The sequence below is a fragment of the Anabrus simplex genome, chromosome X, assembly GCF_040414725.1.
Source record: "Anabrus simplex isolate iqAnaSimp1 chromosome X, ASM4041472v1, whole genome shotgun sequence".
NCBI lineage: Eukaryota > Metazoa > Arthropoda > Insecta > Orthoptera > Tettigoniidae > Anabrus > Anabrus simplex.
In genome coordinates this window covers 136,053,589-136,197,767 of record NC_090279.1, presented here as the reverse complement: position 1 = coordinate 136,197,767, position 144,179 = coordinate 136,053,589, and the positions used below count along the sequence as shown (strand labels likewise).

At 40.2% G+C, this 144,179-nt stretch overlaps 1 protein-coding gene across 1 annotated transcript; it reads left to right on the top strand.

Moving 5' to 3' along the window:
* The first annotated feature begins 50,111 nt into the window (after nt 1–50,111).
* On the top strand, nt 50,112–116,937 carry LOC137503360 (zinc finger protein ZFP2-like). Its single transcript, XM_068230917.1, has 7 exons — nt 50,112–50,949; nt 51,000–51,113; nt 59,033–59,055; nt 63,996–64,091; nt 108,184–108,238; nt 116,521–116,808; nt 116,915–116,937. Exons 1-7 carry the CDS (start codon nt 50,112–50,114, stop codon nt 116,935–116,937), a joined length of 1,437 nt encoding a protein of 478 aa, XP_068087018.1.
* The last annotated feature ends 27,242 nt before the right edge of the window (nt 116,938–144,179 follow it).

Here is a 144,179-nt window from a genome sequence, read left to right as displayed (position 1 = left end):
TTTCCCCCTTTAACAGGGGAGGGGCAGACTACTACACAGTTGAATCCCCGTAAGAGAAAATTCACACAAGTAATTTTAAAATCACCGTGACCAGTACCAGCCCCAGGATATGATAAGGAAGGTTATCAAAATTTGGTACGGGAGATTCCCCGCATGGAAATGGCAGCATCAAGAGTTACACCCGTTTCCAATGGCGCAAGCCTGCGGATGGCGGCACCTTTGGACGAACCTGTTGCCACGAGTAGCGCCTCAATGGCGCAACCACTTTCGTCATTTCATAGGCAACGAGAATATCTACAAAGTGGTCTTTATCAATCTCTTCAGCAATTGGTACAATTACTGGGTGATCACCCCGAGTTAGCTCATAATGTATTCCAGTTAAGGGACAGGATTTGTAGTTTTATTCAATTCTATGATCAGAATCACTCAATGGAATGCTAGAAGTCTCATGAACAAGCGTCATGAGCTATTTAAATTAATACAGGAAACAGTACCTCACTTTTTAGCTATACAAGAAACTCGCATTAAGTATCCAAATTACAAAGTTTTACGTAATGATGGACCCGGTTACGGTGGGGTTGCCTTTTTGGTCCACTCGTCCGTGACATATCGCATCCATTCGAATATTCAGGCCATACCCCATACATATGTTATAGGATTATATTATAAGCATTTTTTACTTGTGAATATCTACTGTCCTCCTGAATTTTCCATTACTGAGAGACAATGGAACCAATTCTTTCAACAATTTACTAACGAACCATATGTTTTTATCTTTGGGGACTTTAATCTTCATCACACACTGTGGGGAGGACATTTGGATACACTTCAAGGTACACAGTTCCTTAATGAAGTAAATAACCATGCTTTTGCTATTTTGAATGATGGCTCTCCTACGCGTTTGACTGCGCCTTCTGCCCCTCCTAGCGCAGTAGATTTAACATTGTGTAAGCGAAATATGGTGTCTATCGCTACATGGCATACTTTGAGTGATACTTATTCTAGTGATCATTTCCCTATTGTTATTTCTTATGGTGTAGGCAGACCCGTCTCTCCACCGCACCCCACATTGCAACATAACATGATTCGATCTTTGAGGAGATTTAAACCACAAATATATACCGCGTACATTGAGGATGCGTTACAAAAAAATACCGGACAATACCTTTTCATATCAAACTTTACTGCAGATTTTAACAGCTTATATTAACCTTCACCACCCCATCAGCGCTTCACCTCCTTTATCTTCTAGGAAACCTGTGCATGTTAAGTGGTGGGATGACGAATGTCATTTGCTGATCCAAACTCGTAAAGTACTGTTTCGACAATATAGGCAGCACGCAACACCTGAAAATTACTTCCGGCTCAAACGACACATGGCACAAACCCGCCGAATTTTCCATCAAAAACGTCGTGTCGCTTGGAGGGAGTTTATATCGTCCTTCACGCGTCAGGTTCCAATTGCAGACTTGTGGAATGCCATCAGGGCAATCACAAGAGTTACGCAGCACGCCCCTGCCAAGACCATCCCAGGGCAAGTATTATCAGATTTTCTTGTTAGAGAGACGCCAGATTTTGTAGTGCCACAGTATGTTCCTTCCCAAGACCCACTAGAAGCACGTTTTTCCGTATTGCTACAACCCTGCGACTATCAGGAATTAGAGGCAGTACTCCACTCATGCTCAAAATCTTCCCCAGGTCCAGATAATGTATCCTATCAAATGCTCCAATTACTACCTATTAGAGCAAAGAAGGTATTACTAAATAGGTATAATGATATTTTTCGCAATCACAGTCCACCGGTTAGTTGGAATGAATTTTTCCTAATTCCCATTCTTAAAAATAAGCAGTTACCCACTGAGGTAAGTAATTATCGCGGTATAGTCCTCGGTTCGTGCATTCGTAAAGTCTTTCTAAAGATCTTACTTCGAAGAATCCTCTGGGTATTAGAATACTATAACTTGACGCCTCGATATCAATATGCCTTTTTTAAGGGACGCAGTACATCTGATGCATTTAATAGTTTTGTTATCGATTTACTATTAGCTCGTCATAGAAAACATAGTACCATAGCGGTTTTTCTTGATATTCAACGGGCTTATGATTCCGTACCTTTGAACATATTATGGGAAAAACTTGCAACTCTTAAGATTCCTGAGGGATTTATTAGCATTCTCAGACAACTTCTGACTTATCGAACACTCCGATTTAAATCGACACCTTGTACACTCCAGCCCCGGCAGGTAAGTAATGGGTTGCCACAGGGCGATATTCTGAGTGGTATTCTGTTCGCTCTTTTTATGAAAGATTTTGAAACGGTCATTTTACGTCATGCTCGAATACAGGCGTATGCTGATGATTTTTTGATTTATTGTACGCATGAAGATTTACAGCTCTGTAGACAACATATTAGTTTCACGCTTCATGAAGCTAGAACATGGTTAGAGGCCCATGGATTAAATCTTTCCATAGCGAAATGTCGAGCAATGATATTTACACATCACCGAACCTATGACCGATCGCCACTTGCTTTTGATCAGTATGAAATACCAGTGGTTAGTCACCATAAATATCTTGGGTTATTTATCGACCAAAAACTTACATGGAAACATCATTTTTTATATTTGCGTTCGAAGAGTGAACGATATATTCAGGTCATACAGGCCGTAACCCGTAGGCAATGGGGGGCAGATCCCGTTGTGATGCTATCTTTGTACAAAACCACTATTAGGACGATATTGGACTACGGATCACATATTTTTGACGTAGCATCTTCTACTAACTTGAATATTCTTAACACTTGTCAATATAAAGCAATACGATCCTGTATTGGAGCTTTAAAGTCCACACCTACCAATGCCCTTTTAGTTGAAGCCTGCGAAGCTCCCTTACAAGTACGTAGAAAAATACTTGCGACGAAATATTTACTTAAAAAGTTTTCTTTCACAAGTCATCCTCTAATTTCGAAGTTACAGTTACTCTCGGAGTATTATTCAGTTCGGCGCCAGGGTTTACGCAGATTGCCTGTATTGTTTCATGCGTTTAATACATTGAAGTCGAAACAGTGTACCTTAATACACAGTGTTACTTTACTACCCTATACCTTACCCTATCCTGTTTCTTATTTTAAGCCTCAAATAATTTGGCCTATGCGTAATGGCTCTACTAATGTTCCTAGTCTGCAGGAGAACGAGATATGTCCTGTTAAAAGAGTAAAATTTTCTCATATTCCACGAAGCATAAACATTTTTACAGATGGGGCAAAGAACATTAATGGAGTTGGTTCCGCTTATTATATACCGTCTCTAAATGTTCAAGAACAATATGGTTTGCCTCGTGACTGTTCGATTTTTACGGCGGAGCTATTCGCCATACAGCAAGCTTTACTTTTTATTCAGCGACAGGGATATACGAGAGCTACAATCTATACGGATTCGCTGAGTGCCTTACAATCTTTGGTTTCGTATGAGTTATCTTATAATTGGTATATTTACAATGTCAAGAGTCTCCTTTATATGCTGGACAACGTCGGTATTTCCAAAACTTTAGTATGGGTACCAGGACATGTTGGTATAGATGGTAATGAAAAAGCAGATTGTTTTGCAAAACAAGCTTCTCGTCTTCCTGTGCCGAATACTAACAATATTGTTCCGGCTTCTGATTATGTAGTTGTTATCCGACAGGAGGGGCACCAAGACTGGCAGATTTTCTTTCGACAGACGGCACAAGTCAAAGGTAACTTCTATTATCATTTACAACCAACGCTTTTAGTTAAACCTTGGTTTATACGAGGATCTTATACTAGACGACATATTATTAACATCATTAGGTTACGGTTTAATCATGCCCTTACACCACAATATCGATCACGTTTCCATTTAACACAGGATACACACTGTTTGTGTGGTACAGATATCCGTAAGGGCGACCCCAATCACATTTTCTTTGAATGTTCTTTATATACTAACCCCCGTAAAAAACTTCTGAATAACCTTAAGCGACTCAAGCAGGTTTTTCCTACCAGTGTTTCTTGTTTGCTCTGTAATCCTACAGTCGAGATTATTCGGGTGCTCAATTTCTTTCTAGATGAAGCCAATATAGTGTTATAATTATATCTACAATATAGGGTGAGAAGTGCTCATGCTTTAGAAAGTTCTATTTGAGTGATTCCTCATCATCAGTGTATTACTTGTAAGTGCTATTTTGGATTCTTCGTGTGGGTGAAGCTTTAGATGCAGTGTGATTGCAAGATTGGAAGTTTCCCGTATAACAGCAGTCTCCTCTCGCCAAATCGGGTTGTTATGTGATATAGTGAAGTTCAGTGTTTTGTGTTTTTCTACTTGTAAGCTCACGTAACGATTATTGAACTGAAGTTTTCATTTATACCAGTGTGTTTACATGAGTAAGCGAGTATTGACTGGGTGAAATGTCGTAGACACAGCCCATAAGCATCAGCAAGCAACTGTAACTCAATCGCTTTGCTGTAACCTATGAAGACGTCACGTTCTCGACCTGTAACCCTAGTGTTTCTTGAGTGTTTCTACAAGTGTTGATCTACTCTATCAGTCATAAGTAAAACTCAGTATAAATTTATATTGAAGATTAGTGATAAAATAAGTGTTGCGACTGGGTAATGGCTTTTTAGCAGCGCCCAAGAAAATCCCAAGAAGTAGAAGGAGAAGAAGAATTGCGGCGCCTCTACCGGCAAATATAGCATCCACAGGGCGGACAGCTATGAGTGGCTATCGGGCAGGCTTTGTATTCCATTGTAGGCTAAGGTTCTACTGACTGTTAGAAATCAAATTTGTACTTCAAGAGTTTGTTTTAAGTGGTTGAACAACATACAAATATCCGGTTTGGTTTCGAAGTGGCTGGTATGTTGTTATATAAGGCCAATTCTACAGCTTATTCCGTTAAGAAAGTTAAGGGCCCCATACACGCGCAGACTTAGTCGGAGGTAAGTCTGCGCAAACCAGTCACTTCAGACATGTCTCTGTGTGTATGGCCGATAAGTCTGCCGACAAAAAGTCTGCAGGCAAGTCTCTGATATTCTGGCGCTGCTTGAATTCAGCTGGAGACTTTGCGACGAACGCGCTATCTCAGAGTTGCGGCATAAATGTAAACGTGGTAACGTGAAATGAGTAAAGGAGTGGAATCGGAGGTAAGGCTTTTTGCGGATGATGTTATTCTCTATAGAGTGATAAATAAGTCACAAGATTGTGAGCAACTGCGACATGACCTCGAAAATGTTGTGAGATGGACAGCAGGCAATGGTATGTTGATAAACGGGGCTAAAAGTCAGGTTGTGAGTTTCACAAATAGGAAAAGTCCTCTCAGTTTTAATTACTGCGTTGATGGGGTGAAAGTTCCTTTTGGGGATCATTGTAAGTATCTAGGTGTTAATATAAGGAAAGATCTTCACTGGGGTAATCACATAAATGGGATTGTAAATAAAGGGTACCGATCTCTACACATGGTTATGAGGGTGTTTAGGGGTTGTAGTAAGGATGTAAAGGAGAGTGCATATAAGTCTCTGGTAAGACCCCAACTAGAGTATGGTTCCAGTGTATGGGACCCTCACCAGGATTACCTGATTCAAGAACTGGAAAAAATCCAAAGAAAAGCAGCTCGATTTGTTCTGGGTGATTTCCGACAAAAGAGTAGCATTACAAAAATGTTGCAATGTTTGGGTTGGGAAGAATTGAGAGAAAGAAGAAGAGCTGCTCGACTAAGTGGTATGTTCCGAGCTGTCAGCGGAGAGATGGCGTGGAATAACATTAGTAGACGAATAGGTTTGAATGGCGTTTATAAAAGTAGGAAAGATCACGATATGAAGATAAAGTTGGAATTCAAGAGGACAAACTGGGGCAAGCATTCATTTATAGGAAGGGGAGTTAGGGATTGGAATAACTTACCAAGGGAGATGTTCAATAAATTTCCAATTTCTTTGAAATCATTTCGGAAAAGGCTAGGAAAGCAACAGATAGGGAATCTGCCACCTGGGCGACTGCCCTAAATGCAGATCAGTATTGATTGATTGATTGATTGACCTACAAATATGAAAACTGAAATCTTTTTCTTGCACGTCTTCTTCGTGCAGAGCGCTACATTATGTCCAAATAACAACTCATCGTCTATACCGACTATCTAATTAATTACAATCCATATATATTTTTCAACCATTAAACAGAAAACAGCTGAGCGCGTCGTATTCAACCTCCTCGGTAAATAATCATTTAGTCTGAGCGTGTGTGGGCAACTGCATACTTCCGACTTACCTCCCAGAGGCAAGTCTGTGCAGGTAAGTATTCCAGAAGTCTGCGCGTGTATGGGGCCCTTTACGGATTTTCTTCATTGAGGAATTGTGTTTTGTGTCTTTTTACACTGCGTCCACAACCTCTAACATATTGTCGGTAATGTTCAAGTTCAATAATGTACATTTGTTAAATGTATAGATCTCAAGTAAGAATATTAGAAGTTAATATTAATTTAGCATTAAAAATGAATACGCATATAACTAGCATGCTTTTTAGAAAACTCCCAGCCTTTGCGTTGCAAGTGCCTGCAAGTTGTGTGTAGTAGCAATCTATCATGTATCTAAATTTGGTGGAATGAGGATTTTTTTTTCTGAAGAGCATCGCAGATGAAGAAATGCGGATGGTAGTTAGACAAAAAATTGCAATATTTAGTGTGTAATTTTAATTACCGATATTGTTTTGCTGTGTTATTTACCTCTGTGCAATTTTATAGTGAGGCTGTGAATGTTGAGTTGTTCATTACTCTGTATGATGTGACATATGGAAGTAGGGTTCAAATTCTTGAGAGGTTTCCATTTAGGATATCTGTATCTTGTTTTATCAGTGTTGTTATGGAGATTCTTCTGTGTCACATCAATACCCGTTAGCAGCTATTTCTGGTATTTTTTTGTGATGATTTAGGTTACTGTCGGCTGTCTTTCTGATTTATTGCTGTGTAAAAGATTTTCAGGAGTGAGTGGTGGTGAGATTGCATGGGGTCGAATACTAGTATCTGCAGCCCTGAAAAACGTTTCTGTGCTTTCCCCATTTTATCATTAATTAACCTTAATTAATGCCACTGCATACCTAATCTTAACCCTTTACCTTGGAGTTGTTAGTGCAACATTAAACTGCTTTCAGGAATGGAAGAACAATCTTCAGGAATAAATTCTGGCTGTAGAAACTGTAAACGGTAGTCAGAACAAGTAAACACGGCACATTTCAGTATTGTCCCCTACATTAAAATATACAAAATACAAATGAGCATAGTTTCCTGAATAGATATGTGTTTACATAGAAATGTATTCCCTGGCAGTGTGTAAGAATCTACAAAATTAGCCACAGGAACGAAGCTTGTATTACCTGTAGGAGAAATTGTAGTATTCATTGTTTGTGCAGTATATTTACATTTACAGTAAAATATCACTAAGTGACTAATGAACACTGCAATTGGGTGAAATGAATTCTCTGGGGCACTACTCGAGGTATTCAACATATAAAGTTAAAAATTTCGTGATTTTCCCGTATTGAATAGAGAAACACACAATATTAAACAGAAGGAAGGATCCACCTTTCAATACTCCGTTGTTAAGTTGTGATCACTGTGTTAGTTATTTTTAGACCTTTATGACTTAATTTTTGCACTGCTTGGCCAATTGGCTGATGATGACACTTCAAATGTGTTGAAACCGGTCCCAAATGAACAAGTTGTAACCTCTATTTGGTTCAACTTAAAATTGAGTATTGAAAGGTGGATCCTTCCTTCTGTTTAATATTGTGTGTATTCAACATAGACAATTTTCGTACCACCTGCGAAAAATAAAAACTGCTTAACATTTAAACCACTCGTTTGACATGGAACTCCCTATAAGGGGCTCTCTGTTAAACACCACTTGGTTGTCTCATTAGACATGACATGCATAGAAAAATAAAGAAAAGGCACTTAAGTAAAGTTTGCTGGCATTGTTCGATGAAATGAGCTGATAGCAGTATTGTATAAACTTTTGTCTTCATTTCAACAGAATTTTCTTCATTTTCCATTTCCAGTCTTCTGGGTAGAAATGTGAATCAAGAACCTCCTCAGTTTTTCTCTCTCCACCACTCCTTTCCTTCCTTGAATATTTTTTCTAATTTTACTCCACTCTTCTCTGTACTCTCCTTACCGTATCCATTCACCCCTTTCTGGGCATTCTCCGATGTCATTCTCCTATGACTTTCTCTGTAAATACTTACTGTGGAACTCTATCCTCTTCCATTCTCATCATGTGTCCATACCCTTTCAGCTTATGTGTCTTTATCTTGCCTTTCAGTTCAGGGAATCCAATTCACTCCCTCATTTCTATGTTTCTGACTTTATCCCTTTTTGCCCTCCCTATTACTTCTCTAAATAATTTCATCTTGGCCTCTTGGAGGGGTATGTATAGGTATTTTAAGGCAGAAACAGGTTCCAAGAAGGACATTCCAGGAATAATTAATGAACAAGGGGAGTGTGTATGTGATGATCTTCAAAAGGCAGAAGTATTCAGTCAGCAGTATGTAAAGATTGTTGGTTACAAGGATGATGTCGAGATAGAGGAGGAGACTAAGGCCAAAGAAGTAATAAAATTTACGTATGATAACAATGACATTTACAATAAGATACAAAAGTTGAAAAGTAGAAAAGCGGCTGGAATTGATCAGATTTCTGGGGATATACTAAAGACAATGGGTTGGGATATAGTACCATATCTGAAGTACTTATTTGATTATTGTTTGGTCGGAGGAGCTATACCAGATGAATGGAGAGTTGCTATTGTAGCCCCGGTGTATAAAGGAAAGGGTGATAGACATAAAGCTGAAAATTACAGGCCAGTAAGTTTGACATGCATTGTATGTAAGCTTTGGGAAGGCATTCTTTCTAATTATATTAGACATGTTTGTGAAATTAATAACTGGTTCGATAGAAGGCAATTCGGTTTTAGGAAGGGTTATTCCACTGAAGCTCAACTTGTAGGATTCCAGCAAGATATAGCAGATATCTTGGATTCTGGAGGTCAAATGGACTGTATTGCGATTGACCTGTCTAAAGCATTTGATAGGGTGGATCATGGGAGACTACTGGCAAAAATGAGTGCAATTGGACTAGACAAAAGAGTGACTGAATGGATTGCTATATTTCTAGAAAATAGATCTCAGAGAATTAGAGTAGGCAAAGCTTTATCTGACCCTGTAATAATTAAGAGGGGAATTCCTCAAGGCAGTATTATTGGACCTTTATGTTTTCTTATATATATATAAATGATATGAGTAAAGGAGTGGAATCGGAGGTAAGGCTTTTTGCGGATGATGTTATTCTCTGTAGAGTGATAAATAAGTTACAAGATTGTGAGCAATGTGACCTCGAAAATGTTGTGGGATGGACAGCAGGCAATGGTATGATGATAAACGGGGTTAAAAGTCAGGTTGTGAGTTTCACAAATAGGAAAAGTCCTCTCAGTTTTAATTACTGCGTTGATGGAGTGAAAGTTCCTTTTGGGGATCATTGTAAGTATTTAGGTGTTAATATAAGGAAAGATCTTCATTGGGGTAATCACATAAATGAGATTGTAAATAAAGGGTACAGATCTCTGCACATGGTTATGAGGGTGTTTAGGGGTTGTAGTAAGGATGTAAAGGAGAGTGCATATAAGTCTCTGGTAAGGCCCCAACTAGAGTATGGTTCCAGTGTATGGGACCCTCACCAGGATTACCTGATTCAAGAACTGGAAAAAATCCAAAGAAAAGCAGCTCGATTTGTTCTGGGTGATTTCCGACAAAAGAGTAGCGTTACAAAAATGTTGCAATGTTTGGGTTGGGAAGAATTGAGAGAAAGAAGAAGAGCTGCTCGACTAAGTGGTATGTAAACTGTATATAGGATAATATCTTTTGTTTATTTCCACCTATTCAATACATTACAAGATGTTGGCATTTACTTTAAAACATTATTCAGATGAGACATGTTTCGCCTCCTACTGTGAGGCATCTTCAGTCATGATCAAAAACCTTATTATTTTACCAGGCATCTGGTTAAAGATATTCAAAAATGTGTTTGATGATTATAAGAGAGGTAAGATTTACGTTTGTTATAAACATGTTCATGAAGTAACTAAAAATCTAATATATTGATAAAAACATATGTAGTTCTTTGTTGAATAGGACTTGTTTGATAGTACTATAGTAAAAGAAGGTGGCTTGAAGCTGTAGTCATTAATAGATGTCTAATACATAGTGGAAGGCATAAAATATCAGTTCTATAAGAATATACATTACATTCAAATGATACTAAAAACTAGTGGATTCATAGGTATTGCATATAAAATGTTCAATGAAATAACTAAAGATCTAATAAAATGATAAACACATATGTAGTTCTTTGTTGCTTAGGACGTCGTATGATTGTAGTATCCTAATAGCGCCTCACACAGCTTGTCAAACGGGCCTACAACGCCATAGAACCAATCTATAACAACAATAATTCACCAGCCTCATCAAACTTCCATAATACTCTTCAATAGTATAAATTATTACAATCAACGTTTTATAAAATATATTGTCATCGAAGAAGAACACAACAGCTCTCCAACCTTCACGTCAAAAAAACCATACCAACGTTGAGATTTTCCACCCATCATCATCTCTGCAATTTTCTTGATGACTTAATACAAATTAGGCCAACTATAAACATCTGGTGAATTTCTTGTCAACGCAATCTTGCCGAATAAATCTAAAATAACCTACGAACTGTTGACCAATAAATATCACGGGCAAATGCATGCCAACGTCAAGTAACTTTTGTCAAGCAATTGGAATGTTTTTCCTTCATATTTTTTATACTAAGCTTTATATTTTGACTTATATCTTTTTACCATATATTAGCAGTTATTTGACCTATACTTCAAACTTTGACTACGGCTTTAAGCCATCAACTGTCATTTATAGTCACATGACGCCTTCATTTTTAAATGTACTGCTTATGAATCTACCAGTTTTTGTGTATCAATTGATTGTATTATATATTCTCATTGAACTGATTTCATATGCCTTCTACTATGTATTAGACCTCTATTAATGACTACGGCTTTAAGCCGTACAATCATACGACGTCCTAATCAACAAAGAACTACATATGTGTTTATCATTTTATTAGATCTTTAGTTATTTCATTGAACATTTTATATGTACTACCTATGAATCCACTAGTTTTTAGTATCATTTGAATGTAATGTATATTCTCATAGAACTGATATTTTAAGCCTTCCACTATGTATTAGAAATCTATTAATGACTACGGCTTCAAGCCACCTTCTTTTACTATAGTACTATCAAACAAGTCCTATTCAACAAAGAACTACATATGTTTTTATCAATATATTAGATTTTTAGTTACTTCATGAACATGTTTATAACAAACGTAAATCTTACCTCTCTTATAATCATCAAACACATTTTTGAATATCTTTAACCAGATGCCTGGTAAAATAATAAGGTTTTTGTTAATGACTGAAGATGCCTCACAGTAGGAGGCGAAACATGTCTCATCTGAATAATGTTTTAAAGTAAATGCCAACATCTTGTAATGTATTGAATAGGTGGAAATAAACAAAAGATATTATCCTATATACAGTTTATGAAACTTTCAATACGGACGAAAAATGATTTTCATCACTTGTAATAAGTGGTATGTTCTGAGCTGTCAGCGGAGAGATGGCGTGGAATGACATTAGTAGACGAATAAGTTTGAATGGCGTTTATAAAAGTAGGAAAGATCACAATAAAGTTGGAATTCAAGAGGACAAACTGGGGCAAATATTCATTTATAGGAAGGGGAGTTAGGGATTGGAATAACTTACCAAGGGAGATGTTCAATAAATTTCCAATTTCTTTGAAATCATTTAGGAAAAGGCTAGGAAAACAACAGATAGGGAATCTGCCACCTGGGCAACTGCCCTAAATGCAGATCAGTATTGATTGATTGATTGATTGATTGCATTCTGTGTTCATCATGTATTTTTGTTGACCATGGTGTGTAATACATTGGGTGCAAAATTTTCTTGCATTCCGTTGGATGTCCCAGCTACATATACATCTCACACATTGGTAAAACTCATTGGCTTGTTCAAGTCTCTATCCAGTTTCTTAATTTATTTTTCCACCTTCTTCAATTATTCTCCCAGAATACTTGAAGCTTTCCACAACTTCTAATGGTCTTCCATTTACTTCAATATTCCCAATTCCTTCTCTATTACCTCTCGTCACCACTACTATCGTACTCTTTTCCACGCTGATTTTCGTTCCATATTCCTCCATCTCCTGATTCCTTACATTATCTTGTTCTTGTACTTCCATTTCATCTTCTCCACATATTACTGTCTAATCTGCAAAGAGTGAGGCCTTTGCCTCCTTGTTTCCCATTTTTCTGTTGTATAATCTTATGGATTTCGTCAATGATTGTAATTGAGATTGGAGGGGGTAAAACACATCCATTTTGAAGTTCGGTTTCTACTTTGAACCAGTTTGTTTGTCCTATCTTAGTATTCATACTACTTACTCACTTTACGTTCATGGCTTTTATAATATGTTCTTCACCTCTCCCTGCCTTCTTTTTTATCAATACATCCGAGACCACTTGCCATGGTACACTGACATATGCCTTCTCAATATCGATAATTATCATCACTAGTCCGACTCGTTGGCTGAACGGTCAGCGTACTGGCCTTCGGTTCAGAGGGTCCCGGGTTCGATTCCCAGCCGGGTCGGGGATTTTAACCTTAATTGGTTAATTCCACTGGCACAGGGGCTGGGTGTATGTGTTGTCTTCATCATCATTTCATCCTCATCACGACGCGCAGGTCACCTACGGGTGTCAAATAAAAAGACCTGCACCTGGCGAGCCGAACCTGTCCTGGGATATCCCGGCACTAAAAGCCATACGACATTTCATTTCATTTCATTATCATCACTGAATCCAGCCTAAATTCCCATCTGTTCAATATCATGTTATTTAGGTTGAACAGATTGAAAACTTTTAAAATTATATTTACACTGAGTAAGGAGTGTGACACCGTATGGAAGTGAAACACAGATAATAACTGGTGCCAAGAAAAACAGAGTTTGAAGCCTTTTAAATGCCGTGTTATCAGAAGTTCTTGAAGATCATTTTGATAGAACATGTCTCAAATAAAGAGATAGTGAATAAGCTTAATGAGAGGAGAATGGTTTGAATTTGATCCTGGGAAGGAAAATTTTGATAGAACACATCTCAAAGAACTGTGAACTTGTTCAGTTAGTTTTGAAGCCGATTGCAAAGGATAAAAATGGTAGGAAGATTCCAGTATATGGACCCCGGTGATCAGAGTGATATGCAAACCGTACAGTCACTGAATTTTCAAGAAAGGTCATCTTGTTGCGGTTTCAGTTGCATATAAAACTGTATGTTAGATAGCTATTAATACGATATAAGGTGTCGTGTAATACTATTTTTTTTGCTATTGGCTTTACGTTGCACCAACACAGATATGTCTTATGGTGACGATGGGACAGAAAATGGCTGGGAGTGGGAAGGAAGCGGCCGTGGCCTTAATAAAGGTACAGCCCCAGCATTTGCCTGGTGTGGAAATGGGAAACCATGGAAAACCATCTTCAGGACTGCCGACAGTGGGGTTCGAACCCACTATCTCCCGAATACTGGATACTGTCCGCACTTATGCGACTGCAGCTATCAAGCTCGGTTATGTAATACCAGGGGTCCTTTGACTATGATCTTGATATCGACAGATAAATTAAATTATATTTCCTATGAAAGTGATCACTGTTTTAGAAATCATATAAAACTGCAGGTCCTTAGCTTTGATTGAAGTCCTATAGGTATGATCATAATATCAACTGTCATGTAAAATTTCAGGTTTTTTGGTATGATCATAATATTGATGGTCATATAAAATGACACGATTGTTGCTTAGTTTGTTGACAAACACCATAAGTATCAATGACATCAATAAGGTAATATATTTTTCTGGCTTATGTTTCAGTGTAAGGTCAGTGGAAGTAATCAACCATACCAGTGCCTTCTAACTACTTCAGTTTGCAGTGCAAAATGGACCTGGAAGCAAAGATCAAAGCGGAACCAGCCTGGCTTGAAGGAGAAACAACTGCATCACTTGTAAGTCTCATTCCAGATAACTTCATAGAGGTCAGAAATTAACCCTTAATAGCTGAATAAGTTTGGCAGGGGCATAATTTTCTATGTGCTTCCTCAGTATTAACACCAGCAGTCACCAATTGCTGAATGAGCATCTATGTGTAGTACAACTCTGTTTTGCTTATTTGTCTGGGAATACACCACAACGCACTACACAAAGCTGCTAACTGTTAGGAACTTAAGGTTGGGCTTGGATTAGTCTGTACATTTTACTGTCAGTATCGAAATTACTTTGGTTTAGGGGTTGCACTTTTTTATTTTTCCCCTCTGATTAAAATAGTGGAAGGTTGGCCAATTGTACTTTAAAAAACTAATATCCTCCTACACTACTGCACCAGTATTAGCACCACATGTTAAAAATTATTACTCCTACCATAATTAGTGTAGAAGAAGTTAAATCACAAATCTTTCATTAGTGTTTTAGAGCCTGGATACACCAGTCTGCTAAACGAAATGTCAATACAGGTGTGATTATTCTGGGTTACCCTCACATCCACAATGTGCTGGAAGATATTATGTGTTTTAAGGAATGAGCAGATTTGCCTATGACATATGAGGGATGAAATAGCTCAAAATCTGAATGTACGTTCTCTCAAAATAAGTATTTTGCTCAGATGTTGAATTCTTCTAGAAAGACAGAATAGTGATTAGTTCATTTTATTCCTCAAATACAGGTCAGATTCTATGTTATATAGAGAACCATGTCTAAGGGCTCTAGAATGTATGATTTCTGAGAATGATTTCTTTTATATGCCCCTTCTTAGTGGGCTCTGACACTTTAAGGACTTAAGGCACATTAAACAGATTTTTTCCTTTCCTCTTTGTCATTATTTCCCTGTCCTTTTTGTGCATCCTTTTCATCCGTTCCTTAGTTCAGCTACTCTTCTCTTCTGTATTGAATGTGTTAAGTTGGCATATTCTAGAACTTGTTACTTTAATTCACTTTTATTAGTTACTTAATTTACATGAGAACATAAGCTTTTAATCACAGTCCCTCCCCCCTGTAATGCTGACAAGGTTTTATGAATCTAAGAGTGAAATTTAAATGTCTCGTAGTAGATCATAAAAGATCTTCTGAAACTGCAGATATTAACCCCAACACTGCTGATTCTCCACTGACGGTGTCCTCATCCCCTCAGCTCCTCACAGAACACTAGATAACATGCTTATATTAGTGCAATATTTCATTTCTAGCTGCTTTGACTTTGGGTTACATCACATCTTTCACTGTTATATGACTGTGATAAGTCTGCTTCTTTCATGTTTATGTTTTTTATTTTACACTTGGAAGCATTGAAATATGCTGTTTCAAACAGAACTGTATTAATGTTTTATGTAGCCCCTGTGATCTCAGCAAAACCATAGTAGAGAATGTGATTCCATTATTTCAAGTAATTTTAATCTGTCTATAAACAAACTCTATGCTGAGAACAAAAAATTATATAGAAATGTAACGCTTCTAATTGGTTCAGACAACTTTTATCATTGGATTGATATGATTGAACATATGAAAACAGTTCATACAATTTAGTGTTTATGCCTGTGGCTGCGTCCATCCTAATTCTGTGTGAGATAGCCCCCATTCCATCTCTGGTATTATATCTTCTGGTATGGCTAGAAAACGTTTGGCATTTTATATTTTGTTCTCAGTCTCATTCTTTCTCTGACATAAGGAGTGAGCAAGAATAGTAACACCATTCTCAGTACAGCCTTTGGTTATAACAATCCTCTGCTGGTAGAAATCTTAAACATTAGTGAAATTCTGAAAGTAACTGTAATACTGGAAATTAATGAATTAAGGTGCTCATTTGTTGGTGACTGTATTTGTAGATGTGTGTTATGAGCATACTTAATATTTCTTATTTTCCACAGGAAAATTTTGAACATGTATCAGAAGTGATAGCTCTGAAAGAAGAAGTTAAATCAGAGTTAACCGAGCCAGAGTCATTGCAGGAAGACTCTCTTGAGGTAATGTATATAATTTGATAATCCATCGTCAGATAATGGAAAAGGGTAGAAAATAGCTCAACAGATACCGGGGTTTGATCCATCTTTTTAGTGCGCATGATTGATAGTCCTACCGATAATATACTTTTTTATGAGATTGACTGTTTACATATCTAGTTTTCACTTTTCCTTCAAGTTGTTCCACGATCTTGCGTTATGAATTGTGCAGCAGTTAGGATTATTCCAAAGAACTCTATGTCATTTGGTAGCTGGTATCATTCCTACTAATACTTTTGAATTCGTTAATTAGTTTTGAACACAAAGTAGCTGAAAGGTACATTCTTTTGTTACTGTTACAGAATATTTTACTAGTCGTTTCCAAATGAAACACCTTTGTTATCTTATTGATTATATTAATTATTGTTTTCTAAATAATACAGTAATTTATTGATACAAGTTGCAGGTGATATGCTTGTTTACTGTGATTGTTCGCCTGTATACTACACACATTGTAGCCATCTCTTGGCAAGTGAAAAATATTCTTTTTCTCCCTAATGTGGTCTGTGATGGTACTAGTCCAATGTGACTTATAATATTTGTACCGGGAGGTGCACCTCAACCCCGCACATTGAAAAGAAGCGCCTTAGGGAACACTATCTATCGAACAAAACTTGAAACCACTAATGCATAAAGTTGGGACATTGATCAGAAGATGTCACTACTTAATATCTGAGTATGTTATTTTAACGTTTCCTAAACTGACTGGATTTGTTTGTTTTGTTTTGGTGTACATCAAAAAGTTTGAATTTTTCTCCATAGATGTCCCCACAAAAAGCTACGGTCATGCACTATGGTGCAAGGTGGAATAATCACTGATTTAAAGAAGTTTTGGGTTTATAAGTTTTTTCAACTAAATTTACTTTCATTTATTTTGATACTTCAATGTTTCGCAACACTTCCTTCTCATCTCGCCAGCTTTGAAGTCTGGCCAATCACAAATTTTCTGTATTTATTTTTCAGCCAATCATAAGCTTCTGGTAACTTTTTGAGTATCAAATAAAATGAGAGGGTGTGGTCAGATTTTGCCCAGAGCCTTCTCGAACCCTCCCGTCGGGTATAAAAGCCGTGACTTTTTCTAGTTACCTTGTCTTATTCTCGTCAAATTTGTGAGTGTGTGTTAAGACAGGAGGCCTAATTCTTTGGCAGGCAGAACGTCAGCCCAGATAATGGCCACCAGTTTTCTATATCTGTAGCTATCTCCTTAAACTCACAGGGTGGAAGCTTCTAATGTTTAACTATGTAACCATCTGTTTTCAAAAATGTAAGCTTTCATTCTGCTAATGTAAAATTTCATACAGACTTAAACTGTAAATGGGGGATAGAGAGTGCGTTACCCACTCAAATTCCCCTTCAGTTTATCTTGAGGTGACTATGATTTTGTAACCTTTTTCTTCTTTAAATCACTCGTTAACTTCTCTTTCGAGTCACCTCAGTTGTGTAGAATTAGCCTCTGCATCATCGGCCCACAAGCCCAAGCAGTGTTTCAAAAGTTGGTTTTCAAGGAGTGCAAGTTTATGACTGCATACATTTTGAGTTTGGACCAGTAATATAACCTGTTGTTCTCTTCCATGAAGGTCCAGAAGTATGGGTACTAGATACCGCTGTGTAAAGGAATTGTAGGTTGTGCCTAGAGATGCCAGAAATTGTATAGTTTTGTGTAATGTTTCCTTGAGTAGGCTGTAATGAATTGGGAGCACAGCATCCTTGGTTGAATTTAAAGAGCATGTAAACTCTTGTCTGATATTGGTGCAATTTTCAGTCGGGCCTTTGGAAGGCGGTATGTGTAACATTTGGAGCAAGGTGCTCTGGAACTGTGTCTTGGGAGATATCTCTCGTTATCTAACCAAACGCAACATTTGTGACGTTGTAAACTTGTAAATTGGAGCTGGAAGCTCAAAACTTGTAATTTCCAACCCTTTAATTTCTATTCTTGTTTGCTATTTTGTACCTGATATTTTGTTCCTTGACCTAGTGAAGAATTTTGTTAAATTTGAGATCTGAAAAGAAATATAACCTTTGTTTTAAAGTTTAAATTAATCTTTGATATCGTAGATAGACCCATTAATGCTGATACCTTCTTTCACCTCTCTGCGTTCCACAGATAATCTCGGAACAATATTACTTAAACATGCGATGAATAAATAAGCCATTGGAGAGTTATCTTGCCTTTCTGTTTCATACTTCGTAAGGGATAGTGTTTGTGAATAGACCTTGTAAGTTCACCATTACTCACCCGAACATTCGTTACATGAATAATTCATCATTACCAGCATGCACATTTGATCACTATCATCGTCCACTTCATAGCATGCTTGTCATCTTCTTTTACTATGACAATGTTGCTATGGGGTATTTCATTGCCCATTTATTGAGATATTCATTTCACCATCTCATCCAGGAGTTCTGGGTTAGCTGCTGAAAATATAGCCATGTGGGCAAGGTTGTGATGAGAGAGGAAGTATAATCATGACCAGAGAGTGTAGTAATTGGCTCTCTTATAAGGAAATTGGTTGTAGTTAGGTAAGAAGTGTCAAAAGGTTCATCATTTAGCTTTGGTGAGAGGATGTATGTGTTTCAAGAATGGTACATTCTTTGTTGGTTAAGCGATAAGAATCCATCACTTGTCTGGGGTGTTAAATCAGACTCATCACAGCTACTTTCTAGATTCCACCAAAGTGTAGTGTTGCAGGAGGGATGAAATGCCACATCAGTCCCATGCCTGCAGTTCTGCAAAGAGTTGGTTTTCTGAGGGTTATTTTGCAGGAAGGCCTTGATTTCTGTAGCTGCGCCATTGAAGTTTGTGCCATTATTGCTGTAAATGTTTAGGGGTTGACCTCTATGAGAACTAAGTTGATAAAGTGCGGAGAGAAATGTTGTTGTGGTGAGATCGGGTATCATGTCTAAGTAGAGAGCCTTATTAGCTAGCAGTCTGGTCTTGTTCGATTTCACACAATTTTTTTATTAGATTTGGGCCAGCATAGTCTGTTCTAGTTTTAAGGAATGGGTATGTCAGGGTTAAAGGCACCATTTGTGTATTTCTCATTAATTATTCCTCTATGTAACACATTGCATAGAGTAATCAGGATCCTGATTTTTATTCCCCCAGGCGTGAGATCACGGCTGGTGATGCATATGCAATGGGCGGAACATGAATTAGTATGACACGATGTAACACCTGAGATGTGTATGAGTGTGGCTTCTTTCTGTTCCCCTTTCTGAAGAGATCCTAAACTTGTCTCTCAGAGTGTTGAGTGCCAGGATGAAGTGGTCCAAGGTGTTCTGCCATCATAATTATATTTGTGATGTGATACAGAATTTCTAATGTTTCCAGTCCGCTAGTATTGGAGTATTGTGCAGTCATCCACTGACAAGAAGATGGCCTCTTGATCTATGATTGGATTAATAGTCTTTATATGAGTTGTTAGTTTCCTGCACAACATTAATATAATATAGTAAAATTCTTCCGGGCTGTTATGCTGTGGTCCACTCCTCTCGCTTCTCCCAGACGTTTCGACTACTGCTGCGGTAGTCATCTTCTGTGGCGTCGTGTAGATACACTCTCCTGTACCCCGCTGGCGACTGCTAAAGTTGTTTGGGAAGCAGCTGTATTTATATGTAAGTGTGTGGCCTCCAATTGGTTCGCACTGTGCAAACCGACATCTGATTGACTATCTGAAAGCACGACCTTCGATTGGGTCGCGCCGAGCAGCTTGACGTTTGGTTGGCTATCTGAACACACGACCTCTGATTGGTTCGCGCCGGGCATGGATTCTGACTGGGTCGCTCCGAGAAGTCTGTCGTCTGATTGGATCTCGGAGTGCACGACCTCCGATTGGGTCGTGCCGAGCAATGGATCCTCTGGTTGGTTGACTGTAATGTCCCTGATCTTAGTAAACTTCGGCCGTACGTTATATAAAGGGGTGTACCAGGCCTTGCTGAGGAGACCAAGAAGCCGCGGACTCGCCTGAAGTACCGTGGCCCTTGGATCACTTATGATCTGTTTTAAAATTCGAACCCGCCAACCCTTTCGGCCTTTTGAAAATTAATACCAATGACCCACTAAATTACGTCAAAATTTTTCCCCTGTTAAGTGCCGTTTGTTAAGAAGGACCCAATTTCCTAATAAATTGCTCTCTTGAGCACAAATTAGTAGCGATGAGGGGGTTTCTTCTCTGACGATAGGCCCTTGGTCTATCTGACAGATTGCTTTATCCCCCACCAGTGTAGCGGGAACAGAGACTTCCTGCCTCATCGGCAAACCTTGGAAACAGATGAGTAGGGGGGCATTATTTTCGCCCCGGGGCTCCCATCCACTGGCCATCAACAAAAAAAAAAAAAAAAAAAAAAAATGCTGAGGAGCGAGCAGCAGACAGCATCGGGACTTTGTTCAGTGCACACTGTGATTGTACTAGTGCTCTCTGATAGTGCCTGGTGGTGCCGTACTGTGTTCTTGTTTTTGTGTTCGTCTTGTGTTGTCCGAGTGCTCATCTTACGCCGACCTAGCTTTGTTTACGGACCATGGAGCCCCCGCCTGGCGGCGGCGGGGCCCCTCCCCGAGCCAAGGGGCCGACTGGACTGTCACAACAGCCATCGACCTCTACGTACCCGCTGCCTACCAAGGACATCTCCTCTGAGGAGGACTCTGATACCAGCGCCCGGCCACCTGCCAGGTCGCTTATTCATCTTCTGCCTGCCGGTGAAACCCTGGAACAGCAGGCTGCCCTGCTGAGGAAATTTGCTGCCACCAAGAAGACTGACCCTGCCTGGACGACTGTCAAGAGTAAGGTAAATAGACGCCGTAAAATTAAGGTTAGATTAATGCGCCGTTCCCCAAATTCTGGCCAATTACAAGCCTATGTACCTACGAGCAATAGTTATGCTCCTCTTTCGACTGTTTCCGCCGGTGACAGCACAGCTGCCGAGGCATCCAAGGTCACGCAGGGCAACCCCAGCACTGTACCTGCCTCTGGCCCCTCGGCCAGTGCCTCCCATTCGGCGCCTGCACGGTCTGTGTCAGACGGGGATGGGACAGCCCAGAGCACCGCTTCCGGCGGGGGGAACGAGTCAATGGAAGTGGAGGCTCAGCCTTCCGCTCAGGCGGGGGCTCCGCCCTACGTCCCTAAGAGGAAATCGCTTCCACCCATTGTGGTCTATGATAAATCTGACTACCAGCGGCATTTCCGCCACTTAAAACAACACTGCACTGGTGACGTCAGGGTCATTAACACTCGTGATGCCCTGAAATATCATGTGGACAATGAGGCCGATCACCAGCTGGTGACACAATATTTCGAAGCTTCTGCAGCCCCTTTCTACTCTTACCAACTGCCGAGTAAGCGGCTTCTTAAGGTTATCGTCCGAAATATTGTGTCATCAGTCGGCACCGACTGGGCTAAAGAGGAGCTCGTCGCACTGGGGTATGACGTCCGCGACATCTACCAATTTACTCGGCAGGATTCTGCCACCAAGAAAATTATTCCCCTCAGTGTGATGAGCGTAACTCTGCCGAATACAGAATTCTCCCGAACTATCTACTCTTTGCACTACCTTTGTGGGTCGAAGGTAACCATTGAGGCATACCGTGGTCGGGAGGGGCCCTCCCAGTGTTATAAATGCCAGCGGCTGGGTCACACAGCCAACTATTGTCGTATGGCCTTGCGCTGCGTTAAGTGCGGCGACAACCACTTGGCTGCTGCCTGTCCGCTTGCCCCGGAGGCCGCAGCCAAGTGTGTAAATTGTGGAGGAGAGCATCCCGCTTCCTGGCGTGGCTGCCGCCTCTTCAAGCAAGCCATTGAGCAGAAGCAGAATGCAGAGCGCTTGAAAGCCCTGAAGAAGAGTGCTCTGCCGCAGTCTCGCCCTGTCACCACGGAGGTTACTTTTGCGAACGTCCTTGGTGGCACCACTACCCCCTCCTCACATACCCCCCCAGACGCTGGGACGCCCCCTCTCGACCTAGGTGGTTTAGCTGATATTGTTGATCTGTGTCGGCAGATCAACTTTAGTAGACTCATCCCTATTCTTAGGGATACTATGACGCAATTGAGATCGTGTACAAATACACTTGACAAAATTGTGGTGCTGATTAATGCTGCTGTGCAGTATTTCTCAGCCCCCTAGACCGACGCGACTGACGCCACACACAATGGACTTGACAGTTGGTGCGTGGAATTGTCAAAGTGTTATCGGTGAGAGGTACGAGCTTGAGGCTTTTATCTCTGACCATAACATTGATATCATGCTATTGGGTGAAACATGGCTAAAAGAGCATATGCCCTTTAAAATAAAAAACATGGTAGTTTACCGGAAAGATAGAGTCGGAATGAAGGCGGGGGGTGTGGCCGTGTTGGTGAAGGCTTCCCTGACCCATCACGTGCTGGAGCCCTTGCCCCATTCCGTCCTAGAATCACTTGGCATCGAACTCCGACATCGAAACTACCACTACCGTATTTTTGCCGCTTACTTGCCGCCTTCAGCGCCCCTCCATCTTGCCGACCTCGATGCTCTTTTAGACAACTCCGCTCGTGTTCCCACCCTGATAGTCGGTGATCTCAATTCCAAGCACCCCGACTGGAACTCTAGGGTGGTCAATCCTAAGGGTAGAATTCTCAGTCAATATATGAGGGATACAGACGTTCTGGTATGTGCTCCTGTTGAGCCCACCATTTATCCTGCGAATGGTTTACCGGACGTCATTGATGTGACAGTTTCCAAATTTTATAACCGGACTATTGACTTTGTAGTCCCTTCTGAGCTAAATTCTGACCATAATCCCATTGTGTTCAACCTTGCCTGGGACCGTTTTGATGCGCCGTCTCGTCCCAACCTTCGTGCCGACTTGGATTATTCCAAGTTCCGCTCTCATGTGGACAAAAATTTGCACCCATTTGACCCTCGCAGCCGGGATGAGGTCGACCGGGCTGTTGAGCATCTTACTCGTAAGATTCTCAATGCCCGGCGGCACGTTCAAGATGCTGCCCAAAATTCTCGTTTGCCTTCTGGTTCACACGATGACGAAGGTCTTTCCGATCTCCTCAAGGATTTGATCAAGATCAAAAATAGCTACCGGAAGAGATGGCAGCTCTACGGCGACCCCGCTGACCGGGCTGAATACAAGGAGCTAGCCAAGGTCGTCCGCCAACGCCTGCTGGAACGCAAGATTGAACAATGGGAGGACCTCTGTCGCACTCTCTCTGACAACGATTCCGACCGCGATTTCTGGCGGGTAACTCGCGGTCTGAAGCGGCAACGGGAACCCCGGCGTGCGATTCATGGTCGTCGGGGTCTCGTTTTCTCCCCTTTGGAAAAAGCTGAGGCCTTCGCTGACTCGATTGAGAGTCAGTGTGTACCCCACGATACGCCTGACGATGATGACACTACTGAACGACTGGTAGCCCGCAAGGCCTCAGCTTTTCGGCTAACTAGGACGCCACGTGACCAAGTGACTGACGTAACACCTGCGGAGGTCCGCAAGTGCATCAAACGGCTTAACGAGAATAAGTCTCCCGGGGCTGATAGTGTGACTGTCAAGGAACTAAAATCCCTCCCCTATCGCGCAGTAGTCTTCCTTGCTACTATCTTCACAGCCTGTCTTTCTTTGGGTTACTTCCCTTCGGCCTGGAAGACTGCCAAGATGGTGGTCATTCCTAAGCCGGGGAAGGACAGGCTGTTCCCGCAGAATTATCGACCTATCAGCCTTCTTTCTCACCTTTCCAAAATTTTCGAGAGACTTATTCTTCATCGTCTCAAGGGTTACCTTTCTACCAGTAATATACTGCGACCAGAGCAGTTTGGTTTCCGGTCCAAACGATCAGCTCCCCTAGCGGTTTTACGCTTAGTCCAGTATGTTACGGGATCGTTCAATATACGGCGTAGTGTGCCAGCGGTATTTTTCGATGTCCAAAAAGCTTTTGACACCGTCTGGCACGATAACCTCGTCGTCAAACTCGTGGAACAATTTCAGGTTCCCACTTATTTGGTCAAAATTATTCAATCCTACCTTAGGAATCGGCAATTTTTTGCCATTTGTGAAGGTGCCAAATCCACCCTTCGGCAACTCCTTGCGGGCGTGCCACAGGGTGGAGCCCTTTCACCTATCCTCTACGCCCTGTACGTGAACGATCTCCCGAAGGTTCCTGGTGTGGAAGTTCAGCAGTTTGCGGATGACATCGCAGTTTATACCGCTCAGCGACGTTATTGCGATGCCACCGCCAAACTTCAAGCTTGGATCGACAAATTTTTATACTGGTGTACCAAGAACAAGGCAAAAGTAAACCCGGACAAGACCCAAGCAATTCTGTTTTCGTACAGACGGCCGAAATTTCGTCATCTTCACATTCGTCGTCGAGAGTTACCATGGCTGAGCAAGGTGCGGTACCTTGGCTTGATCATCGATAGGGGCCTCACCTGGAGATGGAATATAGACCAGGCCCACCAGCGGGCGTACGCCCGGGTGGCGGCCTTGAGTCCCCTCCTCTTCAACAAACACCTAAGTATTAGGGTCAAGCGGTCCCTTTACTTAGCGTGTATCAGGCCCATTATCCTCTACGGTTGTGAGGCCTGGTGCTATATTCCAAAGACGCCTCTTGGTCGTCTCCAGGTGCTTCAGAGCAAGGTGCTTCGCCGCATGTCCCGCTCTCCATGGTACAAGTCCAATCTCTGCATTCATCGTCAGCTCCAGGTTCCTACCCTGTTTGAACAGATCAAGAAGGTGGTAAAGATGACGAAGTCTCGGATTCTTCTTTCCCAGTCGAGCGACGAGGGCATCGCCCTGCTAAAAAGGGTAATCAGGACCAGGAAACCCAATACTCGTTTCAAGTACCGGGGGCCCTGGCTCCTGTACAACAAATTCTAAGTTTCGACACCGTTTATTCCTTCTCACGTTCTAAATTCTGTTTCTTGAGAGGACCCTTCTCCCTTGTTAATACCTGACGTCACGTAGCGATGAGGGGGTTTTCAGTTCTGACCTGCCCTTCTCCGGACAGGACAGAGTGATTTTTCCCCCACCAGTGTAGGCAAAAAGCGATTTTCCTGGCTCATCAGGGATTCCACGGACACCGATGAGTAATAGGGCACTATATTCGCCCTGGGGCTCCCATTGACTCGCTACCTTGGGAAAAAAAAAAAAGCCTTGCTGAGTTTCAGTCCTTCCTCCTTTCTATTAAAGTTATCTGGATGTTTATGTATTTCGATTGCTTCCCTGTAGAGACGGGCGTGAAAGTGGGATGTTGTGGCCAGTATGTCAGTATCCTCGTAACGGATCTCATGATTTCCGTCAAGCAGTGCATGCTCCGCTACTGCTGATTTGTCGTATTGTCCCAAGCGACAATTCCTTTTGTGCTCCGTCAGGCGAGTATTGACACTTCTGCCAGTCGTGCCAATATAAACAGCTCCACAGCTGCAAGGTATCCTATAGACCCCAGTAGATGTTAAAGGGTCACGTGGATCTTTGGCAGAACGTAACATGTTCCGTAGCTGTTGGGTCGGCTGAAAAATGGTTTTAACTTCGTGACGTTCAAGGAGCCTTCCAATACGATCCGTGACGTCCCGTATATACGGCAAATAAGCGATACCTTTCTTCCTGGGTTCTTCTCGCTTACTATTCGCTGGCTGTCTTCTGGGGTGGAGTGCTCTCCTGACCTCTTGTACCGTGTAGCCATTGGTTTGTAAGGCTAGATCAAGATGCCGTAGTTCCTTCTCGATGTACGCTGGTTCACAGACACGAAGGGCGCGATCCACCAAAGTCTTCATCATGGCGCGCTTCTGCCCAGGATGGTGATTCGAATTTTGTTTAAATATCGGTCTGTGTGTGTTGGTTTTCGGTATACTTGATGCCCTAGGGATCCATCATTCTTCCTCTTCACCAGCACGTCCAGGAAAGCTAATTCTCCATCCTTTTCCTTCTCCACAGTGAATTGTATACGAGGATGAATACTGTTCAGATGTGTAAGAAAACCGTCAAGTGCCTCCTCTCCATGTCCCCATATTACAAAAGTGTCATCAACAAAGCGGAACCAACAGCTGGGTTTATTTACAGCAGTCTGCAGGGCTTCCTCTTCAAAGAACTCCATATAAAAATTAGCAATAACAGGGCTAAGTGGGCTTCCTATGGCAACACCGTCTGTCTGTTCATAAAATTCATGTTTCCATTGGAAAAATGTCGTCGTAAGTACATGTTCAAATAAAACTATTGTCTCCTCTGCAAAGAGATGTTGAATATGTTCAAGAGTATCCTTGATTGGTACCATAGTGAACAGCGAGACGACGTCAAAACTAACAAGTATATCCCCCGGTTGTACTCGCAAGTGTCGCAATCTGTTTATGAAATGGGCCGAGTCTTTGATGTGTGAGTCCTTAGTCCCTACGTAAGGTTTCAGTAAATTGCTTAAATATTTTGCGACTTCATAAGTTGGAGAGCCAATGGTACTAACGATGGGATGAAGAGGGACGTCTGGCTTATGGACCTTAGGAAGACCATATAGTCTTGGACACAAGGCTTCTGATTTCTTCAGCTTCTTCTGTTCTTCTGGTGAAATAGAAGATTTCTTAATCAGAGTATAGGTCTTGCGCAGGATACTCATAGTCGGGTCACGGGGAAGTTTTTTTGTAGATCGATGGATCAAGAAGTTCTTTGATCTTATGTTCATAATCCATGGTGTTCAAGATAACAGTAGCATTACCTTTGTCAGCTGCTAATATGATAATACTTTCGTCGGCTTTTAAATCCTTTAGAGCAAGCCCCTCCTTCTTGCTAAGATTACGTTTTGGTAACTTGGCTTTGCAGAGTATCTTGGAACAGTCGTGACGTATTTCCTCGGAAACCTCTGGCGGCAACTGACGTATTCCTGATTCTATGTTGGAAATAATATCTTCTATTGGGATGGTCGCCGGTGTAACAGCAAAATGGCCTCCTTTTGCAAGAACAGTAGTTTCATCTTCTGTTAAAGAACGGTTAGATAAATTAACGACTGTCCGAGCAGTGTCCACTCTGCCGATCGGATCCCTCGTCCTCATATTGCCACTTACGCGTTCGTACTTTTCTGCCGTAGCGTATCCTTCTTCTCCTGATGTTCCATGGTGTTGTAAGTAATCCTGTCAATTCGGTCCCAGTCACTCCAGTTCATCGAGTTGCCTGTCGTCAAATGTAGTGATAAAAGCCGTTCATCATTGAGGGCCAGTTCTTTACGAGTAGAATGAATACGTTCCCTAAGAAGGGCTTGTTCAGTCCTGTTATAAATTCTGTGTGCCGAAGGAGTTGAAAAAACTCTCTTCTGTCGAAGAAATTGTGGAATAACACCTGTGTCGCGGCAGCGGAGTAAAAATGTAAGAGAGCACAGTAGATGGGATTTCTTCTTGCGAAGCTATTCAAATTGACGACTAAAACGATAAATATCCTCCCCGTAGAGGTGGGTCATTAAAGTATGAAGGCTTTCACGGTCGGTGTCAATATAATAAAATTCTTCCGGGCTGTTATGCCGTGGTCCACTCCTCTCGCTTCTCCCAGACGTTTCGACTACTGCTGCGGTAGTCATCTTCTGTGGCGTCGTGTAGATACGCTCTCCTGTATCCCGCTGGCGACTGCAAAAGTTGTTTGGGAAGCAGCTGTATTTATATGTAAGTGTGTGGCCTCCAATTGGTTCGCGCTGTGCAAACCGACATCTGATTGACTATCTGAAAGCACGACCTCCGATTGGGTCGCGCCGAGCAGCTTGACGTTTGGTTGGCTATCTGAACACACGACCTCTGATTGGTTCGCGCCGGGCATGGATTCTGACTGGGTCGCTCCGAGAAGTCTGTCGTCTGATTGGATCTCGGAGTGCACGACCTCCGATTGGGTCGTGCCGAGCAATGGATCCTCTGGTTGGTTGACTGTAATGTCCCTGATCTTAGTAAACTTCGGCCGTACGTTATATAAAGGGGTGTACCAGGCCTTGCTGAGTTTCAGTCCTTCCTCCTTTCTATTAAAGTTATCTGGATGTTTATGTATTTCGATTGCTTCCCTGTAGAGACGGGCGTGAAAGTGGGATGTTGTGGCCAGTATGTCAGTATCCTCGTAACGGATCTCATGATTTCCGTCAATCAGTGCATGCTCCGCTACTGCTGATTTGTCGTATTGTCCCAAGCGACAATTCCTTTTGTGCTCCGTCAGGCGAGTATTGACACTTCTGCCAGTCGTGCCAATATAAACAGCTCCACAGCTGCAAGGTATCCTATAGACCCCAGTAGATGTTAAAGGGTCACGTGGATCTTTGGCAGAACGTAACATGTTCCGTAGCTGTTGGGTCGGCTGAAAAATGGTTTTAACTTCGTGACGTTCAAGGAGCCTTCCAATACGGTCCGTGACGTCCCGTATATACGGCAAATAAGCGATACCTTTCTTCCTGGGTTCTTCTCGCTTACTATTCGCTGGCTGTCTTCTGGGGTGGAGTGCTCTCCTGACCTCTTGTACCGTGTAGCCATTGGTTTGTAAGGCTAGATCAAGGTACCGTAGTTCCTTCTCGATGTACGCTGGTTCACAGACACGAAGGGCGCGATCCACCAAAGTCTTCATCATGGCGCGCTTCTGCCCAGGATGGTGATTCGAATTTTTGTTTAAATATCGGTCTGTGTGTGTTGGTTTTCGGTATACTTGATGCCCTAGGGATCCATCATTCTTCCTCTTCACCAGCACGTCCAGGAAAGCTAATTCTCCATCCTTTTCCTTCTCCACAGTGAATTGTATACGAGGATGAATACTGTTCAGATGTGTAAGAAAACCGTCAAGTGCCTCCTCTCCATGTCCCCATATTACAAAAGTGTCATCAACAAAGCGGAACCAACAGCTGGGTTTATTTACAGCAGTCTGCAGGGCTTCCTCTTCAAAGAACTCCATATAAAAATTAGCAATAACAGGGCTAAGTGGGCTTCCTATGGCAACACCGTCTGTCTGTTCATAAAATTCATGTTTCCATTGGAAAAATGTCGTCGTAAGTACATGTTCAAATAAAACTATTGTCTCCTCTGCAAAGAGATGTTGAATATGTTCAAGAGTGTCCTTGATTGGTACCATAGTGAACAGCGAGACGACGTCAAAACTAACAAGTATATCCCCCGGTTGTACTCGCAAGTGTCGCAATCTGTTTATGAAATGGGCCGAGTCTTTGATGTGTGAGTCCTTAGTCCCCACGTAAGGTTTCAGTAAATTGCTTAAATATTTTGCGACTTCATAAGTTGGAGAGCCAATGGTACTAACGATGGGACGAAGAGGGACGTCTGGCTTATGGACCTTAGGAAGACCATATAGTCTTGGACACAAGGCTTCTGATTTCTTCAGCTTCTTCTGTTCTTCTGGTGAAATAGAAGATTTCTTAATCAGAGTATTGGTCTTGCGCAGGATACTCATAGTCGGGTCACGGGGAAGTTTTTTGTAGATCGATGGATCAAGAAGTTCTTTGATCTTATGTTCATAATCCATGGTGTTCAAGATAACAGTAGCATTACCTTTGTCAGCTGCTAATATGATAATACTTTCGTCGGCTTTTAAATCCTTTAGAGCAAGCCCCTCCTTCTTGCTAAGATTACGTTTTGGTAACTTGGCCTTGCAGAGTATCTTGGAACAGTCGTGACGTATTTCCTCGGAAACCTCTGGCGGCAACTGACGTATTCCTGATTCTATGTTGGAAATAATATCTTCTATTGGGATGGTCGCCGGTGTAACAGCAAAATTGCCTCCTTTTGCAAGAACAGTAGTTTCATCTTCTGTTAAAGAACGATTAGATAAATTAACGACTGTCCGAGCAGTGTCCACTCTGCCGATCGGATCCCTCGTCCTCATATTGCCACTTACGCAGTTACAGCTATTAGATAAATGGACTGTGGATATTGCCTGTCAGAGACAATAATATTGAAGTCGTATGAGGAAGCATTATCTCTGTCTGCGCATACACTCCACAATGCCTCCTTACGCTTATCTTCCCTGGATGACCATCCAGCAAACTTCTGGAAGATGAGGCAGTTTAAAGAACTCATTATCAACTGGCTGACAAGCTTATTCAGTGCCAGAGTTGACTCTGGCTCTGTTCCCAGTCACTGGACTGTAAACATCCTTGTGCCTATTTTTGAGCAAAATGACGATTCAGCAGCATGTGCAAATTACCATCCAAATTGCACCCAATTGTACATGAGAAGATCTTTTAGAGTAGCCTTCATTATTGACTGGGTGAAATCGCCGGCATTATTGCTATCCAGTGCATCTTCATTAAGGGTGCTGGAACAACTCATGTAATTTTCACTGCCAGAATGCTAATTGAAAAGCACCGAGAGCACCAGCCGGCAGTGTACATTGTCTTCCTTGATACTGGAATTACTTTCAGCCGTGTTACTACGGCTTGTTGCTGTGTACGGTGCTGAATGTTGACAGATTTAGAAAGGTATGAAGTAGCAATTACACAACATGGGAATGTGTATACTTCATTAGTCGATGGGCATCGCAGCCGTCACTCGTGATGCATAGGATATGTCACCAATGGTTTGGTCATGTCCTTTTGCAGTACCTGACGCAGTTGACAATTTCACCTAATCCTTTGAAATTACTTTACAATATCCACTATAAGGAACATTGAAGGTAATATACAAAAATTTAAAACTAGAAATGCTGCTGGGATGGGTAAAATTTCTGGGCATATACGAAAGTCAGTTCTTTGAGATATTGATTAGAGTATGTATGAAACAGCTATACCAGATGAATGAATTCTTAGTGTAGTAGCACTCTGTGTATAGAGAAAATGTGCTAAACTTAAAGCTAGTAATTACACAATAGTCGTCTTGACTTGTGTTGCATGCAAGCTCTTGGAATGCATTCTTTCTGATTATGTTATACACATTTAAGAAATTACCAACTGGCTCGATAGAAGGTAGTTCAGGTTTAGGAAATATTACTCCACTGAAGCTCATCTTTTGGATTCCAGCAGGATATAGCAGATATATTAGATTCAGGAAGTCAAATGTATCACGATTGACATATCTAAGGATTTTCTTAGGGTAGATCTCGGGAAACTACTGACAAAAAATTAGTGCGTTTGGGATAGATAAAACAATGGCTAAATGGGTGACTATAAAGATATGGCCAAATTATTAAACATAAAAAATTTGAGAATTGAACACATGAGATGGTACCAGTTTTTAAGTTCATGACATTAGTACTTGGTATGCACCCCCTTAGCTTTCATGAGCGACTTGATTAGACTGCGCATACCCTCAAACAGTATTTTACACTGACTCTTTAAATCGTCATCATGACACCACATCTGACCGAGCTTCTCAATCAAGCCAATTTTTGTCGTTATTTTTCTTTGGACTTTTCTTTGCTATCGGCTAAGGATATTCTATGGGGTTCATGTCTGGACTGTTTCTTGGCTTTGTGGCAAGGAGGCCCATCTTGCATAAAAATAAATGCACTTTGGCCAAACTACTCTTGCACCTGAGCTACCAAGGGGTTCTTAATACTATACTGTTCACGTCTGATAGTTCCTTCTACAATATATAATCGTCCACGGCCATACCAAGAAAACACACTCCAGACCATCACTGAAGTTGGATGCCTCACTCAATCTGGATGGAATGCTTCTGCTTATGTTTTGACATATTGACTTGTCTCTTCTTTGACAGGAAATACCAATTAGTCACTAAAGCAAACCTGAAATAAATAAAACAAATAAGCCTAGCATTAAATGCAATAAGCTGTAAGGTTTAAAAGAAGAATTTCATACATTTACTGTGCTGTACGGTTACATCACTTAGATTGGGTTATAATGGAATAATGAATGATAATTTAGGATTTACAGTAATTGTCATGGACTTGCCTGTTTCCATTCATCAGATGACCAATTCTGGAGAGTCTTGGCACACTGGAACCTCTTTGCAGCCATAGCAGGAGTAAACTTCGCTTTGCCTTGAGGTCATCTTGCTTTCATTCCAGCATTAAACAGCTCTCGCCTCAGAGTCCTGGCTAATACAAATGACCCATACTCTTCTAATTTCTTACGTAAATCCAAACTAGTAACCTTGCGGTTGTTTACTGACAAATTAATCAGTTTTGCTTCCTCCTTGGGGTTGGTTTCTTCTTTTGCCCACAGTTTCCAACACGTTGACATTTTGTCTTGGGCCGATGACCTTCGATGTTAGGCCCCTTAAAACAACAATCATCATCATCATCATCATCATCACATTTTGTCTTCCCGTTATCTTCACATTTTAAAACTACTTACAGATTGCTGTGGTATTTGCAATCTAGAATCTATTTCTTGTTGTGAATGACGTTTCTCACGAAGTAGCTCTCTGACAGTGCCTTTCTTGGTGAAAGGTCTCTTCGTCTTCCCATAACCTCAAAATTTGACAGTTCTCTAGGACCACTCCTAAGAAATACAACTGAACTCCTGAATAGTATCAATAATATATGTAATTTACAGAATGCACAGTCTTAACAATAGGTCACATTATTTACTTCCAAACAGCAACAATATGTAGATATAAAGATAAACAACAGAACATGCTCACTAACAAAAATGACACAAAACCATGTGAATAATGAAATTACATTGTGGTTCTCACTGTAGCCACTGTATGAAAAAATACAATAGTGTGGACCAGGATATCCCAAGTGGAAACTTTGCCTCCAAACAAGTTCAAGGATTAAGCTATAAAGGTCGATAGTTTACATAAAGGTCGAAATATACTTTTTACCATTAAAATTTGGCCACGTCTGGTGTATTTCAACAAAATAGAACTCAGAGCATAAGATCCTGTAACAATTATGGGATTGGGTCCCACAGGGCAGTATTATGAGACCTTTATTCTCTGATATATATAAACAATATGAATAATGAACTGAAATAAGTGATGAGGCTCTTTGTAATAAATAAGTTTCAGGATTATGAGTAATTGAAAAAGACCTTGACAATATTGTAAGATGGACATCGGGCAATGCTATATTTGTAAACGTGGTGGAAAGTCAGTTTCTTTGTTTCACAAATAGAAAGAGTCCTCTCCGGTTTTATTATTATATTGATGGGTGAAATTTCTTCATGGGGATCTCTGTAAGTACCTAGCTATTCATAATAAGGATATAGCTTCATTATGGTAATCATTTAAACATATTGAAAATAAAATTTACAGATCTCTTAATATGATTATGAGTTTTTTTAGGGGTTGTAAAGGAGAGGGCGTATAAATCTCCAGCAAAGCCACAATGAGAGTGTGAGACCATCACCAGTATTACTTGAGTAGAGAACAGGAAATGATCCACAGAAATAGCTCCATTTCTTGCGGGTAATTTCTAACAAAAGAGTTGTGTTACAGAGATGTTGCAAAGTTTCAGCTGGGGAGACTTGGAGAAAGGAGACAAGTTGTTTGATTAAGCAGTATATTCTGAGATGTCATTGGAGAGATGGCTTGGAATGACTTTAGTTGATGAATACATTTAAATCATGTTCTTTAAGTCTAGGAAAGGTCGCAACATGAAGATAAGTTTGAAATGAAGGGGACAAATTTTGGCAAATGTTCACTTATAGGAAGATGATTTAGTGATTGAAATAATTTGTTTCATATATTTCCACAATTCTTTTCTATTTAAACAACCAACAGCCCTAATTGCTGTTGTTTGATTGATTAATTGATTGATTCATTCATTGATTGGGACATTAACTGATTTATGCTTTTGGTCTTAATGTGATGTACATAGGGGGATGATGGATATTTCTATGCTTATGATATAAGCATTGTCCACTTGTTGGGAAAGTGGTGGGAGTACTGTGGGATTATGTGATATTACAGTGAAGTGTTTTTGGAAAGAAAGTATATAGGAACATGGAAATGAACAAAGGGGTGACAAGTCAAGTCATATGTAGGAAGATGGGAACAGGGGAATATGAATATAAGAGGATGAAGAAAATGGCTAGTCATTGTGGAATTAGGGATCAACAGAAAGAGAAACAGAAGCAAGGAATGGTATTGGGCAATGATTTGGAGATACTGATTACTATATTTAATTTCCTAAAATTGTACATGTTCACATACACGTATGTATACATATGCTCTGCTGAATATTCACAAATATGTAGGTGATTTTAAATTTACAAATTTGCAATGTTCCTCCCTTTCTATACTACTGTGTCTACTGCTGTCCAACAGTGTGTTCCTTTTCATGTTCTTATATCTCATCAATTGTTTGAAAAGCAGTGGCAAAAGGGACTCAGGTTAAAATACAGCAGGTCATTGTGCAAGTTAGGTTCCAAAAAGGGTAAAAAATAAAATAAATAAGTAAATGCAATGTAAATTTTAACCTAATAGAATTTGTATAGTATTATTTGGAGTAGTTGCACAAGTGGTATGTGTGTTGATTATGTTTGTAAAACAGAAAATATTATGAGTAAGAGTTTGTAAATTCTTTACATTTATTAAGGATGAGCTGTGTGCTTAATAGAAAAAAAATTGTATAATACTGTTTTAGGAAATTGTCTTCTTCTCTGTTCTTTTAAAATTTAGTGCTTGATAATAATGTATTTTTGTGTGCCATTTGCCACCAAGGTAGACACCTCTCTTGCATACAATGGGATTTTCATTTGATTGTTCCTTTCCATTATATATTTTTTAAATGGGAGATAAATTAATTATAGTCTTCTTGTGCCACTATGAAATTTATTTTCTCAGCTGTTTCTATTTTAGGCCTATATATTTTTGTTTCCTAACTTCTTTATTCTACTTTTCTTATTTCTTACTGACAGCCTTCCGAAGATACTAAGGAGGAAATATTCATAGAGGAACAAACTGATGATCAGCTGTTGCCATACATCAAAGAAGAAACAAAGTACGTATACTACAAGTCCTATACAATATGGAATATGTTGTACCTATTCACAGTTGTGTTCAGTTGTGGTTGGTTTATCTGCAAAAGTGGCCATTTTCATCAGTTCAATCCTGTCTCTGCAAGGTTACATTTAAACACTAATATGTGAAAATTCTATTGGTTAAAATTATCTAAAATATTCAGGAACTTCAAGATAATTTTTAATGTTCCATCATGTACTCGTAGTTTTATTCAATATATATCTACAAAAAGAATCTATGGTAAAGCTAGATATTTTTTAAGTGTATTTGTTTACAATACCTTTAAGTAACTATGAAAAAGTGTTCTTTCTTTCACTTTCTCTGCATCATTTGTTCATCACATTCGTATCATCTGAAATGCTATCTGAAGCTATTGCTTCCAGATATTCTGAGTAATATTTTTATACGTTCATGCCAACAGTGACACACAGAAAAAGCGATATTTGTAGATAAAAAATTAAATCTACAAATTCGAAATTGTTAAGTTTTATGTACATAGTAAACAATAAATATTTAAAACTAACATAATCAGTTTCATTAATCAATATAATGATGTCTGAGTTCAATAATGTGATGACTCAAAGAATGTCATTTTGAAATTATTTGGTTAGATTCCTTTTTTCTGATCATTTCTGTTCTCTTGTGTGTTAAGTCAGATTCCTCCATCTGTGGATGCCAAAGCAGATAATGTGTTGTAGAAATGAAACTTTGAGGTCAGTTATGCTACATCTTCGGTATCATAGTTTTCAAATAAAACTTGTGCATTGTTGTAAGCTTAAAAAAATTGTGCTATTGAATTTATGTTCATTCCAGTAATGTGGTCACACTTTCTGATTGATTTTAGTGTTCATTGACAGTCAGGTGCTTCTAGTGTGTTGATTGCAAACATACTTACACAATTAGTATTAACTAATAAAATGGAAAGGTACAAGTCGAGTTTTAAATTTGTGCAGGTTGCCTAAAAAATTCAGAATTCTTCAAGTAAGTGAATTTATTATCTCATAAAAGTAGATAAATAGGCGGTACATTATTGCTTCACGTATGTAGGTTTACCCTCAGAGTGCCCTACACGTGACCCCCGGGTGGTGCTAAGAAAGCAATAACTGTAGCTGCTGGACCTATCTTTTTAAAGATCCTCCAGCAATGGCAGATGTATTTCATGGAAATGGCTCTTCTGAGAGCTACCAGACAAGAAACATCGGACCTTTCATCCATGTTTTCGAGCTTAATGTAGAAAGCATCAGCAGAGCAAAATGTGACGACCTATCCAAAGTTATCCTGAATAATAATATAGATGTGGGTATACTGAAATCCATACAGCCAAAGAAGAAGAGTTTCGGAAATGGTGCCTCATTAATGGTTTCACAGCTCTTGGTGCAACATATCACAGTGCACATGGTATAGCTACTTATGTTCGTAATAATATCCAAGATGCCTCAATACTCTTTCAAAACGAAGACGAAGACATCCATTGTGTTGCTGTGCGTCTGGCACATATTACTATTTTTAACATTTATAAATCCCCAAATGCACAGTGGTCAGGTACCGTACTCCCGACTGCTCAACACCCTGCAGTTTATATAGGCGACTTCAACAGCCATCACGAACTATGGAAGTACTCGAATGACAATGAATGTGTAAAGAAACTCGTAGAATAGACAGAAATGAACAATCTCCATCTGATTTTTGACCCAAAAGATCTTGGTACTTTCCAGTCAGCTGCATGAAATAGGGATTTCAATCCTGACTTGTGATTTGCTAGCTGCAATGATGCAGGACAGCCCTTACATACCAGGCGTAAAGTGTTAAGACATTTTCCCCACAGTCAACATGGCCCCATTGTAGTGGACATTGGCATCAACATTCCTGTTGTACGGTCAATACCACATGCTCAGAGGAACTTCAGAAAAGCAAATTGGTCAACATTCACCACTGAACTGGATAAATGTGTTAGGTGGATTGCTCCCAAGCATAATTACAAGCGTTTCGTAGATGCAGTTATGATGGCGGGTAAGAAGAGTATGCCATAGAAAAGAATACATCCCTGGTTGGAATGTAGAGACTGATGCACTCTATAACTAATATCTGCATACTGGTGATGAGGACATAGCTGATGAACTTCTTTCCATCATGGATACTACCTGGAGAGAACGGTGGATTGAGACAGTGGAGAATATCGACCTAACTCATTCCAGTAGAAGATCTTGGGGGCACCGCAGAAAACTTGGAGGAAGGACACCTTTGGTGAAGCAACAGCCTGGAGTCACTCCGGATGAAGTAGCATCTAACATCGTCACAACTTCCCAAACTCCATCAGATAAGAAACGTACCAAATACATACGGCGCCAGCTCCAAACTCTGGAATCAAGAACACCACGCACATCAAGGTATTCACAACCGGTTACGGTGCAAGACATCAATGCTGCTCTCAAAGACGTTAAACCAAGTACAGCTCCAGATTTTGACGACATTCATCCAGAATTTCGCATTCATTTAGGGAAGAATGCAAGAAGTTGGCTGTTAAGGTTTTTTTACCGACCTTCTACAGAACATACAACTCCCGGCAGAATTCAAACGAACGAAACTGATTTCTATCTTGAAACCAGGTAAGCCTGCCAATGACCCAAGCAGTTATAGACCAGTTGCCCTTCGTTTTGAGAGGCTATTCCACAACAGAATCAGCGCAACTATTTTTCAGCATATTACAGTTGATCAAGCTGGATTCAGGCCAAATCGCAGCTGCTGCGATCAAGGGCTTTCACTGACATTCCACATGGAAGCAGGTTTCCAGAAACAACTCAAGACCTCAGCTGTATTCATTGATCTTACAGCAGCATTTGACGCAGTCTGGAGAGAAGGATTAATTTACAAGCTTCTCCGAATTGCACCCCGTAGGACCATCGTGCAGGTTATAAGCAATATGCTCAATGACAGAAGGTTTCGAGTGTGTATGGGAAATAGTATGAGTAGAGAAAGGAAGCTCATAAATGGATTACCTCAAGGATCGGTACTGTCTCCCCTACTGTTCAATTTGTATATCTCCGATCTTCCAGAAACATCATCGCAAACATTTTGTTATGCTGATATCATAATACTAGCCACTCAAAATCGATACCTTAGTGTGACAGAAGAAGTGCTACAAAGAGACCTGATTTCACTTGAAACGTACTTCAAAAAATGGCAACTGTGTCCTAAATCTAACAAAATAGAAGTGTCATGTTTTCACCTGAATAATCGCCAAGCTGGCATTAAACTTCACATACGTTTTTGTCACCAAGAACTTCGGCATAGCAGCTATCCCAAATATTTGTGGATTACACTTGATCGCACACTATTGCCCCCGTTTTGCCGGGCAGCTCAGCCGGTAAGCAAAAGTCCCAGAGGCGGAACGTTCGCTTACAGGCAACGCTAAATTATTGAGGATAGGGACAACCTAAGGACTGACTACAAATGAAAACACTTAAAAAATGGGTTTTAACATTTATGAAATAAAATATTAGCACTTTCCAAATTCCATTAATATTTTCAAAATCTTGAATAAAAATATTTAGCTCTTCCCTGCTGGAATTCACCCACAGTTCTTCATTAAATTGCATTCTGCAAAGATACGAAACTGAGTCTTAATAAATCGTATTAGGAAATTAATTAACTTATTATTTAAGAAAATCCTATCTCAAAATATCAAAAATCTGATTTTCAAATTATTATTTAAATTAACAATACTCTGCGAGTTATTTAGCCGTGAGTCAAATTTTTACCTCACATGGAAAATAAAAAAAATCATTTCTATTAATCAAATATTATTCTAATTAATTACTTATGCTTCAAATTATTTACTTAAATTATTTTAAGTCCAATATTCAACTCATTCGATTTTTGCTCTTGTGTCAATTGACCTAGTGTTGTGCACAACTCACAATAATGACTTAAATTCTCGCATTGTAAAGTTAAACATTTTACATTTTGTGAGCTTAGTTCATTGACGCGATCCTTGCTTAAGTATTTTCCCTCGAAGCAAAGATCCTAATCTATCTTATTCCGTCGTAAAATTGCTTAAAGATTTATAATTGAGCCAAATATGCTCGCCACAAAACAACAAGAAATTCGAAACTTTACGCACACAGCGTACGCACATCATGACGAAATATCACCATGAAAATCACATTTACAAAATATCCATCTCACATTCAAGCTTTGGTCCACGGTAATATTATCAAATAGATTTATCGAAACCTATCTCTTGATTTTTAATTTTAAATTTTATTTGAAATATGAGAGTTTCTCCTGATTACGATATCAGACAAGGGCTACCATTACGATCGATTGGTGTGTGATTGTAGCGGGATTATCACTTTTCCAATGAAATAGATTCCACAACGATGTTCCAGGATAATTTTATAGTAGAATTCATCTCTAAAATTCCATAGAATTGCCTACAGTCATAGATAAATAAGCATTCGCGCATACGGTCTATGAGTCACGACTACGTTATTTTTATTCTCGTATTATCTGAAATTATCGATCAATATGTGCTGCATAAGAAGAAATTATGTTCAAAGACACACTCTCTTCCTTAACTGACTCATGTAATGGACACACAAATAAAATCCTATCTTAAGATCCATTTACAAGTCTCAAAAATACTAATAACAGTAAATGCAAAATTTGTGGACATTCAAGCCACGACCAATATTCCAGGCCTACATCTAGTGTACTTCAATATAGCACACATTAATCACTTATAAGCACAGTAATAATTACACTCATGACCTTTAAACATTCTATTAGACCGTAATAATGTCAATTATTATTATTATTATTATTATTATTATTATTATTATTATTATTATTATACGCGCGCGGTCGCGTCATCGTAGGCTATGGTTTGATGAAATCATAGATGACTCTATCCTATCTCGAATCTATGGTAAACCACAAAACATCAAGGAAAAATCCTAAGTTCACAGAACACGTCGATATTCTGTCCCAAATAATTCAAAAATTATTCCATCATTAATTTATAAATTAATAAACGTTATCGCGTGGGTCAAATATTTTTAACACTTTCCTCGACTTATCATGGGACAGTGAGAACATGTCACGAAGCACTCATTCGAATAGAACAAATTATAGGTCCCAAATACACTCTCACACACATCAAATCTACCAACACCAGTGAAAGAAGAGTGAAATTCCTAACTACAAAGACTATTAGAAATGATCTCAAATATTCAAGCAAGGACTACGTCTACATAATTATTGCAACAGAAAATAGAGAAAAGTATAATTTAAAATCTTAGCTGTAGTAGACTTGGCTTCTGGACTCGGTTGATGATCAGTGAATATTTAACCAAACTCCATCTCCGATATTATTCTCCCCTGGGCTGAATTATGCCTCACATTTTAGTTACACATGGCTGCAGCAGACGAGGACTTAGGACAGTTACAAACTCCGTCGTAATGTTGAAGTTCCATTCTTCCGAAATAGTTCAGGACTGCTAGTAATCTTCCGTCTTCTGGTGAAAGCTGAAACTAAAATGTTTGTTTTAGTAATAGTTCCCAACACACACTCGATTCTCCAAGCTGGCACAGTTTTACGTACTTTAAAATTTCCTCAGATTTATGAAATTAAGGAAATCTGAACTGCTGCGTTTCCAATATTTCCGTATCTCAAAATTTCCTCAGAAGCAGAAAAAATATCATCTTTCATCAAATGAATGCTTGTAATGTTCAACGTCGTATATGCCGTCTCCAATTACACATGTGCTCTTACAACACGATGACTTGTACTTGTACGAAGCAATTATTCACGTAGACAACTGAAGACAGAAAAAAGCAAAAGAGCAAAAGAGCGCGATTCCCCCAGATACATGGGTATTTATTTCTTCAAGACGTAGGTGTGTTAGTTGAATTTTATTGGCTGAGATTTAGCGATCGGGCTAACCTTGCGATCCAATTGGTTAAATATCATGACGTCAAAATATCAAAGTATTGATCGCTTTTGGTCTCGTAGAGTTCGTGTCCACGTGCTACTCATCTGGTGTCTTCAACAAGGTACAAAAAAAACCAGACTCGCTTACACGGTGGGGGAAAAAACCTGTTCCGCTGCGTGCTAGCAGAGGCAGTCAGAGTTGAAATCTCCTTCCTGGATGATAATTTTATGCATTGTTCCACCCCAGTAATAAAATATTCTTTCCATACAAACCAATAACCAATTTTCAAGGGTGCACTATCTTACAAACAACATCTTATGAATCTGTCAAAAAAGCTCAAAACATGTAATATTATCCTTCAGAAATTTTATGGCTCAAGTTGGGGTTCATCAGCAAAGACTTTATGATCTGCTTTGGGACTGGTATTCTCGTGTGGTGAGTACTGTGCACCAGTTTGGCTGGATAGCCCATATAGAAGACTAATTGATACTGAACTGAATGTTAGCTTGTGGTTAATATCTGGTACTATCCAGTCCACATCCATTTATTGGCTCCCAATTCTGTCAGGTATAATGCCACCTGTTTTTAAAAGATAAAATGCTCCTATCCGAGAGTTCAAGAAGATAGAAATGAACCCGCAACTGCCTGTTTTGGATGATATTCCTGTTCTCAAGGTAACGAGGTTGGAGTCACGACATCCATCTTTGCATGATGCTGTCGCATTGGCTGATGGGAATTTTCACCCTTTAGAAGAATAGAGAAGTCGCTGGAAAGTTGCCACAGACAGTTCCTTACACAACATCTTTTCTGGTGAACGTCATCTTCCACGTAAGATTTGGACCACTCTGAATTGAGTGAGAACAAAATCATGGACGATGCAGGGATGCCCTTTATAAGTGGAAATATATCTCATCACCAGAGTGCGACTGTGGTGCATCTCGACAGATGATCCCCATATTGTATGTGAATGTACACGACTTTCCTACACAGGTAGCCCGAGTGACTTTTTTGGAACCAACAGAGGAAGCTATACAGTGGATCACTCAACTGGACATTCTGCTATAAAACATGTTTCTTGTCTGTGTATATTTGTAAATACTATATATTTGTATATATACTTGTTGCCCTATGCTAATAATAATAATAATAATAATAATAATAATAATAATAATAATAATAATAGGTAAATAACGTAGTGATATAATATTCTTTCAAAATTGTAATTATTGTCACTGACCTTACAAAGTACCACAAGTGTATGTCCTGTTTTAAAACATTTAATGCAGTAGAGTTTTTGAACTGTAGTTGTGACATTGCAAATTAATTTTTTGCTGTCACACCTTTGTTGGTTACTGTGTGAAGTGATCTTTGATAATCTGTGTGAAATGATTGTATAGTCTCGGATTGGTGCTCTTAACCAAGCCCTTGTATCAGCAGGTCATGCGATGGCTAGTCATAGCCTAAGGTTTGACTTCAAACCAGATTTGTGATGGAAACTATGAATTCTGAATGGTTTATTTGATTTTGTGAGTGGTTAGAGTCTTCTCGGCTCTTATGTGATGCACTGACTTGTTCCTACTGTACTTTCACAACAAGTGGCAAGAAATATTCATGTCGGTCCTCAGAACTACCAAGTACCAGCTCACACTCTCTGTTTCTTTGTAATTCATATGTAACAAGACACAATAGGCTACGTTAGAGAACAATCTTGTATTATGACCACCAGTCAAAATGTTGCTTATGAATCCTTTTCACACACAATCATATTTCTATTTTTGATGGAGTCTAAATTAGCTTTCTACTTTCTAAACATATTTTGTGCAGAGACCTGCAAAGCGACATGCATTTTATGTGTCTTCTTTTTTCTTGGCGTATATGTCAGAGGACAGTCCTTTGTCTACGTGGCTTAGTCCATTTTACATCATAGATTTTTGATGCTTCTGAAGGATTCAGTCGACCGGATCTTTTCTGCTACTTCCCACTTTGTTTTATATCTCACCTCAGGCGCTATTGTTTCCTCACTCTCATTTCAGCAGTCTACAAATATCATGCCGCAACTTAAATGACTTCCTTTAAAATGTCTAAACTATTTGCCATGCCAGTTGGGTATTGAATTACATAAGAAAAGATTTTAAGATTCATAAAATTTCCTAATTGCTGACTTGTGGAAATACACGTATTTCTGAGGTTACCAATTAGTGATGAGATTACCTTCCATTTGTGGAGAGACACATCGTCCTGAGCTAAATAATTAGTGATAAGGCTTACTTCCGTTTGTGTAGAGACACATGGTCCTAAAGTAACCACTTAGTTATGTGGCTTCCTTCCAGCCTTAGAGCGTTGAGTGTCACATGGCCCTGAGCTGACCACTTTGTGCCACTCCTCCATGGTCTTCATACTTATAGGCGTGATCGGAGTGAAAATAACAAACTGATTAATATGATCGTCTGCTGTCTATGACGTATGTAAGCAGACATATGAATTGCAAAATTCTATTCAGGCTAGAATACACTGACGGACTCCCCTCTTGTAGGTACTCATAGAATTTCACCGGATATTCTAACTGCCCTTCCCATTTAACACAGATATACCCAATTTTTTATTTTTTGAGTTATAAGTTTTTCTTCACAATGCATTTATAGGAGTCACTTAAACACGAAATCCAGAAGCGTTCAGACATTCAAACACTATTTTTTGAAAAATAGTTTTTATAGATATCGGACATAGGCTTTAGGGGAGAAAATTTGAACATACAATGAACTAATTTGAATGTTAGGATGTGTAAAATATCCATTGCATTTCATTTTTGTAACAATATTCATCAGTCTGCATCTGGTGGCAGGGTCCGGTGTTGTGGTTCATTGACTCCAGTTAGATCGGTCTCGGACCATGTCTGCATGTAGTCTTCCAAATTTCAGGCCGTTGTGCACTTTATCAGTCTATGCTGTCTGGTTCGTCCCTAGCGCCTCTTTTCACCGACTTTCTGTGTAATAGTGTGACTTTCCCAATATATCGTCCTCTACACGCAACACATGCCCAAACCAGCCCACACGCCTTTCCCCAATTTTCTTCTGGATCGGTGCAATGCCAAAACGTTTTCTAATAACATCATTTGAAATGTGATGTAGTCTAATTATGCCAGCCTTCCACCTAAGCAACTTCGTATCCATGATGCTTAGTTGGCGTTCTGCCTCTAGAGCTGGTCAGCATTCGTTGCCGTAGAAAACGACAGGATGGATATTGATAGGACAGATATCAGTTCGGTAGAACTTAGTTTAGAGATGGCCCTTCGTCCAAAGTTCGGAAGGGCGCCTGTTGTCATTTTCCACTTCAGTCAGGCTTTGTATATCCTTAAGTGAAGGGTCAGGGGAAAAAAGCAGGTGAGTCAGTATTTGTACAACTTGAGAAACAGCAACTTTTGTGCTTGACTTCCCTAGTTCTATCCCTTAACAGCGAAACTTTGACTGCTAATTTTTCCTGACTCGCCTGCTTTTCTTCCATTTCCGACCTCTCAATAGATGCGCATGATCACTCTGAAGCGAACTGTAACAATATCTCAATTTCGATTAAAAATTGACTTACCTGGTTTTTTTCCCCGACCCTTCAAGTTGACTTCATCAGTAAGTCGGCCATAATCATAGATTGTGGAGCAAATATTCTTAAATATCTCTACTCGTGCTATATCTTCAACGTCAACATGCATGGTTCCAACTTCTCGACGATGTAATGCAATGTATTCTGTCTTGTTCTTGTTGAGGCGCGGGGCTTATTGCGCTAGTCGATTGTTCCAGTCTTCTGTTTGACGCTGCAGGTCTAGCTTATTCTCTTCAGCCAAATTATATCTTTTGCTTAGAGAAGTGTCCATGGTATTGGACTGCGCTGGTTTGTGGTAATTATGTCCATCACAAGAATAAGCTGCAGTGGTGATAAGCCGGGGCCTTGACGGACTCCTACAGTTATGCGGAAGTCATCAGACGCTCCTGCGTTAGCTTGAACACAACTCATTTGTTCCTTTTAGAGCAATTATACCCTCTCAGCAAGGTGCTCTGGAATGCCATGTACTTGTAGGGCTGACTGATTAGGTCATGAAGTACCCGATGGAAGGGCTTCTAAGGGTCCAGAAATTTGTGATGAAGCCTCTTATTCTTTTCACAGTGTTTCTCAAGTAACAGTCCGGCAGCATGAGTTTCTCCTATTGCGCCACAATTTTACACATATCCAGCTTGGCTTGTTGTTTGTTTGTCTAAATCGCTAATCCTTTTGTCGAAGATTTGTTCTAAGTCTCTCATTGTGAGGCTCAGAAGTATGTTCGGGCCGTGATTAGAAAAATCGGCAGGGCTTCCCTTATTTGTGAATTGATACTCCATCGCTAGTCTGTTTGTTTTTGACCTTATTTGATGATATGGTTGAAATCTTGCTTTAGCCACACTGCTGCATCCCCCCATTGAGAGAAACAAAACTCTGCTGGAAGATAATCGGGACAGATGGCTTTCCCTGGTTTCATTTCCTTCAGCATAGTCTGGACTTCAGTGACGTAATTTTCCTACGTTGGACCTTCAACAGCGGAGGTGATTAGGATTGGTAGATACGGAAATTCCATGATTGAGATGTTGTCAAAATAGTTCCACCAGTGTACTCGCGCTTCCCGCCTGTCCAGTAGCAAGTCGTCTGTTTCCTCATTGATGCAGTAAAAACGTTTGACTTCTGACGTTTTGCGATGGCTCGATTGGACTAGCCGTTAAAAATTCCGCTCGAATTCGCGCATGTCATGTTTCACATATAGACCTGCCTACCGGTTTGATTTTGTTACGCAAATACCTCCTTCATTTTACGAGTGGCTGCCTTGTAGGCATTCCAACGAGCAAGAAACTCGTGGTACAGCTGCTTCTTCAACCGTACTGCATATTTAACATCTTCATTCCTTGGCCATATGTCATGTTTAATCCTTCGTTGTCGTCGCCCTGACTTAATTGTTCCAGGAATAGAGCGAAAGGCGTCTTTCAGTTTAGTCCGCCTCACTTCAACTACGGTGATTTGTGACTCTGTAACTTTTGCAACGGCGTTAGTCTCCTTCTTCAGGGGCAACCATTTGATCCCAATTTGTCTATTTCCTGTGAAGTATTGGGCTCTTGGTGACTTTATCCACAGCTTAGAAGACTGGTCGTTGTTGCATCGCAAGGATTTAATAAGGGGCAACTGTTATCTCTAGAACATCTTCGAGATTTCACCCTCTCACAAGGATGTAGGCAATGCCAATTGGATGGGGGCCACTGTAGTACAAAGTAGATGAATATCACTCTTTTTGAACCGTGTGTTTGCGATGATCAGTTTCTACATAATCGCGAATTTGTTGGGCATCGTCGTTCTTTTCTCCATATCCATGAACGCCATGGACTGTTTGTTCTGCTTTCCTCGGTCCGACACATCCATTCAGATCAGCGGCAGCGATAAGGTAGTCAGCGGTCTTCTTGTCAGGCGGTGCCCAGAACGCATCTTTGGTTTCCATGCGCACGTCAGTTTGTGGAGCGTTGCGCTGAAACATGGGAATTTCCTTCTCTCCCCAATGCGGACGAGTTACATCAAGCGATTGTCAAACTTTTGCACCTCGGAGACTGAACCGTCAAATTTAGCTGATATGACAATGTCAACACCATGAGCTGTTCTTCGGTTTCTGTTGTACACCAGTTAGTAACCACATATCGTTTCACATGACTTTTCTCTATTCCATCTTTTTTTCCGCACCTCTCAGATGCCTAGAAGCCTTCTCTCAATTGTAGTGGCTTATTCGCTACTTCATCCTGGCATAATTCAATGATGGGATACAAAATGGGGGTACTAGCATGGCTAGCCGTCACAGCCCGTGCGACGGCAACCCTAGCAAACTTTGCATGCTGACTGGGCACTGCCAATGTGCGTCCCTTCCAGGGGCTGCACTAACCTTGGCTCCGTTACCATGAGACATATTTCTGTAATGATGTAGCGGTATTATTTTACGGCCGGCTTGTCTTGAAGCATTTAAGGGCTCATGACGGAATTTAGTAACGCAGCTGCCGACATGGAGAACAGATGCCTTTTGCAGCCACTCCTCTAGAGAAGAAACGCTACCCTCTTTTCTGCATTAACTTCCAGAAATTTAGTGTACCTCTTCCGCCATCTGGTCCCTAGTGAACGTCTCCATCTCCGCCAAAGTTGCCATTAAAGACTTTGTACATGTTTGGTAGGCGATAGCTTTTATATTTTGCTCATATTCATCGGCAGGCCAGCGGGGAACCCGTATCCGTCACCTGGGACGCGCCACGTGTTACAGCAATATAGCTGGTTCGTGTAGAATATTTATCAATGCAAAATGAAACATTATTTTACTGAAAACTAATTGTCAACCTGATAAATTATTTGTCAGAGGAATCACGTATTCACGTAAAAAAGAAGGGTTACAGGCTTTTGCACGTTTGCTTGGTGTGATATGCCACAAAACGCATGACATACAATCCAGTGTCGTATTTTCTGCCCCCTGTTGTCTAGTGGTGTCAACATCAATATCTTGTTTGATGATCAAGAGATTTAGTCTGTCATATCTGGAATCAATGCCCCCTTTCATTTGTCCACTTATTTTCTCCAAAGAGTGCAGTAACAATGCATGGTCGAGCCTCCCATTACTTTGCTTGTGCGCCAGTCATGCATTCGACTGGGCCATGTGAATTCAGTTCATACAGCATGAATTGGAAAGTACCAGTTCATGTTACGATATATTTTAGCCTGCGTGATCGATTTTCCCATGTGGCAGTTGTAAGTGGATCTCACCTTTAACCAAGAAATTTGCATTGCCTGCCCTTCTTCCGTAGAATATGTAGAACTACTCTGTGGTGGGGAGACAGGCTCAGTATGGATGCTATCCAACTATGTTATGAATCCACTAAAAATAATCACGTTGCCCGTGATCTTTTGAAATAAATAGAATAATATTCCTTCTTATACATGGCAGCAATATCCACTACGGTGCAATTCAACGTCTTGTCATCTCGAATTTTGGCTCAAGCATTGATTTTCATGCTCCTTCTATCCGTATTGTTAAAGTAATACGTGTAAGAATATTCAAGGGCATGATAGGTTGCGTTTGGTTTCAAAATCAGGATATTACAACATTGTAATAAAACGCTACCACCAATGCCATATTCTGTGTTGCCTTCATAATGTCTTTAACAGCAGTGTCTTGAGGAGAAAGGACAGTATCAATGCTAGCGAGAGAGCCGTCGTATACTTGTTATATTTCAGCTTTTCCAGGATTTCATCAGGATTAGTGGCTTCCGTGTTAAATACAGGAATTAAGACGTAGACTGATGTAGTACATGGTAGGAAGTATGAACGTCCTTGTATAAACCTACCGTCCTATATGTAGGTTGGCTATGTTTGATTGCACATCAAAGATACATATTTCGGAAAAGCGACACAGCGACATAATAAAATGGTATAGTGATATGATAACAATTTACAAACACAATATGTATATTTGTGTGACAAAATAACATTCATAAATGATTAGCCATGTTTCAACAGATCTTGCTGAATGTCGACAAAAGTTCTCAACTTTATTAATATCTACAACACAGACATTCTGTCAAACAACCTCAAGAACATGGTCCATTACAAAAATTATTACTTGCCTGCAACAAAGCGCAGAGTGCTTCAACAAGATCAAAACTCGAAAGCATATGCCGTTCTTTATGTAGGAGAACAGACTACGGATTTCGATAGAATTATATGTGCTGGATTAAAGAGCTTGTACGAGTATTTACCCTTTTAGGCTGGACCACTTCTCATGCTTTCTTCAAAATTAACTCGTACATTTCTAAACCGTGACAAGTTTCTTGCGCGTGATATCGTGATTGAGAAAAGACGCAATATCTTCTCGTAACAAGTGAGAGCTTTTGAAATTTAACCTCAGATGATGTTTACTCTCAGGAATGTAATGTTTATGAGTAACGAGCTCTCTGCACTGAATATCAGTGATTGGAATGTCCAGTAGCAAATCCCCTGTGTGAGATTTGTAGTGGATTTGTCTGTTGAACTATTGGTCACATGGTTTTAATTTGTCACTGTAGATCGAGACCCGAGGTGAGCTATAGAGATCATCAACCTCCGGACGGCGGATCATCTAGTTTTAGGTGTAGTGTGTGCAGTGAAGTCCTGGCTAGGAAGTTCGACCTCTTGCGACATCTGAAGAGACACAAGGAAGATCGACCCGGCAGCTTGTCGAAATACCTCAGGATCCACCCGCTCCAAGTGTGCGGATTTTCTGATAAATGCTTTACAAAGAGGAAAATGCTGACAGGGGACACGCGATTGCATAAAGGTGGGATTAAAAACGAATGCTCAGTATCCCATAAATTTTTTAGGAAAAGGCCGGGCGTTAGGCGGTCTCACACGAGCGAGAAGCGATACTGCTGCAACGTCTGTAGCAAGTCATTCATACAAAAAGGCAGTCTGACCGATCATATGCGGTCCCGTGCAGGCGAGAAGCCAAACAGGTGTAATGTGTGTGGCAAATCATTCACGAGCAAAGTCAGGGTGACCTATCACATGCGGACCCACACAGGCGAGAAGCCAATCAAATGCAATGTGTGTGGCAAATCATTCACACAGAGAGTTAAACTGTCCGAACATATGCTGACCCATACAGGCGAGAAGCCTAATAGGTGCAATGTCTGTGACAAATCATTCGCAATGAAGGGCAATCTGACCTATCATATGCGGACCCATACAGGCGAGAAGCCACACAAGTGCAATGTCTGTGGCAAATCATTCATAAAGAGAGGTAAACTAAACGAACATATGCGGACCCATACAGGGGAGAAGCCTCACAATTGCGTTCTCTGTGACAAATCATTCACAATCAAAGGCAATCTTAACGTTCATATGCGGACCCATACGGGCGAGAAGTCTTACAGGTGCAATGTCTGTAGCAAATCATTCACAAGCAAGGGTAGTGTGACCGCTCATGGTCGGACCCATACAGGCGAGAAGCCATACAGCTGCAATGTCTGTGGCAAATCATTCATACGGAGAGTTAATCTAACCGAACATATGCGGACCCATACACGCGAGAAGCTTAACAGTTGCAATGTCTGTGGCAAATCATTCACAAGCAAAGGCAATCTGACCGTTCATGTACGGACCCATACAGGCGAGAACTCTTACAGGTGCAATGTCTGTGGCAAATCGTTGACTAGCAAATGTATTCTGACCGTTCATATCCGGACCCATACAGGTGAGAAGCCATACAAATGCAATGTCTGTGGCAAATCATTCATACAAAGAGGTAAACTAACCGAACATATGTGGACCCATACAGGCAAGAAGCCATTGAAATGCAATGTCTGTGGCAAATCATTCATACAAAGAGGTAGACTAACCGAACATATGCGGACCCATACAGGCGAGAAGCCGTACAGGTGCAATGTTTGTAGCAAATCATTCATACTGAAAGGGATTTTGACCGGTCATATGCGGACCCATACAGGCGAGAAGCCATACAGCTGCAATGACTGTGGCAAATCATTCATACAGAAAGGTAAGCTAACCGATCATATGCGGACCCATACAGGCGAGAAGCCATTCAACTGCAATGTCTGTGGCAAATCATTCATACAAAGAGGTAAACTAACCGAACATATGCGGACCCATACAGGCGAGAAGCCGTACAGGTGCAATGTTTGTAACAAGTCATTCACGAGGAAAAGTAGTCTGACCGATCATATGCGGACCCATACAGGCGAGAAGCCATACAGCTGCAATGACTGTGGCAAATCATTCATACAGAAAGGTAAGCTTACCGATCATATGCGGACCCATACAGGCGAGAAGCCATACAACTGCCATGTCTGTGGCAAATCATTCATAAAGAGAGGCAAACTTACCGAACATATTCAGAGACATACAGGCGAGTCATAAAAAGCGGCAAACTAAGCAAACATATGCGGACCCATACAGGCGAGAAACCTTACAGTTGCAATGTCTGTGGCAAATCATTCACAAGGAAAGGCAGTCTGACCGTTCATATGCGGTCCCATACAGGCCTGACGCCAAAGAGCTGCAATGTCTGTGGCAAATCATTCACAAAGGAAGGCAGTCTGACCTAACTGTTCATATGCGGACACAACCAGAAGAGAAGCCATACTGTTGCAATATTTATACCACTGAAGCACAACTTGTAGAATTCCAGCAAGATATAGCAGATATCCTGGATTCAGGAGGTCAATTGGTCTGTATCGCGACTGACCTGCCTAAGGCATTTGATAGGGTAGATCATGGGAGACTAGTGGCAAAAATGAGTGCAATTGGACTAGATAAAACAGTGACTGAATGGGTGGCTCTGTTTTTGGAAAATAGAACTCAGAGAATTAGAGTAGGTGAAGCTTTATCCTGCCCTGTAAAATTAAGATGGGAATTCCTCATGGCAGTGTTATTGGACCTTTATGTTTTCTTATATATATCGATGATATGTGTAAAGAAGTGGAATCAGAGATAAGGCTTTTCGCAGATGATGTTATTCTGTACAGAGTAATAAATAAGTTACAAGATTGTGAGCAACTGCAAAATGATCTCGATAATGTTGTCGGGTTGTTGCATTTTCAGATTAAAGCTCGCAAATGAGCTGTTTTCATTCAGTAATGGCTACTATACCCCACCCATATCCAATCCCTCCTTCAACGATAACGCCCCTTCCTCCCCAACATCAATAAGCGAACCATCGCCGTCTCAATCTATATATGTAGGATTGAGACGGCAGTGAACCGAACTGCCGAACCTTACCCCCACCACTACCACGTGCAAGGGTTTGCCAGCGGCATAGGTCCTACCCTTCCGAGGGCCCGGCTCAGACTGAATACTTTTGCCCTCCACTCACGTGGGCGCGCTGTTGTACATCACGTCACTCACCCTAAGCCCACGTGACGAATACGGCAGCTCCTATTGGTAGAAACATCTCCCGATTGCTATTGGTCGATTTGAGTTTGACAACTTGGACCACGTGGGACGACCACGTTTTCGACGTTTGTGACATTTTGCTTTACTTTGATTTGTATGCGTATATCTGTTATATTCGTTTGCGTGTTTGAAGAAAAAGTACAAGATATTTGAGGTAAGCATCCTTACTGTTCTTGTTTTACTAATCTCCTGAGGCCAGAACATGAAAACATACCACACAAAGGGAAATGAATTTCGGATAATTTGAAACACAAGTGCAGCCAGTATCCAGTATTCGGGAGATAGTAGGTTCGAACCCCACTATCGGCAGCCCTGAAAATGGTTTTCTGTGGTTTCCCATTTTCACACCAGGCAAATGCTGGGGCTGTACCTTAATTAAGTCCACGGCTGCTTCCTTCCCATTCCTAGGCCTTTCCTGTCCCATCATCGCCATTAGACCTATCTGTGTCGGTGCAACGTAAAGCAACTAGCCTTATCATAGTTGTCCCGCTGTGGGTAGGGCCAGTAGAATAACAGCCACTGCATCCTCTGCCTGCTGTAAGAGACGACTAAAAGGGGTCCCATGTGGGCTCTGCACTTGGGAGCTTGGGTAGGCGACCACGGAGCCCTTAATTGAATTCTGGCACTGCCTCCGCTTACTTGTGCCAGTCTCCCCACTTTCATCTATCCTATCTGATCTACCTCGATCACGACCTGTTCTTTTCTGCCCCCGATTGTATTATGTATGTAGGCCTAGGGAGTCTTATTTTCCCTCCATGGCCCTGGTCCTCCTTAGCTGATACCATCATTTTTCCTAGTGTCAGCCCCCTTCCATTTCTTCTCTCCGATTACTAATATGTATAGGGGATGGTTGCCTGGTTGTACTTACTCTTAAAACAATGAACTATATTTTAGACCCTTTTAATCAACAAGCATCATCACCTTAAGCAAGGAGATGTGTGGTGAGTGCAAGATATTTGGTGGCCATGAGATATACTAGGAACTGTCCCATCATTCGCCTTACTGCAGGCGAAAAACAAAAACCAATCTCAGGACAGCCAGTGGTAGGGGAACAGCCCGCTTCTGTGTCCCAAATGCAAAGGTGTAGAAACACGGTGGAACCATAGCCACCCCTCCTCTCCTTGGTTGGCCGGTTGGAGTGCATGCTGTCAGACCACAGATCAGCCTACTCTGCAACCAGCAACATAGATTTCTGCCTTCGATATACAGTAGGTACAAATGGCACTGTCTGAAGTGAGTTTCCACTGTCTTCAACTGGCATTTCGTCTAGGTCACTGCAAAGTCCCTTGCACACAGTAATGTTGTGGAAGTAGCAGCATATTGTTCATAATACTGTACTAAATTAGCAAGCAATTCCTTGGACATAGCTCTTAATAGGTAGAGCTATGTTGTGACTTGACATGGGAATGTTTTGTGCTGGATCAGCTGCCATATTATTGTATGTAGATCCTGATGCTACATATTTCTATAAATTTATTAGAACTCCTCTCCTGCGGATGGACTGAAAGGAAGCATTATTTGTACCTCCTGCATGTTGTAAGAGCGAGCAATCACAGAATCTGTAAGCTCTCTCTTGTCTTTTAAACCCTCAAATATATTCATGATTCCATCCTTTTCCGTCTAGCAGAAAAATTTTGATATACTGTATCCTACTGTCACATAAAATAGAACTTTTTTATTGTAAATAGTGTAGGTTAATGAATACAAGGGATGCATACAATTTTGTAGCTTGACATTGTTTATCATCTAAATGCAGATGACTGATTGAATGATATGTTGTGTTTTGGTGCAGTATGTAGGAACAGAGTATGTGCTATCATGTCTTGGGTTCTTCAAACACTACTCTGCCAGAGATTTGCCACCCTCTAGTAGATGCAAAAGAAGTACAAATCTCAATATTTTTCAGTGTGTGGCCCTAGGTGCCTCATTTGACAGACTGAAAGATATATCATATAGTAAGTTCCTTGGGAAAATACAAATGGTGATGCTGAAAACTTTTGCAATGTCAGTGCTACGTTAAACTGCAATAAGAGAGAAAAGTATTTTGTTATACCTTGTCAGTTCCAGTCTTTCTTTCATAAATGAATGATCTTGTATTTGTGTTGTATTGAATAGTTTTCTGGCTGATGAATATTAATGGATGATTAACACTGCTGAATATAATGTCATGATCACTAAAACTTTTGTTCAAATTTCTACACAATTTTATACCTGTAACACTGTGGATAGTAGGTAGAATATAGCTCCATAAATCGAAAGATCATGTTTCATTTCAATTTACCTTTGAATCCTACAAACTCCCTCCTTAGCATATGAGTTTCCTTTCATCATTTTGGTTCCTGTGTATGGTTTTCTTTCTTACATTGTATTTATATTTTATTTCCTGCATAAGTGGCATATCTTGATACTATTGACTGTTACAGTTGGCTTAAGTAGTGTTAAAGAGGACTGATATACAAGGGGATGTTAGTGCCTATTTCTGTCATAGGTCTTAATCTGAGATAAGTATTGCCAATCCCACTCACCTTCAGGTCACTTCCTTCCTCCCTTTGTGAGTTAGCTTCCTTTTTCCTCAGCAGAAACAAACAAAAGCAGCACAGGCAAGGCCAGTCACTCTGATCCTTCAAGGCATTGTGAATTAGTAAAAATAAAATATAGCTCCATATTTGAAATAATTATAATAAGCAACACAAGTGGTAAGCTTCTTTTCTCTAGCAAAAAAAAATATTAATAATAATAATAAAGCACAGGCCAACCTCCAGGTGTATTGTAGTTCAGAATGCAGTATTTCAGAAAAAGGTAACAGAAAGAAGGAAAGAAAGGAAAGGAAATGAAAGAAAAATATAAGAGAAAGAAAAAAAGAAAAAATATATTTAATATAATATTTAAGAGTGGAGGGGGGACGAGAACCTGGGTACCCTCCGCGCGCTAAACGATTTAAATCACCTGCTCGGTAATTTTAGTTCAGCCCTGTTTACACTAGAGGCGCTGGTGTGCAATTCCTGGCGATCTTTGCGCAGCCGTTGCATACAGAAGTGAAAAATAACGTTGAGAGTCATCTCTAACTCATTCACTTTGACAACGTGCAAAGCCCACTAGAACAGGACTGTATTGACAGTTACAAATATAACGGGACATTGCACCCAGTGCTGTTTTCAAGAAGTGTCGTGTACTCTGGAGTTGTCACTGGTAATTCATCCTTTCCTAAATTCAGCCCGTTCTACTGACTGATACAAATCAAATCCGTTCTTTAAGTGTTTGTTTTAAGTGATTACACTGTATTAAAATATCAGGTTTTGTCTCTAGGTGTGAGGTATGTGTTACATAAGACGCATATTAGCCATTTGTACAGCCTATTCCGTTAATTTATTGTGCTACAGATTTTCTTCATTGAGAAATTGTGATTTCTATCATTTACACTGTGTCCACAATCTCTATTGTCGGTAAGGTTCAAGTTCTATAATTTACTTTAGCGAAAATTAAACATCTCAATTGGGAACAGTAAGAAATTAATACTAATCTTTCTCAGTTTCAGCATTCTACATATTTTTAACATTTAATATTTTTAATTTTCTTAAATTTTATTTCTACTTAAGCATTAAAACTGTATACGCATATTACTGGCATTCTTTTTGAAAACTCCTGGCCTTTGTGTCACAAGTGCCAGCAAATCTGTTCCTCGTGTGTTGTAGCAATATAACGTAACTTACCTTACCTATCAAAATTTTTTGGAGTGAAGAATATTTCTGAAGGGCTACGCAGGTGAAGAATCGCGGATATTAGTTTCAGAAAGAAATTACAATATGTAGTGCATAATTTTAATTATTGTGTTGCTGTGTTATTTACCTATGTTTGCAATTTAATAGTGACGCTGTGAATGTTGAGTTGTTCTTTACACTGTAGGCTGCGACATATGGTAGTAGGGTTCGAAATTTTGAGAAGTTTCCGTTTAGGATATCATATGTAGAAATCTTGTTATGGTTATCAGTGTTCTTATGGAGATTCTTCTGCATAGTATCAGTCATAGAAAACTTGAGGTCCAATAGGTATGATCACAATATTAACAGTCATGTAAAATGTTGAGTCTTTTTGGTATGTTCATAATATTAACGGTCATGTAAAATTTCAAGCATAATGTTTAGTCTGTTGACAGATAACCTAAGTAGCACTGACAGCAATAAGGTAATATATTTCTCTGGCCTATGTTTTAGTGTAAAATCATTGGAAGTAATCAAGAACCCCAGTACCTTCTAACTACTTCAGTTGCGGTGTGAAATAGACTTGCAAGTAAAAATCAAAGAGGAACCAGCCTGGCTTGAAAGAACAACAAATGAATCACTTGTGAGTCTCATGGCAAATAACTTTATAGAGGTCAGAATTTAACCCTTAGTAGCTGAATAAGTTTGGCAGGGGCATAATTTACTATGTGCTTCCCCAATATTAACCCCAGCAGTCGCCATTTGCTACATGGGCATCTAGGAAAAGTATGTCTCTCTTTTGTTTCTTTGTCTGGGAGTATGTGATAATGTGCTACGCAAGGCAGCCAACTCTTAGGAAGTACAAACAACAGTATTTATATACATCAATAGGTCCAACTAGTGACAGAAACTTTGTTCATTGGGGTAAGGAAAGGGCTTCTGGTGGCACATGCCCCCAGATTATGGTCGCCAAGTGGACACTTGGCCTCTAGCATTTACTAGGGAGATGGCAGTGCATGCTATGTTTGATAGTGGCAAAAGCTGAATTAAAGTTGTGGACTTGATAGTGAAGGAACCTTGGTTAGGTCCAGCTACCAATGAAGTTGTGACAGGCAGCGTTTCAAGATCGAGGCATCACAGACATTTCATGAGCTAAGTACCGGTACCCATCAAATGACTGTTTATCGTGTATTGATTACCTCAGGCGTTTATTGGAATGGATTTCTGTAAGTTGTATCGTTATGTTTTTATTCTCCATGGTTTGGTAATGGTATCGTTGTGGGATTTACATCATCTCCTATCATACATTATCCAATTTTAGTGCTAGTAGCTGCTGAACTGAAGGACAATTGTGGGTGCTGGATTTAATTTGGTTATGGCCAGTAGGTCTTTGAATCTCATAGTGAACATATTTTTCCTCCAAAAGAAATTCCAGGTAAGATTTGCATCATTCTAACTTCTTTACAATGTTACTAATGTTGGGTGATCTCATAGTAAAACTCTGCCTTGGCGGAGAAGCTGTGAAATAATTTTGGAGAAGAAGCGACTTATTGTCATCATCTTTCCTTGCTCTGTCTGTTGCTACTGTAAACACAGTCCATTGTAATCTTCTGAATGTGTGGCTTACAGTTCAGTCTCTCTTCATCTGATAGCTTACATGGTGATGTGATAACATTCTACTTTCATGTTGGGGAGTGTAATTTGGGTCCATTCTAGAGGTATTTGATGAAGCTGAATATCCCAGCACACGTCTGTAGTTATACTGGCATAAAAGTGAATTTCTGCACCTCATTCTTGCACCTCAGAGTCTTTGAAAACCTTGAGAGTTGGAAGAGGGATATTCAATGAATAATTGTGACTCGGCAGCAAAAATCTGCTCCCAACACTGTGAACTGCTAATTTATAGATGTGATATTGTCCAGGAGTTGCTTAAAGGTGAAATTCTGCAGCTTATGCACACTGTTCTCTGAATAAATGTTTGCTGGTTGAGTTCTAAATTATAGACACTACAGAAGAGAACGGTGTCTGAATATATCTGAGATGCGAGTGCACTGCTATTCAAGATCTATACTCTTGACACTTCTTGTTATGTTCTATTCTTGGGTTTATAGAACAAAACAATAGCTGTCATCAACAACAACGGAATTCAAGAACTACAATGTGACCCTACAAATAAATTGCAAAACAAAATAAAACAAGCTATCCAGCAAACAGACTTTATTCTCACAGAACAAGAAAAGGAAAGCCTCACTATCAAAAAATCCCAAACTCCCCACAGTAAGAGCCATCCCCAAAATACACAAAAGCTCATGTCCCATTAGACCAATAGTAAATTATGATGTGCCAATTTACAATTTAAGCTAACAATTGAAAAAATCCTAAAAGAGAAAATCTCAATTAAAGAAGACAGATAAATTAAAACCAGCCTAGAACTAATCAACCCCTTCCCGCCCGAAAGCGCCCGACTGTTCACTTTGCCTTACGGTCCATATTGCCCGAAAACACCCAGCTACATTATCTGCATACGTGTGCAATCTATGCAATAGTTTTGTATTTTTTGGTAGTGAATTGTTTATTAGGCTTTGATGAACATGCAGTACAATATACAAGGCTTAGGAAATAAAAGAAGAGTGAGAATTTGTCTTGAAGTTGTCTAGGCAACGGACTTGAACTTCCGCGAGTGCTGGTCTGCTGTTTAGTTCGTAAACATGACGGGATTGAATATTGCGGATATTGAGACTGAGCTGAATAACGGCATAAGAAATGACACAGAATTGTTGAGCAGGGGTGGAGGTAAATTTTTAGTGAGTAAATAACATATCAACAAAGATAATTTTACTGATAACTGTGATATAAGTAAAAACGGATATCTAGAAATCGGACCTGATGATGATGTGGCTGCAATTCAGGTAACACGAATATTTTGTTTCATTACTCAATGATTATATGGATGATGTTGAACCTATCAATAATTTCAAAAGAGTATTATGAGAAATAGGTTATATTTTTACATATGTTAGGCGGGGACAATCTATTCAGTGACATTACCGATTGCGTATATATCAATGCAGCAATCAAACAGGCGCATTTCAGTAAAATAGAAACAGAATGGGAAGACACTTGCTAGAGGAAATGAAAGTTGATATACAAGGTCACCATTACACTTCCAGAATCTCATCTTTATTGGCTTAGGGGGATTTAGACATAATGAGAATATGACTAATACAGCCTACCTCAGTGTTGAGTATCTCCAGCACGGGTGGGGGTTTGAACCGACAAACTTATGACTCAATGAATAGAGAAATGGACATGATGGTATGTTAAATGTTGTAAATGATGGCATGTTTTCTAATATTATTGAAAATGAACGGTGTGCTCTGCTTGAATGTTTCCTAATTAATAGGTTGAAACCTGGGGATAAGCGGAGCAAAAATGTGGGTGGTAAAGGGTTAAAGATACCCTTTGACATCACCAACATGTACACCAACGTAACAATAGATGAATCCATTAAAATTATCGAAAAGTTTCATAAAGAAAATACTTCACTGCAGGAAACCAAAGAAATAATTAGCCTTATTAGAACAATGCTACACCAAAATTGCTTTGCATTCACTGACAAGATCTATTGCCACAAAGAAGGGTTAGCCATGGGCTCACCATTATAAGGTATAATAGCAAACATTTTTTGAATAACTTTGAAAACATCGTCTGAATGTATCAGCATTCAAAAGGAATATTATACTGGAGCAGGTATGTTGGCAACATCATGTGCTTATGATAATGACTTCACTAATGCACACCAGTTATTAAACACACTAAATTATTTACAAAATTCCACCAGCTTCACAATGGAGCAAGAATCTAATAAGAAAATAACACCACAATCAGCAGGAATAATGGCAACCTGTCTTACAAAGTGTATAGCAAGCCCACTCAGGTGTTGCATGCTATTGACGAGTCTAACCATGCATACACACTAAAAATAGCTGGATTGAATACAATGATACACAGAGCTGTTTCCATACCAATGAGCACAATGGAGTTCAATGAAGAGGCACAAATTGTCAAACAAATCATGAAAGAAGACAACCACCCTCCAGGCACAGTAGATAAAACATTAAACAAACAAAAGAAAAGTCCCTGCAAAACCACCACACTTGGTTCTCAACTACATTAATAATAACTCATAAAAAGTAGGTTATATCTTTAGGAAACAGGGTTTTAATTAACCTTTAGGATGAACAACACACTGCAGAGACACATCAATAAGTGCACCTAAACAAAAAAGACCCTTTCTTAAAATCACAAGTCTATGAACTCAAGTGCCAAGAACTTAACTGCAATGCCACCTATATAGGTCAGATAAAACAAAATTTCCACACAAGATTCAAAGAACACAATAAACGATCAGATATAATCAGCATTCAGCCTTTGGGGAGCACATATACGACAGTTCACACTATTTCACAGACATCAACACAGATCTAAAAATTTTACACATTGAAAATAAAATAAAATCTTCGAAGATTAGGGAAGCAATCGAGATCTACATCGCAAAAAGTGCTAATGTAACCAACTTAAATAACCATACACACTTAAAAAATTCACCGCACATCGCTTTATTCACATAATATCTGGGCCATACTTACTCATTAAATTGGCATTTATCACAATAATATCCTATAGATATTCTCTGTTTCAATTCCATATATTATTCATCTCAAATCATTCAGTTGCATTCATCCATCTTACATAAAAGTACATTATAACATGAAGTAGGTTAATAACCTTCTCTCCCCTCTCCAGTGTGGAAAGAGTATTCCACAGTGCTCCACTCGTTCCATCCTACTTCCCCCTCTCCTCTCCATGGTACAGTGTACTAGATTTTAACACCCAGTAGGAGGGATCCACAATGTTTGGCACTCCCCTCTCATGCTTCCCTTCCCCTCTCCGTAAGGTTTGTGCTATACTCAAAACTTTCCATTTACCTCTCCATGACCACAGTCCTGAAATAGTATTTAGTGACAACAAAGTTGGCATTGGCAGTCTAGATAAGTTCAGGAGTTTTCTCGATATATTAATACTTGTAAATTTCTAATTTGTCAGTACTGGCTCATATTATCACTGAACTCTCTATCATTGACAAGTTTATGCAACGTAAACAATGCTGTACATATATGCATATTTTGTGTGATTTCATAGAATCTGAGGATGTTCTTGTAGAATGAAACATGTCATTCTTTGTATAATAGAGTGTTTATTTTTTACGGGTATGTTTATAGTGTAATAATTTATGTTAAAATTGTATGTTTGACAAACTAGAAAGTTTTTTGTTACATTTAACTAAGTCTACAATGGAAAGTATGGCTTCATCTTTAACAAACTCTCCATTTCGTGCGTCATTTTATCTTCCTTTCCTTAGTTCAGCTACTGTTCGATATCTTCTGTATTAAATGGGATAAGTGAGTATATTCTGGAATTTTGTACTTTAATTCGCTTTTATTAGTAAACTAACTTGTAATAGAATGTAAGCTTTTGATCACAGTCCCTCCTGCACCCCTGTAGTGTCAAAATGTTTCATGAATCCAAGTGAAAAATTTAAAGGTCTCGTAGTACGAGGGCCATCCGATAAATAGGTTTCCCTATTTTACAAAAAATACAAGCAGGCTATTTACACTTGTGTTGGCCCTGCAATGTGGGGATAGCATGCCTGCCTTTTACCCAGAGGCCCTGGGTTCAATTCCTGGCCAGGTCAGGGGTTTTTACCTGCATCTGAGGGCTGGTTGGAGGTCTACTCAGCCTATGTGATTAAAATTGAGGAGCTATTTGACAGTGAGATGGTGGCCCTGGTCTAGGAAGTCCAGAATAACGATGGAGAGGATTGTTCGTACTCACCACATGACACCTCTTAATCTGTAGGCATTCGGGCTGAGCAGTGGTCACTTGGTAAGCCATGGCCCTACGGGGGCTGTTGCCCCATGGTGCTTGGTTTTATTTACCTTTGAGAAATACTTAATTTTCATTCTACAACTCGTACACTACTTTTACACATAGTCACTATTTCAGTCCAAACATTTTGTTATCTTGGCAGCAGTTTCTTGATACCTTCATCATACCGGGTCGGGTCCCATCTCTGTAGGACAGCGGTGCACTTCCTCTTCCACCTCTTCATCAGTTGCAAACCGCTTACCTCCAAGGTGCAACTTGAGTTGTGGATAGAGATGGAAATCACTCGGGGCAAGTTCCGCAGAATGAGGTGGATGGGGGAAAAAGGTCCCTTTTGAAGTTCTGCAGCAAATCCTGCATCCTTTGAGCTGAATGGGCAATATTTTCTGAGATAAGACCAGAACGTTTTCGTTGGATTTTAACTCTGAGCTTCGTGAGGACCGTGCAGGACCTCTCATGTGTGACCACAGTGCATTGGGGCAGTCAGTCAACCAATACAACATCATTACAGTCCCAAAAGGCAGTAGCCAAAACTATGCCTACAGAGGCTGAGGTCTAACCGGGCAAGTTGGCCATGCGGTTAAGGCCGCGCAGCTTTGAGCTTGCATCTGGGAGATAGTGCGTTCGAACCCACTGTCGGCAGCCCTGAAGTTGGTTTTCCGTGGTTTCCCATTTTCATACCAGGTAAGTATTGAGGTACAGCTGCTTCCTTCTCACTCCTAGGCTCTTCCTCTCCAATTGTCTACATAATACCTATTTGTGTCGGTGCGATGTAAAGTAAAGTGTAAAAAAGAGTTTGAGGTCTTGGCCCTTTTTTATGAGCACGTTCGCCAAGTTTCTTCCATAGCATGCTTTGTGGTTTTGTTTTTAGAGTTGAATAATGCACCCTGCTTTCATCTCCAGTAACAATGCTGGAAAACATTTGATCTCCCTCTCTTTGAAGTATTTGCAGGAAAGCTCAGGCTACCTCGTTCTGTTATTGCTTGTGAGCATCAGTAAGAAAACTTGGGGCCCATCTTGCACAGACTTTTCAATACTGCAAGACATTCAACAATATCATTGCAATAAAGGACTGCCAGTTTCCGTGCAAGGAGGCAGTAGATTCATTATCTCATCAGTACTGACGCATTAATCTTTGTCCACCACATTCTGACCAACAGTGGCTGTAATGGGCCTGGCGCTGCGCTGTCATCATGTACATCTTGCTGCCATTCCAGGAACCATGAATGCCAGCATGCATCTTGCACTATAAACTCACACCAAATGGCAATGAATATTGGTAGCCATTTCATTTTTTGCCGTGGAAAAGCGAATAACGGGACAGATTTCACAAGTGGAAATGCTTTCAAGTGGTAGCTCCATGGCAGGTAGCGCCGTACTGGTGAACACAGAACAAGCACGTGCGGTTGAAGATCACCTTACCCCAGCCATACGCCAGTGGAAGTTCCTACAGTACCAACTTAATTGTAAAACATGTGGTTTGCAGAGAAAAATAAGGAAACTTATGTATTGGATGACCTTCGTAGATCATGAAAGACCTTCTGTAACTGCAGATGTACACTCCAACACTGATGGTGTTCTCATCCCCACAGTTCTTGACAGAACACTGCATAACATCCTTGTAGTAGTAAAACATTTCATTTGTAGTTGCTTTATGTTTGACCTGCATCACATCCTTCCCTGGTCTATGACTGTGATAAGCCTGCTTCTTTCATGTTCGTTTTTTATTTTTACTCTTGGATGAACAGAACTGTCTCAATGCAGTGTTTATCCCCTGTGAGCTTGGCTAAACCAGATTATAGAAAGTGATTAAAATGTTTCAAGGGATTTTGATCTGTCTGTCTAAACAAAATGTATGTTAAGAGCATAGTATTAATATTTCTCACTGTATGGCAAAAGATTTAGGACAGTTTTAATACTTGGATGTGATTCAAACAACCTCAATGATTTGATAGACGTAATTGGATACATAAAGTCAATTAATATAATTTAGTGTTTATGTCTGTGGCAGATTCCTTCCAAAATTTTGTGCGAGATGGTCCCAATTCCATCTCTGGTAGGATATCTTCTGATATGGCTAGAAAATGCTTCTCACTTTATATTTGGTTCTCAGTCTCATGCTTTCTCTGACATTAGGTTTGAACAAGGATGATAACACCATTCTCAGTGCAGCCTTTGGTTTTGAAATCCTCTGCTGGTAGAAATCTCTCTTAAACAGTAGTAAAATTTTGAAAGTAACTGTAATACTTGGAAGTAGTAAATTATCATGCTCATTTGTTGGTGACAGTATTTGTAGATGTGTGTTAAGTGCATAACTTATGTGTCTTATTTTCCACAGGAAAATATTGAAAATGTATCAGAAATGATACCACTGAAAAAAGAAGCCAAATCGGAGTTAACAGAGCCAAGGCCAATGCAGGAAAACTCACTTGAGGTAATGTACATAATTTGATAAGCCATTGTTAGGTACTGAAAATAGAAAATTGCTGAACTGATATCAGTGGTTGACCCTTCATTTCAATACATATGATTGATACACTTTTTTATGAGATTGACTGTTTACTAACCTAATTATCACGTTTCCTTCATGTTCTTTAAGATCTTGCATTATGTATCATGCAGCAGTTGGGATAGATCCAAAGACCTCTACTGTATATCATTTGGGAGGTGGTATCATTGCTACTAATATTTTTGATTTAGTGAATATTTTCAAACACGGAGTTGCTATAAGGAGCACTTTTTTGTTACTGCTCCTGGGTATTTTACTAGTTGTTCCAAATGAAACACCATTGTAATCTTGTTGATTATATTAATTATTGACTTCTAGATAATACAATTATTTGTAGATACAAGTTGCAGGTGATTGCTTGCTTACTGTCAGAATTCGCTTACGTACACACATTGTAGTCATCTTGTGGCAAGTAGAAAACATTCTTATCCTCCCTAATGTGGTCTGTGATGATACTAGTCTATGGTGACTTATAATATTACTTAAACTTTCAATGAATAAATGAGGCTTTCAAGAGTGATCTTGCCTTTCTGTTTCATATATGGTAAAGGACAGGCTTTGTATGTTCCCCATTACTCACCTGAACATTTGTTACATGAATTAGGATCACTGCCATCGTCCACTGCATAGCATGTGACTATGTTGTTATGGGCTATTTATTGGGATATTTAATTGACAATCTCTTTCAGGAATTCTGGGTTGGCTGCTCAATATACAGCCGTCTGGATAATGAGAGAGGAAGTATAATCATAATCAGGGAGTGTAGTATTTTTCTCTCCTGCAAGGAAATTGAATGTAGTTAGGTAAGAAGTGTCAAAAGGGTTGTCATTTAACTATAGTGAAAAGATGTGAGTATGTGTTGTAAGAGTGGTCCATTCTTTCTTGGTCAAGAAACAAGAATTCATCACTCTTCTAAGGTGATATATCAGACTGTTGACAGCTGCTTCTCGTTTTCTATCAAAGTGTAATGCTGCAGGAGGGATGGAATGCTGTATCAGTCCCATGCCTGCAGTTGCAGGGAAGAGCTGGTTTTTCTCAGGATTGTTTTTCAGAAAGGCCTTGATTTCCTTAGCTGCTCTGAAGAAGTTTGTGCCATTCTCACTGTAAATGTTCAGGGGATGACCTCTGTGAAAATAAGTGAACAAAGAGAGGCGAGCAATCTAGTTGTTGTGAGATCAGGTATCATGTCTATGTAGAGAGACTTGGTAGCTAGGCAGTCTGGTCTTGTTCCATCTCACGCCAATGTTTATGAGAATTGAGGCAGCATAGTCTATTCTAGTGTTAAGAAATGGGTACACGCACACTTTGTGTATTTCACGTTAATTGTTCAGAAATATCTGCATTCAACTTACGACCCTTGAGACGTGCATAAATATTGCTTCTGTACCGCCCCCCTTGCTGATGGGATCCGAAACTTGCCTCTCAGAGATGTGATTAAGGTTTGAGTGCCATGATGTAGTCGAAGTTTTTCCGCAATGATAATTAGATTAGTGAGATGATGATATATATACAGAATAATCTAATATTTCCTCCCCACTAGAATTAAGATATTGTGCAGTCTTCTGCCGACAAGGAGATGGCTTCTTGATCTATGATTATGGTTATAATCAATATGATTTAATATTTTCTACAGAACATTAATGCAACATTTGAGTGGAGGGTTCAACTCCGATATGAACAGTGGACTTGAATTTCACTCTTGTTTATTACAATCTGAGATAAATCAAAAACAATATGCAGCTACTCCCTCTACCTTTTTTAATCTTGAAACTTTGGTTATGAATAAGTCATCATCAAGTCTCTAAGAGCATTTGTGGCATTTTTTGAACTGGGAGATTAATTCGAACATCACGTTTTCATTTATTCCTACTCAAAGGATCTTGATTCAACCATCCAGAACTATGCCAACAAACTGTAGTGTTGACAATTGTGTCCATTTGTGGTCGTCTGGACACTAAGTCAGCGGGTTTCTCTTTGGACGGCACATGGTGCCACTCACTTGTATCTTTAGCAACTTCAAACTGGGAGCCTGTAATGTTTTCTTTGAGTAGTCTTGTCAAGAGAAAGTCTCCGCAAATCTCAGACTTTGAATGGAGAGTTATGAAAAACCAATTTTTTTTAAGCTTTGCTGCCTTGCATTTTACACAGAGCAACATTTTATTGCTAAACAATCGGACGTACACACGTAAATGCTATTTGTTGAGCCCGCAGTCAGATGATTATAGAGAAGAGATGTTCTTGAGTGGATGACCCTTCATGGTGTATGTAGTTGAGACTAATGCCATTGTCAGTCTTGACTGAAGCGTTGATTTTAACAAGTGTTTTTGCTGTTTTACTTTAATGATTTATGACAGGGTAATGTGGAATTTAATAGTGTTTTTCTTCCTGCAGGTTTTCACATTCCTCTCATGTTATCAAGTGATTTCAATTCTAACATGAATTTAGTATATTCCTGGCAAAACTTGTTATTTTTCAGACGTTTTTTTCCAGGGACAGGACATGCTTAAATTCCATTTGTTTAGATCAACTAAGTTTTAAATCATTTCTTCACACGGAGTTATACAGTGTATCTAACTGATGTGTCTGTCATCATGTGTTGCTGGAAGTTTGCTTCATGCTGTTTTTCCATTGGTGTTGTTCTCTTATATTATCCAAACTAGTGAATTTTGTTTTGTAGGTTGCATACGAGTAGAGATTGATGAGGCATAGGTTTTATCTTGTCAACTCACCTCTGCCGCATTCGTCATTTACCACTGCTTTCTTCCTGGCATTCGACATGTGCACACTGCTGCAGTTACGGGACTGCAGTCTGCCGATTACCTGCATCAAACATGGATGGCATCATCGGTTTTAGATTGTACACTCTACACTCTTCATGGATGTTTTCGGCGTTTCTAGTGCCATGTGTCATGACTTTTCCTCTACCTCCCCTCTTCATGTCGTCTTTACCTGTTACCTTGATGCACTTTTTGGCTGTTGGACAGAGGGCAAAATCTTTGTCTTATGTTGGTGTAAATTTTCACACTGGTATGGGACTTATTCCTGACCATAAGGTATTGTAAACTGCGCTTGATTCTCGAGTGAGCCGATGACCGTAGATGTTAGGCCCCTTTAAACAACAAGCATCGTCATCATCATCATCATCAAAACTCTTGAGTGGTAATATTTGATTATGTATCCATAAACGTGCAGCTGCATGTGTAATTCCTTTATTTGGAATGCTTTTGGAATTTATGTGAAAATGAACTTTCTGTGTGTCAATTCTCTAAAAAATCCTGGAATTAAAAATTTGTTTTTATTCCTGAACTGCATAATAGTCTTATCTTGAACTTGCTTTGCTCATATTTTCTAGTCATTTCAATTCTTACTGTATGCCCAGATTTTGTAATTGAAAATGCTGATCTTTTATTCAGTCACCTGTTTTTATATTTTTTCTATAGAGACACTAAGTCAGCGGGTTTCTCTTTGGACGGCACATGGTGCCACGCATTTGTATCTTTAGCAACTTCAAACTGGGAGCCTTTAATGTTTTCTTTGAATAGTCTTGTCAAGAGAAAGGCTGTTGGTTAGGAAATATCTGTTCTGTTTAATGAATCTAACTGTAAATGTTAGTGACACTCTCACTGATCTTTGTAGTATTTCCTTTGTGTTTGGTTGTGAATTACCTTTTGATTTTTTTTGTGTTGTACTGTTTGTAAGTTGTTGTGCCTTGTCTTTCAATACATCTAAAGTAGCCAGTTCTTGTTCATGCACTAGTGTCCTTGTATTCTCCTGACTGCTCGTGCATTATTTATATCTTACCCCTGTGTACAATCCATAGTATAACCTTTCTTGGCCAGCACGTGCATATGTCTCTTTGATGTTCACCTTTTATCTTTCGTAAGTAATTGTACTAACCTGTCCATCAGAGATTCATCTCAATTTTGTGTTTTGGAGAACTGGTTAGTTTTTATGAGTTTGCTGATACATTATTAAATGGTGTATGGAAATTCGAGTTTTTGGAAATAGGTCCGTTTGAGGAATACGCAAAATGGGATCAGCAAGTGTTAAGTCTCTAGGAATGTTCCAGTAGGAAATTGTCATTGTTGAAATTGTGGTTCTTTTTCAGAAGCTCACTAGCCAGGGTAAAGTCGGTGATGAAATTGTCTGTAGTGACATTTCTCCCTGTTCCCTCAATATCTTTGACAAGTCTCAATACCACATTCCTTCCATTGTTCACTTCTCTCTCTCTCTGTTTACTGGTGTAGCGTTGTCAACTGTAGAGGTGCACACATAAACCGCGTCCAAATCCGAGAGGAGCCATAATTTTGTTCCATATTTTCCTCTTGGTTTGGTAGATAAATACTGCTTAAAGAGGCATTTTCCCTAAAGGAAGCCAGCTGTTCATCCACAGTATTATTTTCATATGAAACAAACACTTTAGTTAGTTGTGAAACGAACATGTCATGAACTTCTCTTATTGCTGTTAACTTGCCATTACATGTATGAGCTGGTCTCTCTTCCTTATTATCGAAGCTCAAAACTGGGTTATCATTTAGGACCGTTGAAGAGATATTATAGCTCGAAGGATAGGGTGACCGTCTGCTTCATTCCATACTTCTCGAAGTGATTTGCCCTCTGATTTGTAGACTCCAGAAAAATCAAGCCTGCAAATATAGATAACTGCATGTTATTTTTGATTGTGATTATTAGCAGTTAACAAATAACAGAAACTGCTATTGTTTCCAAATTGTGTAAATCGTACATATCTAGAAATGCTTCAAACTCTATCAAAGAAATGGGCTTGTAGCTTTCCCTTTATCTGCAAAAACCCTCTTCATTTCTAAATTTGTTTCCCATAAGTGGTTTCCAGCATTTTATCAATGATGAATAACTTCATTGCCAACATCTGGGATCACATGTCTTCTGAAGAGCATATCTCGTGGGTCCCGGTGCAATTCTCATTATGTTACTCAATCTGGAATACGCATAATTGAAATTTACGTTTCTCTGAAGTATTATTATTATAAACAACTAAAATATTGAAGAGCATATAGGCCTATAGATATAGGTCCATGATGTAAATGAAGCAATAGCATTATTCATATTACAGTGCAACCCCAGTTTTATGTGACCTCGATTTAGCATAAACCCGCATTTAATGGAAGAAATTTCAGGCCCTGGAAATTATTCCATAAGAGCAATACAATTTTATATTCAATTTTACATAATTCAAAATACTGTAGGGCAAAACTCGCATTTAGCGTTAAGGAAATGTTAAAATTTTCCTATATTTCTATTCATTTTGGTTATGGGACATTAAGAACCACTGCAAAAGACGTCATAAGCTTGCTAAGGATGATTCAAGGCAGAAGAGGAATTTGGAGTATGGGCACTTAGAGCTAAAGTGAGATGTCTGACTCTGATTGACATCTGTTCACGGCCGATGTAGTAGAACAGAACCCCCGTTTTAATGACAATGTTATTATAATCTATGAAAATTCCTGTATTAATCTGTGCAATATCCTTTAGTTACAATACAATGAGAATCCTTTTACCGTTCCATCAATTATCACAGGCAAATTCAGGCATGTTACTTTTCATCCATTAACAATATTCATACACTCTACTCCAGGGTTTATATTGAATGTGATCAATCGTCTTCTGTGTTGATTCATTGCTACGCGTGAGTGAATTGATCTTGAGTGAATCTGAGGTCTTCTCACAACACAGACTGGTGTATTAAACATCGGGATAACATATTTTTGCAATAAGTGCAATGACAGCACTTGTTAACTCTTAGAAATAAAAGCTGAAGTAAAAGATTGCTTAATTTACTATGTTCTGAAATAAAATAAGAATGTGATACTTCTCAAGATACAGTGGTGTGCATAACTAATTTCAGAGGTTAGGTTATGTACTTTTGCATCTTGTTAAATTTCAGAATGGCTGTTCCCATGTATATTTATAGTGAAATTGTTATTATTCTACAGGGAGCTTGAAATTCATTTTTATAAAATGTGCGCAGTAAACCTATGTTACAAAGAAAGAATAACAGTAAAAATTTCCACGTATTTGATATGTATATTTGCATTAAGCAAATCAATTAATCATACACAGTACATGTTTCATTCCATTTTGCAACATCTTCAGCTGTATTACATTGCTTAGGTGAAAACACTAAGTATTTATCTTTTTAAGAATATCTCAAACAGGTAACTTATTTTTCTTAAAATCTACGTGAATTTAAAATTTGTAATAAATTAAAATGAATGTGGATGGTTGAATGGGGTCGAAGGCTGCATTATCTGCGCTCCTCCAAGGACATAGTAGATTTTAGCAACAAGATTACGGGGAAGCTCTTTAATTAATAGTAAAACAGCAATCAGCTTCAGGGATCCTGAACTAACCAAATTTAATAGATATTTTTGTAAATTTAAAACAAATAGCAATCACGTTTGAAGGAGCAAACAAAGAGAACACCTTGTAATATTCAGAACAGTGACAAAGGAAAGTTATATTTTCAAAAAAACTTTTTATTAGAAGACAAGCAGAATATTTTGGTGATAAATGTGCTGGAAACATTTTTTACAACATCTGTTCAATTGAATAGATTTTGTTTAATCGGCCTAACCATAAACAGATCCATTTCCCTCTCATTTCACCACCCCATTCAACCATCCACATTGATTTTAATTTATTACAAATTTTAAATTTATGTAGATTTTAAGAAAAACAATGTACAGTGTATAATGTAGATATCTCCTTTTATTGCTATCATTGTGTAAATAACGTATGATGGTACAATATATGTTAACCCCCATTTAACAATAAAAATTCAGGTCCCTGTAAAAACGTTAAATAGGGGTTCTGCTGAATGTGGAACGTACCTTACACCTGATTGTCAATATGGTTGTTTTCTCCATTCCGTCCCATTTCGAGATATGTACACCTCTTTTTGTACGGAGTCAATCTCATCTTGTAGTTTATAACCAGATACTTGGAGCTCGTCATTTTCTTCTCCCTCCAGAGAAACGTGATCGTCATCAGTTTTTTGGAAAACACAAATTCAGGATCAGCCAATGCATCATCAGCTTCCTCTTCATGTTTACTCTCACTAATTTCATATAATATATTTCATATAGATTTCTCATTAACCGCTGATGACCAGCCATATTTGATCACAGAAACAATGCAGCACTCCCTAGTCGTGGGGGTAGTCGAACATTGTTTGTGTAGTGACCAGCAGGTAGGGCAGCATTGATATTAATGGATATGTCCATTTGATCCATTCATCATATATGTAATTTTTTGAACTGGTAGAGTAGTCAGCAACTGAAAAATATTTTTAAATCATGTCAATACCTACTAAAGGAGATGAACAAATACACAAGTTTTTTGGCATATACATTTCATATTTTGTCAGTTACAAGCAATTGAATATTTAATCTGGGTCGATGCAACCCATTCAGATTAGAAGGATTAAATGGGGTAGAGACGAGCCTTAATGAACATGTCGAGATGCTGATAATAATGTCTATCTTCATTATAATGCTACAAGTGGGGCAGAGCTTACTTGTACATTCAAGGATGTGCTTCGCATACTCCAATGCAATAAGTGGTTATGAATTAAGTTCTACAGTATGGTTATATTTGGTTCAATCATGGCAATGTTTTACTAGGGTTTTCTTTGTCTAAACTTTCAGGGACAAGGTGATATTTTGAAACTTTTGATTCCAGTTAGGCCTTAATTTCTAGTGATTTTATTTAAAAATTGCCCTTGAAGTATAGTCACAGCATTATGTCTCTGTCGAAACTTGGTAATTTTAATTTTTGGAAGGCAGACCTTTGTCTGTTTGACCAGTTCTCTTGATTTAAATAAATATTTGCTTCAGTTTCATTATAATTAGCTACTGGTTTTAGGGAGGTTATCATTTTTGATTCCAGTAAGTCTTAAAAAACTTTGAAATATTTTTCATATGTGTCATGTCCATGTCAGTGAAACACTCCCTCTTTTAGAGAATGGTTATATAGTTGTACTTAAATAGTGATTTTCTTGATACTGAAACGTTATTTGGGGTATATTCCAAGGAGCTCCCACAAGGAAGGGTGGAATATTACGATCAATTTTCCAAGAACTAGTTTACCCCAAAATAATAATAATAACGTCCACGACACAGGGTAGGAAAATATGCCAACAGGGAGAGAAATATGCCAAAATTAATTAAAAGAAAAACAGGTTAAACAACCCACAATACTAAATTCATAACAGGGAAATCAATTCATTTCCACCAACATCCATCAACAATCAGCATCACCATCAATCAACATAATATTCCCATGGGAACGAAAATACGCTAGGTAGTTAAGGAAAATGGCCAATCATAGGCCACCAAACAACAATAGACATGTACATATTAAGAGAGAAAATAAAAACAGGACGTCGAAAAACACGAAAATACCAAACAAAGTAATTTACTAATATAACCCAGAAGTAGGAAAATTAAGATGGAAAACGAACGTTTGTTCCACATCCTTGCAGCAACTCGCTTGGTTAATAACTCTGCCAAAACATTGCATTAACCCGTACTTATTAGGGCTAGAAAGCCGCTACCAATCATTGAGTATTAAATTTACAATTTCCAAGAATAAGAATTAATATTTATTCACAGCAGGTGCAAGTCCCTGGTAAACAAAATTAGTTTATATATAAGTTTTTTGACTCGAAAAGTGTTCAAACACCGCAGGGCTAAAACGTTGAGTTTAGTTGATGCAAAGTTACATCCTGTCGCGGTACGCACTTCACATTTTGAAATATTCAGTTCACCAGTTGGAACAAGTTAAGGATGAGTTGAAAAAACACTTACAGTGTAGTATCTTGCCATAGTCGTGAGTTCGCTTCAGTGTCATATCCTTACGTATTACACGTTTCCTACCATCTTATCTCCTGTCATCGGCACCTATCTACTCATATAACTCTCGTTGGGCGATCATAATATCATGCCTCGGCTGCAAATGACCCAAAACTAAGATAACTATCATGTACGCGGGGGTCTCTCGCATGTATAAGTACGATGGTCGGAGGTATACATTCGGTTCTCAGGGTAAAACATCTCATTAAACTCTCAAATTATACAAAACAGTCGTAGGTTCCGTTGAAGAGTAGTCATGATTCTAATCAATCATTCAATTCCCCCGCAAGTAGGTGAAAACCTGATATGAGGTTCATTACTCAGCATATCTAACCTTAAATAGCTCTAATACTATCCTATTTCTACGTATTATAAATTACTTTGGGAAAAGTTACACATAAATAAGCCTGGATCTAATTTATTAGCATGCTAATGTTTTATAATTAAAATAGGAATTAAATTATCAGCAACAGTGAAAAGAAATTGGATTCATATTATAATATCATTCTTGAACTCGTAATCTTCATGGTAAACATAATTGAATTCATCATATTATATTCATTTAACTGAATATCTTCCGGTCATATAACCAGTTTCGTTATTTTAATATGTTTCATTGGGTATGAGAGGGATAATTCTTTATTTATCATGGAGGGAGTGGTATATCTTCCCGTTAGTATTATTTGGGCTAGCTTTGGGACATCCACTGGATTCTCATTTGAAATTTTTGGTTTGGATTTTCATTATAACTTCTTCACGACATGAGATACGGTAAGTAATATGTTTCTTAATTATGGTTTAAAAAAATATCAATGCAACTATAAATGTACCTATCGATACTGATATCAAGCTTATTATAATTATATACATTCATATGTGCAAGATTAATTCAAGTATTCTTACTGTTTGTTTTAGATTTTGAAGTAAAGGAACTTGGTGCATTCTATACTTTATTGCATTTGATATGTCTTAATGATGCGATATCACAACTTGATGACGGACATGACTGTTGCTTGCGTAACCATTTTCAACAATACAAAATCATCTGACCAATCGGTAATAGGCTTGGAAAGTGCCAACTTCAATTAATGAAATACATTTACAAAAATTAAAAGTCTCTTCATAACATCTTGCCCCCCTTGAAAGGAGTTCTTTCAACTAACTAGTGTAATATTATACCTATTGTAAAAATACTTATTCTTATCATATGCGTTAATACAAAACTCTATACATCATATTTTTATGATTAAAAGAACATAATATTGAAATTATATCTTGGATGAAAAATAACACAAAGTTAGAAATATCACAGGAAATCTTGAATTCATTTCTCCTTGTCATCCCCTTCAATGGAAAGAGGACATATTTTCTTGATGCTTCGGGTGAAAGTTCCACCAGCCGTCCAAACGGTGACAACCCTCACCTCACCATGTCGTCCAGGGTGAACTTGAACTATCCTACCTCTGGGCCACTCTAGAGGAGGGATGTTGTCCTCAACTAATAGCACCAAAGAATCAACATCAATATGTCGATTGGTATCATGCCACTTGACGCGTTTTTGCAATTCCTGCAGGTATCCTCGCTGCCATCTCTGCCACAACCGCTGCCGAATTTCCTGCAAGTGCTGCCAACGTGACAAGCGGTTATGGGGTTCTCTCAACAAATCCCTTTGCACAGGTTGCACGATCGAGTCACTTAGAAGAAAATGTGCTGGTGTTAAGACTTCTAAATCATTTGGATCTTTTAGCAAGGGAGTAAGGGGACGTGAATTTAATACAGCCTCTATATCGCAAAGAATAGTGTAGGTTTCTTCGAAAGTTAGCACGCGTCCCTGTGTTTCAGTCAGCAAATGTCTTTTCATCATCTTTACAGCTGCTTCCCACAATCCCCCAAAGTGGGGTGATCGGGGAGGAATGAAACTCCACTGTATCTGCTGCTGAGCGAGTGAGGAGGTAATGCTCGTTGACCCCTTTTCCAAAAAGGACTGGATATCTTGTAGTGCGTTGGCTGCTCCAACGAAATTCTTCCCGTTATCAGAGAAAATCTGCTTGCACAAACCTCTTCTTGCCGTAAATCGTTGCATTGCAGCTAAGAAAGCTTCGGTCGTTAGCTCCGACACCAACTCCAAATGCACTGCCTTGGTACTGAAGCATGTAAACACAGCTACGTAACTCTTGTAAGTATGAATGCGGCCCCTTCTGTGGCCTTCTCTTACAGATATTGGACCTGCATAGTCCGCTCCTGTGGTAACAAAGGGTCGAACAGCTAACGTAACCCTTTCTTTTGGTAAATCTGCCATGCGTACCTCTGGAACTGTAGGATGGTAACAAAAGCACTTCAGACACCTCTTGACAATTCTTTTCGCTTCTCTTCTGCCGTTGATAGGCCAATATCATTGTCGAGTTGCATGTAGCAGTTGCTCTGGGGGACAATGCTTCAGACGATGATGTTCATTTTCCATGATCATTCTGGTGATGTGATGATTTGCTGGTAGAAGCACAGGATGTCTCTGTTCTGATGTTAGCTCCGAAAAACGAAGCCTTCCTCCAACCCTAATCAATCCGTCACTATCCAGAAACGGACTGCGTGACTTTAGAGAACTCTTCCTTGGGAGGTCTTTATTATTAATTAAGCAATGTAGTACTTGAGGGAATGCTTCTAATTGTGTCCATTTGACTACCTGTTTCTCTGCTTTACAAGTTTCTTGTATTTCTAGTGAACCCTTTTTCCTTTCTGGCGGTTTGAGTTTGCAATTATAAATGAATCTTTGACATATGCTACGATACGGCATAATTTCGGAAATGACGAGAATTCATTCAGTATAATGCTGGTTGATGTTGCTGTCAACGTAACTGCTGTGACCTTCAGCTCTGGTAGTTCTTTTTCAAATTCTTCTGAATGCTCTGGTTGTTGACGTTGTGTGCGAAGCCAAGGTAGTCCACTCCACCACAGCTTTTTATCTTCGAGTTCTGCTGAAGTAATTCCTCTTGAGAGAAGATCAGCTGGATTTTCACCCGAAGGAACATGCTTCCAGGTGGTTGCATCAGTGGCTTCTTGAATCTTGGCAATCCTGTTTGCCACAAATGTCTTCAGCCGCCTTGGCTCAGTGTTGATCCATCCCAAAACAATTGTACTGTCACTCCAGAATCTGATCTGACCATTTTTTTCTTTCAAAGCACTGCACCGAACCCAATACGTAAAAACACGACGGGAGATTCGAGGATGTGGACTCCGATCAGGAGAGGCAGATAACAGCCTCGAACTGAAGACGTTGATTAATAATAATTCATGACAAGGAAAAAGAAATTAACTACCAGCAATAAAAATCAAATAAAATTAAATGAGGGTTTATTAAGATAAAAATGTAAATGCAAGAAAGGAAGCCACCCAAGAAAAAATGAAACATTTTTACATACGTGCTTTTGTCCTTCAGGTTAGTAGAAGCTAGCATCATAACCGTTCGAGAACAACATACCATAAACATATGGATAAACAATACCTTACGATGTGCTCACTGCTTGATTAATATATTCACAACATATTAAAAAAGTCATTAACAGAAAAGATCCTCACGGACTTATATTGGTCCTTTCTTTCCGCGAAGTAGTTCACATTTTATTTACTAAACATTACTCAAACCTCCATCATTATTACAGCATCAACAATGACCATCACAAGGATAAAAGATCACGCAACCTCTCGGAGTAGAGCGAACACTAGTTACATGAAGGCAATGTAGGTATCGAGATGGCCAGGGGTGCAGCATCTCTGTACCAAAGAGCACACAAAAGGCAAAGAAAATAAAGCGGGTGTGCGCATCACCCGAATGAAAATGAAACAAAAAATGGCGGCCATAAGAACGAGCGAAACGGTCATAAAATAGACCAAGACAAAAATAATAAACGCCGCACTCGAAGTGAAAAAACAAGAGTACGAGGAATAAATAAAAAGGAAACATAAATTAACTGACCGATACGACATCCTTTTAGCCCCTCGCTCGCTCTCACACATACACACAAACATTCAGGCATTGTCGACATCGGGTAACAATAGGGTCAATAACCTCTTTTCAAAACAGATCGTAAACACATGTAGTATGACTCACCTGGCCATAAGCAAGTTCCCACACACGACATAGAAACGTGCACACTGCAAATATGTTATAAGCAGGACGATATGGACCCACGGCCCACATACAAGCCCACCAACACAGGCGCTGGGTACGACGTATCTCCGTGTCGACACCCAGAGCCTAATAACATTTGGTGGCAATAAAGAAGTATAATGTCGTGCACACACTCAGATAGTAGGTCACATTAAAGGACTCGATCTCTGGCTTCGATATGTTGATGATACCTATGCCATAATTAACAAGGAAATAAATGATAGTCACAGTATCCTTAATACTTTGAATAATTTAGACCCAAACATAAAATTTACAGCTGAAGAAGAAGAGAAAGGCATACTCAATTTTCTGGATATCCAAACAATTCGTAAAGACAACCATTTACAATTTAAAATATACAGGAAACCCACTTTTACCCCGACTACAATCAAAAGTGATTCTTTACATCCCATCTCGCAAAAGAAATCAGCTTATTATAGTTTCGTCAACAGAGCCTTTGAAATTCCGCTAACAGAAACAGACAGAAAAAAGGAACTTTCTTTCATTCGTCAACAGGCTCTACATAATGGTTTCAGTTTGAAATTCATCAATAAAATCATCACTAAATGCAAATACCAACAACAAATTAAACTTAAACAGCATTCAGAAAAAGAAAAAGGATATGTAAAATTCACCTTTAATAACCCGAAGATTTACGAAATCACCAACTTATTCAAGAAACACAATACCAAGGTAGCCTTCTCTACAAACAACAACACGAAACATAGATTCTTTTGTCATAATAAAGCTAATAAACTTAAAGATGACGAATTCCAGGAATCGGGTATTTATAAGCTGACTTGTGCTCAATGTCAAAAAACTTACGTGGGGCAATCTGGAAGGAACTTCTCAATTGCGCCGTTCCCGCGTCCAGGCATGGACACAAGAGATCCTGACTAGCTCTGACTTCAATAAATCTGGTAACTGAGTTCTACGGGTGTGAGTTCCGCAACAGAAAAACGTCCAGGTCGATCAACGGTAATCTCTAACTAACGCAGAAAGACGTCTCTTACTCGTATCTAGTTAGGTACCATTCTCATTAATTCTTATGGAAATCGTCATCGCTCGTTACTACTACAGTCTTACAGCTAATCCTTATTCTAAGAACACAGAGAAAGAGTGTTTAGGTTTCACCATTCAATATTTATTTAAATATCAAATCAAATATTCAAGAAATTATTTCAAAATTTTATTAATGAAGTAGCCCTTGTAATGAGTGACTCATTGTCAACCTAGTAATTCATGTCCGTCAATAACTTTGGAGAAATCACATCTTTCGACTTCACCCTAAATGAATGAATGCCTTCTCGGCTTAAATAGCTTCCTTTCTTAGGACTCATTCATCTCCGAAATCATCAACTAATAGTATAAATGACATATAACATCTGGGAAGATTCTTAAAAAGAAACTACCCTTTCCTTCTCTTTCAATTCACCTAGCGAGTTGGGTGATGAGTAAATAAATTAAATTGAACACAGCTAATAGTATTTACAAGTGCCTTCTTGGCAAGAAAATAAAACATTAAAATTATTTACATTAAGAATATAGGATGCATCCTCAGAAAAGAAAATAAAAATCCTATTAACTATTATTTACAGTCTTTCTAGTTGTATTCCTTTGAGAAATAAAGAATCGCAAATGGAATTTCTGAGCTAATGTTCAGTCAAGAAATGGAGTTCCAGTTGTTTAAGTCAATTATTCTTGGAAATCGCATTAGATTCTGGTAATTAACACCTGATATTTATTCTAAAACTGTCACATTACTTAAAATTTCACTGACTGATTGTCTGTCTGCAGTTTTAAGACTATCAACAAGGCTATTATAAAGCTCTTCTTGCATTGTTCTGACAAGTACACACGTATATGTTTTACGTCTTAAATATTCATTTCTGCCTACTTAGTTGCTTCTTAGACACTCATATTTCCTCGTGTTACACATCATGAGCTAAGCTACGTCCATTGTAAGCCGTAATCATCCAATAAGTAACATTTTCGCAAGATTTAATTCATGAATTTAAGGTAATATGACCTTATCTTATTGACATTAGATTACGTGCGTACGAAGTAGCAAGAAACGTCACCACACTGGTTATACAGAGTTATAATAACACACACTACCAATGGAAAATCTATTTAATCGGATGACACTATCTCCAGCTAAAGAAAAGTGATTCTCCTTCGAAAATCTAGGTCACCAGTGATCGGCCTATAGATTGAAATTTATACAGAAATGTAATTATATTCAGTGAGAGTTCTCGAGATCATCCTAAGCAAATCAGTGAAGGCTCAAATCTATCCAGAGTAAATATATGCTTCTCCAGGTAACTTAATATGGATAAAAGAAACATTGCACTACACGTCTCGAGATCATGTCCTGAGCTAGGTAAAATTCGTAGGCTTAGAATCATTGCGTGGAATTGGCGAGAAATCAGTGACCTTCTCAATTACAACATTTGAAGTCACGAGACCTTACTTCATGCAACTATGACTATCTCTCTCGAAGAAACAATAACTACAACCATCATACGTCATCAACAACTCTATATCATATCCATAACGCGTCAATTATTACTCACATTTCATATAAAACCACACCATCACTTCATCATGTAATTCATTACCTTGACTTGCACATCAACGTGCCGTGACATTACTAAAATGCCTACTTTATTTACTACAGTCATAGTGCCAAATTTAACGTAAACTTGAAGTAGTCTACTGCCATTACTTCATAAAACAAATCCTATGCATGATCTCGAACAAATTGACGTTGCTTAAGTTTAGGACACGCAGATATTAATGCCAACTTCATTCTTTACACATCACTGATAATGATAATAATAACTTTAGCGATCTCTTCCCACATATCTCTGGAAAACATTACGACCGGGACATCACTTGGTGACCACGCCTACAAATGGAATTGACGTTTCATACGGATGAGTACCTACTTCCAATCAATTCAGCTAGATGTTTATTTACGCACTGTGTTCGCACAAATAAATATTAACAAGCAATAAAAGAAATAATATCTTCTTACTTACGAAAACGACTTGGATATTGGACTTAGCTTTGCTCAAGATGGTCTCGGCGTTTCCTCATCTCCGGTCATCTGAGACTAGGAACTAGTCATCTGGTTCCTCCACAAGTGGTCGGGTACATCGTAGCTTCTCATCATCGATCACTGGTCATCCGGGACAGCCAAACATCGTCTCGCCTCGTCAGGATCCAAGCAGCATCGCCTTGCTTCCTTACAGACCCATGGTGAAGACTCGTGCGTATGGAACAGAACAATGATAGAACATTTGACTCATTGCTGACATCTTCCAAGTACTATAGCTCTTGCGTTGCTCAGATTGCATAGGTTTTACTGGGACACAGTTAATCAAATAAATAGTTCAGAATTGTCTAAGACAGATGTTCCGTATATTCTGATTTGAAAATAAATTTCTTTCCGCCGCCTTTATCAGCCTAAATGCATTCAATCACTGGTCCGTAAGTGTCTTTCAATGTTAAACGGTGTCGGGAAAATTTCACCAAGGGCTTGCGTCACTGCGTGACGTAGTTCCACAGTAGTATATCTTATCTCTTTTTGTTTCTCGTATTAAATCCCGCGCGGCGTTTAAATCTTGATCTCCGCAAATTAGCGTGTAGTCGGGAATTAATCTTCGTTTCCAATCTCTAATATACAGCTCCGCTGGATAATTCCTTTTAAATGAGTTTACGTCTTCTTAATACACCGAAGTCAGATTAGATAATAAAAGATGAGCATTTTTTTTTTCTTGAATAATGGTTTCAAATAATGTCCATCTGTCATTTTTTTCTGCGCCTTCTATACGCGGCTATTACCATAACCGACTGACGAAAAGACTTATAATTCGGCCCGTACTGACGTTAAATGTATTTTATTTGAGATTTTGACCGCAGAGACTCCATCTTTGTTGCTCTAGATCTTATAAAGAACTGTGAAACGGCACATTAACTTCCCCTACGTTGAAAGAAATATATGGCTTGCTATATATTTATTATATTCGTCTTCCTTCTTATAATGGGACCTTTCACTGTTCTTTACGTGTTCTTTTTTGCATTATTACTCCTTTCTTCGGAATAATCTGTTTATTCATGATGTAAGTGGCTTCCATCTGTACCTCTTTGACTCGTCATCACCTGAGATGGTTTGCCCCTTCTCTATTCTTTGAAATATAACTTGATGTTTGCACTGTTATGTACTCCTTTACTGTTTCCATTTAAGTCGTGAATTTCGTATGCATTATTTCTGAATGAACGGTTAATCCTAAATGGTCCTTCGAATAAATGCAGGAATTTCGCAAAGATTTTGTTCGTTACATTGGAAATTGCGGGTTTCTTTATTAATACAAGGTCGCCTTTCTTCAACTCAGGTTTGAATTTCTTATGCTGTACTCTCCTTAACCTTCTCTGTGCTTGTCTGTACAGTCTCTCTCGAACCAGTTTGTTAATTTCGTCGATATCTAAGTTAGGTTCAGCAGGTAGGTGAACAATTGTGTCCCAAGGTCTTTCAGGTTTAATACTATGATGAATAATTTTAGGTATCTGTCCGCTGGATTCATGTATTGTGTTATTCATGCTGTCTTCTATTATTCCAATTACCTCTAACCACTTCCAGTGTTGGTTTGGACAATAGATTCGACAGAACTTCGCTATTTCTTTCATGCATCTTTCAACAGGATTGGATGCTGGATGTCTCACCGAGCAAAGGATGTGTTTAATTCCTAACTCTTTCATGGTTTCTCTGAATTGAAGCGACGTAAATTGTGTCCCTCTGTCTGACAGTAATTTCTCAGGCTTTCCCATACTAGGTAAGGTGTTTTTGATTAAACGTTGTAATACCTGTTTTGTATTGGCGCGTTGAATTGGTTGTAACGACACATATTTAGAGAACACATCCATCACTACGACTATGTACTTATGTCCCTTTCTGGCAGTTGGGAGTCTGCCAAAGATATCTATGGCATATAATTCTCGAGCTTTATGCGGTAGTATAGCTCTGGGCTCGTGTCTTACTGTACCACTGCCATGTTTAACCTTTTGGCATATGTCGCATGTTCTCACTGTATTCCTCACAGTTCTTCGAATACCTTTCCAAGTAAATTTCTCGAGTATGACTTGTGTTACCTTTTCCACGCCACCGTGACCTGTAATTCTGTGTATGTGCCAGATTACTTCCTTGTAGAACATCGAAGGTAGTACTATACGTATCCTCTTATGACCTTTATCTAATCTAGCCATTAGTATTCCTTGCTCTAAGCTGTAGATTTTCGTAATTCTCGATTTTGTTTCACTTTCACAGTTTCCATCTTCCAATTCATCTATAATTTGTTTCAACCTTTCGTCTTGACGCTGCAAGTGTACTAGGTTCTGTAGTTTCTCTAATGTTTCTTCATCTTCCGGGACCAATTCAATTCTATGAATTACTTCCTCTTTCTCCACAGGGTTACGACTTAAGGCGTCAGCAAGGATGTTTTCCTTTCCCTTACAATACTCGATTTTTATCTGGAACTGCTGCGTGAACAACATCCACCTTGTTATCCGCTCATTAGTCATTGCAGCTTTCAATCCAAATGTTAATGCCTTATGGTCTGATCTGACCGTTATTGGGTATCTGTGAATAGTTTTTCTCCATTGCTGTAAGGCGTAAATGATTGCTAATAGCTCCTGTTCTGTAGTAGTATAGTTAACCTCGTGGCTCCTTAATTTTCGGCTAGTGAATGCTAGATATATCCTTTTGGGAGGTGTTCCTTCTTCTTCTTGGTACAAACAAGCTCCGATGCCAACATTAGATGCGTCTGACTGTATTATAAATTCTTTTTCATAGTTAGGATAGCCTAATTTGATGCTTTTTGTTAACAAGGTCTTTAATTCTTGGAATGCTCTTTCTGCCTTTTCATCCCATTTCCACCTGTTGTTGATCTTTAACAAATCCTGTAAAGGCGCGGCGGTCTGGGTATATCCTTGACAATGGTTAGAGAAAAACTGCGCCATACCAAGAAATTGTCTGACGTGCTTTATACGCTTCGGTCGGGGAAAATCGCATATGGCTTGGATCTTAACTGGGTTAGGCCGTACTCCTGTACCGTCTATCATGTGACCGACGAATAGGACCTCTTCTTGACAGAATTTTGATTTTGAAAGGTTGATCTTAAATCCCGTGGCTCTTAGGTTTCGAAACAACTTCTCGAGCTTGTCACAATGTTCCGTAAATGTTTTAGTTGCCAGAATTAGATCGTCCACATAGTAAGTTAAAAACTCCTTTACTTCCGGCGTTAAATTTCTGTCTAATGCTCTTACCAAAACAGCACAACTATTTCTTAACCCGAATGGGAGACGACAGTAGATATATGTCTGATTATCAAACATAAATCCGGTTAACAATCGGGATTTTTCCTCCAGAACGATGTGATGATATGAGGATGTAAAATCCATGGTTGAAAAATACCTCATGTCACGGAATTTCTGAATAATATCCTTTATTTTTGGAGTTTGATTATACTCTGGAATCAATCGACCGTTCAAAAAACGCGCGTCAAGGCACAAACGGAGTTTCCCGTTGCTTTTTACCACAATTACCAAGGGATTCAAATACGGACTTGATGTCTTCATTATAATGCCATCGTCTTCCATTTCCTTTATGATCTTCTTCACTTCTGGGAAGTGTTTCTCCGGAATTCCATAGAGTTTGCCTTTATAGGGTGTCCAATCGTTCACTATTAATTTATATTTAAAATTTGGAATCTGTCCTGGTTTATTCTTAAATAAATCCGAGTATTCCTGTAAGATTCCATGAAGTTTTGATTTTTCGATCGAGGAAATTTTAGCATTCGCCACTGCTTCCGCTATGTTCGGCATGTCTTCTTCCTCCTCCATAGCCATTACCCTTTCTATGCTTGCAACAATGTTTTCATCCGCCAGAGATATCTCTCCTTCCTCTAATTGAAAGTTCGGATGCTCTTCCGATGGTATGTTTTCTTCTTCCGATACCTCCTTGTTATCTATGATCATAATGTCGTCATTGATCTTAATCCGTTCTTGGTTTTCCCTGGTGTGTTCGTCAGATATAGGGAACCTTATTTCTTGTTTCTCCATATCGATCGTCATTCCAGTTACCGTCATGAAGTCTATTCCTAGTATAATATTATATTTAATCTTGTTCATGACTATGAATGGATGCTCAAAGTGCCTGTTTCCAATATTTATTTCCAAATATGTTTGTATATTGCATTCCACTGTTTTATCCGGAATTATTCCTCTTATTTTAATTTTCGAAACTGGGATGGTTAATAATTTCATTCTTCTACTCATATCTTGGAATAATTCCTTCGAAAGCACACTGATGCTAGCCCCAGAATCAACTAAACAACGTACTTTCATCTCTCCAACTCTTGCTACGATAATAGGCAATTCATACTTTCTCTTCATGTGATGTACTGTCAAATCCTTTATCAGTTCTTCCGAATCGATTTCCCATGAATCAACCTGTGTTATGAAATAACTGTGAATTTTGGAATCCAATGCGTTCTTTATATTCTCAACCTCACCTTCTAATTCAAAATCGGCGTTTTTTTTTGCTTGTTATCTTTTCATTTTCTCTTCTACATTCGAATTCTCTTGCGTTTGGATCGAGGATTTGTTCTTCCTGTTTCCTCTTTTTGTATCTCTGCAACTCAAGACTCTCCGCTCCCTCTACATCAGCGTTGACGTCCTGTTCTCTAATTGCTTTTTCCCACTTGACCTTTTCGTTCCGGTCTTCATTTACTTCGCGTGTAGGTCTCCGATTATAAGTTTCCCTTCCTTGGTCGTCTCTCATATTTCTTCTTCCGTAACCATATCTTCCTCTGAAATTATTTCTTCCTCTGTTTTCTCTATACGGGTTCCTGTATCGCATGTTGGGTCTATATGCTCTATTTCCCCTATATGCTTCTTGGTTGTAGGACCCTTTCCTGCAATAGCATTTTTCTTCATCTCTCCTTCCATTCTCCTGGTTTCCCCATTGTCTCTTCCTGTTCATTTTTCCTCTTTCTTCAGGGGTATTTCCATCGACGTTTTCCTGTGTGAGCACATTAACCGTTTCTTCACCGTAAGTGTTTCTAATCATTCTTTGAGGGTGTGGTGCTGTAGTCATATCGATCTGTCTAACAAGGGAACATACACAAAGGTGAAGTCGCCGATCGCGATGAAACTTAGCAAACACATTGAGGTACATGTAAAAACAAAGCCAGCATCAATTTTAGGCGCCAACATTCATTAATGCGTTAACTAAGGGGCCTAAAAGTTGCGACATTTCAAGTTCCGCGCGAACAGCGATGAATTCCTCCTGACCAATGCTTAGCCGGAACACTGCTTTGTGCCACACCTCTGCTCCTCCTCCCCGCCGCACGGCCTGGTTCAGCACCACTCGTTTCCCTCTCCCCGCGCTGCCGTCTGCTTAGCTGTCGAACAGAACCTGTGCTACACTGCGTACGCTATCAGCCGTCCTCATAGCTCTCCCTTGGAATTTCCACATTGTATGGGCACTGTACATTTTATGAAATATTTATGAAAACGTTTGCGACGAGTCCTTAAGGGCAATGTCACTGAGCGTGTCAAAAATTATTTTTCATCTTCAAGCAAAGCACGGAAGTCACGGTGAAGACGGTCCGCTGAACTTTCGGGAGCTGCAGCTTTATGACGCGATTGAGGGTGAGTGTTAAGCAGTCAACTATTGTCAAATAGGTTCTGACGCTCACGGGGAGATGTCACACTGCGGACATAGGCCGTAATAACGTAGCTTGAAGCGTGGTCTTTTGCGCTGCATGTGAAATTGTAGGTTTATGATATGTTGATGCCGATAACTCTGTCCGACTCGCTGGCTGAACGGTGAGCGTACTGGCCTTCGGTTCAGAGGGTCCCGGGTTCGATTCCCGGCCGGGTCGGGGATTGTAACCTTAATTGGTTGAATCCTACGGCACGGGGGCTGGGTGTATGTGTTGTCTTCATCATCATTTCACCCTCATCACGACGCGCAGGTCGCCTACGGGTGTCAAATAGAAAGACCTGCACTTGGCGAGCCGAACTCGTCCTGGGATATCCCGGCACTAAAAGCCATACGACATTTCATTTCATTACCGATAACACTCTCGTTGTTTTTAAACGAACAGTTGTGTTCTCCGTTGTTCCTGTCAATACATATACACATAACAACATGTATTTTAGTTATTTGTTTAATTTTTTTTCAGAGCTTATAAGTTGCTGTCTTGAAGGTGACAGTCTCTATTTGGAGGACGTTACAAGTTTGACGTACAGGTCTGATCAGTCGGAGAAAACCGAAAAGGATATTGAATATAGCGAGCCAGAACCGGGACGAAGCCAAGACAGTGCCAGTTCGGCGGACACCGTAGACTTACAGTATAAAACAAGAGCAATCAACTTCTGGAGGAGTGGAAAACGGAAAAATCTTAAATTTACAACTGTGCAAAAGCACTTCCGTCGTTTACATAGTGTGTCACAGCTCTCCGCCTGGAAAAAAGTTGTGGATGAAGGAGGCTCTCTCCGAGACAAATTTGGTCTTATTGCGATGGATTGCAAGAAAAACTTTGACGCGGAGTACCGTACGTCTACCATCCATGACGCCACAATCAAACACTGGGCAATGGCTCCATGACTTTAAAGCGTCCTCACGCTGGGTGTACGACTTCAAAAAGAAATTTGGGATCACATCCCGAAAAATTACTGTCGTGACAACAACGAGAAAACTTGATAAGGAAAGTGACGTTATGGCGGAAGCCCAAATGTTTGTGGAAAACGTAAAAGAAAAAATACAGTTATACAGCCCATCACATGTTTTTAACAGCGACCAAAGCGGCTTTAATTTGGAAATGTACACCGGCAGAACATTAGCGCGACGAGGAGAAAAGTCGATTAGCACGGTGGTCCAATCAATTCCCTCTACTACGCACAGCTACACGATTATGCCTACCATGTCAGCAGAAGGTGAGCTACTCTCCCCGTTGCTAATCGTTTTAAAGGAAAGAAATGGCGTTTTTGGTTCCCTTGTTAAGAAACGAATATTTTCACACGAAAATATTCATGTCGTGTGCACCACGTCTGGAAAGATGGGCAAAGCAGAAATTCAGAGCTGGTATAATGACATCTTGAAACCAAGTTTACCCGATGGACAAAATATTTTATTGTTAGATTCTTTCTCTGGCCACAATGCGCTTGTTCATGGCACGGAAGTTGAAGTTATGAAGATTCCAGCCGGCGCTACAGCCGTTTGTCAGCCATTTGACGTGTATGGGTTTCGGATTTGGAAAACATACACCAGACGAATGTATTCCGGGCTGCGACTTATGAATACCGGCATCGTGCTGCATCACCGTAACACCATCTTAAAGTTGCAATCACTGTTACATTTCCAGCTGACATCTCCTCGATTCATAAACATGTGGAAGTACTCGTGGTACCGCAGTGGGTACCTTGATGATCATCCTGGACAATTCGAACACCCGGTAGTGTATTCCTTTGACAGTGTTGGCTTGGTATGTTCTTTGTGCCCGAATACTGGTTTTGTCAAATGTGCGTGGTGTACAAAGGACTTGTGCGTCGCACACTTCTACGAGGAACACCACTATTGTAAAGCATACGTCCCTTGAGAAAAGCATGGTGCCTGTTGTTAATTGTGTTTTGTTTCAGTCGTCTTTTCACTATTTTGTAATGTGTCGAATAGACCATAAATTGTTTTTGCTTACTATTATTGACGAGGAGTTTGCCCGATGTAATGTATATGGAGTCATTTATTGTGGTGCCTTGTAATTTTTTGTTGTTGTACCAGTTCGTACAATAGCCATGTACACTTTTACGTATGTACCTGCCATTTTACCCAGAAGACTGTAGTGTGATACTTTAATATGCCTACTTGTTGAATACATAGACCTCTGTCAGCTATAGCGCAAAAGTACGAGTAAGTAGGACTACAGCTCTGCCTGTGATTATGGTATATCTACTGCATATATAAATGCTATTTTGCTTTACGTCGCACCGACACAGATATGTCTTATGGCGACGATGGGATAGGAAAGGCCTAGGAATTGGAAGGAAGCGGCCGTGGACTTAATTAAGGTACAGCCCCGGCATTTGCCTGGTGTGAAAATGGGAAACCACGGAAAACCATCTTCAGGGCTGCCGACAGTGGGGCTCGAACCCACTATCTCCCGATTACTGGATACTGACCGCACTTAGGCGACTGCAGCTATCGAGCTCGGTCATATATAAATGCACATCTTTAGTTCTTTTTAAAGACGTTGCTTATTACGTCAATCATTCCATGTCATACTCATATCAAAGTTGTCTATGTATTTAATTGATTTATGTTCGACAACCATGGCTGCAATTGAAATGTGTTGTGCCTTCCACTGCAAAACATAAATACATCGTTCAATACAAGCACAAATAAAAACATTCTATCTAGATTCCTTATACCAGAGTACGTAATACGGGAAATACCAGCAGTTTCTAACTCGGAGTTTATAATTGCTGTTGTTTGCGATTTCGTTTGGTTATGACACAACTGATAGCGTACACAAAATGGGGGTAGGGGAGTGGACATGAAAAGAAGGTCTGGACCTATAACCATACTTTGATATGCCGAGGTAAAACATCTCATTACATTCATTGCGATCCTCTACCCGGGCACGTAATTTCTTTAAATAAAAGGATATGTAATGTTGTTTCAAGGTGGGTGATTTATTTTAATAAATTTCATATGTCCACTCTAAATGACACTACCGACAGCTTCAAGGTGTTTCAGACGTAAATAATAATTTAAGCCTAGGTCGGACGCGGTACCTTATACCACGTTTGTCCACGCCCGATGGTGCTTAACTCGGGGTTGTACCCACGAATTGGCAACTCACCGGAATTAGCAGGAATGAAAATATAACATTTGCATAAAATATTAGTAAATACGTTTAGGTTATTTATTATCATTATGTGTGAAACGGAACGTGATTTAAAGGATTTCAATAATTATAGTACGTAAAGAAGCAAAATATAGCGCCGGTCTCGTTCCACAGACAAGCAGCCGGCCAGCGCGAGGAGAAGGGAGGGGAACGTGCCGGGGAGAACCACTTGGAGGGTAAAAGGCGGTGCAGAGGGTGTGTCTCCAGACGGGAAGTGTGTGTGCCGGCTTAGCATTGGCCAGCAGGTATTCATCGCTGATCGCGCGGAACTCGAAATGTCGCAACTTTTAGGTCCCTTAGTTAACGCGCTAATGAATGTTGGCGCCTAAAATTGATGCTGGCTTTGTTTTTACATGTACCTTAATGTGTTTGCTAAGTTTCATCGCGATCGGCGACTTCACCTTTGTGTATGTTCCCTTGTAAGTGTCGTTTCCATTTGCACTGCCGTAGTTGGGTTAGCAGTAGCCAGCAGCCTTTGTATATCGGAGGGAAATTGTCGTTGTATCGTCTTGATCGCTTCAAGCTCACTGGGTGGCGAATCAAGGTCTTGAAAACGGTGAAACTGGTAGGCGAAGTAATCACTAAACCCTGTTTGACCGTTCGTAGCATACTTGCGAGAGTACAACTCTAAGCGTAAATTCTGCTGCACCTCCGGACTCCAAAATTTCTGTAAGAACGCCGTTTTAAAGTCACTATACTCATGGAAAGTATATTTAAATGCTTGGAACCATAAGCTTGGATTAGCATCTAAATGCTTTTCCACTATTTTCAATTTCTTCTCCTCAGCGATGCCATGTTCCTTGAAGTAATCCTCCATTTCCCTAAGGAATCGTTTGGGCGAAATATTGGTGGAATTATTAAAGTGCTTCGGTCTATCATCGAAGGTTTTTATGACATTAATAATCGTAGGATAACCAGTGTTTCCGTTATCCACATTTGTTTCCCCCATACTGTGGTTAGAACGTGTGACTGGTATGGGTGTCACTTCTCTTTCATTTATTTGAAACTCAACTCCTCTATTTCGCTCGCTACTAGACATCATAACAGTCTTTCCTGCTCCTTCCTCCCGAATCTCTTGTAACTGAGCTTGCATTTGTCTAAGCCCTTCTTCAGATTTCGATATTCTTTGGTTTAATTCATCCTTATGTTGTTCTATTTCGTCTCTTATCTCCGTTATTCTGCTTCCAATTTGGTTTGCAGCCTGGTCGTACTTCTTTTCCAGACTTGTGCTCGTGGTTTGCACGTCCTCACCTAGTTTTCCTATACTTTCCTCACATAATCTCCACTTTTCTTGGGAATCTAGGCTTAACTTTTCCATATTATCTGATAAATCCTTTATTACATTCTCCTTTAAAGATTGGAGATAGTTACTGTTCCCTGTCATTTCTTTCCTAATTTCGTTTATTTCTTCTCGTATCTCTCGGTTCTTCTCCTCCATACTTCCACTAATTTCAACTTTCCATTCATCTATATTGTTCTTGATCTCTTCTTTCATGTCCTCCATCATTTCTCTGTGTTTTTCTTCCTGTATCTCCCTCATTTTTCTCTCCAAATCTTCCATGAATCTCTGATATCGTTCCTCTTGTTCTTGCTTCTCTCTCTTCCTCTCTTCTTCCTGTTTCTTCTCCTTCTCCTCTCGTTCCTGTCTCTCTTTATTCTTCTCTTCTTCTTGCTTCTTCTCCTTCTCCTCTCGTTCTTGTCTCTCTTTCTTAGATTCTTCATCACGTTTATCCATCCTTTCCATAATCTCCTTTAACCTTTCCTCCTGCTTTCTCATTTCTTCCTGCCTCTCTTTCTTACCTTCTTCGTCGCGTCTTCTAGCTTCTTCATCACGCTTTCTAGCTTCTTCATCACGCTTTCTAGCTTCTTCATCGCGCTTTCTGTTCTCTTCCAATCTCTCCTTTCTAGCTTCTTCCATCATTTCTTTTATAGCCTGCAACCATCCCTGATGCTCTTCTTTCCGTCTTCTTTCTTTCTCTTCCTGTTCTTTCCGATACTGTTCTTGTTCTTCTTGTTGTTCCCTTTGATACTCCTCAAATTGAGCTTTCAAATGGCTTAACGTCGTCATATCGATATTTAATTAGTATTCTAAATTCTAAAAATCCTAATAAACTCTATGGTTTCCCTAAATTCTCCACAACTTAAGTTCTCCAGCAATGTCTCTCCCACTACTCCAATCAACAATATATATATTCAGCAAATACACAGGCAGGCTTCACTACTTGGATCTGATTCAGCTCACGATGTTGACCCAATCACACTAGGAAATATGAGGTACTTGTTCATGTACTTATGACTCCAATTCTTAACTGAAAATAACTCAAATAACCTCTTACAATCTATCTCTTATATCTAAGTTACATCTAAATAAATTGACATATTAGCAGTAATCTATCCTTCTTTCCTAGTTCTGACTGCTACCAGCTATTTTCTGTCATCCTCTTCAGAGTAACCATCCATTTCTTCTTTCTCCTATTCCATTATCTATACTGGGCATCTACTCGTTCTCACAGTCTAATATCTTGCTGTGTCCACTTCGATCCCATAAGATAATAACGCATAACAGTCCAGTAAAGAAATTACCGTACAACATCTCCATCTCCATGCAATCATCTTGCTGTTACCATCAATAATTCCTCATCCATTAATTCCTAAAATATCTCCTTCGTCTTACCCACTTCTCTTGAGTAAATTCTCCCATTTTACTCTAATATTGCACCGAAGATCCGTCATTCGACTATCATCTCTGTCATCTTCTTACCAGGTTTCCCGATGTTTTCCTCATTCTTATTGCTACATATGGGGATCGACCTCTTCACAATTCCGTGTCGTATTCTTTCTCTTAGAATTCCCACGACGACTTTCTCTTGAATTTCCACATACATGAGTATCTCAAAAAAAAATTCTATTTGGTTTGCAACCAACAGTTCCCATGGCGTTTTTCTCCATTCGCATCACGTTGAGGCGCCATTTTCTACTTGCGCCGTTCCCGCGTCCAGGCATGGACACAAGAGATCCTGACTAGCTCTGACTTCAATAAATCTGGTAACTGAGTTCTACGGGTGTGAGTTCCGCAACAGAAAAACGTCCAGGTCGATCAACGGTAATCTCTAACTAACGCAGAAAGACGTCTCTTACTCGTATCTAGTTAGGTACCATTCTCATTAATTCTTATGGAAATCGTCATCGCTCGTTACTACTACAGTCTTACAGCTAATCCTTATTCTAAGAACACAGAGAAAGAGTGTTTAGGTTTCACTATTCAATATTTATTTAAATATCAAATCAAATATTCAAGAAATTATTTCAAAATTTTATTAATGAAGTAGCCCTTGTAATGAGTGACTCATTGTCAACCTAGTAATTCATGTCCGTCAATAACTTTGGAGAAATCACATCTTTCGACTTCACCCTAAATGAATGAATGCCTTCTCGGCTTAAATAGCTTCCTTTCTTAGGACTCATTCATCTCCGAAATCATCAACTAATAGTATAAATGACATATAACATCTGGGAAGATTCTTAAAAAGAAACTACCCTTTCCTTCTCTTTCAATTCACCTAGCGAGTTGGGTGATGAGTAAATAAATTAAATTGAACACAGCTAATAGTATTTACAAGTGCCTTCTTGGCAAGAAAATAAAACATTAAAATTATTTACATTAAGAATATAGGATGCATCCTCAGAAAAGAAAATAAAAATCCTATTAACTATTATTTACAGTCTTTCTAGTTGTATTCCTTTGAGAAATAAAGAATCGCAAATGGAATTTCTGAGCTAATGTTCAGTCAAGAAATGGAGTTCCAGTTGTTTAAGTCAATTATTCTTGGAAATCGCATTAGATTCTGGTAATTAACACCTGATATTTATTCTAAAACTGTCACATTACTTAAAATTTCACTGACTGATTGTCTGTCTGCAGTTTTAAGACTATCAACAAGGCTATTATAAAGCTCTTCTTGCATTGTTCTGACAAGTACACACGTATATGTTTTACGTCTTAAATATTCATTTCTGCCTACTTAGTTGCTTCTTAGACACTCATATTTTCTCGTGTTACACATCATGAGCTAAGCTACGTCCATTGTAAGCCGTAATCATCCAATAAGTAACATTTTCGCAAGATTTAATTCATGAATTTAAGGTAATATGACCTTATCTTATTGACATTAGATTACGTGCGTACGAAGTAGCAAGAAACGTCACCACACTGGTTATACAGAGTTATAATAACACGCACTACCAATGGAAAATCTATTTAATCGGATGACACTATCTCCAGCTAAAGAAAAGTGATTCTCCTTCGAAAATCTAGGTCACCAGTGATCGGCCTATAGATTGAAATTTATACAGAAATGTAATTATATTCAGTGAGAGTTCTCGAGATCATCCTAAGCAAATCAGTGAAGGCTCAAATCTATCCAGAGTAAATATATGCTTCTCCAGGTAACTTAATATGGATAAAAGAAACATTGCACTACACGTCTCGAGATCATGTCCTGAGCTAGGTAAAATGCGTAGGCTTAGAATCATTGCGTGGAATTGGCGAGAAATCAGTGACCTTCTCAATTACAACATTTGAAGTCACGAGACCTTACTTCATGCAACTATGACTATCTCTCTCGAAGAAACAATAACTACAACCATCATACGTCATCAACAACTCTATATCATATCCATAACGCGTCAATTATTACTCACATTTCATATAAAACCACACCATCACTTCATCATGTAATTCATTACCTTGACTTGCACATCAACGTGCCGTGACATTACTAAAATGCCTACTTTATTTACTACAGTCATAGTGCCAAATTTAACGTAAACTTGAAGTAGTCTACTGCCATTACTTCATAAAACAAATCCTATGCATGATCTCGAACAAATTGACGTTGCTTAAGTTTAGGACACGCAGATATTAATGCCAACTTCATTCTTTACACATCACTGATAATGATAATGATAACTTTAGCGATCTCTTCCCACATATCTCTGGAAAACATTACGACCGGGACATCACTTGGTGACCACGCCTACAAATGGAATTGACGTTTCATACGGATGAGTACCTACTTCCAATCAATTCAGCTAGATGTTTATTTACGCACTGTGTTCGCACAAATAAATATTAACAAGCAATAAAAGAAATAATATCTTCTTACTTACGAAAACGACTTGGATATTGGACTTAGCTTTGCTCAAGATGGTCTCGGCGTTTCCTCATCTCCGGTCATCTGATGCTAGGAACTAGTCATCTGGTTCCTCCACAAGTGGTCGGGTACATCGTAGCTTCTCATCATCGATCACTGGTCATCCGGGACAGCCAAACATCGTCTCGCCTCGTCAGGATCCAAGCAGCATCGCCTTGCTTCCTTACAGACCCATGGTGAAGACTCGTGCGTATGGAACAGAACAATGATAGAACATTTGACTCATTGCTGACATCTTCCAAGTACTATAGCTCTTGCGTTGCTCAGATTGCATAGGTTTTACTGGGACACAGTTAATCCAATAAATAGTTCAGAATTGTCTAAGACAGATGTTCGGTATATTCTGATTTGAAAATAAATTTCTTTCCGCCGCCTTTATCAGCCTAAATGCATTCAATCACTGGTCCGTAAGTGTCTTTCAATGTTAAACGGTGTCGGGAAAATTTCACCAAGGGCTTGCGTCACTGCGTGACGTAGTTCCACAGTAGTATATCTTATCTCTTTTTGTTTCTCGTATTAAATCCCGCGCGGCGTTTAAATCTTGATCTCCGCAAATTAGCGTGTAGTCGGGAATTAATCTTCGTTTCCAATCTCTAATATACAGCTCCGCTGGATAATTCCTTTTAAATGAGTTTACGTCTTCTTAATACACCGAAGTCAGATTAGATAATAAAAGATGAGCATTTTTTTTTTCTTGAATAATGGTTTCAAATAATGTCCATCTGTCATTTTTTTCTGCGCCTTCTATACGCGGCTATTACCATAACCGACTGACGAAAAGACTTATAATTCGGCCCGTACTGACGTTAAATGTATTTTATTTGAGATTTTGACCGCAGAGACTCCATATTTGTTGCTCTAGATCTTATAAAGAACTGTGAAACGGCACACAATTAGATATCAAGAACACGTCAATGCTGAAAGATACAAAAGATTCTCTGCCATGGGATCCCATATGAAAGAGTCCAACCACAAATTCACCAATATAAAACAGGACCTTCAAATTATCTGTATGATTAATAAAGGTAATCTTATGAACAACCTGGAAAACATCCACATCGTTCTTGATAAATTGGAAAACGGTGTAGAGAATCTCAACGATAACAACGAGCATAAAAACATCTTATATGAGAATATTAGCAAATACTTAGAATGGGTAGACATGAAACAGACTAGACGAACAAGAGATATAATCAAACACAACATCGCAGAAGCACAGCCCAATCTCCCTCCTCCCTCACATGTTATTTTAGATGACGATAAAACTCTACTTCCCTTCTCTCCAGAGCTTTCCATGAACTGTCAAACTGTATCACATCGTTACTTCACCAGGTCGCGCTCAAAGACAGACCCTCTAGACAGCGCAGAATAAACATCTTTTCCAAACAAGAACGGGAGGCAAGATGACCCATTCTGATGACCTCCATTTTTATCAAAGGAGTCTCCAAAGAACTTTTATTTGTGCTTATTGTCAATGTTTTTCTTTTCAGTTCTTTATTTATACAGCTGAAGAGGACCACTAAGTGGTCGAAACATGTCCTGTAAGTTTTAATTTTATTCAATTTTGCCTGAGGCATTAATAAAGTATCGATTAGGTGGTTATTTATACTTACTTCTTGTGTGAGAGTAAGCAAATTGTGGTTTTGCGGTCCTGAAGTGGATCAAGCATGGTTAAGCAAGAATAAGTTGCGACAGGTGAGGTGTAAGGTAAACATAGTCATGGTTGGCCTGAGCACACCAAAGCAGAGTAGGTCAAGCAGAAAAACAATGGCGGTGTTGGAATGAGCTGAGTAAACAAGGACAGTTGGTAGAAGGTGTAGTCTTGCGCCGGGATCGCATATGTGATATTCTAAGTTTATTATTTAAGTAAGGCAAACGGTTCATAGAGGGAATCTACCGTTGGCCAGTTGATTATGAATATTATTATTAGTACTTTGTTATTATGATTATTACCATTATTTTATTATTATTATTATTATTATTATTATTATTATTATTATTATTATTATGATTGATATCACTATTATTATTTTATATGTGGGTAGGGGGTATTTTATATTTATTTATTTACTAGCTGTAGTACCCGGCGTTGCCCGGATAGTTTTTGAATGTTTACATTTAATATTTGTATTACCAGTTAGTTGAGTGTGAAGTGAATGCTTATAGAATTCTTTTTGAGATGTTGATTTTACGACTTATCATGTAGTTTTATAGTTATTTAGATGTATCTGACTTCAAGTTTTAGATTATTTAATTTTCGAGTAAACACTAATCTCGGTCATTTTATACTATTTACTTTTAAGCCCTTCTCAGCTCCTGCCTCGATGGAGGCTGAACGTGGACTCACACTTCGTATCAGCGACACATAAGCAATGGATTTCGACATTAATATTGGTTATTTTCCTTATTTTTGCACGTCAGCCCCTCTCATTCCCCAACACCAGCGGGGGCTATTTGTATCTGACCTCCACAGTAATGTTTTCTATATAGTAAGCCATGTGTATACCAAGTTTGATTGAGAGATGTGCTAGAACAAACACACATACGTCCTTAAACTCTGTCCCTTTGGACGTTTTCAATTTTTTGCCAGTTCTCATCCGCCTGCCGAGTAGGACTGAGCATTATCTTAAACGGCATCCAGAGTGTTACAGTTCATCTCAGCGACCCCGAAAACTATGGATTAGACACAAATTTCGGTCATTTTCGGTTAATATTTACATTTCGCCCCTACTTTAGAAGCTAGGAGTCTGTTACCCCTAAAGTATATTTTTCCAGACAGTAGGTCCAGTATGCACACATGCGTCCATTCTCTCGGTCATTTTCGAAATTTGGTTTTTCATTTTTTCTCACCGCTATGCAAAAGGAGGCAGAAATTTGGCTTCTAAAAAAATTGGAGCGTTACTATTCATCCCAGCGACCCCGAAAAGAATGGATTAGACACTATTTTCGATTATTTCTACATCTCATCCCGTCGTAGGTGTGCTAGGGTTGACAAACCTCCACGCACTTTGTCTCCTGATAATAAGTCATAAGTGACCAAGTTTGTTTGAAATTGTCCCGAAACGTATGGATTCAACACTAATATCGGTCATTTTCAGTCTTAATTACATTTCGTACCCTTATCTAAGGCTTCAAGGGGTGTCTTTCCCCCTTAGTATTTTTTTCAGGTAGTAGGTAATATCTGTATTAAGTTCTGCTGACAGTTATACTGGAACGTAGAAAAAACATCCTTAATCTCGGTCATTTGGATATTTTCTGTTCTTGACTCCTTCTCATCCGCCTGGCAATGGGGATCAACTTGGACTTAAACGACAACCGGAGTGTCACTCCTCATTTAAGCGACACCTAAAACCATAGATGTGACATTATTTTCGATTATTTTATATCTAACTCCCTTCCTAACCACTCAACACAAAAGGGGCCTTAATTTGGACTTTAAAAGTCCAGAGTGCCACTATTCACTTCAGCGACCCTAAAAACTGTGGATTCGACACCAATTACGATTATTTTTATATAACACTCCCCCTTGCCCCCCACCCTAAAGGGGGCTGAACTTGAAATTAAGAATTTCCCGGGATGTCACTCTTCATCTAAGCGACCCCGAAAAGTATGGACTCGACACTATTTTTGTTTACTTTTATATATGACCCCCTTGCCCCCCGCCCCTAATGGTTCCAGGGGTGTCTTATCCCCACGTGGTTTGTCTCCTGATACTAAAAATCCGGAGTGTCGCTATTCACTTTGGCGACCCCGAAGAGTACTCGACACTCTTTTCGATTATTTTTATACATCACTCGCCCCTTGTCCCCCACCCTAAAGGGGGCTGAACTTGGAATTTAAAAATTCCCGGGATGTCACTATTCACCTAAGCGACCACGAAAAGTACGGACTCGACACTATTTTCGATTATGTGTATATATCACTCCCCCCCTAGCCCCCACCCCAAAGGGGGATGAACTTGGACTTTTAAAAAATTCGGAGTGTAACTATTCATCTCAGCGACCCCGAAAAGTATGGATTCGACACTATTTTCGTTTATTTTAATATATGACCCCCCTCGCCCCCCGCCCCTAAGGGTTCCTGGGGTGTCTTACCCCCACGTGGTTTGTCTCCTGATACCAAAAATCCGGAGTGTCGCTATTCACTTTGGTGACGCCGAAAACTATGTATTTGACACTATTTTAGATTATTTGTATATATCACTCCCCCCTCGCCCCCACCCTAAAAGGGGGCTGAACTTGGACTTTAAAAAAAATCGGAGTGTCACTATTCATCTCAGCGACCTCGAAAAGTGTGGATTCGACACTATTTTCGTTTATTTTTATTTATGACCCCCTCGCCCCCCGCCCATAAGGGTTCCTGACGTGTCTTACCCCCATGTGGTTTGTCTCCTGATACTGAAAATCCGGATTGTCGCTATTCACTTTGGCGACCCCGAAAACTATATATTCGACATTATTTTCGATTATTTGTATATATCACTCCCCCCCTCGCCCCCACCCCAAAGGGGCTGAACTTGGGCTTAAAATAAAATTGGAGTGTCACTATTCATCTCAGCGACCCCGAAAAGTATGGATTCGACACTATTTTCATTTATTTTTTATATGACCCCCCTCGCCCCCCGCCGCTAAGGGTTCCTGGGGTGTCTTACCCCCACGTGGTTTGTCTCCAGATACCAATAATCCGGAGTGTCGCTATTCACTTTGGCGACCCCGAAAACTATGTATTTGACACTATTTTCGATTATTTATATTTATCACTCCCCCCTCGCCCCCACCCAAAAGGGGGCTGAACTTGGACTTTTAAAAATATCGGAGTGTCACTATTCATCTCAGCGACCCCGAAAAGTGTGGATTCGACACTATTTTCGTTTATTTTTATTTATGACCCCCCTCGCCCCCCGCCCCGAAGGGTTCCTGGCGTGTCTTACCCCCACGTGGTTTGTCTCCGGATACTGAAAATCCGGAGTGTCGCTATTCACTTTGGCGACCCCGAAAACTATGTATTCGACATTATTTTCGATTATTTGTATATATCATTCCCCCCTCGCTCCCACCCCAAAGGGGGGCTGAACTTGGACTTTAAAAAAATTGGAGTGTCACTATTCATCTCAGCGGCCCCGAAAAGTATGGATTCGACACTATTTTCGTTTTTTATATATGACCCCCTCGCCCCCCCGCCCCCAGGGGTGTTTGGGATGTCTTACCCCCACGCGGTTTGTTTCCTGATACCAAGTCATAAGTATATCAAATTTGGTTGAAATCGCTCCAATGGTTTGGGAGGAGATGTGGTACAAACCCACCCACCCACCCACCCACATACATACAATGACTTTTATATATATATATAGATTTATTCATCTAATTATTTATTTGACGTGATAGTGTAGGGTGGCTTAGGAATTGAGTATTTTTTAGGAGGGAAGTATGGACGTGCCATGGGGAAAAAAGGATGGCTGCCGTGGTGACCTATATTTGAAGGCACGTTTCCGGAGCATCCGATGGACTCCATGGCGCGCCCAAAGGAGTGCAGGATGGCATGTGGTTTTCTCTCCCTAGTCATGTATAAAGACGGTGTGGGGGTGGGCCCATTCCAAATGAAGAAGGGGTGGGAGGAGCCCACGCAGATTAGAGTTAAGATGGGAATAGATGAATAAGAGAAGGGAGCGGCGCCAGTTAAGTGGATGGGCCGCATTGGATTGGTGAGAGGGAATCACATTGTCATCTGTGAGGATTATGGGGGTCCATAGTTAGACCCCAGGGAGAGGGCCGGCCATGTCATCGACGGGAGGGTGGCCTTTCTCTCACCAAGTGTTATGACATGGCCGGACAGTAGTAGTAGTAGTTAGTTAGTATTATGCTCTATTGTGAACATGTATTGGGGCTAATCGCCCGTGTTGTTCATAAATAAATGCACATAGTATAATACTCGTTCCAAATCTGAAGGTGCTCTCGAGACAATGGCTGATCCCATTCAAATCCATCTACCCATAAGTGTTGCATCAACAACTTCCCTTTGATCAGTACTGGACCCACGAGTCCTAGTGGATCGAAAATCTGTGTGATTTTGGAGGCGACTTCTCTTTTGGATCTTGGTGACTGCTTTGCCAGCTCAACTCGAAACTGAAGGCAATCTTGTGCTGAGTCCCAGAGGAGTCCAAGAGTCTTACTAGCTTCACCTTTATCTAAAACCAGTAAAGTCCCTTCGTCGCTGTTGCTCTCCAAATCCTGCAAGATCTCTTTGCTGTCGGACCTCCATTTCCTCAAATGCATTCCACCACTCTTGAGAGTATTTTGTATTTGCCGCCGTAGCCCGATCACGCCTTCTAGAATGTCTCCTCCACTTAAGCAGTCATCCATATAAAAATAATCGCGAATAGCCTTTGCTGCTGCCGGAAATTCGTGTTCATGAAGAGTAGCCAATTCATTTAGGCATCTCATGGCATGGTAAGGTGGTGATGCTGTTCCGTATGTTACTGTATTCAACTGATAAATCCTCACAGGGGCTGAAGATTCCTCCTTCCACAAAATCTGCTGTAATGCTCGATCTTCAGGATGGATGAGGATTTGCCGAAACATCTTTTCCACATCTGCCGTCATGACATACTTATGGCTGCGAAATCTAAGTACAATGTGAAAAAGATCTCGCTGTAAATTAGGTCCTGTCATGAGCTTGTCATTGAGTGATGTCCCGACTGATGTTTTTGCCGAGGCATCAAATACCACTCTGACCTTTGTGGTGTCACTATCTGGACGTACCACTGGTTGATGGGGTTTGAAGTATGAAATTGGTACATCTTGATTTTGGTTTGTTTCAATCAAGCTCATATGCCCTAGTTTTTCATATTCATCCATGAAATCTGCATAAGCTGTCTTGAGTTCGGGGTGTCTGCTTAACCTCTTGACTAATGATTCTAGTCTGTTTAGTGCGTGTATTCTTGATTCCCCAAGGATGACATCTGGCTTAATATGGAGCCTTACGATGAATCTACCTGTTGTATCTCTCGAAACGGTGTCCGTGAACTGTCTTTCGCATATTCTTTCTTCTGACGTGTAATGTTGAATCTCTGGAATAGCTTCTTGCTTCCAAAATTTGTCCATCTGATCTGATAATTGTTGATTGCTAATTTTCATGCATGTTGTTGCTGATCCTTGTTTGTTCTCAAAGACTTCACCGCCTATAATCCAGCCTAATCGGGTGTTTTGCAGAGCTGGTTGTCCTTCAGCTTCATTCTTGGGTGTACCTATGACTATTTTCCAATAAAGTCCTGCTCCAATTAACATGTCTATGTCTCCAGGTTTGTTGAATATGGGATCTGCCAAGCGAATGTCTTTTGGAATAATAATTTTGTCATTCTTGATCTCCAGCTGTGGCAATCGTCCTGTTATAGTTGGCAGACCTAGAAATTCTGCTTCCACCTCAAATCCGTCCTTCCTCGAAGCGAGATGTACTCTCGTAATCCTTTTTGTTTCCACTTTGGAACAATCAACTCCAATGATCTGTGTGTTTGTCTTGACATTCGGTAAACCGAGTTTCTTATACAGACCTTCCTTTATTAGATGCGACGGAGATCCCGCATCCAATAAGGCTCGGCGTGTCATTCTTCTTCCGTGAACATCTTTCACATCAATTAAAACTGTTGACAAAAGTATTTGTGATGTTATTCCTTTCGCCAAGCTCACACTGAGTGAAGCAGATGAATGCTGAGATTCGACACACAGCTTTATGGGCAATTGATCTTCTTTACCATTTTCCTCAGCATGTAAAAGTGTGTTGTGAGGAAGTCCACATTTCTTGCATTTTGATCCTCTGCATTTTTTTGCAATATGTCCTGGTTTCAAACAGTTATGACACTGTCCTTTTTCTCGAAGCAGTTTTCTTCTGTCTTCAACTGCTCGTTTAATTAATTCTTCATATGTAAAAATGGGGTAACTTCCACCACCTACAGCTTGCCTGAGACGTCGTCATAACAACTTTCTTGCTAGGTTGTCTGTCCTTCGGATTTGCCTTCGTGTTCAATGCCTTAGTTTTGTTGTGATTTAACAGTATATATGATTGGGAATGCTCAGTAAAAAATTTCAAGAAATCATCCAATATTGGCATCTTTTCTGGAGGGTTGCCTTTCACCCTTTCCTGCCAGTCTCTTTGCTCAGTGAAATCCAGCTGCTTCTTTGCTAGATGAATAACCAATGTATTCCAATATTGTACTGGTTGCTTCATTGCCTTTAATGAAGCCATGTGAGTTTGAATATGAAATTGTAATTGCCTAAGTGATTTAGATTTGTTCTCTTTAAAAACTATAGGAAACTTGAAAAGTTCATCTAGATGTGTCTCGATTATTATCATTTGATTATCATATGTATCTACAGCAAGTTCCACGCACTTGTGTAGTTTTCTTCTGAAATGGTAAAACCTTGAATGGCTTTGCGTGCCTCGCCCTGCAGAAGACCGATCAGATACTGAAATTTTTTTATATTTGTTAGTTGAGTATCATTATGAATGGTTGACTCAAAACTGTTCTTAAAAGTCAACCATTTTGTGAATTCGCCGTTAAATTCCGGTAATTTAATTTCTGGTAATTTCTACATTCTTCTGTTATGATGTTGTGGAACTTCCTGTTGATGAACGGCGTTGTTTACTGCCGTGTTAATTTGAGCTAGTAAATTATTTTGAACATCCTCTGCTTCATCTATTATAGTTTGCAGTTGTGTAACTGCGCTGAAGTAAACAGATTCTCCTCACATTCCTCTTGAATCTGTAGTGCAGGTGTTTCATCAGTAATCTCTGTTTGTACTTCTTCAAAAGAATTCCATAGCTCTTCACATATTTTAATTCTAACCTTCGCCTCTGATTTTGACGTGTCAGCTGTAATCGACTTTATTATTCTTGTTAACGTGCCCTTTACTCGGCCACACGATTGTTTCAATTTCATTAGTTGCGACATATTGAAATTAAGGTTATGCTGTGAAAGTTCGAAGGGATTGCGTGAAGGTTATGTATAAGTTCAAGGAAATCGTGTTGCTGATATGAGGTTATATGACAAAGGAAATTGGATCTTTTATATTTATGACAACAGGAGGATCAATGGACTTCAATGATTATTATTATGTTGATCAGTGCATTTTTATGTTACGAAAACGTGCGCTAAGAGAAAGAGGCTATAATCTAAGAGTACCGTATGTATAGCAAGGATGGTCTACATGTCAAAGAGACTCACGCTCTCACGGAGATTCTTGCATTGAGCTGTTAGAAGAATGTAAAACTTGAAATCTTGTCTTTATATCTTTGTATGTACGTAACATCGAATCGTACTTGCCTGATTACTGATTTATGCTGCACTCCGTTGAAGTTGTTGGCCTCAGCGGTCTGATTTTCGTTATGAACGAGAATGCAATATCCGTGAATGATTCCACGAATTCGAGATGTGTTATATTTATACTCCGGTGCTTAACCTCAATTGCGACGCATTGTTTTCACTTCTGCATTTCACATTTCATGATCTTGCTTGTATTGAACATCTCAGGTTATTTAGAGCCGTGGTGTTGGGCGCCAATGTTTGCTTTTGATTTTGAAGTAAAGGAACTTGGTACCTTCTATACTTTATTGCATTTGATATGTCTTAATGATGCGACATCACAACTTGATGACGAACATGACTGTTGCATGCGTAACCATTTACAACAATACAAAATCATCTGACCAATCGGTAATAGGCTTGGAAAGTGCCAACTTCAGTTAATGAAATACGTTTGCAAAAATTAAAAGTCTCTTCATAACAGTAGTATATAAGTTTTCACCTTCATAATCCAATGTAAATATTTGAGATATTTTAATTATGTTATGATTATTGTAAATATAGCGTAGGGAAATGCCACTAGTATTTTTCGTAGTTCATATCATGTCCCATTGCGTCTTAATTTTCGTTTAATGGTAACTTTTGCGGCAACCTCCCTGAATTTTAATCCGTATTAAGGTGATACTTAAAATCGTGCTACTCCATACGAATACGAACATGAATATTGGACAATGATATGAAGATATTTCGAAGCTCACAAATGTTTCAAATGTTATGATTTTGCATTTTCAATTTATTATTTACTTGCTTTCCGTGATCTATGATTGTTGTCCATATTTATTTCAATTTTGTTTCTTTGATAATTTTCATTGATCGTTTTATTATTTGAATTTATATTTTGTTTTAGTATGATTCTGGGTTATTTCATGAAATAGACTCATCTTACCCCATATTATTGTTTCTTATTCGAAATAAACCTCCATTATTCCTGTTATATACTCATAGTTAAGTGATAAACTTCGACGCTTAGACTTACCCTCGACAATCAACCCACTTCTCTGCCCAATACTGAGTTAGTCGGATATTTAATCAGGAATGGAGGCATCGTCCTAGAGGGTTATTACCCCTGGGTACGGTCATTATGATCGGCTTGTTATTAGCAAAATCGGCAGTGCTTTCCTTACTTTGAATGGCTACTCCGTCGCCAGTCTGTTGGTTTTGGGACCTTCTTTGATGATCTGGTTGAAAAGCTTGTTTAACCCCTCTGCTGCTTCCCCCCATTTAGAGAAACAAAACTCTGCCGGTAATAATCGGGACAGATGGCTTTCCCTGGTTTCGTTTCTTTCAGCATGGCCTGAAATTCGGTGACGTCAAATTCCTACATTGCCCCCTTATGAGCGGAGGTGATGGGGATTGGTAGATATGGAAACTCCCGTATTGAAATTTAGTCAAAATACTTCCGCCGGTGTACTCGCGCTTACCACCAGTCGAATAGCAAATCGTCTGTTTCCTCATTGATGAGGTAGGAACGTTGGACTTCTTCCGTTTTGCGATGCCTCGATTTGACTAGCTGTTAAATATTCCGCTCGATTTCGTGCGTGTCAAGTTTTACATGTAGACCTGCTTACCGGTTTGCTTTTTTTACAGCAACGATCTCCTTCACTTTACTAGCGGCTTCGTTGTAGGCATTCCAGCGAGCTATAAACTCGTGGTACAGCTGTTCCTTCAACCGTAGAGCACATCGTTATTCCGAAGACACGCGTCACAGTTAATCCTTCGTTGTCGTCGCCCTGACTTAGTTTTCCAGGAATAGAGCGTGCGGCGTCTTTAACTTTAGTCTGGCTCATTTCATCTATGGTGATTTGAGGCAATGTAACTTGCAACAACGTTGGCCTCCTTCGTCAGGCGCAACCATTTAATCCCGATTCGTCCATTTCCAGTGAAGTATAGGGCTGTTAGTGACGTTATCCGCAGCTTGCAGGTGACTGGTAGTGGTTGCATCGCATACGTTTCATAAGGAACAACTATTGTCTCTAGAACATCCCTGAGATTCCTTCGTCTCACAAGGATGTAGTCAATGTGAGTTGGATGGGAGCCACTGTAGTACGTGACGCGATGATCATTTTCTGCATAATCGGGAATTTGTTCGCCATTGTCGTTCCTCTGTCCATATCTATGTGCGCCATGGACTGTGTGTTCTTCTTTCCTCCGTCCGACACGTCCATTCATATCACCAGCAACGATAAGATAGTCAGCGGTCTTCTGGTAAGGCAGTGCCCAGAAGGCATCTTTGGTTCCCGTGCCCTGGTCAGTTTTGGAGCGTACCACTGAAAAATTAGGATTTCCTTCTGTCCCCAATGTAGACAAGTTACATCAAGCGATTGCCATACTTTTGCACCTCGGCGACTGAACCGTCAAATTTTGCTGATATAACTATGCCAACGCCGTTATTTGTTTTTCGACTTCCGTTTTACATCAATTAGTATCCGCACACGATTTCGCATGAGTTTCACCACTCCATCTTTTTCCTGCACCGCACAGATGCCTATATGCCTTCTTTCAAGTGCTGTGGCTACTGTAATATGTTACTTCATCCAGACATAGTTCAGTGATGCCATACAGAATGGGGGTACTTGCTTGCTTAGCCGTCACAGCCCGTGGGACGGTAACCCTTGCATACTTTTCATTCTGACTGGGCACTGCCAATGCGCATCCCTTCAAGAGTATGCCCTAACCATGGTTCTGATTCCATGAGACATATTTCTGTAATCATGTGTCAGTATTATTTTACGGCCGGCTTGTCTTGAAGCATTTTAGAGCTCCTGACAGCAGGTAGTTACGCCACTCTGGACATGGGGAACAGGCGCCTTTTGTAGCCATTCTTCTAGAGAACAAACACTACCTTCATTCTGCATTAAATTCCAAAAAACTAGAGTACCTTTCTGCCAACTGCTTCGTGCCAAACGTCTCGAAGTCCGCCAAAGTTGCCATTAAGGACCTTGTGCGTGTTTGGTCCGCGAGAGCTATTATATTTCGCTCAATTCTGCCGGCAGGCCGGTGGGAACCCGTATCCGCAACCTGGGATGCGCCACGTGTTTAGGAATGTAGCTGGTTCGTGCAGAATAATTATCAGGGTAAAGTGAAGTACCATTTTATTGAAAAACTAATTGTGAACCTGATAAGTCAATTCTGACAAAAATCACATAAAGAACAATGGCCGCAGACATTTGCACCTATTGCTTGGCGTGATATGCCAAAACAATCCAGTGTCATGTTTTCTTCCCCCTCTTGTCTCTTGGTGTCAACATCAATATCTTGTTAGATGATAAGGAGGTCTAGCCTGTCGTATCTGGAATCAACGTCCCACTTTTATTTCTCCACTTATTTTCTCCTAAGAGTGCTGTAACACCACATGGTTGAAGCTCCCACTACTTTGGTTGTGAGGAAGCCTTGCATTTGACTTTGCCATGTGAATTCAGTGCATACAGCATGAATTGGGAAGTGCCACTTAATGTTACAATGTATTTTCGCCTGCGCGATCGACTTTTCCCATGTTCCTGATCTCACCTTTAACCAAGAAATTTGTAGTTCTTGCTCTTCCTTCGTAAAATATACATAGCCAATCTGTGGTGAGGAGACAGGCACAAGCTTGGATGCTATCCAACGATGTTATCATTCCACTGAAAATAATTACTGTCTGTGAACTTTTCAAATAAAAGGAATCTCTTTCCTTCTTTCACATTGCACCAATATCCACTACGGTGAAATTCAGTGTCCTATATTCTTGAATTTTCGTTCAAGCCTTGATTTTTTATGCTCTTTCTAGCTGTAGTGTTAAAGGAACACTATTAAAATATTCAGTGACATGATATCTTGCATTTGGGTTCAAATTCAGGATATCAGAACATTGTAATAAAACACTACTACCAAAGCCATTCTATTTGTAGGTGCGGTCTGTTGATTGCACGCCAAAGCTATGTAATTAGATATAACCACACTGTGATTTAATAGAATGCTACACCGATATTACAACAATGTACAAAGAAATATGTATGTTTGCATGACTGAAAGTAACATTCATAAAAGATTAGCCATGGTTCAGCAGATCTGGCTGATTCGGCTAACAATGTTCTCAATTTTATTAATATCTACAATACTGATTCTCTAAAACTACCCCAGCAACAAGGGTATTTACAAACATTATTACTTGCTTGCCACAAAGCACACAGTGGTTGAAGAAGATGAAAACTCCAAACCATGCCGTACTTTATGTAGGAGAATATGTAGTCGTATATTCGGATTTCAAGAGATAAATGTTTGCCAGATTATAGAGCTTGCATTTCTTGCTTTTAGGCTGGACCACTTCTCATGCATTCTTTAATTGATGTTGTCAATGAGCAGTAGCGACAAAAGCGGAGAGGCTGGGGTAGAATGGGCAGATACGTGTGATCTAATTCTACAGCATGATAAAAAACTTCCAGCATCATTCAACAGTGCGAGATGGAGGCATGCATATAATCCAGATACAGTATCTGCGTAAGCAAACACATACCTCAGTTACCAGCGAAATCAGTGGGACAAGCAATCCCGCATCGTCCTACTATATGCCAGATATATGCTACAATCTGACCGGAGAGAGTTACTTTTCATATATCTTCATTACAGACTGTTATTCCTTTCAACGTTCAGTCTGCGACCTACTGGGAATTTACTAAACACCACCACAATCTTCTATTTGCAACTAGCCTAGTTCTGTGGCCTCGTCTTAGTTCTATACGTCTTATCCTTAAATCGTTAAAATCTGAGTTCCTATTCGAATAAGGTATTATTTTAAGAAAGCTCATTGTGAGAAATGTACCGCTTCACTTGACAAGAACTTTCTGAATGTACAGCCTTTCCCTGAATCATAATATGATTATGTAAATATCGTGAAGCATTGTTCTCGTATCTGAATTCTCCGATTCCCATATACAGAAAGTAGGAAAATATTGTGAAACTATCGTAATCTCTTTGACAACGATTCTTTGAGCTCCAATGCCATCAAAGCTGACGAAGATATCTTAAAAGCAATATCTAATAACAGGACGATTGGGGAGACTGATCTAAGGAAGTGTAGCTAGCAAGGCTGGAGGTTTCTTAACCGTCTGAGTTATGACCCTACAGCTAGAGAGGGTCATGCGAATGTAACAGCTGAACAGATTGCCCGCGAGCTCGTGGAGAATGGTAAACCTTGCCATCAGACTTCAAATTTTTACAGTCAGAAGAATTAGAGTCTAGTCATCTTATGCGGCTCTTCTGCATGGCAGCAATTGACTGTTGAAGAGCGGTAAGCCAGGAGGGATAGACGACATCAGATTACAACAGATTAACCACGAACCAACTACGCTGTCGTAGCAGGGGAAGAGGTGTTACTCCCATGTGCTGCTTCCCAGGTGGGGGGTAGGTGGGCTCTACCAGATTTGCCGGCAGACATGAGTGAAATAAAATAGCTCTCGCGGACCAATCACACAATCCTCTGTGGCTGGGGGACGAGGCCAAGGGATACTGAATTTGAAACAAATTGCATGTGTTTAGTTCCATTATCCTTGTGATTAGTGCCACAAACTGAGGAATACAATGTGTCTGTTGGACGATCGCAATGTGTTTACAGTACCCATGTATAGTACCCACCACTATAACAGAGGCTAACTCTTTGCCCCGATTCGCTTGGAGGATCCCAGGGAGAAACAAAGAGGCTAACCTCGCTCGGGTGTTTCAGCATCTGGTTGTGGACATTATAGGTCTGCGTTGCGAGGAATACTACTGGATAATACGGGGCCATGAGATTTGTACAGCTATGAGAGGAATACCATGGGCTTGCGTTCCGAGGATAACCACGAGTCCCTGTGATTAGTACCCACCATGTGAGGAACACCACGGCATAGTGCGGGCCCTGAGATTAGTACCCACTGTTTGAGGAACACCACAGGATAGTACGGGTCCCAGAGATTTGTACCCACCGTGTGAGGAACACCACGGGATAGTACGGGTCACTGAGTTTAGTACGCACTCTGTGAGGAACACCACGGGATAGTACGGGTTCCTGAGATTAGTATCCACTGTGGAAGGAACACCATGGGGTAGTACGGGTCCCTGAGATTAGTACCCACTCTGTGAGGAACACCACGGGATAGTACGGGTCCCAGAGATTTGTACCCACCGTGTGAGGAACACCACGGGATAGTACGGGTCACTGAGTTTAGTACGCACTCTGTGAGGAACACCACGGGATAGTACGGGTTCCTGAGATTAGTATCCACTGTGGAAGGAACACCATGGGGTAGTACGGGTCCCTGAGATTAGTACCCACTCTGTGAGGAACACCACGGGATAGTACGGGTCCCTGAGATTAGTACCCACTTTGTGAGGAACACCACTGGGTAGTACGGGTCCCTGTGTTTAGTGTCCACTTTGTGAGGAACACCACTGGGTAGTACGGGTCCCTGAAATTAGTACCCACTCTGTGAGGAACACCACTGGGTAGTACGGGTCCCTGTGTTTAGTACCCACTTTGTGAGGAACACCACGGGATAGTACGGGTCCCTGAGATTAGTACCCACTCTGTGAGGAACACCACGGGATAGTACGGGTCCCTGAGATTTAAACCCACTCTGTGAGGAACACCACGGGATAGTGCGGGTCCCTGAAATTAGTACCCACTCTGTGAGGAACACCACGGGATAGTACGGGTCCCTGAGATTTATACCCACTCTGTGAGGAACACCATGGAATAGTGCGGGTCCCTGAGATTTATACCCACTCTGTGAGGAACACAACGGGATAGTACGGGTCCCTGAGATTTATACCCACTCTGTGAGGAACACCACGGGATAGTACGGGTCCCTGAGATTTATACCCACTCTGTGAGGAACACCACGGGATAGTACGGGTCCCTGAGATTTATACCCACTCTGTGAGGAACACCACGGGATAGTACGGGTCGCTGAGATTAGTACCCACTCTGTGAGGAACACTACGGGATAGTACGGGTTCCTGAGATTTATACCCATTCTGTGAGGAACACCACGGGATAGTGCGGGTCCCTGAAATTAGTACCCACTCTGTGAGGAACACCACGGGATAGTACGGGTCTCTGAGATTAGTACCCACTCTGTGAGGAACACCACGGGATAGTACGGGTTCCTGAGATTTATACCCATTCTGTGAGGAACACCACGGGATAGTGCGGGTCCCTGAAATTAGTACCCACTCTGTGAGGAACACCACGGGATAGTACGGGTTCCTGAGATTAGTACCCACTCTGTGAGGAACACCATGGAATAGTACGAGTCCCTGAAATTAGTACCCACTCTGTGAGGAACACCATGGAATAGTACGGGTCCCTGAGATTTATACCCGCTCTGTGAGGAACACCACGGGATAGTACGGGTCACTGAGATTTACACCCACTCTGTGAGGAACACCACGGGATAGTACGGGTCCCTGAGATTTATACCCACTCTGTGAGGAACACCACGGGATAGTACGGGTCCCTGAGATTAGTACCCACTCTGTGAGGAACACCACGGGATAGTACGGGTCCCTGAAATTAGTACGCACTCTGCGAGGAACACCACGGGATAGTACGGGTCCCTGAGATTTATACCCACTCTGTGAGGAACACCTCGGGATATTACGTGTCCCTGAGATTAGTACCCACTCTGTGAGGAACACCACGGGATAGTACGGGTCCCTGAGATTAGTACCCACTCTGTGAGGAACACCACTTTAAATTTGGTAGTTTTATTTCTTTTTTAAAACTTTATAATTTGCCAAGTAATTAACAATAGATAGGGAGCTTGCGTACATCATGAGCCAGAAGCTCCTTATTTACAAGTTTTACATCAGCAAACAATCAAGGCGACGGATTTCCCAATTTTTACATCAGAAGGGAGAGCATCGTTTCTCAAAAAATTAAACTTAGGAATCTATTTCCAAAATTTCACATCTTCCAGGCCTATCAATGGCACAACCTACATGTAAAAAAAATCCCACAGTATTCACTGTCGTAAAAGCTCAACAGTCTAATATCTTTAATATGATAATTACTAAGTTCAGCAAAGGTAACACGTACCCATACTACGAGACCTTTTGGTAAAAACATAAGTTTAAAGTTACTGGCCCAAAAACCAAAACGGTTAGGAGGCGAACTCTTGCACTCCTTACACTTTACGTTAAATGCCCTACTTGGGCTTATGGCTGTACGTTACAGAGGCTAAGTCTATACTACGGAAGTGACGAGATGGAGAAAAATATTTAAGTTACCGAGATTACAAGATAGATTTTAAAGGTTACAAAATCATAGTCACCTCAAGATCAAGTTGAGAGGGAACACGAGATAGTACCTCACTCTCTATTCCCTGATTTCATCAAAGTTCTTTTGGCTTGATTGAAATTTACATTTAAGTTTGAAATCTACATTTTATAAAATTTAAGTTGCATTACTGAAGATTGGAAACCTTCCCCTCGAACTGGCTTTCAAAGACAATCACATAGTAAAGCTTGAACTGCTGGTGGACCTCTCGCACCCTCGCCTCCTTTATCAACACACACTCTAGACTGGAGCGTTGAATAGGACAACCTGGTCCGAAAATATACCAGCATTTATGCCCGACGTGAAAGTTCCAGAAAAATCTTGAATATGGCCCTACACACCCCGAATTCTAATTGCATAATCAAATAAATACCAGGAAATCTCTGATTAGTAGAAAAATAAATGTACAAAATGTTTCATTGGCCCACATCTTCAGTTGGCGGGAAGAGATGGCAGTGTTGTAAACTTTAACACGCTGAAGACAAAGAATAAACACTTCAGTTTAGTAAACCTTAACATACAAGTTACTCTACAATTTTAATAGTTCATCTTCACAACAGAGGGCATACTTTAAGTTTATGGTAGAGACATCTGTTAAGAAAAGTTTAAACTTCTTGCGCAAGTTGTTGCAAGTTTTATATTACAGATAGCATTCTCCAAGGTGCTTAATTTAAACGTACGGCGTGGGTGTACCTCCGGTACAATTAGTACCTACTGTGTGGGGAACGTCACGGGTCCGCGTTTCGAGGAACACCGCAGGTCTGGGTTTACCTGTGATTAGTATCTACTATGTCAGGAACACAACGGTATAGTACGAGTCCCTGTGATTAGCACCACTATGGGGAGGAACACCATGGGCTTGCGTTTCGAGGAACTTCATGGGTCTGGGGTTTACCTATCATTAATACCCACTATGTGATTAACGTAATGGGTTTACGCTGCCTATGAGTGGCCCATTATGTGAGGAACACTATTGGTCTGCGTCCCTGTGCGTAGTACATTACCAGTGAGTAGTACCACAATGTGATGAACACCACGGGATAGTACGGGTCACTGTGATTTGTACCCACAATGTTAGGAACACCGCGGGATAGTACGGGTCACTGTAATTAGTATCCACTATGTGAGGAACACCGCGGTATAGTACAGGTCACTGTGATTAGTACCCATTATGTGAGGAACACCCCGAGGTTTTACGGGTCCTTGAGATTTGTACCCTTATGTGAGGAACACCACGCTATAGTACGGGTCGCTGAGGTATGTACCCATATGTGAGGAACACCAAGGGTTGGTGTTGGCTATGGGTGGCGCCCTTATGTGTGGAACACCGTGAGTCTACGTTACTTGTGATTGGTACCGCTATATGAGGAATACCGTGGTTCTGCTTTACTAGCGTTACGTAGATTTATAAGGGCCCCCTGGCCTGGATTTTGGACCACTTTAGACAGAAAGCAACATCGATTCAGGGATTAGCTTTAGAAGCAGCCTCTTGGTCAGTACATACCATTGTTATAAGTTTGCTTCAGGGAAGGTGGGCCATTGCGGACCGGATCCGCTGATTATCCTACAATCGTATTCGTCCACTCATTATTTACAATGAAGATTTGAATCCTGGTCATTTTTGGACTTTTAAATTGTTATTACATTTCGTACCATTAGGAGCCGAGGAGCTCGATGCTAGGCCCCTTTAAACAACAATCATCACATCACACCATGAAGTAGACTTGGCTAATTGTTACTCACGTTGCAGTTCCGTCACGAGGAAGGTAATCACTGTACAGCTCAGGAGATTTCTGGGTGTGGCTGTTGTATGTTGAGTGCAGTTTCAAGTATCTACACATGGCTGAGTTGTAAACAGTTCTTTCTCTATTATACATAACGGACAGGCGAGGTGAGCTGAGCCACTGCTTCTAGAAACACGTCAATTCCAGTCGTTGGCAACAAGCGTTTCCAGATTCCCACTTTCACGGCACTTTCATTCTCCTGCATCTTCAGAGCTACACCAACAAAGTGTTTTATGTTTACTGTCCGAGAAATTTCTTGCCACTTCGGGTTGCTGTTCCATTTACTGGATGCCACATCTTCAGTACACTACAGACGGAGCGGATTCCTGAGAATGCCGCGCTCAGTTTCCGGCGAAATATTGGCGGCTACTAACGCAATTCAACAACGGCATACAGCGAAGACACGGGCCGTGAAAGACTAAACTGACAATCTCAAAGAGTTCGGGAAGCCCTCGAGCCTAAGGAGCGGGCAGTGGTGAAGTGACTACCCACATCACCAAGGACCTCTTAAAATATCTTCCTAACAACATATTTACCCAAAACTCTAAATTCTCTTGGTCCCTTGCCTGTAGATCCACACCTCATTTGCTAGTGTTCTCTGTCACTGGACCATCAAAATGGTGCCTTAGATGATGATATCCACGTTCGACACAAAGTACAGGCCCATCACGACCAAGACAGATGTTTCCTTCATAGGGTGAAGATTTCGTCATAAATGCCTATTTTTATCCTCAACCCAGAAAATAATGCTTATAAGTCTAAAATCTGTTTCAGTCGATTTTCAAAGGAAATACATGGATTTTATATACATACATTATCATTATAGACTGTTATACCTTTCAGCGTTCAGTCTGCAAGCCTCTGAAAATTTACTAAACGTCGCCACAATCCTCGATTTGCAACTAGTGTTGTGGCCTCATTTAGTTCTATACCTCTTATCTTTAAATCGTTAGAAACCGAGTCTAACCATCGTCGTCTTGGTCTCCCTCTACTTCTCTTACCCTCCATAACAGAGTCCATTATTCTCCTAGGTAACCTATCCTCCTCCATTCGCCTCACATGGCCCCACCACCGAAGCCGGTTTATGCGTACAGCTTCATCCATCGAGTTCATTCTTAAATTATCCTTTATCTCATTCCGACTACCCTCCTACCATTGTTCCCACCTGTTGGTACCAGCAATCATTCTCGCTACTTTCATGTCTGTTACTTCTAACTTATGAATAAGATATCCTGAGTCCAGCCAGCTTTCGCTCCCATAAAGCAAAGTTGGTCTGAAAACAGACCGATATAAAGATAGTTTCGTCTGGGAGCTGACTTCCTTCTTACAGAATACTGCTGATCGCAACTGCGAGCTCACTGCATTAGCTTTACTACACCTTGATTCAATCTCACTTACTATATTACCATCCTGGGAGAACACACAACCTAAATACTTCAAATTGTCGACCTGTTCTAGCTTTGTATCACCAATCCGACATTCGATTCTGTTGAATTTCTTACCTACTGACATCAATTTAGTCTTCGAGAGGCTAATTTTCATACCATAATCATTGCTCCTATTTTCAAGTTCCAAGATATTAGACTGCAGGCTTTCGGCACAGTCTGCCATTAAGACCAAGTCGTCAGCATAGGCCAGACTGCTTACTACATTTCCACCTAACTGAATCCCTCCCTGCCATTTTATACCTTTCAGCAGATGATCCATGTAAACTACGAACAGCAAAGGTGAAATATTACAGCCTTGTCTAACTCCTGTAAGTACCCTGAACCAAGAACTCATTCTACCATCAATTCTCACTGAAGCCCAATTGTCAACATAAATACCTTTGATTGATTTTAATAATCTACCTTTAATTCCATAGTCCCCCAGTATGGCGAACATCTTTTCCCTCGGTACCCTGTCATATGCTTTCTCTAGATCTACGAAACATAAACACAACTGCCAATTTCTCTCGTAGCATTTTTTATGGATTTTATAGTGCCAATAAAATCCTAATTCCTGCATTAGTGCTTATTTTGAATATATTTGCATGTTAAGTGCCAAAAGTGAAAAATATTAAGTTTTATGTCTTGACCAGAGAAAGCAGGTAGATTTTGCAGATAGCTACCAAAGACAGGCACTTAGATGGGATTAGAGTGGACAACAGAGTTCTATCTTCTGATTCTGCTTGGAGCGGGGTGGCCTTGAATCTGCACCCTGCTGTGGGAGAGAGAGAGAGAGAGAGAGAGAAAGAGAACGCTCACGGTGGGAAGAGCTGTTTACAAACCAGTTTACTCGTTTTGCGTTAAGCTGCAAGTAATTTTGGAATTCCAGGACTCGTAAAAATATTTGTTAAAGCCATATTTTTAGTGGACCACGTACATTGGTGTTAATATAGTTGAAGGTGTCAGGGAGGAAATAGCGGGCGGTGCTTTCCATTCTGTAAATTAAGTGCAATAATTTCTCGAGCAAATGCCGAAGGACAAATCGTGCAGATCTATTCTGTATCGTCAGTGAATCAATGGCGACTCAAATTTCACTACGGATGGGAAAGTGATATTTTGCCAAGTCTGTTCAAAAGAAGTAAGTACAGTGTTTATTAAATGCTTAATACTTTTATTTCCTATACGGCAGGCCTACTAATGTTTTTCACACGATTTCTCAAAGTTAATTTTCTGTTTTGTTTTCTGTCCCTTCAGATAAAATGCATAAAGAAATACTGTCTGGACCAGCACAAGAATACTGCTACACATATGTTGAAGACAAGAAAACAAGCAACAGGCCTGCAGCCATTTCTCCACCAAATGGAAGACAATTCTCAGAAAACCTTCAATACAGAGCACTGCCGTGCACTGGTCGCAGCGAATATCCCATGGAGGAAGCTGGACAACCAGGAGTTCAGGGGTTTCTTGAAAAAACATACAACGAGCATTATTACCGACCAGTCGACTCTCAGAAAAAACTTTCTGGAGCCATCTTATCAATCTGTAAGTTTAAATATTATTTTATCTCTGGGTGTTCAGTATTGTTTGTTTCTTCAGTAAAATGTATGTGTAGAATATTAGGATTATGACAATAAATACTGGGTTTTAGGTGCTACAAAGCATAAGGGATGACGTGGGTGACTCCCCCTTTGGGCTCTCGGTTGACCAAACTACAGACAGCTGTGGTCGAATATAGTCATTGTAAACTGACGTCCAGCCAGCCTGGGAGACAACACTTACTCCTTGCAAAGGAAATTGAGGCCACTAATTATGCCATGATAGCTCGCGTTGTTAGAGACGCTTTGCGTAAGTAAGTATTTCACACCCAGATCATTCAATAAATAATATAATACAGTTCTAATTTTAAAATGTGCAACGTATATAAACTGTCATGTATGTTTTATTCAGTTTCTCTATTTACTCTTGCAAGAGTTTTGTGGCTAGGAAAGGATAATGACGAGAAACTCCTAATTATTCTCTCTGACAGTGCTTCATATATGCTGAAATCCGGAAAGGCATTACAAGTGGTTTTTCTCGAAGGTGATACATGTTACATGCCTGGCTAATGCACTTCATAGACTTGCCGAGGAAGTGAGAGCCACATTCCGAGAGGTAAATGCAGTTATCTCGAGCGTGAAGAATGTGTTTCTGAAGGCTCCTTCCCAGAATGCACTCCCTGACATCCCCCTTCCACCTCAACCTGTTCTGACCCATTGGGGCACATGGTTGTATGCTGAGAACGTCAATAAGATTGGAGAGGTATGTAGCATTAACGGTCTTAAAATTACTTTTATGGTTCAGGTTATCAAACAATTTTTCAGCAGTTTTCCCAGGAATATTCTTCTTTTATATTTATTGGTTAATCCTAGGTGTACTAATGCAGTTATTTGAGGAAGTGTAGTACATATAACACTGTATAAATTACGTAAGTGATATTTTATGAAATTCTGCAGGTAGTGGACAGTTTTGATGAAGATGGTGTAAGCATTGTAGGAGCTAGGGCTGCACTGACCAACGCGAAGATTTTCAATGGTCTCACATACATTTCTTAAAATTTGGAACAGCTACCTTCCAAAATAAAGCAGCTGGAAGGCCGTAGGACTGTTCTTGAGGTCGAGGTGACAATGGTTAACCTTAACCCGCCGTTACACGCGCCGCGGTGTGAGAGTCCGCACTTTATTATTCTTTGGTATCATAGGCCGAAAATGTAAGGCAGAACGGGCTGACTTCTTGTAGCTTCCTTCTGCAACAATACAAAGGCCGTGACGGTGTGAGAATGTCTGAGTAATCGCCGAGCTGTTGATTACAGAAGTTTATATTGTCAACTGCAGACTTGCGGTGTCTTAGTCCTCAGGCATGTATTGGTGAGTTGTTAATTTTACTCACTCTTTTGGTAAGTCATCCTTTCTTCCGTTACTATTTATTATAAAATTATATACTTTTATTACCTAGAAGTGTAGTAGTGGGCTCGTTTTGATATATTTCCTACTTGTGATTATTTACAGTAGGATAAACACGATATTACAAAATGAGCTATGAATAATTATTTTGCGTCCTCTTTCCAAGGAGCTGGTGCAATTTATTCCGGCAGTATGGATCAAATCGAGCAGTGGTTGGGCAACGATGAAGTTGTTGCAAGTGATGATAGCGATCGGGACGTCGTAAACGATAGTGATCGTAATTCTAAGAGGGAACAGTCCACGGGTGAAGAAGAGGTGACTGAAAGTGAGCACCATGAAATGTATGTTGGAAAGGACGGGACCGAGTGGAATCATCGGCCTGTAATGAACCGTAATGGAAGGGTCAGGCAACCTGAACATAATATTATAAAACGCTTGAGTGGAGTAGTAGGAGTTGCCATGAATACCGAGACGCCAGTTGAAGCTCTGCAATTGTTCTTTACCGACGAAATGCTACAAGAAATCGCAATACGCACAAATCGCTACATACAAGCTTGTGTCGTACAAGTCAAGAAAAGACAAAATTGTATTGGTTATATCTACTTTCCATGAAGACCGTTCTCTTGATGACGATTCAGATGGATCAAAACCCTCAAAGATTACCTCCTATAATGACACGAAGTCGGGCGTTGATTAGGTGGATGAAATGAAATGCACTTACTCCATGGCAAGAACATCACGACGTCGTGACTTCTTCTGTGCGATATACGTCAATTAATAGAATGTATCGATTACAATTTCATTCAAGGAAGTAAATTAATAACCAATTATTGTTAATTTACAATTAGTTTTGCAAAGTCCTGTGATTTGCAGTTGATAACTTCTAATTTATCCTAAAGGACTGAAATGTTCTTGTAAATGTAGATTATATATACATTTATCAATATAAATAAAATCAAAATAAAGTAATTACGATGTAAGACAGATTTTAAAAAGAGAGAAATAATGAATTCTTGGAAAAAGAATTGAAATGAAAGGAATGGAATGGAACTTACAAACAATCGCGGACTGTCAGTCCGCGCGCGTGTAGTGGTGTTACAACAGAGCGTGCGTTTAACGGAGGGTTAATGGACGGAGAGGAGCTAAGATCAGTGCCACATTTCGTAGCATAATGCAGAGGAATCACGGCTGGAAGGATGCTTTGGCCACCGCTGCTGTTCTCGCAGCACCACCACTACCAGCAGAGCTAGCTGCTTTTACATACTGTCTCCTGACCTCATGTGAAGTAGAATGCTCATTTTCACAATTTAAAACTATATTAACTGACAACAGGTAAAGATTTAATGTGCAAAATTTGGAACAATATCTGGTTGTCCACTGTAACATGTGCTAAGATTCGTTTGAAGTGTCTTGTTCATATAATTATTGTCTGTAAGAGATAAGTGTCTTCAATTGTATTAAAAATATTTATAATAAATAATTATAATCATTATTACTTTTACCTTTCTTGTTCCTTGGCGTAAACCGTTTAGCTGAGAACGAAGTGGCATGATTCACGTATACTGAGTAATTTTAAATGATGAGCAGATGGTATATTCGGGTTGTTTTTAGTGTCTACTTTGCCATTTTAGTGCATATTTTGTGAACTAAGAGGTCCGCAAGCTCAATACTTGCACTTATTGTTCATTCCCATCTGTATCATTTGTTTTCATTTCTTTTCTTCTTAGGTTAACACAGTTTTTAGTTTCAATTATGTTTTGTGTTAACCCCTGTTTTGCCGCAGTGAGTTGCTTTTTGCTGCACATGATGATGTAGATATTGTACATTGTGTTAATTTTGTTTCCGTCTAGGCTCTCTTTTGTTTTTTTATTTGTTCCTTCATTAATTTTTTTCGGCATTTTTTAGTTTATATTATGTAAATTACTTCAAAACCCCCTCCTTTTCCCTGAAGATGGTTCAAACGAGCCGAAACATGTTTGAATTTGATTACTCTGTTTAATGATGGAATATATGATGTATTGAATTAGGGGGATACACTCATTCTGTCGCCTTTGTAAAGTGAAAACCGTCAGTACGCAATGATTCTAATATCTTGTAACTAAATGTTTTGTTTAATTTGAATGTTGCAGGAGGCATTACAATTTTGGAAAGCTGTTAAGGAGCAGAGCAACCTTGCCAACAGCAAAACCTAGACTGTTGTAGTAGATTGTATTAATTTTGTAAATAATATTCCACTGAATTCAAAATGGTGTACTCATTGCATTCCTTTGCCTCCTTACACCTACTCATACCATCTATAGAGGCTTGGATAAGCAACCTTCATAAAGGACAAGTCTAAACATGATAACGTCATCACTGCAAGTTAAAAACAGAATAATAACATGTGCTCACACCTGTAATGCGCAAAGCCTTAAGCAAAAGATCGCGTCGTCATTGGTTATGCATGTTTAGACTTGTCGGATAGAAACATAAAGTAAAGCTATAAGCTAACTTCCAACGCCCTATCAGAGGAAGAGGAGGAGGAGGGCGGCTGTGTCCGGTCAGAGGAGGACATAAGAGACTGTGTATAGCCGCCATCTTGCACAAGCGCTCTTAGGCCGTCTTATAAGAGTCTGCGTATAGCCACCATCTTGCACAAGCGCTCTTAGGCCGTCTTTGTATAGACATCATCTTACGCAGGCGCCACGTAAGCCGCCTCATAAGAGCTGGCGCCATCTTTCGCAGTAGCCCTTGGGCCGTCTCATAAGAGGCTATGTACAGCCGCCATGTTGCGCAAGCGCCCCTAGGCCGTCTTTGTATAGCCGTCATCTTGCGCAAGCGCCCCTAGGCCGTCTTTGTATAGCCGTCATCTTACGCAGGCGCCACGTAAGCCGCCTCATAAGAGCTGGCGCCATCTTGCGCAAGCGCCCTTGAGCAGTCTCATAAGAGAAGCCGCCATCTTACACAAGAGCCCATAGGGCTTCTCATAAGAGCAGCCGCCATCTTGTGCAGGCACTCCTAGGCCGTTTCATAAGAGCCTATGTATAGCCGCCATCTTGCGCAAGCGCCTTTGGGCTGTCTTTATAGCCGCCATCTTGCGCAATCGCCATTCGGCCGTCCCATACGAGCCTATGTATAGCCGCCATCTGTCGCAGGCGCCTCTAGGTCGTCTCATAAGGAGCTGTGTATAGCCGCCATGTTGTGCAATTTGCGTCGGGAAGGGCATCCTGCCGTCAAACTAATCGTGAGCCCTCAAGATAGCGGATGTGAGGTTAGGCTCATTCTTTTCGGCGTCGGGAAGGGCAATTCGCCGTTAAATTCAAGTTAAGTCCCTCTAGATGGCGACTGTGAGGTTAGGCTCGCTCTCTTATTCAAATCCGCAAATTGACATTGCGCACCAACAGTACTAGGGGTCAATGACTTCGAGTCAGAACCCGCATGCTACACTACTAGACCTCGAGTGCTGACTCAGCAAAAAAAGTCTGATGCTATGTTTCTGAATCCGCTTTGCCCTACTGCTACTACGCGCTTATACAGTGGTACTAAAAGAATCAATTTTGCCGTTAAATGCACGCTAAGACAGTAACTAATTTGATTAACGAAATTTAAAAGCAATTTAAAATAGGTGTTCTACGTATACCTAAGCCAGTTTAAAAACCTTGCGGTACCTAGTAGTCTATGTAAGTGTACTAACTTGAATAATTATAAAATGAGTGATTAAATCTCAGAAGAGCCCATGATCGGTATTATGTGTACAGTAACAGACTTGACATATTCAAGTTTAAAAATTTACTTCAAATTGAAATTTTGAAGCATAATTTTAGAAACGTTTGCACTTGAAAAACGGAAGCAACTTTCTGTTATAATATGACCCTGCTTTGAGAACGATAATGTCCCTTTTTCGTGTGAAAGACCTTACATTTTGGAGTACATTGTTATGTTAATAACTTGACTCGCGATTCTCAATATGAAGAGCGAATTAACGAACATCGGCTCTTCTTCAGGGCAATGTCACGCGGAGTGAGGCGAGGCGATAAGCATAGCACCGTCATTGTTTCAATGCTTTCCTGTTCCGGAGTATCGATGTAGCTGATGTGTGTGCGTTCCTGTTCACGAGACATGAAGTAATCTCACTGCTTCGCAACAGGGGAACGTTGATGTGTTTATTGCGTCGGCACAATGTTTCGAAGCGGACTCTATTGAATAGCTTTCCGGGCCTAAGGTATAAATGTGGGGTAATCTAGAGGCACCTCCTCTGAAATATAAATGCATTTTTTTCGCTTATAACCATTCAGAATGGATGGCAGATGTTCATACATCCCTGTAGCTTGTACCGCCACGCAGGAGTATAAATTATTCTCAAGTGTTGGCGGATATCCAACTCGTTAATAGCTCGGAACACGAGACGCATGACTGTTCCTCGAAGTATTTAGTCGTAGATTAGTACAGAAATATTACGGCAATCACCTCAGAACATGTGGCAACGCTGCCAAGTGCCCTACACGATGGGCTCAGTGGAGGGATGACAGCTGCTCTGAATGGTGGTGTGCATGCTCATTGTAGGCGCTCTCTTCGTGCAACAGAACTTGCTGACGGACATCCTATGGCAGGACACTGCAGCCTGTTGAACACGTATTGAGAGAGATTGTATCTTGTTCAGAAACGAGGTCTCCGTAAGACGGCTGTGTGGGAGGGGAACAGTTCCCAAAGTGTGACAGGAATGTTGGTGTGTCCTACCCGCAGTTTCCCACAACACCAGCACCAGCGCCACCTATCTGCAGAGGTGGAATGGGCGTTGAAGGCCCGTTGGGTGGTCGGCGAGAAACCCGGATCCGAACCCTTTCGATTTCATCTGGGAACATACGGAACCTGACGTGTGTCACACAGGAGTGATGTACGACAATGTTTGTTTTCAGTGGCTCAGGAAGTAATAAGCCGGATCCAAGCTGTTTGAGTTGTCGCTCTGTCTGCAGGTGGACCCTGTAAGAGGACAAGTTACCTGTCATTCCATTTTTGTGTATTGCATGAGTGCCATTTAAGTGCCTAAGCTATTGAATGTAATGCAAGGGAATTTAAACCATTTACTTTAACGTACTCAAATTCCCGTCCAATCCGATACCACATTCCATACGTGCAGTCACAACACTTCGTCGCTATCCTGATAAGGAGGGAGGAAGATTGATTGATTGATTGATTGATTGATTGATTGATTGATTGATTGATTGATTGATTGATTGATTGATTGATTGATTGATTGATTGATTGATTGATTGATTGATTGATTGATTGATTGATTGATTGATTGATTGATTGATTGATTGATTGATTGATTGATTGATTGATTGATTGATTGATTGATTGATTGATTGATTGATTGATTGATTGATTGATTGATTGATTGATTGATTGATTGATTGATTGATTGATTGATTGATTGATTGATTGATTGATTGATTGATTGATTGATTGATTGAATTTCGAGCAAAAGAAAGGAAAGGCAATAAGTAATTTCTGGAGCTTTCAAAAATCACACTGAGAAGACTTATTAAACAAATTGCATCGTTTAAAACACCCCTCTTTTCAAGAATGTGGTTGTAGAAAGGCGTATATCAAAATTGTTACGGAGATATCCGTGGTAGGTAGAGGTGAAAGAAGGTGCGGGTGTGAATGGGTTTCAAGCTACGAAATTAACGTGCAATGTAAAATTAATTTAAAATTTAACTAGGTTATATTTTCTTTTCAAAAACAAGAGATAACAATCATAACAGGTACAGAGTAGCAAAAAAGTAGGTACAATATTACTGGATTCGGGCTCAGTGCCCTTACTTCATAACTCTTGGGCAATCAGCCCCGCCTTACTCCAAAAAAAAAAAAAATTTTAGCCAAGGGGCAGAAAACCCCATTCATGCCCAGGAGCACTGGCTCCAAACATTACACATAAAGCCTGCACGAGGCATACAGAAACAAATTTCAAAGAGCGATCCGCTCTCAAAATTGTAAGCCTATCACAAGGCCACACCAAACTCTACCTTCAAGCTGTCCTCTAAGGACGTATTCACAGGGGTAAAATACCCAACCTACGGAGGTCTATTACATGAAAAGAAGGTTGATTACATGACCTCTAAAATAACAATTTGAGAGGAGGCGATCTTGCACTCCTAATACACTTTGTTTTTAAAACCTAATCTGGCTCTGGGCCGCTAACGCAAGGGCTAATCCCATACTACAGAGGTGACTTAGAGAAGAACACTTTACATTACATAAACGAAGAATAGTTTGAGAAAATAAGTTCACCTCAAAACAAATGTGAGTGGGAGCTCGAGAGGGTTAGCACTCTCTATCCCAATATGTAGCTTTACAAGAAAAAGATGAAAAGAGTAATTACATTTTAGGAAAAGGTTACATGATGGAAATGCTTCGAACCCACCGCGAGTGTTAAACTGCCGACCTAGCAAGAAAAGAAGTTATTAATAGGCCATTACCTGGTGTTGAACGGCTGAAGAAGAAAGAGGCGCTTCCCGCCTCCTGCTATGTACTTAATACACTGAAAGACGGAACAGAAGTGGCCCGGAGACCCTAAAATCAGCAGTTTATATACTCTCGCGGAAGTTTCTAGGCGTTAGGGGAATGAAAACACCCGCCCACAATGTTTTTATTGGATAGGACCCCGCAATCGATTCAAGTTGGGGGAAGATACATCTGATTGGATAGAAATTAATTTAAGAAATTCGGGATTGGCTACATGCAAAACAAGGGGAAAGAGAGGGGTATACAGCCAACTTAAACAATAACAGAAAGAAATTTAGCAAAGAACAAACATTTGAAATAGAAATTTCTTCAACAAAATAGTTCTTTGACTCCGCACTAGGTTGCACTATTGTTGATCTTCAGTAGTGTCCTCTAGAAGAGAAAGTTCACACTTCTTACTTCAAGCTAAACAGAAACACATCAAAAGTGACACAGTTCAAAAACTCAAAATTTTCCACGTGGTGACATCTTCTGAGAAAGTAGAGAATTAATAGAATAGATAAAGTTCAACATTCCTCCAGAAGAGGAGTTTCAACTGGCGCAACTTTTAAGTAAACGGTGTAGAGGTGTACCGCCCGGTACAGACCTCCCCCCCCAAAAGTTCCTCCAGGGGTGACACATGAAATCAGTTTGAAACAAAGTCCAAGTAATGATGTTGATACGAAGATAGATAGCAGAAGCATTTACAAGATTTCTTAATTCAGTTTCAAAATGTTGTTGTTGTAGGTGAATGAAAGTCTTTATGTTTGTAGAATTTGAATTTCTGAAGATAAACTTTTAATACTTAAAGGTGAAGAAAATTTTGCAATGTCCACCAAATATTGTTGTTGAATTCCCAAGTGTAGTTATTGCTAATGGTGACTGTCCATGTAGTTGATGTAGATTGAGTCGGATGGCCAGACCGGCCGTTGCAGCTTGCGTCCAACGGAGGCCGCTCGGACCCCTCAAGTACCCTGAGATACCGCTCGCCCGCACTATGAGGGGAGCAGAGGTGTTGAAGTACGCCGCGCCCGCGGTGAACAGATACAGGCTGCGGGCATGTAGCAGGTCGTGCGCCGCACATCAGCCTTGGCCCGGAGGAGAGCTCCGGCTCGCCGTTCACATGTCGTCCTCGCTGGAGAGGAGGGGGCCCATCCCCCTCCCCAGTCGCTGCACGGCGCTGCACGGCTGCGGGGGCGCTGAAACATTAAAGCTAGGTGGCAGAATTGTGTTGGACTATCATCTTCTTTGAGGGTACAGGCTTGTGGAGAGGTTGAGGGGCCAGCGGCGTGTAGATATCCATGGCATTTACTATTATGAAGCCACAGTGTAAGGTGGAGCAGGAGACGGGAGCGTGGTAATGGCCGTGGCAAGAACAGGATGGCAGTTTAACGGGTCGGGGCAGGTTTTACACAAGGCTTACATCTAAAACCAAAATATTACAGAAGGGGCAGAATGCCTTAAAAGTGAAACTCAAAAAAAAATATAACCTTCATATCCTTTCAAAATAATATGAAGCAAGTTAACACAGAAATTACACCGGTTTCACCTGGGACAGGTGAACTCTAAATATCCTCTCGGTGGCTGGATTACTTAGCAATAAGGTAACCGGCGTAAGAAAATCGAGAATGATACAAGGCCCATGAAATCTGGGGGCAAGCTTGCCCGCGGGAACAAAATTTTTGACCATAACCTGGTCACCTACCTTCAAAGTGGTGGGTCTCCGTCCACGATCATACCTTTCCCTAACCTTTTCATGAGACACTTTAAGATTGTCTTTAGCCTTCTTCCAAAGATCTTTAATGTTATCCGGATCTATTGTCTCGGGTAGAATGTCATTCAAAGACCAGAGGTTAGAGAGCGGCGAGTTGGGAACAAACTTGAACATTAAAGAAGCTGGAGTAAACTTGTGAGATTCATGAACCGCCGAATTCAAAGCAAAAGCTATCCAATGCAGGGACGTGTCCCACCAGGAAGGATCTTCATAATGATAGGCAATGAGTGCGGACCTGAGATTACGGTTAACCCGTTCAGCCAGAGATGGTTGAGGGTAATAAGCAGATGTAGTTACATGAGAGATGGACAAGTCAAAACAGAATTTACGAAACAGATTTGATGTAAAAGCTTTAGCATTATCCGATACAATGTATTGGCACGGACCAAAAGAAGCAAAAATAGAATTTAGGCAAGTAATGGTGGACTGAGCGGTAGCCAGCTTAGTCGGAAATAACCAAGAAAATCTAGTAAAGCCATCTACGCACACAAAGATGAACTTGTTAGCATTACCCTTTGACTGGGGGAAGGGTCCTACATAATCGATATACAGGCGTTCCATGGGGCGCGACGCTTGATGCGAAGACAAAAGGCCTACCTTGGTGGACATGGTGGGTTTACTAAGCAAACAAGATTTACAAGCTTTTACAAGTTCACGGATTTCACCGTCCATACCTTTCCAAATGAACATTTCACGAATTTTTTCACGGGTTTTAAAGATTCCAAGATGCCCTCCTAATGGGGTCTCATGATAATACTTGAAGATCATAGGCACAAGAACCGCTGGAACAACAACTTTCATCAACTTATCATGCCTCGAAGGGCAACATAAAACACCATTCCTCAGAACATAAGGGACGACATGTTCCCCAGAAGAAAGGGTTTCCATTATCGGAGCCAGCGTAGGATCTTCACGTTGGTATTTCTCAATATCCCTAAAAAGCATGGGAGCATCTGTTAAGATGGCATTAACACCAGATAGTATGGACTCAGAAGGTGATGAACTGTCGACCGGTTCGTGGGTCTCTACGTCGTTATGAAACATACGGCTGAGTCCATCAGCAACAACATTTTCGGTACCTCTGATATGTCTAACATCAAACTGGAAGGCGGAAATACGAATAGCCCAGCGGGCTATACGACCAGTACGACGCGGCCTACCTAAGACCCAGCTTAAGGCTTGATTATCTGTCTCCAAGTCGAATTTGACATGTTCCAGATAGAGACGGAACTTTTCTAAGGCAAATAAGACTGCCAAACCTTCGAGCTCATATATGGAGTACTTTGCTTCTTAAGCCGAGAGAGTCCTAGATGCATAGGCGATGGGGCGCCTCCCTAGTTCAGTCTCTTGAAGAAGGACTGCAGCTACCGCCGACGACGACGCGTCGGTTTGGACGATGAATTTCTTCGAGAAATCAGGCATAGCAAGTACAGGGGCATTACAGAGAGCTAATTTAAGGTCTTCAAAAGCGGCTTGTTGAGACGGTCCCCACTCGAATTTGATGCCTTTCCTACGGAGAAGGTTTAAGGGCGCCGCTCTATTAGCAAAATTAGGAATGAACTTCCTGAAGAAATTCACCATGCCAATGAACCTGGCGATACCTTTAATGTCCTTGGGAGGTTTAAAATCACGGATGGCCTGTGTTCTAGAATGATCGACTGCTACACCATCAGGTGACACAATATGCCCTAGGAATGACATAGAGGGCTTAGCAAAGGCAACCTTGGACAACTTAACAGTTAACCCAGCCTTACGAAGGCGATTGAGAACTTCTCGCAAATGATCTAGATGTTCTTCAAAGGTTTCGGAAAATACGACGACATCATCCAAGTAGTGATATAAGTACTCAAATTTGATGTCGGAAAAGACCCTATCTAGTAGCCTAGTGAGCACAGCTGCCCCCGTGGGGAGCCCGAAAGGCACGCGGTTGTATTCATATAAATTCCAGTCCGTGGCAAACGCTGTAAGATGTTTAGACTCTTCGGCAAGGGGAATTTGATTATAGGCCTGATTCAAGTCCAAGATGGTGAAGAACTTGGCCTTACGAAACCATGAAAAGCAAGAATGAAGGTCGGGAAGTGGCACAGATTGCAACACCACCTTCCGATTGAGAGCCCTGTAATCAATGACAGGCCTGAAGCCTCCTTGGGGTTTCGGGACTAGAAAAATAGGCGAAGAATAGGCTGACTTAGAGGGCCTAATAATACCATCCTTCAACATCTGATCGATGATTTCTTTCAGAGCCTTCATTTTAGGTGGAGATAGCCTATACGGTGGAAAACGGACAGGAATCGAATCCGTGACCTCAATTTTGTATTCAATAAGGTCAGTAACACCAAGAGTATCAGAAAACACCTCGGGAAACGACTGACACAGTTTCCGAATACTATCAGCCTGCTCCTCAGGTAGATGTCTAAGGTCTAACAACATCTCATCCTGGGTAGGCGAAATAGATGAACATGATACAGAATTACACTTTAACAAGGGAATTCTACAATTGGACGCAAATTTGAATGTGCACGACCTACTCTGGAGATCGAGCACAAGACCAGTGTGAGAAATGAAGTCCGCTCCCAATATGATGGGGCAAGACAAACGCTTGGCCACAAACAATTTGATCTTCCATGTAAATTTAAAAACCCGAATTTTGACATGTAAGGAACCTAGAATTTCTAATGGAGATGAATTAGCCGAAACATACTTAACAGGAGATGAGTCATAGTCAGGGAGTTTACAAACAGATTTCAATTTAGAATACCAATCAGCCGAAATAATGGAACAAACACTGCCTGAATCTAAGAGAGCTGTTATAGGCTCGTTATTTAACTCAATCTTAAGAAAAGGAACAGGTGCGGGGGTATCCGCCGCAATCCTAAGACACTCTTTAGGGCATTCAAAAGATGAATTTGAAGGCTGGTCGTTCTCTGCATTTACAACCTGTTTACTAGGGGCTAAGTCTCGGGAAGATGGATTAGTCGGCTCAGCCGACGCCACTAGTCACTTTTTATTATTGGCATAGCTGGAATTTGCACCAGAAGTTGAGCAGGAGGGGGTGCTATTTGAGTTTGGGCAATTCTTGGCGATATGTGAGAAGGCCCCACACTTAAAACAGCCTTGTGATGACCCTGCTCCATTCCTTGTCCCACTTGACTTGATCAGAGGACACTTATTCCGCAGATGGTCAGGCGACCCGCAAGCATAACATTTACGGGGATTGACTGGTCGGCGAGGTGGAGGCCGAGTGTTACTAAAGGAAGGCGGGGGTTCTTTCGCGACACGCAAAGAATCGGCGTATCTAACTCCTTCCGCTGAGACGGCCAATGCTTCAAGTTCAGAGAAGGTTTGCGGACACGCCGCGAAACACAAATATGACCTGTAGGATGGCGAAATACCTTCTACAATAGCCTGCACAATCTGATCTTCAGGAAAGTGCAGAGCAAACACCCTAGTGTAGAATTTGATATCTTGAATGAAATCAGCCAAGTTTTCATCCAAGCGCTGTACACGGTAATAGTACTTCTGAATCAGGGAGGACCTGGCCCAAGCCGGGATGAAGTTAGCTAGCAAATGGGCATGGAAATCCTCAATAGATGATTGCTCGGCAATGGCTCTTACGATTTTATCAGAGAGAATACCAATAGCATACGGATAGATAATTTGCAAAATTTGACATGGCGAAAGAGAAAAAACAAGAGCATGATCCTGAAATTCCACTAGAAATCTTAAAAATGAAATTACATCACTGGTGGTGTTGACGGAAAACTTAGAGATACCTCTAAGCAACATTGCCAATGGATGAGGCAAGCTACTGAACCCAGGTGACATAGTCGTTAAAGGTTTCAATGGCAAAGAAGTTAATTCAGAGCGGATGTTACCCAATGACGCACGGCGTTCAGATTCATTGTTCGATGGGGCAGAGATAGTTTGAGCAGCAACGGTTATCCTATTGACTTCTCCCTGAGGAGGCTCTTCCTCGTTACCTACATTCACCGTGGCGGGTTGATCAGTTTTGGGAGGAACTTCGCCGGTTAGCAATTGAGTGACCTTATTAGACAATTCAGAAATAGTTTCAAGGAGCGTATTAGCGTCCTTCCTCTGAACGTCATTCACCTTTAGAGACAACAGATCATTAACTCTATTTGCAAAGTGATACAGCCTGCCTTGCACACGCTTAATTTGATTAGGAGACGGATCGTTTTCATCAAAAAAGCTGACTACAGATGCTAGCCCAGTAATATTCTCGACAATCGTGGAAAGAGAGTCATCAATTTCTTTCTCTCCCAAATTGGGGATGGAAATGGGCAAATCAAGGGACTCTCTAAGCTTGTTGGTGTCGATTGCAACCGTGCCTCCAGATTGCACATTTCTGATAGTTAACTCGTATATCAACTCCTCTTTGCGCAAGTAGTTAAGGAGGAGAACATCGCGAGGGCCGGGCATGATGACAGAACAATTTTGAAAAACTCAAAAAATTCCAGCAACTGAGAAAATTGTTAGAGTTCGAATCAAAGCAATGTTTAGCCGTCAAAAGGGGCTAAATTGAGACCCATTCAACCACGCTCTGCTACCACTTGTTACGGAGATATCCGTGGTAGGTAGAGGTGAAAGAAGGTGCGGGTGTGAATGGGTTTCAAGCTACGAAATTAACGTGCAATGTAAAATTAATTTAAAATTTAACTAGGTTATATTTTCTTTTCAAAAACAAGAGATAACAATCATAACAGGTACAGAGTAGCAAAAAAGTAGGTACAATATTACTGGATTCGGGCTCAGTGCCCTTACTTCATAACTCTTGGGCAATCAGCCCCGCCTTACTCCAAAAAAAAAAAATTTTAGCCAAGGGGCAGAAAACCCCATTCATGCCCAGGAGCACTGGCTCCAAACATTACACATAAAGCCTGCACGAGGCATACAGAAACAAATTTCAAAGAGCGATCCGCTCTCAAAATTGTAAGCCTATCACAAGGCCACACCAAACTCTACCTTCAAGCTGTCCTCTAAGGACGTATTCACAGGGGTAAAATACCCAACCTACGGAGGTCTATTACATGAAAAGAAGGTTGATTACATGACCTCTAAAATAACAATTTGAGAGGAGGCGATCTTGCACTCCTAATACACTTTGTTTTTAAAACCTAATCTGGCTCTGGGCCGCTAACGCAAGGGCTAATCCCATACTACAGAGGTGACTTAGAGAAGAACACTTTACATTACATAAACGAAGAATAGTTTGAGAAAATAAGTTCACCTCAAAACAAATGTGAGTGGGAGCTCGAGAGGGTTAGCACTCTCTATCCCAATATGTAGCTTTACAAGAAAAAGATGAAAAGAGTAATTACATTTTAGGAAAAGGTTACATGATGGAAATGCTTCGAACCCGCCGCGAGTGTTAAACTGCCGACCTAGCAAGAAAAGAAGTTATTAATAGGCCATTACCTGGTGTTGAACGGCTGAAGAAGAAAGAGGCGCTTCCCGCCTCCTGCTATGTACTTAATACACTGAAAGACGGAACAGAAGTGGCCCGGAGACCCTAAAATCAGCAGTTTATATACTCTCGCGGAAGTTTCTAGGCGTTAGGGGAATGAAAACACCCGCCCACAATGTTTTTATTGGATAGGACCCCGCAATCGATTCAAGTTGGGGGAAGATACATCTGATTGGATAGAAATTAATTTAAGAAATTCGGGATTGGCTACATGCAAAACAAGGGGAAAGAGAGGGGTATACAGCCAACTTAAACAATAACAGAAAGAAATTTAGCAAAGAACAAACATTTGAAATAAAAATTTCTTCAACAAAATAGTTCTTTGACTCCGCACTAGGTTGCACTATTGTTGATCTTCAGTAGTGTCCTCTAGAAGAGAAAGTTCACACTTCTTACTTCAAGCTAAACAGAAACACATCAAAAGTGACACAGTTCAAAAACTCAAAATTTTCCACGTGGTGACATCTTCTGAGAAAGTAGAGAATTAATAGAATAGATAAAGTTCAACATTCCTCCAGAAGAGGAGTTTCAACTGGCGCAACTTTTAAATAAACGGTGTAGAGGTGTACCGCCCGGTACAAAAATAAAGGCAGAAATATTTAACATTAATTTGAGTAAAAATGAGAAAGTGTGGTTTCTTCCTTAATTCCTCATTGAGCGTGGAACCGGATCAATTATGGATATCTTGATTTATTTTATCTTAAATGTTATCATCTACTGCTGTAAGAGAAGTCCATTGTCGATGCTTACATTGAGGTTGGTATGTTATTCTTATGTCTGGTAATATTAATATGTAACTAGTCATGTGGGCAGCAGTGATAAGCCTTAAGAAAAGAAAATCGGCCGGCGTCATTTACCTTTTAGTGTATCCAGTGGTGATTACTGTAACTAGGATGTCTGGCTGCGTCTTCACCCCTATCTGCATCTGAAGGCTCAGTACCCGAGAGTACTATGACACATAATCAAGAAGGAAACCATCTTCAAAGGTCTTAAAGTATGTCTCAAAATTTCTTCCGGTACTCCAGATTCATGCCCTTCCTTAAAATTCAGATAACGAACTGGTCACGGCCCTTTCATATTCAGGAAGTATTGTGTCCATCATTTCGGTAGAATGGTATTCCAAGCTGCAGTACCGTTTAAATTACCTGAATATGTTTCTTCTTCTGTAAAATGTGTTTCCGCTAACGCTTCTCCCCTAGAAATTCATGTTTCCAAATTTACGTGTAAATCTAAGTTATTTGTTGCTAAAAATTTGCCATGCCCTGTGATATTAGCAGATTTCCTGTCAGATTCCCCTATCGTGCTCGATTTTCAAAGTAAATGTTGCACATTCAAGTTTAGAAGTAATTACAATATATGGCACCACCCTCTTTTGAAATATTATTCTGTAGCATCTCCTATTATTTCGCCTCCCCAGAGTGAGATGTCATTTGACCTTAGGCATCTACCTGAGGAACAAACTAGTTTCATCCGTAAATTATGTCAGTCATTTCACGACGTGTTTTCGGAAAATCTAGGTGTAACTGACTTAAGTGAGTACAAGATTGAGGTTACGGATTCGATCCCCATAAGATTTCCTCCCTACAGGTTATCTCCGCTAAAAATGAAGGCCCTAAACGAAATTATCGACCTGGTGTCGAAACCTCCAGGTGGCTTCAGGCCAGTAATTGATTACATGAAGTAAAATCGTAAGATTGTTCTACAATCAGTACCCCATTGCATTCATGTTTTCCTTGTTTCTCAACCAAACTTATAATCAGATACGTCTGGTGGAAGAATTAAAACATCTGACTGCTTTCGCTCCCGACTGGAATCTCAATGAATACAACCGTGTGCCTTTCGTGCTCCCCACGGGCACGGCGGTTCTTACTAGGCTGCTAGATAGGGTCTTCTGCGATATTAAATTTGAATAACTGTACCATTATCTAGATGATGCAGTTATTTTTTCTGAGACCTTCGAAGGACACTCAGCTCATCTGAAGGAAGCTCTGAAACGCCTTCGTAAAGCTGGACTGACGGTCAAGTTGTAAAAGGTACCTTTTGCTAAACAATCTCTGTCCTACTTGGGACATATTGTGTCACCAGATGGAGTTTCAGTCGATAATTCCAGAAAGCACGCAATCCGTAAATTCAGGCCTTCTAAGGATGTTAAGGGGGTTGCTAGATATTTTTGAGAAAATCATCCCCAACTTCGGTAATAGGGCGCAGGAGAGCTATCAAGTTTGAATGGGAGCCGTTGCAGTAAGCAGCGTTAGAGGAACTGTGATTGGCTCTGTGTAACGCCCAGGTATTGGCTATGCCAGATTTCTCCAAGAAGTTAATTGTACACACAGACGCCTCTTCATGCGCGGTCACTAAGATTCTTCTACAGGAATCTGAACTAGGAAGGCGGCCAATCGCCTATGCGTGTAGAACCTTATCACGTCTTGACGCCAAGTACTCTACATAAGAATTGGAAGGACTGGCCGTCCTATTTCCCTTAGAAAATCTCCGTCCTTACCTTGAGCAAGTTAAATTCAATTATAGACCGACAATCAGGCTCTGAGCTGGGTTCTGCCAAGGCCCCGACGTACCGGGAAAATCGCCGTTGGGCGATTCGGATTTGAGCGTTTCAGTTTGACGTACGAGACATTCGCTGATCTGAAAATGTGGTCGCGGATGGATTAAGCCGAATGTTTTCCGGCGATTCTGATGTTGTTGACAGGAAGGAAGGCCCGTTGACATCTATTTCCACACCTCCTACTGTAAGTGTTATTCTAACTGATGCCCCTTTTTTATTTCATGATAAAGCGATATACCAACGTGATGATCCGGTGCTGGCTCCTGTTATGGAAAACCTTTCTTCTGGGAAACATGTTTTCACTTATGTTTTGGTGAATGTGGTTCTGTGTTGCCCTTCGGGGAACGATCAGAAATTAAAACTGTGTTTCCAGCTGTTCTAGTGCCCAGAATTTTCATGTTTTACCATGAAACCGCATTAGGGGGACATCTAGGCATCTTCAAAACTAGAGAAAAGATAAGGGAAATGTTTATCTGGAAGAGTATGGACGGCGAGATTAGGGAACTGGTTAAAGCATGTAAGTCTCGTTTGATTGGCGATTGTACATTGATTACGTCGGAACCTTCCCTCAATCTAATGGGAATGGGAATACATTAATTCCTGTGTGTGTAGATGGTTTTACACGTTTCTCATGGCTGTTTCCGGCTAGGATTGCCACAGCTCAGTCCGCTATTTTTGTTTCAACACTTTTTTTTTCATCTCTTGGACTCTGTCAATATATTGCTTCTGATAACGCTAAGGCGTTTCCCTCTAATTTATTTCGTAAGTTCTGTTCGAATCTCACTATCGCGCATGTCACGACGTCTGCGTGTCACCCACAACCATCTCTAGCTGAGCGGGTTAATCATAATCCTCGATCTGCCCTCATTGCTTTCCACCACGAAGATCATTCTCGTTGGGACCCTTTCGTACACTGGTTATCATTAGCCTTTAACTCGGCCATTCATGAATCCCACAAGTTTTCTCCAATTTCTCTTAAGTTTGAACCAAATACTCCTCTGTGAAATTTGTAGTCGATCAATGAGCTTTTGCCAGAGACAATAGATCCAGAGAATATCTCTGATTTATGGAGAAAAGCTACAAATAACCTTAAATCCTCTCATCAGAGAGTAAAAATGGGGTATGACCATGGAAAAAGACACACCAATTTAAAAAACTGGAGATCAGTTTATGGTTAAAAGTTCTGTTCCCGCGGTCAATCTTGCACCCATATTTCAGGAACCTTGCATTATATTTGATTTCCTTACTCCTGGTCATCCTCTTGGTGAGTAACCCGAGAAACTAAAGGATTTTAAGGGTCCACCTGTGTCAAATAAGTCCTGTGTGAAGGCCTAGGCTTTTTCATTATATGCCACCAAGTGATGAAGTTGCTGATTTAATTATATCTCTATCCTTATCATCATATTAAATTATAATTTACATAACCAAGTTAGAATAATGAGGCCTCATACCCCTGTGGGTTGTGAAATTTTGCATGAATTTAAGTTTTATCCTAAGTTATCTTTAAATTTTTTGTTTAATTTTTTGAAAACCTTCCTTTCAATGATTTCATTACTATTCTGCCATTAAGGACCCTGCCTGCAAACGCGTGTCAGAAACTCCTTGCACTCTCCCTCCTTACTTGCGCCATATGTAACACTGTCTGTGAGTAGTTACTGTTGCCCCAAAGATCCATGTTACAGTGCCCTAAGGCCACGTCGTGTCAAACTTACCGGCACCACTTGTAACACGTTTGTGAGTCAGTTACCGTTGCCCCGAAGTTCAATGTTACAGTGCCCTACTTTCACCTGAGGCTACGTCGTGTCAACATGCAAGAGATGCCGGCGGGATATGGGCCGCTTCGTCTCGGCCGAGACTTCGTCTAAACTGCCTCCTGTGGGACTATCATCCTTGGGAGTGGCTTGGAAGATGGACTCCAACCGCGCACTCTATCCTTGGCCCGCACAATGTTGTTTGGTACTTTGTGTCCATCGCCTTGGTTTCTCCCCACAATACACGGGAGGATGGTATCTGAGGGTACCTTGGGTGTGACCTGATCCAGACATCGTCAGCGGCGGTCGCTCTTGCAATCGAGTATGGGCGCAAGAGCCCGAACTTGTACTACTTCGCAAACACTATCTAAACTACTTTACTTCAAAGGATAAACAAGAAAGGACTCTCTATCAAATGATACTACAACCTATATATATATTTTCTCAAACATTATGTACGGCAAGATTCAAGATTTCAAAGCTGCTCATACCGTGGTGAAAGCTTAGGGGGTGGCGGTCTGTACCGGGGGTTCACTTCTCCGTCCAGTTAAACTGCGTGCCTTCTGTAAGGCCATCTATGTAATTGAAATTGAATTAATGTTATGCAAGACACTTAGATTTTCAACCATTAGATGTCTCTAACATCGGCTCAATTGCACCCTCTGGCGGGATTAAGGACAATTAATTCTTAAGGGAGAGCTAATTTTCGGAGGTAGCTAATCTTAGTTTTGAAGATTGTTTTGCTCGTGTGTCAAGGTTATCAACACTTCTGCCCAACCACCACACCCTCAGTCCCTGTATCTATCAACCAATTGGAAATTTTGTGAATATTTTCTCTAGCCAAATAAAATTTGAGGTGTGTACTAACATCAAGCCTACCTGTAACGAATTCAGGAAATTCCCTTCGAGATACTATAAAAGCTCTGCGCTTCAAGGCCGTGTTGTCATTGCCATGGCTCCAGTTTATTGTGTGCGGCGTATACTAAAGTGGCAGGGGTCGCAGATCGGCGTTCGGATGGCCCAGCAACACAAGGTAATGGCAGAATTTCCTTAACATGTGATAGCTCCGGGGAAGGTTTCAAAGCTCTTTTATTTCATGTACATTTCTAAACCCGGTGGTTTAAATGTAAAATTTTTCGCCAGTCTAAGTGCTCTGTTTTATTCCCTACTGGGAAATATGTAATGTAATGGGACAAGAACTCTGAAAAGTGGTGGCAAAAGGGGCTCTGGTTAAGACGCAGCAGGTCGTTATGCTACTTAGGTTTTAAAAAAAGTAAATAAAGGCAATGTAAATTTTAATCTTATACCAGATGTATAGTATCATTTGAAGTAATTCCACATACTGTATATCAGTTGACTATATTTGTAAGTAGTACAGGAGATATTATAAGTAGAAATTTGTAAACAATATAAATTTATTAAGGATGAGCTGTGTGTTTAATAGAAGAAGAAATTGTTAGCGTAAATTGTATAATATTGTATTCTAGGAAAATGTTCTTCTCTTGTTAATTTAATAGTTCTTGACAATAATGTATTTTAGTGTACCATTTGCCACCGAGGTAGACACCTCATTTGCAAATAAAGAGATTTTGATTTGATTTGATTACCCTCTGTTGACTCCCATTCAGCTCGGTATGGGGTGACTAAAGTTTCTTAACCTCTAAAATTAGTAACACTTTTTGGTATTTAATGCTTATCATTTAGTCGCCCCGGCGCAGAATAGGCTTATCCTCTGTATCTATGGGTCATAAGCCCACTTAGTGTTTGGAGTTTTCTAGAAGGAGTGCAGGTTTATCGCTTCCTGCATTTTGTTTTTTGCCGATCATTATCAACCTTTCTCTTTTGACATTTTGGCAATTTAGTATGGGCACTCATTGCCCCTGTTTATGTTTCTGGAACAAAAAATTAAATTAATTGAGCAAAAGTGGCTCTAAATATCTCACTTGTGGATTGTCAATGTATAACCTTGTGCGCTATAAGAAATGCATGCCTCTGAGAGGCTGGACTGTATTAAGTTTTGGAGCTCAGACTCTTAGGCTATGGAAGTTAGTGGAGGAAACCTGCTCTTATAAAAGAGTGTACCTGTTTGAGAAATATAATACTCATCCCTCTATTATCATGCTGATAATTCTCTCTACTTTTGTACCCGATTTTGGACTTTATGTCGTTGTTGTTGGGGCTAACGAGTTCATTATTATATTGTTATTGTTTGTTCAGATATTGTATTTACCAAATTTTAAATAAGAGAAACAAGAAGGAAGGAATATAATTTCAAAATTTAGTGCATTAAATTATGCTTTTGTCAATTCCCTGTCCACCTGTTCCACCCAGCACATTCTTTCACCTCTGTGTTCCACGATATTTCCGGAATAAATAAATAAATAAATAAATAAATAAATAAATAAATAAATAAATAAATAAATAAATAAATAAATAAATAAATAAATAAATAAATAAATAAATAAATAAATAAATAAATAAATAAATAATAATAATAATAATAATAATAATAATAATAATAATAATAATAATAATTGTTACGGAGTTATCCGTGGTAGTTAGAGGTGAATGAAGGTGCGGGCGGAATAGGTCTCAACTACAGAATTAAAGTTAATTTAAAACTTTAACAAAGGTTATATTTTCTTTTCCAAAATCAACAAATGACAACAAATAACAAAGGTGTAACAGGTACCAAGTAGCAGATCAACAATTTAAGAATTTACCGATTACAGTCGTTACAAGACTTGGGCTTCGAGCCCCAAGTTTAATTCCTGAGCTCTCAGCTCACAACCACCATAGCTGAAGGGCAGAAAAACCCCTACGTTCGAGGAGCACTTGCTCCTAATTACAATGTTAAGAGGAAAAGAGCAGACCCGCTCTCAATTTTACAAGCCTATCAAAGGCTACAACAAATTTCATTCCTAACTGCCCTTAAGGCATACATACAGTGAAACAGGGGTATCTTGTACTCAACCTACAGGGCCTTCACATGAAGAAAACAAACTCTGGGTTAATTAAATGGCCCAAAAAACCAAATTGACTGGAGGCGTAGCTTGTACTCCTACATGAAACTTCTTAAAAGCTACGTGACACTCGGCCAGTTATACAGGGGCTAATCCCATACTAGGGAGGTGACTCGTAGAAGAATAATTTATTACACTAAGAAGAGAAGAAAATCGGGTATGAAAACGTAGTCACCTCAAAACAACATGAGTGGGAGCTCGAGAGGGTTAAGCACTCTCTATCCCAAATTGCGGTTAATTTACATGAATATAGTAAGGTTTACATTGAAAAGGATTCGAACCTTCCCCCGCTGGTTAAAACTGCTGAGCTAGCAAGAAATAAAGATGTTAACAGGCCATTACCTTGTTGATGAACTGCTGCCCGAAGAAAGAGGCGCTTCCCGCCCCTGCTATATATATTCACACACTGCGAAAGATGTTACTGAAGTGGCCCGGAGACAAGAAAATCAGCAGTTTTTATACCCTCGTGAAAAATTCGAGACCTTTCAAGAATGAATAGACACACCCCTTCAACTTTATTGGTAGACTAGGAATTACACATGGAAACCTGAGGAAGAAAGCTATGTTTGGAGGAAAATTAATTACAGAAATTACTGATTGGTTAAATTCAAAACTGGCGGAAAGAGAAGGGTTATACTGCCAACCCAAAAAATGAATGAAAGAAATTTAACAAAGAACAAACTTATGAATACCAAATTTCTTCAAAAAACAGTTCCTTCACTTCGCACTAGGGTGCATAATTATAGTTCTTAGGCAGTGACATCTAGAAGAGGACGTCCACACTTCTTGCTAGATAGTAAACAAAAACACGTCGGAATAGACACAGTTCAGAAAATTTCAAAATTACTCCATTTACCGTAGTGACATCTTTTAAGAAATAGTAGAATTAGTTCAGTTTTCAAGGTTCCAAACTTCTCCTGTAGAGGAGTTTAAATTGGCGCAATATTTGAACTAGCGGCGTGGAGGTGTACCGCCCGTACAATAATAATAATAATAATAATAATAATAATAATAATAATAATAATAATAATAATAATAATAAAATTACAAAGTGATGGTTCAAGGTGTAGGTTACTGTAGTCACGTCCTAGTTCGTGAACCCTGGGAAACGGCTGAGTGGCCTAGTAGGTCGTCCTAAAGGTCGGGATACCGGTTGCTATAGAACGGAAATGGGATCTCAGACATATTCTTAGTATTGGCACATCTTGTGCCCAAGCGGCTACGACTAATCATCCACCGGTGGTCCCTAGTCCATCAGAGGAGAGATCCTCACTTGGACTATGTGTAAGTAGGGTAGCATCCTGCTTCATGAATTTACCGAGCTCAGAACGTTAGTAAGCCTCGGACCTATGGGAGTAATGGAGTCCCACTCTCATTTGACAGGCGAGGGTCTCATTTTAAATAACTTGGCGAACAGAATGGAATTCGATGGGGAGCTATCAATATTAATGGGGCTTATGGAAGAAATAAAGTAGAACTGGCTGAGTCAGCAAAGAGGATGCATCTCGATATACTAGGAGTAAGTCATAATCGTGTAAGGGTGGATAACGAGGAAGAGATCATAAAGTGTACTGGATGGCTGTTTAAAAGGAAATAGCATAGTATGGGGCAAGACATGTTCATCAGGATTACCTTTGTACGCAACAAAGTTTCAGTTAGGCACGTAAAAGTGTGAATGATATGGGTGGATTGGATAGTTGGAGGAATTAGGACGAGAGTTGTCTCAGTGTATTTACCATGTGAGGGCGCAGATGTGGATGAAGTTGACAAGTTTTATGAAGCATTGAGTGACATCGTAGTCAGGGTCAACAACAAGGATAGGATAGTGCTAATGGACAATTTCAATGCGAGAGATGGAAATAGAACTGAAGGATACGAAAGGATGATTGTTAAGTGTGGGGAACACAGCGAAGCTAATGAGATTGGGAAGCGTTTGCTGGACTTCTGTGCTAGTATGTGTTTAGCAGTTACGAATACATTCTTCAAGCGTAAAGCTACTCAGCACTACACAATGGAGGCTAGGGATATCTAAAAGATCCACAATAGACTATTTCTTAACCGACCTCGAATTCAGGAAATCTGTTAGGAATATACGAGTTTTCGGGGATTTCTGATGATACATACCACTATTTGATCTGTAGTGAACTAAGTATAGTATTTCTAGGCCTCGGATGGAGAAACTGAAATCTGCCTGAGATTGAATAAGGATAGCAAACATCCAGGACGAGGAAATTAGACAGAAAGTGCATGGATATGATTAATAATAATGTTATTTGCATTACGTCCCACTAACTACTTTTAAGGTCTTCGGAGACCATGGATATGATTAAACTTAGTGAGAGTTTTCGAACAGTGGAGATTAAGCACGTTGAGAATATAGAAACAGCAAAAGAGTGCCTATGAACGGCTGTGTGTAAAGGTGGACAAATCTAACATCTTGGTAAAATGATGAGGTGAGAGCAGCTTGTAAACCTAAAAAGGAGGCTTATGAGAAATGGAACCAAACAAAGCATGATGCAGACAGTGAATTTTACGTAGATGAAAGAAACACATCGAAACAAATAGTTGTTCAATCCAAAAAGAAGTCGTGGGAAGACGTCGGTAACAAATTTGGAAAGGCTATGTCAAGCAGCAGGGACGTCTTTCTGGACAGTAATAAAGAATGTTAGGTTGGAAGGAAAAGGGATATGAAGAATGTTTTGGGTAATTCAGGTGAACTCATTATAGATCCCAGGGAATCACTTGACAGGTGGAGGGAATATTTTGAAAATCTTCTCAACGTAAAAAGAAATCTTCCTGGTGGTGTGGCGAACAACCAAGCTCATGGGGATGAACAAAATGATTTTGGTGAAATTACTCTTGAGGAAGTGGAAAGGGAAGTGGTATATAAGCTCCATTGTCATAACGCAGCAGAAATAGATGACATTTCACCTGAAATGGTGAAGTATAGTGGGAAGGCAGGGATGAAATGGCTTCATGGAGTAGTAAGATTAGCTTGGAGTGTTGGTAAGGTACCTTCAGATTGAACAAAAGCAGGTTGCACCTGTCTATAAGCAAGGGAACGGCAAGGATTGTAACAACTATCGAGGTCAATAATCAATAAATCAATAAATACTGATCTGCATTTAGGGCAGCCGCCCAGGTGGCAGATTCCCTATCTGTTGCTTTCCTAGCCTTTTCCGAAATGATTTCAAAGAAATTGGAAATTTATTGAACTTCTCCCTTGGTAAGTTATTCCAATCCCTAACTCCCCTTCCTATAAATGAATATTTGCCCCAGTTTGTCCTCTTGAATTCCAACTCACTGATTAATATACTAGGCAAACTATTCACTGGCATCTTTGAAGGGAGGGTGCGATCAGCGGTTGAGAGGAAGTTGGATGAAAACTAGTGTGGTTACAGACCTAGAGAAAGCATATGGCAGGGTACAGAGGGAAAAGATGTTCGCCATACTGGGGGACTATGGAGTTAGGGGTCGATTATTAAAAACAGTCAAAGGCATTTATATTGACAATTTTGCTGCAGGGAGAATTGATGGTAGAATGAGTTCTTGGTTCAGGGTACTTACAGGGGTTAGACACCTATGCTGTTCGTGGTTTCCATAGATCATCAGCTGAAAGGTAGAAAGTGGCAGGGAGGGATTCAGTTAGGTAGAAATGTAGTAATCAGTCTGGCCTCTGCTGACGACTTCGTCTTAATGGCGCATTGTGCCGAAAGCCTGCAGTCTAATATCTTGGAACTTGAAAATTGGTATGTCAGATTGGTGATACAAAGCTGGAAAAGGTCGACAGTTTTAAGTATTTAGGTTGTGTGTACTCCCAGGATGGTAATATAGTAAGTGAGACTGAATCAATGTGTGGTAAAGCTAATACAGTGAGCTCGCAGTTGCGTTCAAGTGTTCTGTAAGAAAGACGTCAGGTTCCAGATGAAACTATCTTTACATCGTTGTGTTTCAGACCAATTTTGCTTTACGGGAGCGAAAGCTGGGTAGACTCAGAATATCTTATTCATAAGTTAGAAGTACCGTAACAGACATGAAAGTAGCGAGAATGATTGCTTTTTCAAACAGGTGGGAACTATGGCAGGTGGAATCTTTTAACGAGTAGTTAAAGGCTAAGTTAGGAATGAACTCGATGGTTGAAGCTGTACGCATAACCCGGCTTCGGTGGTGGGGTCATGTGTGACGGTAGGTTACCTAGGAGAATAATGGTCTCTGTTATGGAGAGTAAGATGAGTAGAGGGAGACCGAGGCGATTTAAAGATAAAAGGTAGAGAACTAAATGAGGCTACAGCACTAGTTGCAAAAAGAGGATTGTGGCGACGTTTAGAAAGTTCACAGAGGCTTGCAGATTAAACGCTGAAAGGCATAACTGTGTATAATGATAATGTATGAATATATATAAAAAACTGCCTACGATTTTGTTTCCATTAGTACCGGTAAACTAAAAATTGTATCCTAAAGTTCAGTCAGTTGATCTCTCCTTCAGGCTGTGCACATACGTTACGACTTATGGACCTGCTGTCACATTCATTTTCTCCTGCGAAGCAACAGACGTCGAATTTTTGTATTCCCGTCTGTTTACACCCGGAAAGGTTCCTTCTCTCCTTGAGCCAGACATAGCGGGACATTGCACCCAGTGCTCTTTTCAATAGGTGTATGGTACGTAGTGCGGTCAGCTAGGGGTGGGCTTAGCAGTTATTTTTGATTAACGGTTATAACTGGAGCGGTTACACAAATATACTCGTTATCGTTAATGGTTAAAAATAACCTCCAGTGCCGAAATGAGTGGTTGAGACGGTTGAGGTGCTGGCCTTCTGACCCCAAGTTAGCAGGTTCGATCCTGACTCAGTCTGGTGGTATTTGAATACGTTAGCCTCGTGTCGGTAGATTTACTA

Coding starts and splice junctions, on each gene's coding strand:
- LOC137503360 (XM_068230917.1), top strand. CDS start 50,112: ATGCGGACCCATACACGCGAGAAGCTTAACAGTTGCAATGTCTGTGGC. Junction 50,950..50,999: donor GAGAGGCAAACTTACCGAAC/ATATTCAGAGAC, acceptor AACTAAGCAAAC/ATATGCGGACCCATACAGGC. Junction 64,092..108,183: donor TGCAGGAAAACTCACTTGAG/GTAATGTACATA, acceptor AAAAACTTCCAG/CATCATTCAACAGTGCGAGA.